The sequence below is a fragment of the Aquila chrysaetos genome, chromosome 1 (genome assembly GCF_900496995.4).
Source record: "Aquila chrysaetos chrysaetos chromosome 1, bAquChr1.4, whole genome shotgun sequence".
Taxonomy (NCBI): domain Eukaryota; kingdom Metazoa; phylum Chordata; class Aves; order Accipitriformes; family Accipitridae; genus Aquila; species Aquila chrysaetos.
In genome coordinates this window covers 10,424,913-10,533,643 of record NC_044004.1, presented here as the reverse complement: position 1 = coordinate 10,533,643, position 108,731 = coordinate 10,424,913, and the positions used below count along the sequence as shown (strand labels likewise).

The window sequence follows — 108,731 nt, the reverse complement described above, 5'->3', positions numbered from 1 at the left end:
TCTGCCTTTTCCTCACTTTCCACATTGCAATGTTTTTTATTTTGTTAAATTTAACAATAATTAATAAAAGCCCAGACTGAGCTCAGGCTCTGAACTACTTAGTAATAATGAAACAATATTAACAACCATCCTAAGTCATTAAATACCAACAGAAAATAAATTAACTGACTCAGCCACCAATATGAAATAATAAAATTGCTTTCTTTTTCATCAATTAGTTCACTAGACATGAGTGGAAAAGACAAGTTTAAACACACACACACACCCGTGTACATTCCTATGTACCAGCTACCAAGCAGACTGGAGGAGGGTTGTCCAATGACTGCAAGTTCATGTGTTCTCCATTTTTACGTTATTTCCTGACCACTGTAAATGTTTCTGAGAAATCTACCACTCAGCTACTGCAAAACTGAAGAAAAACTATAATCTTTTCTAATAGCTAACTGCTTCTCCTACGTATTTTTGTAAACTTCTATGCTTTTTCACGGTAATAAGGTCGTCTTCTTCCAAAGCCAGGTTCTTCTTCCCTTGTGAAGGTAATGTATGGCAGCCGACTAATGGGGCAGTGTTACCTCCTGACACCTGATTTCCAGGCTTTAGTTGACGTGATTGTTAGGAAGCCCAAACCCAGATTCCTGGATAAGGAGACAGCTGGAGGCTACGGCATCATTGGCACAAGGAACTAGTGCTAGATCTAAAGTCTCTGCAAGTGTGCTGTGTCCGAGATGTTTATACAACCTGAGGAGTGCACGTGAATTGGAAGTAATTAATTAGAAGTACTTCCAGCATGAAGAATACAACTTTTGTTTTATCTTTCAGGAAGGGGTAGGATGCAAGCAATCACATGTGGCAATTCTGCTCCTGGTGTACCAGCGAGTGACTCAGTGCTGATGTGAGACTGACGTACAAACCCTCCCGACTCTTTTCTTTTCCTCTGGGGGACCTGCAAACCATGCTGCAAGCATTGTTGTCAATGTCAGATGGGATTCCCTTCATCTCTGTTGCTTGAGGTCATTCCCATCATCTAGTCCCAGGAGCCGTCACCAAAACTCAGCTGTCCCCATTATTTAATGAATATCCTAATCACCAGAACTGAGGCTCATACTCATGGGCTCCAAGTCTAGTGACTTTTTAAGGATTTTAAAATGAGGCAATGCAGCAGCACTGGGCGCGCACAAGGAACCCTTTCCTTTCCTTCTAACACCTACTGCTCAGGGCTGCCCGGACACAGGAGGGCACAGGATTTCGCTTGTTTGCTCATTTCAGCATGAAAAAAGAAAAGCTTTGGCTCAAATCAAACTGAAAAGTTGAGTTATTCAGATGGGCCTTAAACAGTGTAGCATCCAGCTTTCCACATAGCCACACTGCAACCACAAACACCTCTGGGTGTCAACTCCTCCTCTCCCTGGGAGCTTCAGGACTCCCGGGGAAAAAAATCAGCATGGTTTTGGCTTTCAGAGAGGATTGGAGTCCCAGTGCATCCTCTCCTGCACCAGACTTTGCTGTTAATATTTGCAGTCCCCAAGCTGTGCATAACCTCTGCCGCACCATAACAGAGCAAACAAATCCTTTTACAAACCATCCTCCCCTCTCCTAGAGGCAGCGAGGCTGGTAAAAGCACAGCTGCAAAAGGCTGATTGCTGGACAGCTGGGATCCAGCAAACACGGATTTGGTGCTGCTGTGCTTAGCAGATAATCCTGGGACAGAAAGATATGCCTTCACCCAAATGTTTACTCCTCCTCACTCCTCTCACCTCCCACGCTCCTCCAGCACCTCCAGCAGCTCTCCTGGCTTCCCTTACCCGTGAGCTCACAGCTCTGGGGTTTTCTGCACCGATTTCCTTTCTCTTCTCTCCAGGGACTGAAACTGTTCTCAGATCTATCACGTTATTTTTTTCATCTCACTCCCTCATCACCCTCATCCCCCCATGACACATTGGCTGCGGGTGTCCCATCCTGGCCCACGACCTTGCCAGCAGCCTCCACTGCCTCACCAGCACACAGCAGCAGAATAAACGTCTTCCTTCCATGCACGAGACCGTCTCATTGCGTTATCGTGTCTTCCTTCCACCTCTGCCTTCTGCAGGGCTTGGGGCCCTCCTTCAGCAGCCCTGCAGACCTTCACACTAGCATCACAGCTCCCCATGGAGACGGATCTGCCCCTGGACTCCTGGATTTTCTCCCTACGGCTCCTCCACTTGGCCTTGGCATGTTTGCATTAAACATCGCTCTTCACCAAAACCCACATCCTGGTGCTTATCTGCCGCTTCTACCCTCTTATCTCACTGCTGCCCCTCAGACATGGCCTCTTCGGTCTTCCTCTCCACTAGCATTTTCTCTTCCTACACCACTGGGTCCACACTACCTTCAGCTAAAAGTATCAGACCTCGTGAGTCCCTCCCCGGCCAGGGGGTTGTTGTATTCCTCTCCCTCCCCCAGCCCAGAGCTTGGCAGCCTGTCCTCATCGCCTGCGTCCTGCAGGAGCGGGCACAGGACCCTTGGCAGCACAGCACCCCGAAGGCGCAGCCTTTCGAACGGGCTCTGCAGCAGCAGCAAACACCCGCAGCGTCCCCTCCTCTGGTTTCAGCACTCCTAGGAAGGCTGTCCCCATTTTTTTGTACTTTCCCTGCGGCTGTAGCCCCGTTTCATCCATTCCCGCACCGTTCTTCCCTGCTTACATTTACTTTCCCAAAGAGGCATGTAACATACTGATCAGGCTGCAACTCTGCGAGCACGACCTCCCGTATACTTTTTCTCATTGGCATGGGTGGCTTTGCCTTGGCAGGATGCGGTATCGGACAATATCTTGACTGCGATTTTTCTCTTTTCATTTGACCACCTTTGTGTGCGCTGATTTTGCAATAAATAGCTTCATGTTTCTTCTCTGTAAAATCACATTTTTAGCCAGACTCAGCCACTGCAGTTACAGGTATATATTTAAAAAGCCTTTACCTGCAGCTGTGCCTACAAATGTTTCTTTCACGCATGCAGAAATCTTTAGTTCTCATCTGAAAAATCAAATCATAGAAAAGTAGCAATGGAAGAGCTGAGCTTGAGCTGCAGAAACAATACCAAACTGTGATTTTTATACCCCTGATCACACAAATCTGTGAGTGATTTAAAGCTCTGCTACAAGCCACAATATTTACAGAACCTTCATTTATACACCCCAGACATGGATCTAATTGCAAAAACTAACCAAGATTTCCGAAGTCCATTTCAAGATGATGCTTAGTTCTGTTCGTAAACCCAGATGTCATGACATATCTAAAATACTATGCCTGCAACCTGTCTAGGATGTGTTTGTGTGAAGAGACTGTTCCTCCTACTGTATGAATAAGAGTGGAACGTAGGTAACTATTTTTCAAGGACTTCGATATAAACCTTTGCCGATAACCCTGGCTGAAACAGTAGGCCCATATACAGAGGCGTATGATTTTTTTTTAGCCGTGTACTCACTGAAAACTGACAAGAAGAGGTGTAGAAGCACCCACCTTCCACCGATGCCAACCCATTTAGGTAACTTCAGCACAGGCTGATTTGCAATTGTTAAGCACGTACATTTTTAGCTGTGCTCAAATTCCTGCTATTCCACCCACTTTCTTCATTAGCATATTAGACGCCCCCATGGCATACTTTAAAATGGTCTATAAGTCAGGCATGTGTGAGGGAAGGTGGCTCCACTTCTGCAGCTGAAGGCAGCTGAAGTCTTCCCTTTCGAAGTGGGAAGAGCACTAACGGGCAAGAGACAGCCCCACGGGAAGGACGCCAGCCCCACAGCCTGCCTCGACTTCGGGGTTATTTCCTATGGTAGGGTGGAGAGCAGAGTTCACAAATAGTGCTCTAATTATTCTGATTGCAGCCCTAATAATATCCTGTATAGAAACCCGTGTATATATGTATACATATATATTCTCCGCATTTTTTTTCATATATATGCATGGAAACTAAATGTCTTATTAAACATTCACTTTCTGCTTTGCAGGTAACTCCTATGCCAAGGGTTGAAGTGCCAGGTGACACCCACTGACCAGCCTTTTGGCTGTGGTGACCAGGGGAAGCCACACGACGAGGTGCCCTCTGCTAAACCTGCACCCTGCGCAGGGAGCGCTCCCGTCACTCCGTGTCACTGCGGCAGCTGCCCAGGGCCAGCAGGGCTGCTTGGACACAGGATTTTGCAATATCGTCACAAGGATACTCACCTTAGATTTGTCAATCCGTATTGTCAATCCGCTAATCTAGCATAGCGTTTGCCCAGGCCTTCCCTGGGGTTTTTGCACCACAAACCTGGTGGCAAACCGCTAAGGGATTCGCTTCTCCCGTCGGTCTCCCTGCTGCCGAGCTCTTGTTCCTGTGCAGGAGCAGGACCCTTGGAGCTCAGTCCCATGCCTCGGGGTGTGTTTGGGAGAGCTGGTAATCTAACAGGTAGGCAGAGAGAGAAGCTTGCGTCCTGGAGGGAGGGACACAGATGTCCCTTACCAGGGCTCCCCTCCCGCTGCATACAAAAGCCCCACTACTGATGGCCTCCTCTTCTCTATTACCTCCCCCTGCTCCTGCCTATACACGATCTCATCCTGTTGGAGACTGCTGCACAGTTTTTTGTCAGGGATTCTGTCCCTGACAAAGCCTAAAGGCCCTTTTTCCTGCACTCCCAAAAGTAAGGCAGGCAGAGGTGTCCCAGGAAGAACCTGAGGGTCGTCCCGTTGAGCAGCCCTCTCCCCACGGCACAAATCCTGCCTTCTGAAGTGATTTGTGTACCACTCACTACCTCACTGCTGGCCTCAAGAATAGGCTCAGGCTAAAGATTTGACAGTGTGGCCCATATACCCCCCCTATTTCCTTCTGTCTCTTTTTTTCCCCTCATTTCCCTGTACCTCCAGTGCCACTCCTCGTAATTGCTGCAGAAATGTAATTGCTGCTCTGTGTAATTGCTGCAGAAACAATCTGAGCTGTCATTGACTTAGATTGTTCACACTTCAGGAGAAACTGGCAGATCAGAGTCACCTCACCTATCTTCAGAGACCTCCTGCATATGTATTTACATCTGAGGTAGGTATCAAGGCTCACAGTATAAGCAATGGAGACCTAGAAAATACAGAAGAGTGAAATTTAAGGTACGAGTCAGCGGTATGTTTCAGCTCGAGGATGAAACAATTAATTCTTTATATCCACGGACAGTATTAAACAAATAATTCTTCACATCCATAGACAGTATTAACTATATCTCTAGCAAATATACAAAGTAACACCCGTGTTTCAGATACAAAGGTAGCTTTGGATTAGACACCTAAAGTTAGGCAAGAAGATCCCAACTGGGTTCTCCTAAAAGAGAAATCATGACTTTCTGATCAGCTCTGTTAAGTCTATTTTGAATTAAACTGGACTTTCTTTTGCTCATGCAGGGCCCAATCCTGTTAACTACACAGTTGTCTAGCAAGGAAAATTACATCTTATGGCATCACAGAGTGGGTTCTTTCATGGTATAAGCCAATGTCGTTGCAATGAATGGCAGCAAAATCTCATGCCTCTGTATCTGTCCCTTTCCCACAAGCGCAGGCAAGATGCAATGGGAGCACCAGCACTCTCTGGGAGACTGAGGTGGTGCAAGACCAACCGATGGAGCGTGCTTACCCATCCAGCACCTTCCAACAGGAAGATGAACATCTGCCTGTTTGTGCCTTCACCCTCTTGCCAGGGAGAGGAGTTGCGGCATGCGTCGTTCTGGATTTTCTAATACACACATGCACACGTTTTACTCAACGCTCAAATGAGCAAGGACAAGATCAAAGATATGTGCCCACCATCACCGATAATCTCCTGGTTGTAAACAAGTTTCAGCTAACCGCTTTGCATACAGAGGGCTGATCTCAGCCAGGCGTTGCTTCATCCTGGCTGTAGTATTGACTCTGGAAATTTTAAAAGCATGGAAGAGATTGAAGTTATGTAGATATTGCTGGTGTTTGAGTCCATGGTGTTGGTATACTGGCAAATACTGGCCAATAGTTATTGAAAAGGATGCTTGTGCAAGTCTATAAATGAGGGAGAATAGTAATTAAAGGGTAGTTTCCCCTCACCACATGGTTTCATCTTTCCAGGAAAGACTCAAATCATTAAGAAAGACCCCAGTTACCTCTTGCAGGAATGGGGAGATGCATTAGCTTCATTTTTGTGCCCTGATCTAAGATTATGCCACTCCAAGAGGATTAGCTTGAATTAGATGAACTTCTAGCTGGCCTTTCATTTCTTTATCAGCCTGCTCTGGAATTGAGGTTTGAAGCTGTACAATAACTGTAACAATAACTAACAATAACTGGGGGTGCTGGTCGACAGCCGGCTGAATATGAGCCAGCAGTGTGGCCAAGAAGGCCAAGAGCATCCTGGCCTGTATCAGTAATAGTGTGGCCAGCAGGACTAGGGGAGTGATTGTCCCCCTGTACTCGTCACTGGTGAGGCCACACCTCGAGTCCTGTGTTCAGTTTTGGGCCCCTCACTACAGGAAAGACATGGAGGTGCTGGAGCGTGTCCAGAGAAGAGCAACAGAGCTGGTGAAGGATCTAGAGAACAAGTCCTGTGAGGAGCGGCTGAGGGAACTGGGGTTGTTGAGTCTGGAGGAAAGGAGGCTGAGGGGAGAGCTTATCGCTCTCTACAACTACCTGAAAGGAGGTTGGAGTGAGGTGGGTGTTGGTCTCTCTTCCCAAGTAACAAGTGACAGGACAAGAGGAAATGGGCTCAGAGGAGGTTTAGATTGGACAGTAGGAAAAATTTCACTGAAAGGGTTGTCAGGCATTGGAACAGGCTGCCCAGGGAAGTGGTGGAGTCACCATCCCTGGAGGTGTTCAAAAAACGCATAGATGTGGCACTTTAGGACATGGTTTAGTGGGCACAGTGTTGTTGGGTTGATGGTTGGACTCGATGATCTTAAAGGTCTTTTCCAACCTAAACGATTCTATGATTCTATGAACTAAGTTATATACTATTTTGAGATTGTGAGTAGGTCTTTGCAGGCAGAGAATGTAAACAAGGTACAGGTTGGCACATCCTGGCAAAGCAGACAAGGTATTTAAGAATACACTTCCCAAACCTGGACTTCAGGGCCTTCTCCAGTGAGGTAGGTGAGCGGTCTTTACACTACTCACCTTGACACTTGCCGCAGGCTATGGGCACTTGCAAATGCTCTAGTGGCTTTGCAGCTCTGTGTACCTGTAGGGATAGGATTCAGCATCATCACTGGAAACCAGTACGAGATTATCATGGGGAGCAATAAAGTGCTGGCATGGACTTGGAAGGGTTACATTTCATACCACTCCCGTCAGTCGTTATTTTCTACTATTGGTACTCAAACATCTGTATGCCCCCTTGCTCTGGCACAGAGTGATCAAAGCACAAACAAAGAGGATGGTGAATGACAAGGGAACCATTTAAGGACCATTGTGTCACTGATTCAGGTTAGTGTACACAGACACTGAACCACTGAGCCCCCAGTTTTTTCCATTCTTGCTCTCTGGCAGAGAGAGCATTTGTATATTTTAGTAGTCTCTGCTGCAAGGGCAGAGCAGTTCTGATGCATTTGTCCACTCAGAAACCGCAGAACTAGACAACCCACCAAGACTATGCAGAAGGGAAGCCAGAGGAGGATTACATTGTACCTGGAAAACATTTGGCTACTGCCTTACCTCAGGTTTGCAATCCCTTTGTGTTGCTAGAATAGAGCAAAAGGAATTAATTAAAGGCTAAAAACCTAACTGACTATTATTAAATTCCAGAGGATGAGCTATTTTTAAGGTATATAAATATTTGGCAGAAATTCTTAACAATCGTCTTTTAAAGGAATTTCTTTATGTAAGCTAGGTTTAAGAAGATATCTTTGCAAAATCCAATAAAACGCAGGTTAGTTTCACATTGTCTCATACTTCCATTGAAGCTGTGATGTCCAAATGGCAGCAGGTCCTGGAATAACTGAAAAAAAACCTTTTTCACATGTTTTCCCTACATTGAAATCAGATATCAGTGAAACATTATCAGTTCCAGTGGTATAAATTATTTACTAACTACATACACAATTAAGATTTTAAATGAGTTTGACACACTTAAGATTCTATAAACATTATTGTGTGGTACAGGATTTCTCAATACTTTGGGGAGACAAGGCATAAGAAATAAATCCAATGTGCATTTTCATATTAGAAAGTCATTATATAGGTGTTTAAAGACAAAACCACAAATAAAACAAGAATACCAATCAAATTCTGTACAATGACATTTTAGACTGTAGAACAGAATGATCACTTGGGATGAAAAAATATAAACAATTTTCTGTCCTTCTCTTCCACACAAACAATTCAGTAAACATGTTGGTTCACGTGTAACATATTGGATTTGCTAACCTTTTGAGTAATGCAGGCAAGATTTGCAGACACCTGATCATCCAGCACTTCTCAGCAGATAAAGGTCTTCTGAAAAAAATCAAGAGTAGCCCAGCTAAAAGTGACAGTTGGTCTACAGCAAGAAAATATGTCAGTAAGATCAATGAAAGCTTTCCTGAGTTTTAATTGGCGTTGGATTAGGGTTCACAAATCTCCTGGTTGTTCAGTACCCTATGATGCTAAGCTTGGGATGCTGTTCCAAGAGCACAGGCAGAGAGAAGTGCTTGGATGCGCCACTTGTTTTTGCTGCAGGGTAAACACCCACACTACCTGCAGAGCAACGCTGTTGTCACACAGGTTTGCTACAATCCCACAAAGCTTGGAAATCTGCCTGTCGATGCAGAAAATACGGTCATTTCCAAACCCGACACAATGAGCTGCTGTTGAGAGTTAGGAGGAGTGCCTCGGACCTGCAACGGTTTTGCCTTCTCACATCTCTTGATCAGGACCTGCCATTGGGCCATGGCCTTTGTCCAACTAAGCCTTTGGAAACTTTTCAAAATCTTTGAAAAATTGTGAAAAGATGCCTCGGGGTGTTTGCATCGCAGACGCTACAGCACACTACCGCACACTCACCTGGTCTCCCAGCTTCCAAGTACCTTAGGAGAGACCACCTTAAACGACAACATTCACTATTGATACTGTGTTGGAGGGGTCTGGGACGAGCAGTAGCACCACTACTGAGAAACAGCTACTGGCAAGGATTTCAGTATTGTGGCAAAAATCAGGCTACTTCCAAAAAATCAAAATAAGCTCCTAAGTCCTGATTATCTCTGCTACAAGAAGATAAGGAGGCTACCAGCTGAGCCATGTCTTTTAACAGTTTTCTGTTGAGAACAGTAAATTCCAGCATTAGAAGAGAAGGAAGAATAAAGCAAGGCACACTACAGGAAAGGCAAGAAAATAGGCCAAAACTTTCAGGCGGAGAACTGGTGCATGAAGGACCCAGTGTCCTTGAAAGACATTAAATAGCCCCCTGAAGACTTTCAGGGGCATGAGAAAGGACACGGTGCAGCCAGGTATTGGCTCCTTCCCACACAGCAGTAAATCTCTTGCAAAGTCTATTTGCAAAGCCTGTTTATGTGCCTTCAAAAAACATCAGTTATTTGTCATGCAGTCCCCCGAAGCTAAATTGCGCAGTGGTTTATTTTGCTTGTGTGTTATATGACAAATTTGTTGACAAGGCACACTGCTACAGTAATCCTAAGGGGGAAGTCCCTTTGCAATTTTGTCTGTATATATATTTTCTGTTCTTCACAGAGCCTTTAAAACAAAAAAAACCAACAAAACTGTGACTGTTGTGGAGCCTATGAGGCTGAAACCACTACCATTTGAAAATCAGATACCATGACAACAAGTGAAATATAACACAACTGTTATATTATATAAGATTTAGAATGCTGCAGGATTTTCTAAGTGTTGGGGTTGGTTTTATTATATCACTAGTTGTTACATTTTCAGGTTTGAGTACTGATATAGGTCAGTGGATCTCCCTCTTCCATGTAAGAGGATGGGAAGACCAAATTCCCCCCTTATTTATCATCATGGGATTAAGGACACATAAGAGTAACTCTCTGTACAAGTGGAGTTTCAACAGGGGAAAACCGGGAAAAGTAAAAGAGAAATAAAGTCACATAAAATCTGATTAGGAACTGGCTGGCAAGATAAATGATTAAGCTATCAAGCAGCACTTCAGTCGGGCTGCTTTTTTAATTGCAAGTAGATTTCATTAGTAGTGGAAATCACAGTATAATGAGGCAACTTAAAATCATATTATAATGTTGAAGTCATGCAGTAATTAAAACTGGACAACATCCTTAGTAAAATCTTGGAAAACATCAGCCAGAGACAGGCTGTCCGCATTCATTTTTATTAACTCCATGATCTGTGGCAACTGATTCCAGCAGGTTTAGCTTTTATATTCTGCCAGATATTGAATAGAAGAGCTAATATTATTAATTATTTCTAAGTCTAAGGAATGAATTTCCATGAGTCCTAGCTAAGAAGCCATTCTTCTATACAATATGCCAATAACTGGCATAACAGTGCAGCGAGGGGAGGAACGGTTTTTCCCATGTCCCGTTGTTTACAGGATTTCCAGGCATTGTGCCAAGATTTGTCCCTATATTAAAGAAAACTCAATTCTTTCACATCCTTCATTTTCCTGCACACAGCTTGACTCTCCCATGCTGTCAAATTCCCTTTGAATCCTTGATACAGTCAAACCCAGTTTGCTGCACTCAGAATTTAAAAACAGGGGGTTTGTTTGCTTTTATTCTGAGCGCAGCAGCTCGTGGAAGGAAAACAGGAGAAGGTGAAGAACCAGAGCTTTGATTTGAACCTGGCTTCCACTAGCTTCATCTGATGGCCCCTAATTCTTGTATTAGAAAAGAGTGTGATAGTCAATCCCTACCCACCCTTTCCATGGCACTCAAGGTTTTCCAGACTTTATTGCACCTCTCCCCAGCTGTCTCTTTTTCCAGCTGAAGAATTCTGTATTGCTCACTGAAAGTCACTTAAGTGCACTTGCGCAATGTAAGATAAGCAACCTTGCTTCATCTAAAATGCTTATCAGAAATTAATGAAGACTGTAATGATTGTATTTGAATTTCAAGTTTTTACCTGTATGATGTTTGGATTTTATCTTCCAAGACACACAAAAAGTGCAAAGCATATCACAGGTCAAAAAGCCCTCTCTTGAGTTTGACTGGTGTAATGCTGGTCTTGATTAGAACAAACCTATTAATTTTCCTGAAGACAGGAAAAAATTGTGGCCATTTATCTGTGCAAAGAAATATCCTCTCATGGGCAATTATTAGCAAAATACTACCAACAAAAAAAAAAAACATGAGAAAAACACTTTAACAATACATAGATACTTAAATATTTTCACACGTTTGGGCTATGACTGTTTTGTTATGTTGTGTCCCACACAGCTGATACATAGTACAATACAAACCAACATATCCTATGGATCAGTATAGAAGCTTTCCCCCTTTATCCTCAGGACAGGTAAAGTCAGACTGCATGCAGTATGCTATGGTTGTATTTTAACAGCACAGTCTGTTACAGCATGGTACCCAGTTACATCAGCCTCCAAGCCTGTTCACTCGCTCCTAGTTCCACCTGCTGTGTTTCCCCAAGTCTCTAGTATGGTTACACCACTGTGATTTTTGCACGACACTTGAATTAGTTTTAATCTTGAAAGTTTTAAAAAGAACAGCTATTTTCATAGCAGATATCCTCATTCAGTCACACACTGAGTTGAGCCTTATGTTAACAAGGGTTTTCCTCAATATCAAGAACAAAATCGCTTATCAGTAGAAAAGAATTAAAGTATTAAAGCTAATGGGTGTTGTGTCCATTTATATCACTGGAGCATTTGATGTATAACGCTTGAGCTTTAGGAATCTTACTTTACTGTTATAAAATCCTATGTACCTCTTTCTCATCTTAGAGATTTGAGTTTAAGAAACTGACTGACTGACTCCAGCATTCCTGGCTATTCAGAAAATTCATGATTCTTGGTATGCTTTGGGAGCAAAGAAAGAGAAGTTATTCATTAACTATTGTGATGCTTTAGACTTACTGCCTGTGCGGATCTGCAGTCTAAGAGCTATGCAACATGACTTTTTAAGTCTCACAATAATTTCAAAGCAGTGAACCACCAGAAGGTCTCAATATATACACTCAATATTGTTTCACATTGATGAGCAGAGGTCCAACGCTCTCATTTCTTCGTGTACCCTTTTGCATGTCCAGACTCATAACCTCTTCTGAAGAAATTGGAAAGGAGGAAAAGGAGCAGGTGGCAAAAGCAACATGTTCAGTAGTCTTAAGTATCTTTTCCTTCTCAAAACTCCACTTAAGGCTAGAAGATTTACTGAAACTAGAATTAACAAGAAGAATGAGGGGCACTTAACCACCTATCGAAAGAGCAGTAACAAAATCCGCCTTTCCCCAAAGCTAAAAGACACCAAGAGCAGTGATGAGGAGGGACCCAGGCAACCCTCCCATCACTAAGTAGTTACTATATACATTACTGGTATGGAAACATCGCCTGTGTTGGCTATGAGAGCAGCTAGTATTCCCAGCACAGGAAATTCACAGGGGTTTTTTGCTTCTTACTGCCTGTATAACAACAGTCTTATTGCATATATCCATCCAGGCAATGCATTAGACAAGACTGAATTCCATCTGAACCTCTTCCTAAATGTCATGAGACAGATAGGAAGATATTAAGAAAATAATCTTAATCTTTTTACACCAGTAACTGATTCTACTTCCACTTCAAAAGTCTACCGACACACAGGGAATCCTGCAGACAAGGGAAAAAACATTAGAAGATTAAAGTGAAATTATCTTAAATAAAAAGTTTGGATAGGGGAATTTAAAGTGAGTTTGTCTTTAATAAAGACAAGAAGGGTAGGGGTGGAAATCATAATTTTAATTACACTGTGCAATGGAATCATCCCAGGGAAAATGATATAGAAACGGTAAGAGAACAAGAACAAATAGCACAATACTTTTGTTGAAACACTATTTTTTCATTCTATGGGTTCTAACTCATATCAGAAGAGATGGTCTGGCAGGCTCGCCGAAGGCAACTGGGTATGGAAAACAGCTTATAACCGGCAGAAACATGTCTCTAAGGCATATCTCCATTGCTGCTGATGCCAAGCAAAAATACCAGAACTCTTAATTAAAAACAGAGATTTAAACAAAAGTAGCTTTATACTGATTCTCAGTGCCCTTATTCTTCTCACTCTTGACAGTAATCAGAGATGGAAGGTCTGATGTCCTATAAACTCCAGTCCTCATCCTCCCTTGGCAAGATCTCAGTTCAGAGATGTAACCTTCAAAGCTGAGGTTCCCTTCAGAATCGTCACAGGAGCGTGTGCCAGCATCTTCCAGTTTGACTCCGTCCACATCAATTATCCTCTTCACAGGGAGCTCCGTTCCGGGGTTCTCTCTCCCACCAGGAGGATTAAAGTTTCTGCTGGTCTTCGCTTTGTGAGAGGTCTGCTCACAAGAGTTTCCTGAAGTCCCTTGTGAATCCTTTTTCTTTCTGTGGTTTGCACCTAACAGAAGAATTAAAAACAAAAACCACAAAACAGGAGAGTTATGTACCTTCTGGTTTTAGCAGTTTTCAATACTGCAACCTCCTCTGAGGTCCTAACAGTAGATTGCCAGCTGGGTTATTCCTCCACTCCATCAAGGAGACTTACTGATGCACCAAGTAGGTAACTAAACAGTAGATCTCAAAGATAAATGCAAAATGCTAATCTGTCTTAATTTAGCATTTTTGAGAGTTTTTAAAAAGACTCCATTAAAAATAACTACTTAGTATAAATTTGTACACCTCTAGAACAAAAACTCTTACACCAGCAAACCCAAAGCTGAAGGAAGAGAGTATAGAGCTTCCACTGGGGCAGAACAGAAGAAGTTCCTTGACTTGAACTCGCCTCCAGTACTGGATCCCTGCTGAGATATTACTTTTACTTGGCTAGAGATAAATTCTCCAGCAGACTAAGAAAGGATGATTTGAAGTTGCAGTTCACTGTCCTGAACCGCAACCGAGCAATTATGGGCCACGGTTTACAGGACAAGAAGAAAAGACAGAATCTGCTGAAGGGCTTTAAACATTCGAGAAACACCTGAGTTATGTGTGATTTTTTTAATCTTGAAGTTTCTTTTTGGTACAGCACTTCTAAAACCACAATTGTTAGGATTTGGGCCTATTCTCTAGAACTACTCATACAAAGTCATTACTATCCCAAGTTAACCCTCGATTAAAACCTTGACCTCCCCAAAAAGCTAGTTTTGCATTAGGTGTGACACTGCAAACTGCTAGGCGCTCGTTAAAGTAAATGCAGATGAAGCTGGTTTGCCTGTTTCAACAGGCAACAAGAAGGGAAGGAAGAAGGATGAGTTGATTTCATGATTTGCACCATGGTTATCAACATGATTTCTGTAGTTGAGCTGTCCCCACCATAATGATATAAAAAGGGGCAAAATTTTCAGAGAGAGAGAACTCCTTTTATTATACCCACTGATATCCAAGCAAAACCAGAGAAACTTTCAAGGCACAAAGGCAGACCCAAGTAAGGGCTTCCATTTCATAATTAATTTCTTTTTTCCATGTATACCAGCTGGTCTTTTCAAAGATACCATCTTATCCAACATGCCTCACCTAAAACATTTTTAAACATTTGCCACAGTACACACGAAGTGTCTGACTAGCATATTTAGCCACACAAATCCCATGAGACTTGTGTGGTTAAATCCCATAGCTGGCTTGGAAATCTTTTATTTGTGTTTGTTCTACAAAGTGATGTGTACAGTTTTTTGCAAGAAAAATAAATTTCAGTATAATCATCGCAGTCAAGAACTTTTTGATATGGAGAAGGGGAAAAATGCAAATGAAAAAGACAAAAAAGCTATTTCATACTGTTTCAATCAAATCACTCCAGGGTCTTCTCAAGGGTTAAAACTTTCTATTTAATGAAAATAATTTAAAATACTAAGTCATGCAATATCATTCTAGTACTTTAGCTACAGTGCAGCCCCACATTAATAATGTGGATATTCCACATCAGTAATGCTTGCCTTTTTTCACATCAGAGGAATTAGATCAACCTCCAAACAAATCAGCTGAGCAATAGCAGAGAGAAGGCAGAAAGCTTTCTCAGCCCTGCTAGCCCAGCACGACTCCAGCCTACTAAATTACAGCTAACATTTAATGGGGCTATATTACTCTTCATGTTTACATCTTCCTACTGCAGCCGAACACTGACTTAATTTTAACTGCTGTTTGCACGGCTGTAGTGTAAAATGCTATTATTCTGTTCTAAAATGTTTATCTTAACATGGATGTCCTGAATTGTACTCTTGATCCTTTTAATCTACTATTTTATGCCCTTTGAGGAAGATCTCTGATTCTCCTTTCAAGTTGGTTTAAAAGAGATACTAATTTCTAAAAAGCCATACTAATGAATAGTTTGCATTGACCGAGCATGAGTCATCCAGTTGTCCTACTATTGAGAATGCATCCTTCCACTAAACGTAATGTAAAGAAACAACTTTGATGTTGGTGTAAGGTCTCATAGCTCTGTTGACTTGAACTAAGCTGAAAGACTTTCCACAGTCAAAAGATACAGCCTGCATTAACAGGGTACAACAGATGAAAGAGCTGGAAATTCCTACTGAGAAATGCTATGGAAGGTGTAAGTATTGCTGTATTTATTTGGTTGCTAATTCTTTCTGCAGCTAAATATAAGAAATGCCATTAAGTCCTGGAGTTATGGTGTCACTGAGTCACCACGTGAAGCAACTGGGCTTTCAAGTTGTCTAATAGGAACAAAGCAAAAATAAGGTCAATGTTAGCTCTTGGGCTTCACAAGACATAAGCCCATCTGAAGAGGAATAAATCTGTATGATGGGCAGTTTTTTTCCATTAATGCCCTTTTCAGGAGCAAACCCTCTGAAGCATCTAATAGATTACTACTAGAGGCAGGACAGTAACACAAGAAAGTCTTACCTAAAATACTGGTTCTAAAGAATATGGAATTACTGAGGGATGATTACTAAGGAAGATGATTTCTCTTTCCCTGGCAGGGTAGAAAAGATCCTGGCTCATCTACCCCAAACAGGAAGATGATTTCAAGAGTAGCACTACACTGAAAAAATATTTTAATATGGGCTTTTTTTCTCATTTTTAAAACAAAGCATTTATGAAGCAAGGCTATTTAGCACAAAAAAATAGGAGAGATTCCCAAAAGCAGCTTGTGTATAAACATATCCTGCAAGTTTTAAAATAGACTCAAGATTTGCATATACTCAGTGGAGCTTTACAATGAGGCTTAAGTGATGCCTACAACACTTCTGCACTGGTCTCCTTCCCATATTCTCGAGTAACAAATACCTGAGCAAACTTAGCCATGCAGGGCACCATCTAAGGTGCAGAGGGCTTTCACAGATAAAATTTCTCTTCACATATTCTTGCACTGAAGTGATGAAAACTTCCACGGATATCTCTGCAGACTGCTTTGCCTTGCATAAAGCATGTCAGGAATGATATTACATTTTCCTGAATCTAATCTGTCAACTGTCCTACCTAACTTCAGAAGCGAAAGGAAGCCAGTGCTTAGAGCAGTAGTTGCAGAGATTAATTTCCAAACAGACCGGAATAGCATAATCAAGCCTATTGGTAATCTTCCTCTCCCCTGCCAAGCATTCCATGCAGCTCTAAGGGAATTTTCTTGTGCATCTGATCCTGTTAATATGTTCCAGCTGGTTTAAAGATGGGATGATGCATGTTGTCTTCTGTCTTTAAACTGGAGATCTGCTATTTTACAAACTTGCAGCTAAATGACTGCTTAGAAGGCTAAGTGTACCCGGCTGCATTTTTCAAAAGGTCAGGCACTGTTCTGGCTGATCTCCTGACTTCCTTTACCAATATTTCTCTTTCTGATATTTTGATTTTGTGTATTATTCTCAAGCTCTCTGAATTTAACATTATGATTATGGAAAAGTGTCTTCACAGAGGAAGACAAAGGGAATTTTTCTTCTTCTGTATAAAATATTCCTCCAGCTCCAAGTAAGATCTAAGCAAGATATCAGAAGACATTGTCTTTCAAGTAGTTTAGGACCAAGGGAGCATTTGGCCAAATTCCAGGCAAAGACGAGGTCACAAAAAACCTGGAAATTTCGGGAACAGCATTAACTGTCAAATGTAGATGGTAAGATCAAACAACCGTAACTCTCATGCAGATGCTTGGGATTTAAAGGTCCACCCACAACATCTTGCAATGATACTGTTTCTATACCATAATTATTAGATCCATTTCTTTTCAATGTGCCAAATTTTAGTTATGATTCACTTCTTAAAGCATAATACAGATCTGATCTGAAATTCAGCACCTATAGTTTTAAGTTATCAATACTCTATATAGTTCCATTCACACCATGTTTATCTTTTTTTTTTTTATAAAAGCAAGTAGATGTTTATTAACTTTCACTGTAAGAGAAGAGCTCTGTATTTGAAAGTCCATACTTAGTGAATTTCACATATGGCAGAATGTTAAATTCTATTCTAGAATTTTCCCAGCACCGCTTCCATGTAGACAGACACCTCTTCCATGTAGATTCAGCGTTTCACTTAGCATTCTACCTTTGCTAAAATCCTACTGTTCTTGTCAAAACCACTTTCTATTTAGATGGCTCTCAGTTCTACTGAAAGATAACAAGAATACTCTGCTGACTTCTATACTGTTGATTCCAGGCATTCAGCTTCTAACGTCAGAGAGATCAGATATTCAGTTAAAAAGAATGAGCTCCAGTTTAATGATTTTGTGCTGACTTACAGCAGATAAGAATCTGTTTGAAGTGTTTCATAATACTTATGACTCTTGTGAAAATAAATCACCAAAGTTTTCAGGAACAATTCCTGGAATTGGTTATTTACTGGCAAATACCACCCCCCCAATGTAATCAGTCATTTTTAGTCTCCAAATTAATAAGACTCCGGTGTGTTCTTTAATGCAGGAGATTGGGCAGATACTGTTCTCATCTCTGATTCCATACAACAACCTGTCCTAGGGTAATAACATGCTGCTTGAGAGAGCATTTTTTTACATGAGACTTGAAAAAGGAGCTTTGCAATGGTCACTTCTGCAGTGGGTGTTCACTTCGATGTCCTGGGAATACTTTAGTACGAACAACTCTTTTCCTTAAGATTACATGTAATTAGGCAGTGTCACTCTGGGAAAGATACATCTCCCTTCCTGTCCTAAACTGTTGGGAAACGGTACTTCAAAATTTTAGCCCTCCCAGATGTGGATTCTTTTAAGTGGTGGGTAAATGACTTCCACACTGGCTGACGTTAGTACTGCAAGCTTTTTTTTTTTTAAAGTTTATAAAGTGAATTATGCTTCCAGAGGGAAAAGGATACTTTACATTTAAGATTTAGAAATCTGCAGGTTAAATTTCCTTTAACAGTTTCCTTCCTTTTACCTCTTAACTGATACAACACTGAGGAGAAAAAGAATGTAATAAAAGATTCCTACCTCCACTTTATACTAAATCTTTTCAAAGGAAATTTGACTTTATATGCTGTATTTCACTTGCCTGATGAAACACCAACTGCAGCATATGCTCAGTGCCTTGAAATCAGGCTCAGTAACAATGAAGGCATCAAGCTAGGAAATGGATTATTCTACAAAGCAGCAATACTCTGCATTACCAGTCTATTTACTTTTGTCCTGGGAATTTCTGGAATACATTTGCAGTGTTAAGTTTAGAAAGACAGGGCAGATGATAGAAATTCTTTCATTACACTCATCTCAAAAGCATTCGCAAGAAGAACAAAGCACAAAACATTATTCAAAAAGACAACTTCTCAATATTACCTAAAAGAGGGAGCTGGTAAGACTACTACTGCTCACCAGTGGCATAGATAATCAAAAAAGGAAACACTGCAAACTTTGTTTGCTGGGGGCAGTAACCTCTTACATACAAGGCTACAACAGCTGCTGAAGGGAACTGCACACAACGTCATTTAAAAGCCAGGAACAATCCGAGAATAAATAAAATGAAAAGTTCTGAATTTTGATCCAGACTGACATGCATGCCCTCAATAACAATAATAATTTGCTTAAACTTTCTGATTCTCCACTACTAAAATTGGAATAATTTTTTAATACCTTCCAAGCAGTAGACGTGACAAAACATCTCCGCAACAGTCTACAAGTATTCAGCCCTCGGTTTGATCTTCCAGCATTTATTGTTAACATTCTTTTTGCTTTTCCATCAGCAGTCAGTAACAGCAGGTTTAATTATTGCGGAGAGGAATATGTTGGGAAATAGTGGATTGAAGTACTTGAATCACTTTTAATTTAATCTACCATTCATTATGTTATTTTTCAATTCAGAAATTCTAAAAAGTGGTTTAGCAGAGCTACCAGTTACATTTCAAGTAATAATTCAACTAAGTCCATTTCATCATCCAAATGTCAGTCATGTGTTTGCATAGATCTGGTTTTAGCCTGTGTGCGTTTAGTTCAAAAAGCAGTTGTAATTTTTCTAACATTTTATCTATTCACTGATAAAATTTGTAATTCTTTCTGAAATGTGTATCTTGCTGTTTGATTGAAATATAAGCTTACATTTCAAATAGTCATCCCGCAAGGCTGTCCTTGCTTCCCGCTTGTCCACTCTTAACATAACTCTCCTTCTCCTTTGTTTATTATTGATCTCAGTCATGTACTACATGTAATTCTCCCATTTAATCATGCTCTGATTAAAAGAGGATTAACAGATTCTGGCCTTAGTATTACTGCATCCCCACAAGTACTTCTTTATATTGATCCAGAATCCAATTATCTTCTACAAATTTACTCAGAACGAGTAAGGATGCAATTAACTGCAGGACAACAGCTTTTGTTAAAAATAATTATTTACATTATTTTTACATCTTTTAAGTCATAATCCCTTCCTTTTCTTAAAGTTTTATTTCATTTATGTTTTCATTTATGTGGTTATCTTGATTTACATAGGAAACACCGCTGGATTGTCTCTAAAATATGCCACGGGAATTAAGGGATTATATAAAATATTAATTACGTAAAATATTATACAATTTATTACAAAAATAAAGGTGGGGTTTTTTTAATTTTTGAAGATATACACATGATCATTTTTAATCTCCTTAACTATCACAAAGTTTATTGCACTTGGAATTCATTACCCTTATAACAGAAAAGTTTAGTAGCCAAAAAGTGGAAGTCACAGAAATAGCACCGATATTATCTGATCTCTATTCCTCGCTTGTACCGTACTGCATCCTCTCTGTGAATAATTAAAAAAGAGCAGTTGGGAATTTTTTTTTTGTCTTTGGAAACAATAGCCAGCCCCAGGCTCTAAGAGTCCACCCTGCATTTTATTTCTGCATAATTTATCTTTCAAAGCAAAAACATCCTAGCACTAACTATCCCATTTCTGAAAGAATTCTTTCCAATATGAAAGGGAGCAAATTTATTTTGAGGATACGACTGCCCATCTATTTCAGATAAAAAGTGGTGTCTTCAGAAGAAGTTAAGTAACTGTTTATATAGTCTAAATTCACCCTTGATCTTCCATAGCCATATTATTAAAGTATAATTCCAGAGAGTTCACGACGCTTTTATTTTCCCTAGCTGGTTCTCTATCTTAACAAATGACATTATATACCTATTAAAAGGGAACTCTGAATAAACTCTTTATTTGACTGAGTTACTGGATCCAGTCTATATGTCTACTCAAAAAAATACCTTCTTACTTGGTAGGCAATAAATCCATTGACTGTAATTGTAATTTCACTTTAAGAATATTTCTCATCCTAAATGCAAAAAAAAAAAAAAAGAGGGAATTTTTTTAATAACAGAAGGAAGAACACTTTGATGGAATCAAATCTACAGTCTGTGCACCTTCAGTCTGGATTGCTGCAAATTGTCCTATCTAAGGATGAAATGATACTCCCTGAAAAAGCCAATTTCTACTAAGACTAAATGCCCGCCTACATTGTAGTAGAGGCAACAATCACAATGAACAACTTCATGGGCCCCACTGGAATATCGATGAATAAATAATGTAGTGCAAGGCCTCTGGCTTGATATTCACAGCTCTTGAGGGGACTAAAGGTTTGAAAGACTGCCTCTCCCCATGACAGCTATTTTTCACTTGGGTAATGAACGTGCCTAACCCCCTGGGAAAAACTGGACAACATTCAAAGTACCTAGACTATACCATGCAATTAAAAAAAAAAAAAAAAAAAAAAACAAAGAGATTAAATCAGTATTTTAACACTTTCAAAAATGAATGCATCCCTTCAAGCCAATTACACCACACAATAATTATTTCTTCCACAGATGGGTACTACCACCATTATATGCAGAGACACGAAGTAAGTGCATTTCAGAATTAGTCTTCAGATTCCAGAAACCCCTGATTTTTAAAGTGGGAAATTTGCCAGAACTAGCGGGCTTATTCAAAAATAGAGACACTTTCTCTTGATGAGTAATGCAACTAGAATCAGTAATGATTCTTGTGTTGCAAACTGATTTGATATTTACTTCACAGCTAAATATTACTACAGTATAAACGCATTTCACTTATTTAAGGAAGTTAAGATCTGTGTTTGTTCTCAAAAGCTCTGAGTGATGCAAACCTCATTCTGCCATTTTCCATTATTCATATTTTGCTTTTCTAGATCTTCAAATGAAAAAAACCTCAAGAGTTAACCCATTACAGGGATAGATAGTGGCCTGGCTTTGCTGCATCAGTCTGCGGTTAACGAATTGCTCCCTGCAGAACGTGACAAAGGACTTCATCCCCACCCAGCCCTTTTCCCAGCATGTATAAACCCAATGTATAAAAGCCCAATGCATAGTGTAAGCATACATGTCATTTGACTTTATACCAACTTGAAACCAAAATTATAGACCACTTTAAATTGTGTAGTCATTATTTTTCTTTTTATCCCAACATTTTAATTCAATAAACCAATCAGAAATGCATTTTCTATTGATAGGAGATTATGAATGGAGAACCATTAAAGCACTTAAAAAAGCAACCATTATTAATGATTTAGTCCTTTGAAATACCGATTCTTGACTGCAGATAGTTTCCAGCAGTCTTTATTATAATTACTGTACATCACTGAATAGTCTTTCCATGCAAACTCCATGAAATCATGAAAATAGAAAAGTTTTGTTTCAGCCCACACTTTTTTCCATAAAATCACTGTTCTTTTGTAGAATACAGTTCCCATAAAATAGCAGTGCACTGTGAGAGGAGTGTGGAATAGAGTTAGTGTATGCAATAAGGTTGTAGCAAAAAAAGAAGGTATTTTACATCTGTCTTTTAGATTTTTGTTATTCCTCAAAAAAAAAAAAAAAAAACCAAACAATAAAATCTGGTTTGTCACAAAGCTAAGAGAAACTAAGATTTTAGTTTTGCAAAATTATTTTGTTTGATTACTTAAAGGTCTCTCATAGGTGACTATGACAGAAAAATAAACCACAATCACCAGTAAAAGTAGAGTAGACCAGTTGGAATACATGAAAATTAAAATATGTAAAAAAAAAAAAAATCAATATGTAGGATATTAGTTATTTGTTGTGAAAAAGTCTGAAAAATTTTAAAAGGGGAACTGTTACTGGACTTTCAACTGCTTCATTTTCTTTCATGGAGGCCCACAACTACATGGGAACACAGTGACTTTTGGAAAAAACTACATTTTCAGCCCCCAGAACACAATGAGACCTAGGTAACAGTACAACAAGCCTCTCCGCAGTTTGTTTTGTTTTGTTTTGTTTTTTTAATTAGGCTTCACAGTACTGTTATGTAGGACCCATCTCTAAGAATGAAAAGGGTAGTGCGGTCTCCAGCACCCATCCAACCCTTCATTTCTTACCCAAGACTATCAAATAAAGAGGTTGTTATATTGGTTACTCCACATCAAATGAACTGAGATCACCAGCTTATTTCTTAAAGACCAGGGAAGAATTGCTTTAGTTTAAAATAAGAAAGAAAGTAATGAATATAAAGTTTAGCCCAAGAACCCAAAGATAGAAGAGACTCTCCTTTCAGGAGTTCCTGTTATGGCTCATTTAAATGAAATGTCCTGTCTTATCTGCCTTCTGGTACACATGTCAATGCTATGGATTTCACATGTGACCCATCAGCATCTCAAGACAGCATTTGCCCTTTGATATCTAGATTATTAACAAATACAACATTTGTCAACTTTGTCTCATGGTAATTGATAGTTCATCTCTATTAATCTGTTATTAGAAGATAATTTCGATCAGCATTCTTAATCCAGGACTGAAAGAACTGTTTTTAACTAATGAAGAAAATCAAAACTTAAAACCAGTTTGCGTAACTAGGTCTAGAATTTATTACTCCTGAGAGAACAAAGATACAAAATACATGTGAAAACTACACAAAGGTTTCTACAAAGTAAAAAGTAGAAAGTGGGAAAAGGGAAAGCTACAGTTCAGTGGTTACACAGAAATGTATGGCATGCATTAAAATATTGTAAATTCATGAAGTTTTTTTTAAGTGCAAATGGTTTTTTTTAACAGTTCTCACTGAAAAATATGCAAATTGATACCTATGTTGTACACTTGTCATATTATTAGAAAGACACCAACACAAATCTATGCATATACACATCAATATGTCTGAAGTACATTTTGTGGGTTTGTTATTCGTAGGCACTGGTTACAAGTCTGTTCAATACTCAGTTTCAGAAATTAACTGGTAGCGCTTATAGAACATTTCTCAAATACTACTAATAAAGGAATTTGTTTTTAAAATACCAAGAGGATGAAATAATCTGCATTGCCATTTATAAGCATCCAACAACCAAAGAAGTATTTACAGATCATCAACCATACAGATAAAGAACAGTATCAAATACTCTGTGTAAAAAGATAAATAATTAAAATGTATATTCCCACATCACAAAGAAATGTGATCATACAAATTATGGCACCATATGTTTGTGAAACATCAAAAATAAATGTAGCACATAGATACCTCTTCTTATATTTTACATTAAAATGTACAGTACAATGACTGTAAAACGTCAATGTCACAACACCCATCATCTTCAAACTCTTGTTTCTGGTAATAGCAATTATTATTAGAGTCCGTGTTTATAAAGAAATTCCATACTCTCAGCCTTGGGCTAATATTGCTCTGTGATATTGCTAGACCATGAAACTTGCATCCTAAAAAAATTACATATTTTCTTTAAAGTTATCTAATAGAAAGAGCTATTTCACATGTGAATATTCTGGGAGAAAGTGTGGTAGATGCAAACTATTTCCCTGTGTAGCAAAGTATGGGTTAAAAAAAACCTGTAACATTTCTATTTTTAGTCACAAATATCTAATTTATTAGAGAAATATTTTTTAAATTAAGGTTTATCCATTTCAAATTTTAATCATAAACAGTACTGCAATTTTCAACACATAATTAGGGTTCCTGCCAAAGCACTTAAACTTCCAAACCCTAATCATGTATCTCATGATGACAAATGGATCAGAAAATCTGGAACACAACAGTGCTATGGAGCTCAAAATACTGATACCCTGTTTTGTACTCCTAGGGTAAAGAACGAGATAATTATAGCATATGGATGTATTTTAAAGGTTTGTCTGCATGTGTCCATTTTTGGCCACATGCCAAATCCAAACAAAAGTACATTGTTAAAGGCAACCAGAAATATTACAGTTAGCACAGACTAAGGCAATGATTTTTTTTTTTTTTTAATTTTTTTTTTTTTTTGTAAAAAAAATTAAGGTGCAGAGAGAATTTTCTTTCTGTTTTAATGGGTGCCAAATACTGCTTAACAGTGCCAAGGAAAGGTAGTTTTACATAAAAGGAAAGACTATTAAAATCTAGAAATACCTGAATTGGATCTTTGATATCCAGATTTTTCCTGATTACCTGCAAAAGGAGTTGGGGGTGGATAGTTGGCTTCTGTGAGTTTACTGATGTTTGATGGTGGTGTTGGTGGTGGCGGTGGTAGCAAAGTGCTGTTAGGGCTACTAATATCTCCTTCAGCCACAAGAGTCAAGTCTGCCACATTCTCATCATCTACCATCTGTATTCCTTCAGCCTGTAATTCTCTTGACTGCCTTTTCCATATTGTTGCATTGTTTTCCTGTGTATGCGGAATTGGAGACAATGGAGTATTAAAAGGAACACTGAAAGTCTTCTGACTGTGAAGTGCTGTCAAAGCAGATTTATGTTTATTTTCTGAGTAACCCATTTTCTTAACTGAATTTTCATTAAAGTTTTGTATGGACTCCTGTTTTCCACTTGGTGATGTACATCCATCCTTGCCATCATTTTTTGAAACTCGCTTGTTGAGGCCTTTAGGGCCTGCGGGAGTAGATGACGATGGTTCTGGTCCAGCAGGTGGTAAACGAAGAAAGTCAGGAAGAATAAGGTCTTCTTTCCTTAGCAGTCCACGTTGGTCATCTGCTCTGTTACTTTGAGCTTTGGATATGAGTTCAAAAAATTCTATTGGGGAAAAACCCAAAATTGACAAGTTTTTGTCAGAAAGTGCAATGCCATTAAAACGTAAATTTTCAGCACATTTATTTTCCATGAAGATCTTCAATTCTTTCAATGCTGCCTTGAAATAAGATCCCATGTTAATTAGGAACTTTTTCAATTGCAGCAATGTTCACTAGCATCACTATAATTAAGACCATCAGGGTTGCTATTGTAAGAGTTTTGCAGTTTAGAACAGCTGCAATTCACTGAGCCTTGAACACATCTTCTATTTTATGCACTTAATAGATCTGTACACACACACAGGATTTTTTAATTCTTTATACAAAACAAGGCTCTGGTCTCACTCACAATGGGTGCATGTTTTTATACTCTGGATGCTTTTTACCCATCTTAACTCAAAAATAGCCATGCCATTTGAAAGTTCAAAGATTGAAAATGTTGCAAACTTCCTTGTTATATTGAATTTCTCTCAGTTTAATAATATTTGATCACAGTTTAAATTCATGTAATGGTGTAGTTTTAATCCAGGATGTTATCATCACAGGGCATGATCAGATGATGATTTAGGTAACCCCATTTTACTTTGCGCTGCAATGAATCAGTAGCATAGTCAATAACTGTCAAAGGACCCATTACTAAAAAGGATGGGGCAGCTTTTTTACAGAGTTTTTAACACAATTAGAAGTGATTTTCTGATCATGTCCTTAATGATGTCCAATGGTTTAAGATGTTTCTATATATAAATAATACTCATAGTAAATCACCACTGTTCTAGAAAGTCTCAAAACTTGGCAACAAGAAACTTATCAATCATAAGCCAAGAATTATACCACTCCTCAAAAAAGAAGCATCACAACAATAAACAAACTCTTTGGTACAAAAACATATAAATATAAAAATATGTCATTCTTAATATAGGGTCTCTGCATGTCCTAATTTTTCAAGAAGAGAGCACTGAAACTACGGAATATTAAAGATGCTTAAAAAGGCCATCTCCAACAGGTGAATTAAAATCAATAGTTTCAACCCAGCTTATAAATACTGTTTGAAGCAAAAGCCATTACAAAATAAAGCACAGAACAATAGTATCAGTTTTAACTTAGCATAATATGAAGTCATACACTTGCACTTGTATGACTCTACTCCTAATCCTCTATTCATATTTAGCAGGCTTTGAAATGTATTTGTAAAAATGACTTTTTAACATGCTTTGTCAAATGCCATAAAATCTGAACCTAGCCAAGATGGAAGCTTCAAAATGCTTCTTATTGCCAAAGTTTTGCAAAATGGCGGTATGCATATTAAAACATGCAACATTTCTAATATATGTCATACAAAAATGTTCCTTTCTGAAATTTCAAACTTCATAGAACAGTTGTTTTTTTTCATTAAAAAACAGTCTACAACATTTGGTACGTATTTTCCGAACTTGGACAAATGTCACAAAATTCAAAATAAATGTGAAAGCCTCGAATTCTGAAGTTTTCAAATTATGTTAATGTTTTACTCAGCCCTAGGAAGAAAAATGAAAATATTAAAATATGGAAAACAAGTTAACAAAATAGTAAGCAACAGAAAATAATTTAAAATGCACTAATATTTTGTAATAACACTTATATTAACAAACATCTATTTTGCGATAAAAGTTTTAGCCACAGCACTTTTTTCAATTCCAGCCAGTGGACATTTATTCACAGATGAACATTCATTTGCTGCATAACTGTGCATAACCAGGTTTTGGATATGCATATTAGGTAACATTAGCAGTAAATTTTAATCTGTGGGTAAAATATGTCCTCCAATTTTTTTTCTACTTGGGAAAATAGGGAGGAATGTGTAGGGCTGACAAGACAGGTAATTGCTTCAGTTAATGCCCTAGGGCAGAGGGTGGTATGTCAAGATTTCTACTGCTACATCATTTTTATTCCTCTTTCTCCCATGGATGTCTTTCTATAAGAAAGCAAATTCTCTTATGAGTTCGTTTCCAATGATATCACCAGAAATATTAAGAGGTAATTGAAGGTAAAAATAGGACTCTCAATATACAAGATTACCAATACCTCTTTGCTTATTTCTACTTCTAACCACCTTTTCAGAGCAGTTACTGAATGTAAACTAAGCTTTTACTCTTGCCCATCACAGCTCCTCCACAGTCATCAAATTGTACTGCCCTGACTGTTACAGACTTTAGCAGACAATTTTCAAAAATTCTTACCTGAGTAAGTTAAGGTCTACACCATTGTGCAGAATGCTTTACAGTAAGTACAAGACTCTTATGTAAAAGTGAACAGAAAGGCAAGCTTCTATATGGCTTGCAAAGGGTATCAAATGGGATATTCAACTGCAATTGAGTAACTAATTCCTTTTTAATTTAACGGAATTAGGTAGCTTTCACTTTTGAAAATCCCACTAGTCACCTACATCTATCTTTAGGTATTCTTAAAATTTTACCTTCAACTTCAAAAACTTTACAATTCAATCACAGTATCAAACAAAAATATAAGGATCATGACTATGATTTTCACAATGCAGTATTAAACACACAGTACCTTTTCCTATACAGATACAAAATTCTCATTTTTCTAAGACTACTTATGTTAATACGTAAACTATAAAGTTCACATACCCTCTGCTTCATCCAAATTTATTTTCTGACATTTTTTTTTCCCAATCTTTGCAATAGAGTCTTCTCTCTTTGACAGCCGGACTTCCCTAGCATTTTTTCCATTTTCGCCTTTCATTTTGATAGAATTAGACTTTCCTAGAGTTCTTCCCTCTCCCTGCATTAGAAGGAAAGTTAAGTACTACTTACATTTAGGCTATATCATTGCGTACATAATATGGTCTAAGTGAATAAAAAAGTTATTTCGAAAACACATTTCTCTAACACCACCACAGCAAATGTTTTAGTTTAATCTTGATTACTGCAAAGAACATTTGCTATAGTAGTTCCCAAAAATGTATAAACAAATATAATATTGTTTACTGTGAAGAATTCACATTATAGAAAGAGCCTTTGAACTTCAGAGTAGTTCAATCATTTTCAAATACAGATAAGCCAGTGAGACAAGAAACAACAAATACAACACAGTGAAAGAGCTATTTGATTCATCATGAAGACAAAGTTCTCACAAATAAATACTGTTCACAGTGGAAAAATATCAGATGAATTATAGCTATACTCAATCTAGTTACACAATTTGGCTGATTCAAAATCATGGATAAATGCAGCTTTTAGTATAGAATTCCATAAGGAAACAAAAGATTATCTAAGGGACAAAAATCATTGCAGAAGACTTACAGTAGATACTTGATTTCTTGAAGTAGTTACAGTTGCACTCTGTTTTACTGATGCACCTTTTTGTTTATCTGTAAACACTAAACATAAACATACTTTCTATAACTACAAAATTATAAATTCCCGAAGAAGTAATATTTAAGTGACAATGATGCACAAAATAGACTTTTTGTTTCAAAATTTTTCGAAGAAAATTTCTCAGAAAATAAAGTGAGCACAATTGATATCCCTGACACTTTTCAGTCAAAACCTACCAGAATCTCCCTCGCATCTTCAAATTTTTCTAATACTGGCAATACTTTTAAAGATGCTGAATTTACATTTAAGTTCTCCTAAATTTTCAGTCGATTTAGATCAAACAGCTTTTAAAAATCTCAGCTAATAATTCAGTTTGTAATTCTCGAATTTAGAATTTAACCAAGAAAAAAAAAAAATCAGCAGAAAAGACCACTGAAAGGTCATGTTGCATCTTTTCCAACCTGTTTTGTGCATCAATTGTTTTCTAGACATTGCCACATCCTCCTTGTCTACTTCTAAGAAACTAAATGGCTCCTTCAAATTACATCAGCCTACAACAAATATACTAACCGAAGACCGAGCTGCAAACACAGAATCATGGCCCTTTTTTGTTGGCATATTGCCACAGGATCAGACTATTGCTAGAATGATCCTCTATGATTTAGGCTCTTACAGCAGCTGGCAGCACATAGGATTACAGTTTTACTTGTAATCCTTAAACTAATTATCTGTGAGGGTATTTAGATTGATATCTTTTTTCAAACTGACAATTGGTTCTGTTTCCTAGAAAAATAACAAATCTGATTCTCCTCAATAAATACCTCCATCTTTATTTTCGTAGCTGTTTCTCAAAGAGGATCTCTGCTCTAAGTCCATTTAATTTAACCACATCTAATTTCATTTTTAAAACTAAGTGTTCTGTGTCTATAAAAAGGTCTCCTAATGAAACCAAACCTTTACTCTCAAGGCTGCTTACATTAATCTAGTGTGTTAATTGTGCCAAAAGACTGTCAGCTGTTCAGTTGATCAACTTCTATTTTTCAAATTATTTTGTCCAGGGAAATCACAAATTATATTCTTTTTAGTATTATCTCCAGAAATCATCACTTAAAACTGGAGATGTAGGCTCTCCTACTTTCTCATGTTAAAGAAGGGGTCTGTCATAGCAGTATATATAGCTGGTCCACAAACCGCATCTGTTTTACTTATACAGAACATTTCTTATGAATTAATTGCCAAATTCACAGAAGTTATTTGGCTTTTTATTCTCATTATTATTATTAGGCACTATGTCCCTAAATGTGTGTGTGTGTGTGTATCTATGGCTGAGTGCAAGTAAAATGTTTAAGTATTACTAGTGCAAAAATTTCGTACAGCAACAGTAAAGTTGCTATCAACAGATGAATTTAATTTTCAGTCTTTAGAAACTGCACTCCTTTTTAGTTAAAAATAATATATGCTACACATGACATATCTAAATTTAATCACATTTACCTCACCTTCACCTCAACAGAAGAAACTAACTGAAGTCAGTGTTTATGAAACTGACTTGACATCATAAATATAAGCTTTTATGCCAACTTACCTCTACCCTTTGTTGGCTCTTTTTCATCTAGAACAACCCGCTGACCATCCAGATTAGATATAGGGACACCAAGATCAAGTGGTTCCTGCTCACCATTCTAAAGTCGGATCACAGTTTGTATAATAGAGAAAAAGCTGTTTTCAGAACAAATTTATGCAGTCTGACATTTTTTGAAAGAAAATGAGCAAAGCATTTTTACATTTCAGTGTAGCCTCAATATATCCTTCTTCTACCATTCTAAAAATGTTAACTCCATTTGTGTAAAACTACCTTGATTATAATGAGTGTAACCCATTTATGTGAAGAGAATGGTATTTCAGGAAAAGAAGATACAAGGTGAAAAAAAATCACCCAATTTGCAAGTGTGCACAAATACTCTAGGACCATTAGTGTGTATGTTCAGCAAATCATATTTTTCAGAGGAAGTTTGAGATTATTTTATATTCTAAATTGCTTGCATTTTCTTAATTTTGTAATGTTATTAAATTAAGTTACCTTTATATCAACATGTTTTTCACTTATTTTAAAAACATGGACTGGTTCAGCCAAGACAGTATACATTCTAGAAATACCAAAAAGTAACTTTCCATTCCTTGATATTCCATCATAATAGAATAGAGAAAATGCTAGCCAAGTGTTTAGTAATAGAGAAGTTGAATCAGTCTGCTCCCGCAGAAGTTTTCTGCGAGGAGATTTGAGGCAACTTTCCTGATTCCCAGGATAATGGAACAATAGCTTTAACTAATCTCAATTTTCCCTGGCTAATAATGGGAAAAGTTGAGCTCTGGAAGAAGCTAAGATCAGGCTCTATTATTTAGGATGTTGGATTTATTCTGAAGGAGAATATAAAACAGATGCAGACTAAAGCTTTGAGGTAGTTACTATTAAGCATAATGTTATGATTACCATGCATTTTCATCTCAACATGTAGTTATAAATACAGATTTTAATGCCTAATTATAAGGATAGGAATAATTTCAGGGACTATCATATGATCTTCTACAGACAAAAAATATTGCAGCTTGAATTACATCAAAAGATACTTACTAGTCTTGCCACAAGTTCATTAAGATTTAAACCATATTTTGCAACCACAGGCCTTAAGACCTCTGTTACTGGTTTGGTGGGTTTAGCCTTCAAACCAACTGATCGATTGATTGGAACAAGATCCAGCCTGAAACACATCAATTGTAACATTAAGTATGAAATATTCCAATAAAAAAAAAAGGAATTAAATATATAAAAGCCAATCTACAGCAAAGTTATACTAGTTTACAGCTAGTGAACCTGAAACTTCACTAGCACAAATCTATCCTAACCTGAAGGTATAAAGCACTTTTAATAAAAATAAAACTTCCACTGTTTCACTTGCCAGAGCTGAGTGAAGGCATGAGCCAACCTAATTGCATGGTGATCCTCAGACCAATTAGATACATTCCATAGCACTTTCATCTTTACAGTAAGGTTGCTCTGACCATTCTGGTCCAGAAGTGCTTCCAAAGTGGCTCCATGCCTGTACTGTAGCCTTGGATGCAAGAAAAATACTCTTCCCACTTCCACAAGAAAGACTCACAATGCCCTATTCAATCACTTGAAATAGGCTTGGACAGGAATTTTTATTTTTAAGCATAGGAACAAATACAGTGGAATTCCAGATGATGCTCATTTCTGGCTAGATGCCACCATATCACGAAAAATTGCTGTTAAGAGAAACTTACGTGCAAAAGCTGTAAAAGCAATTCAGTTGGAATTTAAAGGATAAAGACAGCCCTCGTCAGAGACTACTACACGATTTTATATCATTTCATAAAAAATAGAAAAAAATAAAAAGGGAATTAAGAAAAGGTTTTAAAAACCCAAACAACTATTCCATTTATGTCTATTTCCCTGCACAGAACTGTGCCTAGCTTTGTTTTGGTTTTTTTTTTTTTAATGCTCTTCATCTGTGCCCTGATGCCTCCACAACAGCCACATTTGACTATAATGGCACTATAGTATGAAAACAAGGGCAGGCTTATTACTAACAAAACTATCAGAAGAAATGTACATCATCAGAAGAAATGAAAATTATTAGTGATTTTGTCAGTCATCATTAGATGTAAACCCCATCTTTTCTCTCACAGAAATTACTTACAAGATGTTTAGTCTTATTGACTTTTTCCTTCCACAAGAAACCTGAATAACTGAAACTTTGTCTTTCATATTTTCTTTGAATACAACAGCTACTAAATAGAAATGATCAATTTTAATCATTAACTAGTAATTGACACAGAAGTGGCAGACATTCAGGTAACCAACCATATCCACATAGTATTTGTCTTATGTCTGAAAACATTGCAAATATTTGAGTATTTTTGCTTACACAGTGTCTACCCAGAGAAGGAAATAATGTAGAACATCTCTACATTTTAATTAACACGCAAGTAACATACGGTACTGCCTACTTAAAGTTACTTTTTAATTTGGAAACTCAACAAACTCACACCCAATAGAAGACTGCTCAATCTCAATTTTGAAATTGAATATGCTATACCATATTCATTAATCTGAAGTACCCTTAAATAGAAACTAGCCCTACTTCCTAAGGAAAAGTAATATAAAGCCAAAATGAAGAATGCCTGACAAAATAAATTTCATTCATTTCAAACGCGCAACTCAATAACGTAACACAAACATTCTACTTCGTTACTTTTTCCTGAAATAATTATTTCAGGAGTTTTCATAGCACTAGTTTGGGTTTTTAGAATTTAGGAACGTTAAAATATTTTCTGGCATTTTGGAAAAAATATAAACAGATTATTTTGAAAAAACTGTATACTATAAAATAATATTACATAGTATTAAATATATAATGTACTGGATTATATTATACCTATATTAATAATACTTTAATATTTACTTGTTTAAGATTCAGGGCTAAAATTTATACTCAGATGAATTTATATTTACGCAATTTGTCTTACTGTAACCTACCAGTTAGGCACATAATTACAGATGTAACTGAATGGGAACATGTAATCAATAAATATATCCATTTCATCTTAAAGGCCTGGGTTTTTTACTGCTGCATTTAGGATTAGTCTAGGAGACTTGCAGTTCAATTTCCATCTCATTCTTGTGCTGCTTCAACCTACTAAACAAGTCTCTTCCTGATGTGGAAGATCCCTCTGGGCCTGCAGATCTGTCCCGTGTGCTTGGTCACAACTGCTTCAGCTTGAGCAGTTAGACATCATAATAATATTTAAATGTCCCTAAACTGGAACATTGGCATCAAAATCCCACGTGTATCCAAGACAGCAATCCAGAAACCTTCCTCTTGCAGCATTTAAAACTCTCCAGGTTCTGCTCTACTCATTTTGAAATGTTCCTGTAGGCCCACATTTCTCCCATTGACCCTTACCCCGGTTGCCCTCGTCTGAATTACCTTTTAGAGGTACCCTAATCTCACCATAACCTGTAGAGGAAGCACTTTGCAGCTGGCTCTAAATCTAAGGGACATCAGTGCCTAAACACAGGCAGGATACCTAACTCAGGCACTTGTGCAACTCAGAGAATCCCCATGCTAAATGCATCTCTCCTGCATAAGTGTTATTGCAATCTAAAGGAAAAATGGACTTTAATAGAAACTCAAACCGCAAGTTAGCTGCAAGACATGGAAGTCAATCATCTTCAGTTACAAACATTAGGTCACCTTCCTTCTTCACATGAGACACTTTGCTTGACACTAAGGCCTATTTCTTCTAACGTGCCTGTACAATGAATGGGAACCTTAGATCCCCTAATGCTGGGTTCTGGATTACAATCTAAGATGTTGCATTGCATTGCATGGGTAACTGGACTTTATACTGGATTCAGACAAATTCTTTTCTGCACTAGCTACTGTTTTGCTGCACAGCTAACTGAAAATATACTCTAGTGCACTTACAAAAAGTAAAATGGAAAATGGGGTGGAAAATGCCAGAGGAAGATAGTATTTTTGACTCTTACCGAAATAAAGTGCGTTTTTCTAAACGTAGGTCCCGAGACTCCAGGATGCTACTGTCTTGGTGCAATACAAGTGGCTACAGAGCACATGTCAGGAACAAAAGAAGAGAGCACAAATTATTTTTAAGATATGTAAAAAAGAACAGCTGAGTGGTTAAAAAACATGTCAGATAACTCAGAAAATTATTAATATAGGTTGTATGCATTCTAGTGGATATTCATTTACAATATGCAACATGACTAAAGTGTATTTTATTTTGGCTAGTTGTGAGACAATGACCAAACTTCAACTCCCACTGGAGTCAGCAGGCATTCAGGAACTCGGTGTTTCAAAACAAGCCTAGGTCCTTCAACTTAAATAAATTATTACATAGAATGATGCATTGGAAAATATGGCAAGTTAACAGTCTTTAATGATTTAAAAGAACAGGCACATAACTATGCACATTCATTGGTTTTTTCCATTGTAATCATCTAGATAGATCATAAGCACACATTTAAGACAATAAATGTTTCACATCCACAGCTCCTCTTTGAATTGGAGACACTTCTGTTGGAATAAGAGCCATCACCTCCACTCAGCATAGACTGCTGTCTTAGAAATTTTCCTCAATATTAAAACATCTACCTTAATTCTAGCATGAATTCATCTCATTCATCTTTGAACAACTGAATGTCATTATGTTTCTTTACTTTAATGAAGTAATCTACTACCACACCTTTGTTTTCTTTGTGGATACTTTCAGTTAAGTACAAGCTAACCATTACCCTGGACAAACTACATGGACTAGATACCTAAATTAACTTAATTATTATAAGGAAATCCTTGTCATAAGCTCTATTCCGCTTTCTGTAATGTAGATACCACAACCCCAGTACTTTACCAGTTCTAGTTTCACTAAAATTCTGCATCAATTAACTAGCATTGCCAATGTAAAGCTATAGGTAGAACCAGGAGATATGTATTACTACTGAGAGAACACAATTCCTTATTAGTAAAATAAATATGAAAACACTTTTAAAAAAGCACAGGAATATGCCATACCTTATCACCTCCAACTAAAAAAAGGTCCACTGCAGCTATGTTAATGCCATGTTTCTCACAGAGCCCAGACAGCACCTCTTTGATAGAGAATCCAGATTTAACAGCCATTTTGCTGGATGAACCATCCGGCAGGTTTATACAGCAGTATTTGGGGGATTTCTCTTTATCTGGTACAAATGCAGGTAATCTTGAGGCTTCCGACTTGACAAGAAAAAGAAAGAAAAGTCAGTGCCCAATGGGAAAGTTAGGAGTGTGCATAAACTTTCAGAGTCTGTACAAATCAAACCAAGCTAAGAAGCATACTTTCTACCAAGTTTACAGTTTAGAAATCCTTCCCAATATCACAAATATCAGATAAATTTAAATCCTGAAAAAAAACCAAATGTTTAAAGATAACAGCACTGCACAAATCTAAATGTATTTCAAGAACAGATGAAGTTTTAGACAGTGAGGGTGTAAAACAGGTTACAAGATTCTCAAACTACAGCACAGAACTCCTAGTCAAAAAGTGTAAGAAGTAAATAAAATCTTATTATCTTCCAAATAGCTAAGTGTCTATACTCAATAATGACACGTTGATGTAAAAATTACCATTGGCACATTTTGAATCAACATTTCAGTGATGAGGAACACCTTAAACATCAGGTTCCTCAAACGAAATTTCCTATTCTTTCAACATAATCTGAATGCTACACATACAAATACACCACAGAGAAATTAGAATTTTAAAATAATTCACTTAATGACATGCTTTTTTTTTTATCAAAGGGGGAAAAAGTACAATGTTATGGGTTAAGGCTAAAGGGCACAGCATTAACCTTTATTCTAGAGTAACAGTAGAATAGTAACACTACTACGAAATATCAAAAGTATCTTTGAAAATTTAACAAAAAGCTCACTTATAACTTAAAAGGACACTACAAAAGTACTGTTTTCAACAGTCTTCTAGGGTGCTCATGTTGCTTTCTCTCTTCTCTTTAACTTGCTGCTTCTCATCCGAATCACAGTAACTTTCTGACAATCAGTTGGAGTGGGAGAGAAAAGAGGGGTTGTTGCTTTAGGGAGGCTTTGCGTTTTCTGTTTTTTAAGATAAGACCTTTCTGCAACAGAAATAAACATGTCTTTGCCATGCTTGCTTCCCTGATCAATATTTGTAGCATAGGCAAAATTACATAGTTGCTAGAATCTAGTCTACTAGAGGGTTACCAAGACTACAAAAAAACTTTTTTAAATTTCCTTTTTTATATTCTTCCTCCATATCAACACAGTTAAAATACAGTATTACATTTATGTTCTATTATTAACACTGTTTTAATTTTGCATATCATTAGTTTTACACTGCAAAAGTAGACCTTGATGGTTAGAAATCACAATGTCTTCACTGATGATGATTTTCCTACATACTATGACATAATCAGTGTTTGCAATGAAATTCCCTACCTCTCTTTCCTCAGATTTTAGGAGCAGAGTTAAGTTATAATGACAAGAAGAAAAACTCACAACTTTAAAAGAAACAGAGAGGAAAGAATCATGACAGACACTGGTACCACAGAAATCAGCCTAACACAACTTGCATACAGGTCAAGCAGTGGGAAAGCTTTAACATGTCGTTGTTCAGAACAGAATCTCAAAGCTCTGGTAGGTGGAAAAAGCTGTTTATAAAGAGGTACAGTAGCTCCCTTTGAAAGGCAAACTTATATTCTGGAAGTTTACTGGTGTCTGAAGTTAAGACAGACAAGATGCAAAGGGTATCATTCTGTTACAAGGACAAAATAAGAAGCAATATATGAACACAACCTCGGTTACATTTCTAGTACTCTAAAATTGCTCAATATTACATCTTGCCCTCTAATTGTATCACTTAAAGACCGTTTCTCAAATTACTACTTTAAACAAATTACTTCACACTACTTAGAAAATTAGTAATTCACTGTTTTCACTGCTTCCCCACTTCTTCGTTATTAAGAGCTGGTCATTACCAAGTCAAGACTAGCAGTTGATGACATGGAGCCTTGTGATTCCCGTCTGTATGATAATCCATTGGACTGAATAGAATCTGTTTGTGGGAAGAATGAGCAATCAGTAAAAAGGCTTATTTTTATTATTTATTATAATACAAAAAGCTATTTCAAATATTAGCTCCTCTGGTCAGCAAAATAATTTTTTTCATTAAAGGAAAAAACACCAAAACTTCATATTGTGCACTGAAGTGTGCAAAACCAAAACAATATTTGGTCAAGTATTTCTTGGTTATGTAACCCTTGAATAACCCTACTTGCTTTTATATTTAAAAAAACCCCAACCTAAACCCCCCTTTTTTTTAATCTTAAAATGTATTTTAAAATTTATAAATTATTCTGCTTCTTCAGATATTTTGAAGGGAGATAAATATTTTTTAAAGTGCAAGTATGGTGTTAGAAAACTAAAGTCTACGACAATCACTAGTCACTTTCAGAAGTTTAAGTCTATAATCTTAGCAAATGCCTCTGATGTCTTTTCACATATTAGTATAATGAGAACACTTAAACTATCCATAAGATCAAAGATACCTTGTGGACCTGGGCCTTTACTAGAAAACAGCGAAGAAGAAACCACAGTAACAATATGGTCCAAATTTGGTGCTTCAGTGGAATTTCTCTATTATTTTTAACACAATGTAATGAGTTAATGTAAAACTTTCATCTCTTCCTGTAAAGGCCATGTACAGGTGCTTTCATAGGGGAACTCTTCGTTAAACTCTCAAAAACAGTTAAGTAACAAAACAGCAGATTACAAGGGTTTTCACAAGTCTAACTCTTCTTTTTTCATTTTAGTCAGAAAAGGTGGAAACAGGTAGTAAGTGTGTTCAAAAGTCAACATACCTGTGTGGTACTAATAAAAGAAAGAAAAGTAGGATAATGCAGATGGAGGAATTTTTAAATAGCTGTAACTATAGCACTATTTGCATGTACAGCTCCTGAACTTCTCTGTAAAGAGTTGAAATTATCTCACTATAAAAATAGTAGCTCTCTGCTTCAAAAAGCAATTGCCAGCACACAGAAATGCAGTGTCTACTGGAAAGCAGAAAAAAAGTCTCTTGGAAGTCAATAAAAACAAATTTAAATATTTTCATACTTCTACTTATTTGGACATCTGCTTCCACAAAACTTCCAGTGATACTAGCCCCGCTATGGCCTTCTGACTTGACAGTTTCTTTTCCCTCTGTCACACCCAAGGACGCACTTAGATGCAAACTAAACATGATGAGATTAGTCACATCTATTGCTGAAACAAGTTTGCAACAAAGTGGAATGTGAATACTCACCATTTGGATAATCACCATTTTCTTTTCTCTTCTGTGATTTTCCCAAACTCTTACTTCTTGACCATGAGAAAAATGTTCCCCTTTTTTTCTTCTCAGTGTCCTCCTCTCCTGACTCTTCATTTAAAGATCTTCCTGACTTTGATTTACCACTTAACTATCACCAAAACACAATTAAATCATTGGTTGGATCACAGTTGTAAGTATATTACCTAACATAAACCTTCCCACACTTCTTCCCAAAACGAGAGTGTGATGGTCAGGTTAGCTGTCATCTTTACTCCACTCACAAGTGTATATACCAGCGTGCCTCTCAGTAGCAATCAAAACAAAAAAAAAAATCCCCCAAAAAACAGTGGAAACAAAAAGAAATACATAGATGGAAATGTGCTATGTGATAGGGAGTACAAAACAGTAGCTGGAAACAAGCCACAGAGAGCTCCTGCAGACATGAAAGCAGTCTCCACAGCTCACCAGTAATGCCTAAGTTAATGTGGAAAGGCCATTTGCCTTGCTTTTAAAACACAGAATTTCATTTCAGTATTTCAGATATTTTTCCTAGGCTAGGCTTGAACTTGAACTGCATTTAAAGACAATGACAAAGTATTGCTTAACATTTACAAGTATAATCAAAGTATTTATTAGTGCTGAAGAATACAAATATCAGGAATGTTTGATATTAAACTAAACTTGCTTTTAACAAGCTAACAATCTATCTTGTTAGATTATTAGAGTATTCCTTAAAATACTACTTTTAAAAAGGTTCCTAGTCATAAAAATACATAATAGCAGATGGGCTAATGTGTAGTGATTGACATGAAAAATGTAAAGTTATAATTTACCCATACAGTTATGTAATACTATGGTGGTATTATCTACATGAAGAAAAAATAAACTCTAAATAATGTTAGGACATCAGTAAGACTACAGGTCTAGTTTTTAAGCAACTGTATCTGTTTTACACAGAATTATCTTAGTTCAATAGGGGTTAAGAAATTAAAAAACTATCCTTGGCAAAGATCAGTTAGATTAGGTTAAGCCTTCTCCAGTAACTTCTGATAAAATGTCTGCTCTCAGCAAAGGTTAAAATATCACATCTTAATTCCAATATTCAATCAAAATAAGCTTCTCAACTGATACAGTAAAATAATACTAGTTTTTTTATTTGTACACATATATTTAAGTAATAACAAAGATTTAAAATTATATTCAGGAAGTCAATAGCTAGAAAGCTGATTCAAAGGTATGGATTAAAAAAAAAAAAAGTATTTTCCTGAGTACATAAAGATTTTGTAATTATATTTGCCAGCACCACTGAACAAACATTCTAATTGTTTTTTATATATTATCTTTGATCTTCTAAAGAACTTGAAAAACATTATTTAAGAGCATAGTTTTCAGATAACAACAATACAAAGGTAACCTTTTTCGGTGTTGAGATACTGGACTTCTCTGAACTGATACTGTGTTTAGAAGTGGGGCTGCTGGGAACACGCTGAGGATCAGGAAGAGGACGACCTTCTACTTCAGCTAAGATGCATTCTTGGTAAAGGGGGGATTTGAGAAAGCGAGTATAGCTATCAAACTTCATCAAGTTAAATATCTGAAATTAAAACACAATGGATAATGGTTACATAAGCTTAAATAACACATGAAGAAAATGAAGCTCTTTCACAACAGCCAACTCCCACAAAATTTAGGACATTAACCTGTAAACAGCAGTAGGCATGACTTTGTTTAGACCTGGTTATATACACTACATCAATTTAAAGTGAAACATAATCTGATCTATTGCCTTAGCACAGGTTTGGAAAAATGCTATGATTTCTGCAAAGTGCATGAGAAGCTGAGATGCTGTAGAGTCTTGACAACACCATCCTCATAGACATCTTCTACTGCATTTATGCCTTTGTACATTCTATGAGAAGCGCGTAGCAAGTTAGCCATTTTAAATATTTTTTAAAGATTATTACATCAGTACTGTATGTGACAGGATTAAATTATACAAGTGTGTTTTAAGGTAGCTGTGAACAAGAAAAAAGTTTATGGTCTAAAACTCAGGAATATGATATAAACACAACATGCAGTAGCACACAGTGATACAAGATATACAAGGTTAATTACTGACGCGGGGAGGAGCAAAGAGTCCTTCACAGTATTATGTAATGATCATGTGCCCAATCATATGAGGAAAAAAAAAAAATCAGTATCTTTGGTGCTGTAAAACCAAGACCTTGAAAAAGAACAGTTTACCTAAAATGGCTGCTCTGGGCAAGACCAACATTTATCTTTAACTAGATAGGAAGGAAGTAGCTCTATACCAGGCCAGAAGCAAATGTCTTAGGCTAATTTAGCCAAAGCTAAATTCATGAAAGTAAAGGAAGAAAAGTTCTTTGTTAAATGCTAAACGATGTTTAAATTTCTTGTTCCATTTTTGCAAACCTATAGTTTTAAGTGAATTCATACTTCTACCTTTATATCTTCTCCAGTGATTCACTTGATCTGAAAAAACAGTACGAATACTGCCTTCTTTGGACATAACAAATTCCCTACAAGCAAAGAATAGTACACACTACCCAACTGGTTATGGCATTCCCAAGAGTCTACAGGGAAGTCCATCACTAAGCCACTGTGGCCCAGCTGCAGATGGAAATCATTTTTCAGATTGTGCAGAGACACCCTTCTCAACAACCATTAGTCCAAAGCTTTTCTGGCAAACTGCAAGATGCTGCAGTGTCACAGAAACTTAATGCAAACTGAATGCTGACTTCCACATTCTTGCCTTCCCCCCTATATTCCCATTCCCTCTTAGGTGCCACCCGTTGTGTTTGTTGGGCCCTCTAACAAACTGTTTTCTACGTGGTAAACTATGGAAAAAATACTTCTGTAGGGTTAGTTTTGCCAGCTTAACATTCTGAAACAGCTCAGCACAACGACTAACGTGCCCTCAATGCAGTATCAAAGAGACAATCCAGTGTCAATGGCTCTTCCCACTTGAGAAAACTGTTCACAAAGGGGAATGTCTCTCTCATGCTACATAAGATACAATCCTCTGACCGCAGGTATACTGGCAAAATTCAAAAAGTCAACTAGTTTCAGAGCACACGTAGTCTTAAGGTCAAGGCTCAACAAATTATTCAGCGTACACAATGCACATAGCTTGGAAACATTGAGTTCTGTTGAACTGAATAACACTGTGGTGTATTGCCAAAATAGCGTAAAATACGGAGGAGCAATTACAAGACATCAAAATGCCTCAATCTCACAGACTCATAGATGAACTGCTGATACAAGGTTAGTTATCAGGGAAAAATGGTAGGTGCAGCCTGCACGTACCAACACAGATGCAAAAACCAAGCTAATTGAAAACCACAAAATACTTCACCTGTCCTTGAGGTTTTCAAGGAAAGGAAATGTATAGAGGATACACTCAACAAATCACAGTATTTTAAGCTAAATGCAATTTGTACCCCCAAAATATAAGACACTATTTTACAATGCAGCTAACCTTAAATACCTTAAATTTAATACAGTTTCAGGATGAAAAACAAAGCTTTTCAGAGTTTCCTGTCACAGAATCTAGCACCAAAAGAAGGTAAAATTGTTATTCCATGCTAGGTAGTTCTCTGCAATATTTTCTTTTATTCTTCCTAAGAGACACAAAGAGAGTTACTGCAGATATGAAGTCAGTAGATTAAATATACTTAATACAGCAAAAACATTCCAACCTTTTAAACTTTGCTGGACAGAGTGATGACAGCTTAACTACTTTATCTTGAGCTGATCATCATCTGCCCTATTATATTGCTAGCCCACGCTACAAACCCAATTTCCTGCATTTAGCATTATTACCATATTAATTTACACATGTAAATTTACACTAAATTCTGCTTTTTGGAAAAATCTAGCAGATGCTATTTCTTGTTCTTACAAATGAGAAAGAGAAATATAGCTTATAAAAGCATAATTTGAACTTTACACGTAAACAAGGGTAGAAAAACCTAAATCCATTTATGCAACTCCACATGAAGTAAATGATACTTTATTCTTATTTTAGTATCTTCAGGTGACCTACACTGTCTTGCATCCAGAAACACTCAAAATACTTGTTCTTATTCTATTACAAGAAACAGTGAAATCCTAACTAGATATTTTGGCTACATCCACACTGTCATATTACCCCGCCTCTAATAACAGGCTCAAGGGCAAATTTGTCAGGCTATGGACAGAAGGCAACTTCCAGCAGCATTCCCAACAGGCAGTGCTTGAGAGCTAATGGTTTCGGCAGTGCTTTCCAAGGCACTTTCCCACACACTCATCTGCAACTCCACTGCAGCCTTACAGCAACGCTCCCTGTTCCCCAGCATCACATAACACTTACCCAATGACCACCACAGATCAGCACCCTTGCACGCTATATAGTTCAGTGCCGACATCTGAAAAATCTTGTGAAAGACCACAAATAGCAGAGCCTTCGCATTATTAATATGGTGTCACCACCGCAAGCTGAACTTTGAAAGTCTGCGGGTGTGTTGTGCTAACTACACACACCTACAGTTTTGTGTTCCCGAGGTCATACCACCCACCAGGCCCACAAAAGCGATCCACTGCAGAACCACCGCTTAGCGAAACCAAGATATTAAGAGCCATCAAGGCAGCCAGTTACCCAGCACTGACCTCAGCCAGGCAACACACCTCCAGGGGCACACCTAAGCTCCAAGGCCGCTTGCTCTGGCAGAAGTAACTCTCATCCTGCTTCCCCTAATTTTTCCGTGGGAGGAACAGGCCCTGACTGAGAGATCTGATGGGACAACCATAGAGGCATTGACAATTTGAGATAAGCAGGCCAGGTCCCGACAGGCCACGTGGCTGGGATTAGACCCACGGCAAGCACTTCACATCAGCATTTTCACCCACCTGATGAGCCCTCCAACCTAAGGACACAGCGTTTTCAAAGACGGAAGAAAACCTGCATCAGCCCAGCCACCAGCCTCATAAGAGCACCATCTGCTCCACCAAACAACTGGGAGAGGATGAAGAGGAATTCAGGCATGGGCTCCACAAAGCCAAGATGAGGAATGCATGAAAAAACGTCTGGGAACATCGTGGCTGGTAATTCCCACAGAAGCCTCAGGCCTTGGTAGGTGCATGGGGGGTAGCTGTAATGTTGTAATGCTAGAAGCTACCAGCCCAGCAGTTAAACCTACCTTTCTACCTCCACTTCGCAGATGAAGGAAGATACTATACCCACCTGCTCGGATTGCCTCAAAAGCATGCGATCTGAGGTTGTACGAAGACTAAGATTGTGACCTGCTTCATTTATTCAGTTCAAGCTATATCCTTGATTTCTGAGTAACATGATCTCAAAATTAGTTCTACTAACAAATTGTTAGGGTGGGAGAGTTACCAAACAGATTACTTGGGAGAAAAAAGAACTTAAATTCTACAGAAAATGTAAAATGTATCCTCTTGTTCCATAACTGTTCTGTTCTGAACATCAATAATTATTTAAAATACATCCACTTCAGAGGTCTTCAGGCAGCAACAGTTTTAACAAGCTCTTTGTCTGACAGTTCTATTAAAGCATAAGGGAAGGACTCCTTTAATACAACAGACATATTGTACAAACCACTTTAACCAAAATTAGACACTATTTGTGTACGCAATTGTCCACTAAAGAGAAGAATAAACAATCATACGCAAACACCATATGCGATCTTGACTTCAATGTCTTTTTATACATAGTAAAATATACAGCATGTGAAACCACTTGTATAGATTTTAAAGTACTTCAAAGGAAAAGATAATAGACATAAATGTACAGCAGTCATGTTTTCTATGGTTACCTGAAGCTGCTGTTCCTTGAACATATCTGGATGCGGAGAATTGAGAATATCATCTGCCAACTGTGCCTGGCTATCAATATTAACTGGGGTTGTAGCTTTGCTACACAAGAACTTACTGAAGATCTCCCGAGCTCTGTAAGAAAGCTACAGAAAAGAAATGCTAAATGTATGTCTGCTTTAAAACCATATTTTTAGACAGGCATTTCCTACACTGATATATTCCACTCCAAAATATACAGCCATTCTAGTTTCCTTAATATATAAGCATTTTTCATTTAACAGCTTTTGTTAGTTTTAGGCATATAAATAGGGTTTTTCCTTTAAAATGACAAATATTCATCAAATATTTCTTAAGCAGTAAAAGTTGCCATCAAATAAAAATTACTATTTTTGCAGTTTGATAATTTTAGAAGCGAAACACAGCAAATGCTGTCTTACAAAGGAGAATACATTTTTTAGATTTTAGACCTTTTACATAAGAGTTACTATTTAAATAAATCCTCTAAGCTTCAATTTCTAGAATTTAGAAAAAGGTAAGTGTATATATATATATATATATATGAATATTTACAGTCAAAACCATTCATGCTCTATTTTTAACTTGTTTACTTTGAAACACCCACATTCTGGAAATAATGAAAAAACCACCAAACTGAGCTCAGAGCTCTTAAGGGTGGTGTTCAGAAAATACATTGTTCGAAGACAGAAGAAAGTGGGGAAAAAACCTCAATGGTCCACAAAAGAGCAAAGAGGGACTTGGAAGATGAAACCGTTTCCACAGTGTAAACCTGACTAGATTTGTCTGTGGTATAGACAGAAGTGTTGCCAATCTGCACAAAATCAAAAATCACCAAAACTGCCTGACCAATGTAGGCCTATCTTAAAAGGATGAGATGAAGATTCTCATAATTTGTGAACAAACATGACTACACTTAGAGCAGCAGATATATCTAAGTTAGTTATAAACACATTATCTTGGCTAGTGAAGGCAGTCCAGCTGAAAGAGCACAACAGAGGCTAATTTTCACCTCTCCTTGACACGTTAAATTAACTTGCTCTGCACTCCCTTGCACTGGGCTGCTGCAGCTAGACGTTTTTCAACATCCAGTATACCTTAGCTCATTTTTACAGAGCTACCTCTGCACTTTACTGCAGTCTAAATATATCCAACATCTTAAACTTGGGACAGTGCTCTCAGGGGACTGAGAAAATTAGACTGAGGCTCCAACCCTATTTTAATGAAGTCACAGTACAAAGACCAAGCACAGCTCCAATAATTTCAATAATCTTGAAGAAGTAACAATTTTTGAAGAAGCAACACGAGGTATTGAAATACAACATTGACTTACCTCTTTTTTATCATGTGCAGGTACATGGTTAAAATATTCACAGGCCTGCCAAAATAAAATATTTTCTTCACTAAATTCTTTCCGTAGAAATTCCTGTGGGAAAAATAAACAAACAAATAAATGTCTCAAAGAAATGAAGTTACTTGCCATTTCAAACAACATATTTATAATGCTTGATAAGTTTGTGTAATGGTAACATTTCAATCAGTCTCACAGTCTAGTTTTCTTCTGAAGTAAAAATCAATGCATGTCCAATATATGCCTAGTGCTTCTCCTCTTTCTCATTTCTTTTTAAACGTATACAATTGAGAAGAATCCATCAAGTTACAATCAAATCATTTGCACATACAAAGTTTGAAACTTCATGTTAAGTAGTGTATAAACTAGTGATTAAACTTTTAATAAAAGTTTAAATAATTTATAACTACATTTTAAAATCACACTGTAAACCAGCTGTCTTTAATTGCAGTTCTACTAGTATAACACAGTAGATGTTTATCGAGCAGGGCCCGTAATCAATTCTGTATTCATTACAGCGTCCTTCTGCATCACATGGCAACTACAAAAAAATCTTTTATCACTGCTTGCTGATGTGGTTACATGGGTTCTCCTTGGAAAATACATTCTTAGAGGAAAAAAAAAAATCTCCCAGTAGAACACACAATAATCAGGACATTTATATTATAGCACCCAAAAGTCCAAATGAAGATTGGGATCCCATTCAGTTGGGAAATTGTACAACCGCAAACTGTCCCTGATTGAAACCTGTATAATTTAATATTCTCTCAGCATATGTTTCTTGAAAGCATTTTAACCACTGGGGAGGTGGGGTGAACTTGGTCCTCTAAAAAAATTATCTAGGCACTCATGTAATTGGAACAATGCTTGTTTATACTGTAGAGCTTTAGGTATCAGTGTTTAATTAGAAATTTTACTTCATGTCAGCCCACAAGCCACAACCTTCACTCAAGTGTCACACTGGTATCACCTAAGCTTCCTTAACATAGGAGGCAGTCTCAGGAAGGAGCGTAAGAGTAATCTTCACAGAAATACTTACAACTTAACTTTATTTGTGCTTTTTAGAGTTACATAGAGTTTAGGGAGTCCAACTGTAAGAAAGCAATTGAGATAAACTACAATACAGGGAGTCTAAAACCACTAGCAAGCTCTCAATTTAAACTAGAAGTTCTTCAGATACTTAACCTGAGACACCAACTGTATAAAAGACAATCCAGAGAGTAGTCAGGGGACATTTCTGCATTTTACATGTAATTACAGATTAAAAGAGAATCCAATTAGTGAGCAGGAACTGGAACCCAACTGCCTACTTCCCCACTCAGTGCCTTCACTACGAACCTACAGTCAATCTCCTGCTTGCTTTCTTTCTGGCCGCATGATTTGGGCACAGCTGGCTGTACAACAATTCAGCTTCATCAGGAAAACTGAGTGGTGCCCCAGTTGGAACATTATGTAGCCTAGCAGTTGTCACACATGGCTGGGAAGCTGGAGATGTTGGTTTGAACCACTTGAGGAGGGAACTTGCAATCAGGTCTCTCACTTCCTGGATGACTGCTCTAATCAGCAGACTATTATGCAAAATGTGAGTATTTGCAAAACATGCAAAATCTCTTCTTCTTAGAGAGTAATTCCTGCTCTGTGACAAAGCTGTCCTCAGGAAAGGCCTATGCATGCTGAATCCCAAATGCACCAAGATGCTTACTATGTAATCACGAATTAAACGCTGATGCTTCAATGTTCTTGAATACTGGCAGAAATCTGTAACTGCACAGTGTTATGATAACCAGGTTGCAAGTAAAGCTAAGCAATGGCTCTGGATCCCTCCTGGGCCTCCAGAAAATGGCGGTGCACACAATTTCAACACTCCCTAATTGTTCTTTGAATTGGGTACTTTTTTAACACATGCACTTTTGCAATGTTTATAAAAATAATTTCTAATTAAAAGAAAATGGGGGAGGGGAAGGGGGGGCAAGTAAAACTTCCTGAATATCTGAGGTTGCCTTTTGCTGAAATGAAATGTAACTTTTACCTTTTAATCTGAAAATTAATAAAATGACATTAGCTACTTTCTAAGTTTTCAATATAAGTTTTGAACTTTCATAGTACTGAAAAATTACTGCAGCAGTTTTTTAAGTGTACATAAGTAAGTTTTCTGATGGCTAACAAGTAATTAGAAAAGACAACTAAACTTTCAGTAGCACCCCCACAAACTACATCCTTTTTCAGGTGGACTCTAACATCACATCAGAATTGTAATTTTTCTTTCAGCCTGACGAGAAGTCTCAGTATCTAAGCAGAAATGCTAATAATCCTTAGGCTACTCTGCTAAGAAAAATGGAAAGACAGGGATATAGTATTTTGCTTTCATCTTCTCGCTTTCCTCAAACAGGTGTTCATTGTTAATGTGGTTTTTGGGTCCCCACACCAGATAAGATGGAAGTCTGCTTATTAATCATTTTGGTATTTTAATACTTTCGTATCAAGTAAAGGAGTCTTTCTGAGTTACTGCAGATTCCAATAATCTACATCTCCTACACCATAGGTTTTGTTATATTCTCTTTGTGAAAATTATCTGGGTAGCGCAAACTGTCCTTGTGTAACATATTCAGAATCAGCAACATACTCTCAGTGCAACAATGCAAAAGTGTATACACCTCAATTTCCTTACATGTAAAATAGAGATGATGCTATTTACAACTTCATAAATGTGCTGTGAAGAAGCTTAATTTATGCTTTACAAATACTCAACACTATTCCTGCAAGCTGCAGCTTTAACCGGTGCTCTTTGCTACCTTAATTAGTTCTAAAAAATATTTCTAAAAACCTTTTGCAGGAAGATAAGCCACTAAATAATTGAAAAAATCTTCTACGTGGCTTCCAACATTTCAGTAGGTAAACATGAATAGATTACCAATTCTTAGGAAACTACTGAAACTACTGCCTTTTTCTTGTACAAAGGCTACAGATACAAATATAACAAAATGTAATTGTTTCACAAAATGGGGAAGCATTCTAAAAGCTCAGATACAAAGCAAAATATAGGCTACATTTTTATTTGAAACTTGCTATCCAGAAATGGATGGCAATACGTGTGAACTCTTACTGAACTGTGAACCAGTTTAAACTTAGAAAGATGCTCACATAACAACCATGTAAGAATGAACTCCTATCTCTTGTCCTATGTAAGGCCAGTGTCAAGAAAGAAAAAAGAATACAGGAGAATTACTGCAGCAGTATCAGGTATTTTGAAAGGCCTCTTATTATCCCTCAGAACTTACTGAAAAATATTTAACACCAACAGGATCCTGAAGAAGACGCTCAAATGAAACAGCCCAGCTTGCAACTCGTCTTTCTCGAAGTCGTCGACAGCTCTGTACACTGGGAAGACTAGCATTGCTACTGAGGCTGTTTTCACTGATGCAGTCCTTCAAATCAGTACTATTCAGCTCTGTTAAAAAAAATGAACAAATCTGTCAATAAAGTATCATTCACTTCTAGTCTTCAGCATTGTTTACTTGATTTATCACACTTCCTGCTCAAGCTCACAGTACTGCAGACTTCAAAATATCCCTCCCCATTTTTATTAGGAGCACCTGCATAGAAAAAAACAACCCCAAACATCTCTCGATTTTCTTCTCTTCCACTGCAAAGAAAATTAAATTAGTGTCTTAAAAGCAATCCCCTGCCAGAGGCAGAAGGGGCATGCACAAAAGGTAATCTTTTTTCTTGCTCCACAAAATAAAATATTTTGGACAAAATTTGCTGCTCACATTCCTCACCCCATGGACTGCACTCCTTCATAAGATTATCCAAGGAAGGTAGACCTTCAAGAACACACCATTCACCAGAAAGTGGGCAAAAACCTATTTGGTGATAGGAGACAGCAAAGTTTCATACACTCTTAAATCAGTAAAGACAGGGACTCTGTGAAGTTTTTCATGGAAATGAAAGAACCCTGTTAAAGACTGAAAATTTAGGAAAGGAATCAACTGAGGAAAAGAATACTAAGGAAAATGAGCTAGTAATGGATGCCTTCCTCACCCACAGCAAGTAGAGGTATCAAACCATAGATCCTCAATTTATCATGGTTTCTGATAAAAGCAGGGACCTGTGACTCCCTTCCAGAGTCGTGCCAACATAGTGCAATAATCTACAGACCCCAAGCTGAGAACTGAACAGATTCTTTAGCTCTTGAAAACACAGAAGTGCTTTTTTAATTCTGAAAAACAAATTAACAAGAAACCATAGAGAATTCAGAAAAACACAACCTTGTGTAGCAGTGTAACTAATAATTTCAAGTATTAACCCCAGATAATCTTTGTCACATATCAGTAAACAGAATACACACAAAAAAATTCTTAAAGCAACTACTTGTTCACAGAAGTGCAAAGGTGAACGAAATGACTGCTCCGTGTAAAAGAGGGAACTGTATACAAGAGTCTTACTCACAAACTTGTTATTTATTTGTTGCACGCCCTTTTACAAATCACCGCTCCTTCCATCTCTCTGTTTACACAAATGTAAAACTGGTATAGTTGTACTCACAGATACACACTTCACAGAGGTGATCTGAGGTTTAACTAATTGTGAAGATACAACCAAATAAAGCCTGAGCTACCTGGTCTGATCTCATAACAGACCCTGCTTTGAGCAGGAGGGGTTGCACTAGAGAGATGCCAAACTGAATGAGATTCTGTGATGAAGGGATAAAAAAAAAGCAGACATTCAATTCTTTGAAAAATTAGCAGTAACAGATGTGAGAAAATAATATCCTCAAATAAAATCAATGGTATCTTCAATAATTCTATGCCAAACAGAAAAGCAAATATACAGCTCACTATAAATGTAAACTGATTGAGAAAACTGAATTCACAACCAGTAAGAAATGGCCTATTCTTCACAGGGACATTTTTATTGTTGTTGTTTATTTTCCTCAGTTAATCACCTGGACTAACTAAAGCAAGAAGTAATTTCACCAAAATTACTACTTTATAAGATCTCCCAAGGTCTCCTTTTCTGTTATATATATTTCAAAGCACTTTGCATTTCCAAATTCTATGTTACAAAACATTACTGTTCCTCCCTGGAAGTATGAACTTTGAAAAAAGGACCATTTAAAGATAGTTATAAGCATAGGAAAAAAGTTGTAAAGATAGTTGTAAAGACAAGAAAAATTTTTTTAAAAGTTCTTGAACTTCATTTTTAAATGTGTTCTGTAGCTCAGAAATATTTACTAAGACATAACAGTCAACTACTGCAAATTTCTGTAAGCAAAGCTACTGTTTAAGACAAAATAAGACAAAGAGACAGAATTTGATTAGGGAAGAATGAAAGTGTAACTTTACATTTTCAACAAGGATAATATTTAAGGACCATAATAACACATCAGGTATATAAATATTTTTCTTTGCCTAATCATCATATTAACCAAAGCTAATTAAAAACACTCAGCAAATAATGCCAAATTTTCTTATAACAAATATTTATTCACTTTTTCCTTTAAGATGTATGAAAGAGTATAACCAAGTCAACTGTTAGCTTCATTAGAGAATACCTGTCACCACAGTGAAACTATTGTGAAAGAATCTAATGTGAATCTGAAGAGAATTATATCTAAATTTATTATCTGAAGTATTTCGCTTTAACTCTGCAGGTGGATATGTTTTATTTTACAGTCCAGGATATAAATAGACACCCACTTCTAGATCAGTCTGGAACAGTTTCAGATACTGCCTCACTCCTAGAGGGTTCAATCCCCAGCGCTCTCCAGTGATGAATGATGAAAATTTCCTAGTTCCTTTCAGGCTAAATCAGAAAGGTAAACTCATCCCACATACCAAACCGTTTAAACCTACTTGGCTGACAGAGGGAAATTAGGGAGTAGCCACACAAAGCGCTCAGCTCTAATTCCACAAGTCACAGTGCCTTAGGACTCAGAAGGGATTGCAAAATGGGAGGCACAGCAGTCATTAGCGGGTCAGCTTCACCTTCCTCCCTCCAAGTGGCAGCTGTTCAATTTCCCCATGGCAGGCAGGAAGACCAAACTGCAATTACAGTCTCTGAGTGTTTACACCAGTGGGTGACTGCTAACTACCTTTAATTGCTAGCAGCTGCTCCCTCTCGCCAGCTTGTCAGAGTTACATTCGCTCTAAACTACACAGAGGTCTTGTTCCTCTGATATGCTGCCGACTCTGGAGGTCCCAGGAAAACAAATGAACCAAAATAAGACTGCATTTTCAACAACTTTGAGAGCTACTGGCACAGGTCCTCCAATGTGTTAAAGCAGCATTAAGGGATTACTCATTCACAGTAAACTGTCTCTGTTCTGGTGGATTTTATTTAGCTAATTCAGATTTTTTCAAAAAGAACCATTTGAATTCATACTTAACCCTGACACTGCTTTGTTTTCCCTTAAAGCAAAAAATGCGGTCAGGTAGCTTTTAAAATCTGTACAGATTTCTGCTGGGGTACCTGTCAACCTGAAAACAATACAGAACAAAGTTGTTTCCAAGAAAAGGTTATTCTAAGTTTCTTTTACCACATAGATCAACAGTTGCAGTTAAAACAGTTACAGTCTAGTGCAGGTATACCATTTAGAATCAGAGAAAAAGAAAGGTCAGATGGGAAGAAAAAAACCTCGTGAACTATAACACTAGTACACAATTTATCCAAATCACACTTAAACGAAAACTGTATAAGCCGTAACTCCTGCTGCACTCCTCTTCCACAGGAATGTTTCCAATATAAGACTTCAGTGTCAGGTTTCCCGACTCTCACGACTCGTGCATTCCTAGGTACACACAGCCCACCTTGGAAAGCAGGAATGGAGAAACTTTCCAACCAAGTCACATATTTCATCTAATGAGCACTCTGTGGTGATCATTAGAGGAAAGATAAAGCCCTGATTCCCACCCTCAAACTGTTCTAACCACAAGGCTGTTGTGCAAAGTGGCCTCCTCCTTCTTGTTAAGTGTTTAAAAAAGGAAAAGTAGCTATTGGGAATCTCAGGGTGTCAGAGGAGTTTACTGTGAAAATCCCAACTCAGGTGCACACACAACTTAGCAGTGTTGTGAAGTTTCCTAATGCCTGCCTTCCTTTCTCCTTCCTGTGTGGAAGCACAGACTCATCTCGCATTACCCGTAAAAGGAAGCTCCTTACTCAAGCATCCTGAATCCCAGGGACCTAAATTTATTTCTGTTCTCTTTGAGAGCCACCGCACGTAGTGAGAAAGTACTACTTTCTGTGCAAACTCATTCAGTTTCATTTATTACCTTCTTCAAATACAGAATTGACACAGAATGCTTTCTAAAAATCCTCAAAATCCAATATTTTACACCTTTTGTGTTTACACATTCTGTGGAGGGTCTTGGTTTTATTTATTTTACAAAAACAGCATTATGTAAGAAAATGCAGCCATTTGATCAACTAAAATCTTGAAAGTATTCAGGATAAGATGGCTTGGAAAGTTTTGATTTAAATCATATAAAGCAGTAAGTCTGAATACAATTAATTAAGGATATTTTTGTATGCATTTGTTTATAAAATCCACATACATTTTTCAACCTACAAATAGTTTTTATTATTGTGAGAAGCTACACATATTCCTTGTAATCATCGGAACGCATACATTCATATAATTAACATACTCCAGTTAATCACTAAATACATTACCTGGATAAAGCTGATAAGAACCACTGTGGTGCCACTTAATCAAATACTTCAAGCCATTCACTGAAAGCCATCCTTCTGAATCCATACCAAGTTCAGCTGTGACGTCCCAGAACCCATTGGGTGCAGATTAGTTGTACTGTGCGGCACATTGTTCCTCCGCAACTTTGGGATAAGGGAAGCTAACGCATTTCCCCCCAGCAATTCCTGGTAGCCTCTAACACCATTCTAAACAAACTGATTCTTTACCCTCATGGCTTCAAGCAGAGAAAAGCAATAGTATACTTAACACAAAGCATTATAAAATGCTACATAAATAATTTAATGAAAAGACCTTTTGCCACTGCTGCTAAAGGAACTTGAATTATTTATGTTACAGTGGAACGCAGCTACAGCAAGCATGCACTGCCAACGTAATGACAAATAAGTCATATACCTGTTGGAGGAAACAATCCATCTGTATTTATAGTAATAAAAGTGTAAACGGTGTTTTGTTTTACTTTGGACTTCATTGCAGATTTTTTGCTCTACCTTCTTTAGTTACTTTTTAAAATGCAGTTTTACATTATTTATTATTGTAAACATCAGTTTCCTTTCAAAACAGTCTTTAAGAACACTTTTCCTTATGAAAATTCTTTCCAGGTGACGAACACTAAAAACAAAAATCAGCAGAAACTACAGCAAAGTAGTATCTTAGGAAAAAGACATGCCTGTAATATCTGTTATGCTTTAAGTATTTGGAAATAATAGACTTCAGCTTTGTGGAACTGATCTCTGTAGGGAATAGCAGGTAAGAACTGACTTAGACGTTCTCAGTAGCCTAGATACCTTACCACCTGTCTGTCTGGAAGATGAATGATGATGTACTTCTATTGTACATCCTTGATCTTAAAGTCTTCCCTTTGTAAAGTGCTGTCTGGGTATCAATAGTCAAAGTCAGACATTAGCTGGGGACTGTTGATCATCCCTGTGATGATTTAGACGGCACAGTGCTCAAAAACATCAGCCGCAGCCTGCACGCTGTGTACGCACTCCCACTATTCCTGCAGTCAGCAGGAATGGACAGTTTCCGAGATGGGAAATAGGAGAAATCTGCTAATTACAGGTTGTTGTAGTAACATTAAATGGTTTCTGCTATTCCTAGAGCATAGGTGCTGCAGATTAATAGCAGTGATCTTGCATCTAAGCATTACTGCAGTTCGCATTCTGATTGTCTGCAATTCATTAAGCAAATCAATTACAGTTAAGAGTTGCTACTGGTCAGCATCTCTGGAAACAACACTAATTCAAGTACCTATACCTTTTACACGTTACCTATCTTGCAAAGCCCAAGTGCACAGTTTTGGCTGATGAGAACATCCCAGCCTTGCACAAGGTGAGCTACCATGTAGAATAAATGCAACAAGGGGTAGATGGTTTCCAATGTAATAAAAGCCGTATGACATGAGGCTTCATTGACCTTGGAAAGAAAATGTACAGAGAGCTGTCATGCCTCCTATTATACTGAAGGGATGTATATAAACACATAATAATTACTTTTTACACATAAATTTTTCTTCCCAGACTAAAGCTTAACAACAGTATTTATAGTACCTAGTTATATGTACAAATGCTAATACTAAGATTTAGTCTAGGAAGGGAAGTATGCACTGCTATACTAACAGTTACACTAGTGAAAACTTCTCTAATCTAGACATGCCCTAAACTGTGTAAATCTGTGGATCTATTAATGAATTAGTGAGATTAGAGAAGATTGGAAAAATTTCAGTGCTGTGACATATTCCATAAAAGTGAAAGCCTGAAAACATAATTCAGACATGAATCAGAGCTTTTTACTCAATGCAGCTCTAAATGAAATTAATTAGGATTTTATTTCATTTCACTTTTTCTGGTTACAGTCTCTCTGGTTCTTATTTTTCCAATCTACTTTCTAGGTGTTTAAGCATTGATTCAATATTATTCAATATAGTTCGACTACCACTGTTTATGTAAATACACCCCCCCTCAAGTAGCATCTAACAATGAAGAGAGAGTCCATGTTAAATCTTCAGCACTAGCTGAAAAAATAGGTCATACAACTCAACAGAAAAATGCATATACTTATTGTCTGTTCTTTCACCTCTGCAAGCTACAAGGCCCTTAGATTTCATGACTTCACAAAACTGTATAGAATTAATTGTGAAAACACAATTACCTACGGAATTGGAATGAAATACAAAAGTCATATTGGAAGAACTGAAAATAAGTCAGATCTTTAAAATAAATTTTCAGCTGGAAGCATTAAAAGCTTGAAATGACCATCATACAAGTACTATCACAGAGATCTCTAAGCTAGGATAGGCAACAGAAGTAAAACAATTTTCATTAACATGGAACAAGAACCCTTGTGAAGACAAGATGCCGGTACATTCCTTTTTTTAAAAAAGGATCAATTTTTTTGCCCCTCAGCACCTGGAACTTTTGTGCTTTGTCTTGATTTTTATATCAAACAGGTAACATCTGGGGGAAAACCATTTTTCCCGCAAAAACATAGGCTACATTTATAAAGAGAAAGTAGAATAGACACAATTATTTTCTGTTTCCTTTTTCTGTCACTTTGCAGACAAGACAGATACAATATAGAGTCTATCTTCTCATCTAGACAGAAGTACTGTTACAGCAGTAGACTGTGTCAGCAGTAGAGAAGGAAAATACCTGACAAAGTCAGCCAGCCATTGGAAAATGGCTCTGTCAAAAGGACCAAAACAGTAATGTTTCTCTCAACTGTAGTTGTAGTTTTGCCAGGAATCAGAAATTAGGACAGGATGGAGTTTTGTGAATGTTATTGCTAATTTTTTGTTTACATTTGCACACAATATAAAAAATTATCCTTACCATTCAAAATATTTCTTCAATTTCACTGCACTAATTAGAGCAACAGAGTTTGTCCCCTTTTTATTTAATAAAATTGTCTTGTACTGTTGTCAAAGAATAGCAAACTTAATAATATGTAAGTGAGCTTCTCTGCAGGATCAAGTGAACCAACTCCTGCCAAGCAAGACAAGTGAGAAAAGCCATCTCTTGTATGCCCTAAACTATACAAATTCCTTTATTCCATTACGGAAGCATACTTAAACTGTTTCAATTAACTTCAAAGGTTCAAAGAAATCATCTTCTAATGTTTAACAAAGAGTGGACGTCCCTTAAAACATTAAAGCCATGTTAAAATCAAAACAAACAAGCTTAGGTGACATAAAGTAGAGTTTACTTAGAAGTACTCCAGAACTGCAAAAGCTCCATGCTGGGATTTTACAAATACCAAATTACTTACCCCCTTGTCAAAATGCATCACACTGTAAAGAAATTTCAACCTCAACAAACGCACCAACACAGCTTACAACTTAGGAGTTAGAACATATCTCTTCAAAAGCAAACAGGGTATGTAAAGCACAATAAAACAGAGAACAAGATTTTATCTACCATCCAATTATGCAAAAGTCTACCAGCTCTGCCTCTTTATTATTATGAATGAAGAAGCCTAGTTATAATAAAAACGTGCATATATAGAGAGATGTGCCACAAAAAAAATTATGCAAATGAATCAGTGAAAGTATGTGAACATAATCCTGCAATATTTTCACTGGCACAGTTCCCAAAGAAGTCAGAGTTCTGCACCACTTTGGACTCACATCTTGTATCTTGTAATATATCACCTTATTTACCACATATTATGTTGCTTAATGTGGAAAATTGATTCTTTTTCATTATAAAAGTAAAAACAAGTTTCAGCTTACCTCCATCAGAAACAGTTGCTGACTGCAATAAGAAAGAGAAAAATAAGCGTTACTTAAGTTTCATGGTAAGTATTAGAAATCTCTGAGCTTCACATAATATTTGAAGTGTTAGCTACCTACATTTATCATCTTATCAACAACAGAAAACATAAGAGAGGAAAATCTAAAGAAACCAGCTGTTACTTTCCCACAGGTGTTTCCTCCCCACCACGAAATTCACCCCAGGCCTTTTAACCACCGTCCTGGAACTTGATCCCACTAATATTTACTGGACGACGTACTCCTGCTGCGAGTAGCTACATTGCTTCAAACAGCCCTTCTTAGATGAATCGAGTCAATTGGTTGGCGTATGTGAGAAAGCAGATACCTTAAAACTGACCTGTAAGGACTTAAAATGAAAAGAACACTTCCTATACTTTATTTTGCTGCAATATCTGGAGATATGTGGAATCAAAATTAAAATTTGGTATTTTGTCGGTCAGATGACCCTGAAAACTTCCCCTGCCAATCACTTCTGACCTCAACAGAACCAAAAGGATGTTAAAAGTGTTTCCAATGAGCTAGGTAAGAACTCCTCACCATCTCTACTAGTATTTTACATCAAATTTTCAAGGACAATTAGTCTTCTAGTGAAATGTTGAAGTTTATGTGTTTATCCACCCTAAAATTCTCACCTTTGATCACAAATTACCTCAAGGCAGCTAACATTTCTGTAAAACCAAGTAGTGACCATTTCCCAAACATGTACTCCAGGGCTTGCACCTTGACACTCAGCTGAGTGAAAGACTGGAAGGACAGCTGATTTTTAGATTTAACTTTGTATTGATTTTTACTGGCTATTAAAAATTATTATTATTATTATTATTTTAGTATGAGGAATCTTTTCTTGGTTATTTAAGGTGTCCTTGAACCTTTAAGTAACTTTCTAAATAGTTAAAAAGAAACTCTTATTTTGTATGGCTCTTTAAAAAGCTAGGAAAGAATGCCCTATAATATCTACAATTTCTTCAAGACGGAAAACACACAGAAGAAAAAACCATACATACATACACAACTCAGAAGAAAAGCTATCTCTCCATAGTTTGTCTGTATTTTCCAGCCTTGGTAACAAACATTCCCTCTCCCCTTCAAAAATCCACAGAAACCTTTAGTAATCCTTAAAAGAATAATATCTTCTCCTTTCTTTCTCTTTTCTTTTCTGTTTCACTGCAGGATCTCATACCGCTGTTAACACTGTCTGAAGAACTTCACTTGTTATAAACTGTTGTGGCCTCACCATTCACATCAGCAGCAGAGGATCTGATCTAGTTTTTAATACAAGTATTCTGGAACTTTCAAAGTCTAAATTAGTCTCTGTTGACATCATTCCTCTGGTACTAGTTCAGATAAACACAAATATATCTTTCAGGGAAAAGATCAAAAAAGTGATGGCAGTTCTTGTTTAACCACACAAAAATAAATGCTTCTGAATCTGTGAAGCATAATAATATAATCAAAAGTGTATCCAGGCCTCTCACTTTTTTGGATAGCACTGTTTCAGGTATCAAAAAAGTACTTCTGTTTTGGGTACAGTTCTTCAGTGAGACATCTTTTCTACTTCTATTTTGCACATAAGTCTAGCAAGCACATTATGCATTCAGAAGCTGTAACTTAATTCATGTTTGTAATTTAGAAAATTTAATTTACATTACTGAAATGTTTTATAAATATGATTGCTTCTGATTTCTCATTCACATACTGTACAGAAGAGCTGATGAATAAACAATTTCAATGTCATTTCTCAAAGAATGAAGAAAAGGATGACTCAAAGTAAAGTAATAGTATCATTTTACACATTAGACAGGAAAAAATAAAAATACCTTCAAAACACATACATTTTAGGATGGTCATTTACTTTGGCAGCTTGCATTAATTTAGATTCAAACACCAAGCACAATTCTCATTCATGTTTTTGAAAGGTATCAAGTAAAATGAATAGGATACTCATGATAGTAAAAAGAATACTTATACTACTTTTTTTTCAAAAACTGGGAAGTTAACAATTGTAAAATATCATTTTAAAGGAAAAATTGAGTGATTTCATAGAAAAGCTCAAACATTACAGTAATAGTACCTCTTAATTAGGTTCTATGGACAATGAGATACACTTTTACCTCAATCCATTTAGCATAAGTTAAAGCAGTGAGCTTTCAACACACCATGGGCTGATTTTGTGTGTTTATTTTAAGTGCTTTGGCTAATGCATGTTACATTACATGTATCAACATCTTAAAATCTCTCCAAGCAAGACCTTAGTAATCATTATGTTTAAACATTTTTAAAAAAAAAAAAAAGTATCCATAGGAAGAACAGATTTTCTTATCTAAATATCAATCACCTATTTCTGTGTTGTTAAGATATTTCAAATTTCCCTTTGGTTTTGATATATTCCAACTATATGGTATTTCTTTAGAATTACAGTGTCACTAAAACTACCCAGCATGTTCCAAGCATTATCAGTTTACTTCTGTAGATCACAGAATAAAATTTATTTTAAGAACATTTCTCTAAATTCATCTGTGTAACTGAAATAAAGCCACTTAATTCAACAAAACCAGCTAGAAACTAAAGCTTGTAATTATTGTGTAAGAATTCACAGTAAAATGTTCAAAACATGTTTGTGAGTACTTAGAAATCTTAATATAAACTTGTCAGAAATTGCATGCAGTCCACATTTAGACAAAGCAGTTTCTCTTCTAAACTGTTAGGCTGAAACTTGTCTAGATTTGTCCAAAGGTATAAGTTGCAAGACCAGATTTTTTTAAATACTATGATGATCTCATTTAAAAATTCACTATATGTTGGGGGCTGTTCTTCATTCTTCAGTATTCATGCCTACCGCCACTGGAGGCTCTTCAGGACAAAATTTGATCTATTATACATATAAAATTTGATTACCTGATGAAATTTAACACTCACCACATACATATTAAGAACTGCCTATTAAAAAATATATGTATTATAAAGCTATAAAATTGAACAGTTCCTGTATGTAGCCATTTCTGAAAGATGAGGAAGGATAGGGTATGACCCCATGCCAGTTACGGCTAATGTGAAGATTAAAAAAAAAGTATTTAAGTATTTCATTCCAAATGACAGGACATATATGTATTCATTTTGTGAATGTACATATGAACTATCACCCAGAGGTAAAATCTGATTGCATTAAACCCTCAAATCTTTCACAACCAGATAAGAACTGAAATTGGTTCTTCAAATTACCCTGACTTCCAAATTGGTTTAGGAAAAAGCCCATGGTATATGCCAGGAGTCTGATGATAACAAATTACTGAAATTTAAAAAATAAATCTCGTTTAGGAAAACTAAAATGTCTTCCAGTATATCTCTTCACGGGAACTCTGCTTGCTCATCTAGCTGGATTAGCAGCTGAGGTATACAGACACACACACACACACACATGCCGCAAATCTGGAGGATGCAACTTGCTTCCCTAAACTTCAGGGCAAGATCTTGATCCCTGTGATCCAAGTGAGGAGCTCAGTGCCAGGGCCAGCAAGCTGAACAGTGGCTTCCCAGTTATCATACACCATAAAAGATGTTCCAGGTCTCTGTAAACTGGCAAATGCTTCAGCATATATTAGATAGCATAAAGTTCTGATTAAGAGAAAACATGTAAAATTTCTCTTTGTATCATCTCTCTTTGCTGGGTGGAAAAACCAGAAGGGCCCACGAGTTTTCTGATGTCGTGTTCAGGATCTGCTTGCAACAAATCTAAAAGAATATTAGCTTACAATAATTAACAGGGAGAAAACTACTTTGTGAGTACATAATTATTTTTTTTCCAGAATAGAAACAGACAACATAGTATCTTGCACCAACAACAGGGTAAAAAGGCAGAGAGGGCATAAAGGAGAATAATTCATAAGGCTGAAACAACCTATATCTTTTAGCTTTCATGGTCTATAACCTGCTAGATGTGTGCACCACTGCATGAAACTAGTCTGATGACATCTTTCAGTTGACAGAAACTCTTACCCAGAAAATCCACTTCTATTTTACATGGATCAGGTCCCAGGAAACTAAGTACTGTCAAAGTCTGCCATAATACCATAATGCAGAAAACCTCAAAATACCCCACCTATATACCAGACATTACATTGAGCAAATAAATCCATGTGAACAGACTACCCAGATAACACAATACAAAAATGTTCTTTTTTTCCACTTCAAGATTTGTCATTCCAGTCAAAGTCATGCTCAAGTACTTGAGTAGAACAAAGGGAAAGATGGGGATACCGGGAGGTGTGACACATACTAGGAAATGCCAGGCCTTAGCAATAAAATGGAGCAACATGAAATCATCTGTGCTAATAGAATGTGGGTGAGTGCCTTCCTGAGTCAAAAAAGACATATCTATTTCCAACTCCTCCTGAGATGCAGAGGGATAAAATCTGTAAGGAGAGTGAAGACATATTCCTCTCTCCTACTCTAACAATGACAAAATCACAGACTAAACAGAAACATCTATTTCTTTCCTGGGCATCCAGGAAGATTCAGAGAAAAGGGGATTAAAAATGACTTCTCTATGTGTCCTTTCTAAAGTACACTGTCTTCCAATACTGGCATCGACTTTTTGCTGCATCCAAAAAATTCTCTGACTTCTGCCTTCAGAATCTGTTAGACTTACTTAGTACAGTATTATACTACACACTATTTTACAAAAGCCCCTCAAATTAAGCCTTTCAGCTTGAAACAGCATACCTAGCTCCACTAACCTTCTAAACTGATTTTCTCATACATACTGTATATATTTCAATATAAAAAATAAGTTTGGGAAACTTGTGTTCTTTAAGAGACGAAGCACTGAAGATTTACAGACTGAATACAAATAGCCAACTTTCAAACATTCTGTCACTTAGCTCAGGGAAATCCTATCACTCAGTCGACTGTCTGCTTGCATATAGCTTTGTTCAAAGTCCTTATTAAATCACCTGAAGCAACTTCTCCCTTTGCCAAGGTATGAATTATGAGCAGGTCCCTAGATCTTCAGTCACATTACTCCAGGACTTACATTACATGCACGTATTTTTATCCTTTTAAATACATTACAGCATTAACATTGTACAAATGCCACGAACTCCAATGATCTCTGGGAGGGAGATCATGTCTCAAAATATAGTATACACTGTTTTAACATTTAAATAAAAAATGAAGCCCTATTACTTATAAATTATTGCTAGATTTTCCTTCTAATAAACAATCTCAAAGGTACTTCTGCCCTAAATATCAGAGTAATATTATAGAATTTTTATTCTTGTTTCAAAATATTATTGCAATTAATTTCATGATTTAGAATTCTGTAAGAAGGATGGCCCTTCAGAATACCACTTAAAGGAAGACTATAACATAATTTGTCTTTTCAATTCTGTACCACTAAAGTGCATTTATAATAGTTAATACAAAAGTATTATAGAATTAAGAATTCCCAAGGAAAAAAAAAAACACAGTACAACTACTGTACAATAATTTTACTGAATACATTCTTCTCTGAAGGTTAAGTATTTTTGTCAAATATTTGAATCTATAAAAACAACATATGAACAGTAAATGATGTGACATTTGGAATCCCTTTAAGAAATATTCAACTTTTTTACCCCAAGCAAAACCAATCTTATCACATATAAACACAGTGCCTTAAATGCCAAATCCATCCCTAAAATTATGTTGATAAAGATATATAGAAAATACATACAGTTTTACCTAAAGATACAATGTTGATATAATGGTACAGAAAGCATATACAGAATACATTGCACAGAATTAAAAAATAGGCACAGATTATAAACATACTGATTTTTTAGCTTTATACAAATTGGGCTCAGTTCATAAACACATCTCAAAATCTGAATGTTAGTTGGTACAATAAGATTCCCTTTACTCTTCTCTGATAATAAAACTCAGTGTTTGCATTTACAAAGGAATTTTAACTCAAATACTTTAAAGTAAAAAAGCTTAAAGGCTAAACAAAAAGCATTCTGAATCTAACATTCTTCTCTAATTTCTTGCCAATAACAATAGCCTCTTCTAATTTCCCACTGCAACGATGCTTGCCTTAGCTAAATATAATTCATATCACTTACCCGCTCTTCGTAAGAAACAGCAGTTATTTTTCCTAACAGTACTCTTCCTAAATTCATCTTCACTTAATATGGAAAAAGCATTTCCTTAACACATCAGCTTCTCAAAGATTAAACTAAAAAATTCAACCCTGTTCCATGCCTGTACATGCCAGTAAAGTTTAAAGGCATTTCGTATGAAGTTCTATTTTACTCCCTTTATGTTACCCATAGCAACAGGCCAATGCAGAAAGCTGTGGTTCGTCAGGGATTCAGATTAGATCTCAATTATCTCTCACCAGAAAATCTAGATCATTTTATATAAATCATGCTGATTGTATTTTAAAACATTTCCTATAACAAATCAGGAAAATAAAATGACGTTCAATTATGTGATAGTCCTGTATTCAGTAAAGCAGATTTCCAAGACAGCTTTCAGAAAAACATTAGTTAATCACCCTAACATTAGTTACAGAAACATTTACATAGTAAACCACTATTTTCAGAGGTTTACATAATACAAGCCAGAATAAAGTAGGACCTCAAACGGTCTATTCTGCTTAACTTTTCAGTGGTTAACACTATAAATTCCATGTAAAAATCCGCAGTACAAGGCAAATTGGCATATTTGGTTAAACCTAGGAGCAGCCCGTTGTCAACAAAGACAAAATTCTCCTTTCAGAAACCAACTGATATTCTGCCCTTCCTTCCTCACTACCCAAGCCTATGCTCAACTGATGTCAAGACAGTTCTGTGCACAGCGCCTTAGGAACAGAGAGCAAAATAGGCTACTTGAAATGTAAGAGGGAAGTACTATTAACTTGCCTGTGACAGCAGTGTCTTCAAGAGACTGAATATGGAAAGCACAGGATTTCATGAAGTTTGCTGCCATTCACAAGTAAATAGCGATAGTACCTAAACCATTCATTGCTGTTATTTTTTAAGCAATCAGAATACAATTTTCTGCTAAACACCAGAACTGCAAACTGGGAATGATTAGTGGGCATTTTTATGCTAGTGGGATGTCCTTAAAGCCAAGGTGGACTTACTAGTAGTAGTTTAGGAAAGAGGAATCTTCTCCCTTGTTCAATGCAGCATGTGGAATCCCCCACATCCATACAGTTCCTAGGTTGAGCCCCTAATATAAAAACAACCCTATGAAGAAGGCAAATATTACTCTGAAGTTATATAGAGAGAAAATGAGGCAAAAAGAAGTTCAGAGCCTTTACTCAAGATCTCATGGTAAGATTGGCTTGCAAAAGACAGTCCAAGTCTGCACATCTTCCCATTTTTGGATTGAGGATGAAGAGACTTGGTTAACAGACAAACTCAATCTTCTCAATTTAATTTAGAGTGATCAGAGAAGAAATTTTAAGATAATTGCACATGAAAATGGAGGAAGCATACTTTAACAAGCATTCCACAGACATAAGCAAATTGCTGCAATGGACAAAGTTCATTTTATGATTGATTACTTGTTTGAATAGGTACACCACTGCACTTTTGACTGCTGTCTCCTACAAGTATTTAATACGATGAAGAAATGCAATGGAAACAAATGGGTGGGTAGACAAGAAGGAATGTGTTTTACAAATTACCCCCCCCCCCATTGTTTTAGGACTTAAGAAGCAAATGCCCTATGATGCTTGCACAGAAGAACAGTTTTACTATGTGTGGATAAGTATTAAAAATTTATAATTTTATAAAGAAAAAATGCCAAACAGAGCTGTTTAAATACTGCTTTTTGCTTGACACTAAACCAAGTGGGATGCAGAATGTATTTTCACTGTCAATACCTTAACCAAACAGCAACACCATTACAAATATGCAGGTGACCAGGTGCATAATAATCCTTACATTGGATAAGTAAAAAACACAAATGGATCAGAAATGCCTAGAGAACTTTCCTGTGAGCACCCCTTTGGGGTTACACAAAAAAGGACTTTTATCAATAGCAATTACTTAACACTCAACCTAAGTCCTCTAGAAGTCACCTAGAAAGACCGAATATACTAGCAGAGTTTTAACAGGTGACGATGTTACCCACAAGAACGCAGGAATGATGAGGAGAAAAATAACCCCACATGCAATGGGATGTAGCTGCAAAACTAGCAGTTCACTGGCGCAACTGCAGTGAACATTGTTAGGAACACTGTGTGTGGGCAATGTTTTATACATTCTAGGCACCAAGTTGGGCAATGTTTTATACATTCTAGGCAGTCATACTTGGTGTTATAAACCTAATAATCCCTTAGTTTAAAAAGAACTTTAGAGTTGTTGATTTTATTTCATTGAACTAAGCATTGCACATCCACATTTTTTCCATACAGTGACTCTACTAGCACCGCAAATAAGCTCTACCAATTCGACAGCACCAGTTAACGATAATGGCTATGAAATGTCACGTGACTCTGAAAGCCCTTTAAAAAATTCATATCCCTCTATATTTTCACAGGTTATTTCAGCAGCTGCCAGATTCAAAATCTTGTGATTTTGTGTACCATATTTGTAAACCAGGCAGGCAACTCAAAGTTCAAAGGTCAAAAGCAGAAGGAATGTTGATTTGCAAAACTATTAATGGAAAGTGTTAAAATATGACACAACAGCTTTGAAAACCTTATTCAGATATACCAAAGACAACATTTGTAAACCCACATCCATCTGCTTAGAAGCTAAACTGTGGGAAGGGGTAGAGACCCCAGATATGGTTGATCTGTTTTTCTCTTCTACCCTCCCTCCACTTCCTGCTCCTATTTTCTTTTGTACATTTGTTTTCAGAGCAGAAAAAGCTGAAGAGAAAGACAGAATGACAGGAAGCCTGGATAAGTTTTAACTTGTCAAAAGATGAATAAGATCTAATATATCCCTGACTCCTAAAAGAAGAAAACACACACAAGAAATGCCAGGCAACTAGAAAGAGGCAATCCATGGACCAGCTCCTAGTCACACAAATTCCCAAAGTAAATTTGACATTGGCAGAATGCAGCATCAAAACTATTAAGTCTCATCACTATCAAGTATTTCTTTTTTTATCTCATCTCAAAGAAAGTAACAACTACTTGCATGAAAGCCAGAGAAAAAATATCTGTTAAGAATATGATTTAGCTCACTGACCCTAGGTACCGAAATAAAAGCCTACACACAAATTAAGAAAACTTTGCTATAATTTTTTTTCCTAATTCTCAGATTTTCTATAATCAGTCCAGATATATTTTTGTCAATGATTTGTCAGCTACTGAACAATAAACAGACCCCATATGTGCTACTGATTAGAAGAGGGAAGATTCTCTTATTTATAACATTGTGGTTTCCCTCTATCAATTTTAAAGATAAAAGTCCTTCCTATTCTAAGGCGACATTAACGAAAAATATTTTCAAGCCAAACTATTTGGAATTTGTTCGTGTTTAAATAACTGAAATGCCAGCTGCGTTGTCAAATACTGACTTCCCATACAATGAATGCAGTGAAGGAAAGGGACTGGATGCAAACTGCTGTTCCGAGTGCCCCCTGCTGTCTGCCTACACTTCGGAGACTGATGTACACATTTTCAAGTGTTAAGTTCAGGCAGATTTGCCATCCAGAAATCTACTCTAAAAACAAATGTTTGGTTTTGAAAGCCGTATTGAAAACTTTGAAAAATACTTCTGTAGAGCCTGACTGCAAACTGATAATAATACACTTTTTCAAAAATGTTTTTTAAATAATTACTATTTTTTTCCTTCTGTTGATCAACATTTTAAGACAACTGAATTCTCTCCACTAATAAAAACATGCAGAAATAGCGTAACTTGCACACCCAGATGGAAGGTGACTTGCAGCCCAACAGTAAATTAAAATTAAATCACATATTAAGGAGGATATGATTAAGTGACAGATCACTGAAACACATTAAGCCGCTTCTGAATTTCCTACTACTGCAGATGGAGCCTCTAAGAATCAATAGATTTTGAGGAAATCAATGTAAAACTGAGCATGAAAACTACTAATTTTTAGGTAAACAATGCATATGTATCTTCCTAAGCCTTGCAATTGTTTCTTTCCCTTTTCATTTTAAAAACTGATAGTTTTGCTGCTATAGTTTTAGCATTAAAGACAATTCTACTCTGAGATATATAGACATAAAGCATAAGACTATAATGTCAAAATTTGATAACACAACTAGGACCTTTACTTACAAAATATGTGTTTTCTGAGCAACAAGAAACTAAAACTGGTCTGAAGTCTCTACACCTCAGAAATTTTGTATTCTATAAATACTCTTCATTTATTTTCAGTTATTTTAATAACTCATACATCTAGATTCTGTTTTATTGGATAAAAATCCAGCTGGAAGAAAAAAAGATCACTTTAGCAGCGCACCTTAAAAAAACACTGTAACAATTAGAAGGTAACCTATAACTATAACATGACATTCTTGCTTTACGGAAACACATGTGCAAGTATAGTGAAAATTAAGTGACACATTTATAAAAAACTTAGAGAAGTCTCTGTATATCTGCTATACTCACTCCACATTTTAAAAACAATACAATGCTAAAGAGAGATTTAAAACATGTCTATAAAAATGGTGTATACTTAATTTCATAACAGAGCTTATATAGAAAATCAACTTAAATACTTATACTTACAAACTTTGTCTCTTTAAAACCTCATTGAATCCTTAGAAGCATTATTTATCATATTTCACTGCAAGATTTCTTAGCTCAGAAGACTAGTCATTAACCATATTCCTGCTCTCTGTTCGCTTTAGACAAACAAAACTTTATACTTACAGACACTTGACTATCAGTAAAAGTTTTCTCCATGTATAAAGTTTAATAGCTCATTGTTAAGAAACAGTCCCTTCAACTTTATTATTACGCTCTTTCTGAACACATATTTACTTCTTCCAGAGTCCAGTAAAAAAATGAGGCTTCTCTGTCTGTTGCCCTATCAACACCTCTCCCATTCTCCTCCCTCCCCAGCACAATCTCCGCCCTCAATACTGGTTCTGTATCTTCTCATCAAAAGGAACAGGCAGCTTTTAAAATGGTGTTTAGGCAGGTCCTGTGTAACAATAAAGCTTCTGTAAAGACAACAGCATGCTGCTGAGGAATCTGCTAATGTAAAATGCATTCCGTAAGGGCCTACAGGACTCTGTCTTAAACATTTGTCCAAACTTGTTTAAGCATTGAGTCAACATTGTTTTCTCCTCCAACGTATTCTCTTTTTTAATACATTCCCCTTTGATGAGTATATTATCTGAATGAACTAGGCCATCAATGCCTATTAAAAATACTTAAAATATAATCTAAAAATACTTTAAAGAAAAAAAATTGTTAAAACTTGTAAGACTCACAGCAAATTTCTTTCAGTTTCTGGCATGTAGGTACGTGTCTCAGTATGATTACAATCACATGTATGCATATTATGCAATCTATCTCATCCTACCAAAACGCTCCGTGTTCTTTTGAGTAAGCAGGGCATTGGCATTTACAAGGATTGCGTTCCAAGTGAAACATGATTCTCATAATTTTCAATACCACACCTACTCTCCAGACAGACCAGCAATATCTATGTATTTTCAGAAAGAAATGCACACACTTTCTGCCCAACAAATAATGCTTAAATACCACCCGCCTGCAGTTCCTCAGAAGTAGATGGGACTTTTACTGTACATTTTTAAGTATCGGGAGAACAGATGAAATGCTATGATGATTTAATATTAAATAAAAAGCAGTAGCTCAACTAATAGAAGCTCCACAGGTGACTCCTCTTTTTTTTATTTTTAAACTTCACTGAACTCACAAATCCATGAGGACAGTGAAAATTAAATGGTACCAACTCCTAGTCAAAATCCCAGCAGTTTAAGCATGGAGACCGGGTCAGAAACAATTCATGGATAGCTACAGGGCTATCATTTGTGCCATACATATTCTGTGATTACACTTTAGAAATACCAATTCAGTTTATTCAATAATGCCTTAATTCATTCCCTAACAGTAACCAGGTCTCACAGAGCAAAACTCCCTCCTTACCCCCGTTAGCACGTGACACGACAAAAAGACATACCGGGTAACAAGAAGAGCAGCCGAGGGAGGGCAGGAACAGAGAGGCATTAAACCAGCCACCCAGTTCCTCATTCCCACCCGGGAACTGCATGGGCAACCTGTTTTGCAGCAGAAGCTCTAACCAGGAAAGCTGCAGGTGCCCTCTCCCTCAGACAGCTGTAGCACAAACAGCGAATCCCAGAGCCCACGGCAGTTACACTGCACTCGGAGATACTATGGTCAGCGAGCCCTTTACTTTACAAACAAACACGTTTACACCAAGTGAAAGGTAACACAGCTTCCTCCGCCGACAGTACAATCCATAATCCCACAGTTAAGGAGAAGCGATGCCCATCCTTGAGTCGAAGAACGCGATCAGTTCAGAACATGGGTTTACCAAACCCAGTACGATGTTTCCAGCAGTGGCCACACATTGATGTCTACCGACGAGTAGCATAGGGCAACATATAGGACATTTCCCTGATTACATTCTCCCAGACTCCAGGTATTTTTAGTCCAGGAGATTTCCTGAACCTGGTGTGGCTTGTCTCCTTAATAATCCCCAGTGGCTCTCTTTTCCAAATACTTGTCCACTTTCCCCCAGGACATGCAGATTTCTTGCATCCACAGCACTCAGTGGTGAGGCGTCCCACAGACTCACCTCCTGCATGAACAATCGTGTTCCTGTGTTTGTTTTGCTCCTGGCTCCAGCTACGTTTAATTAATGGTGCCGACTTCTTGTCCCGAAGGAGACAGTGAGCAGTCAATCCCAACTACTTTTTCTATGTCACCCATGATTTTGTACCCTTTCTTATGCCTTTCTGAACCTTTTCTACTTCTAATATATCATAACATTTTTTAAATAAAGAGACCAGGTGTGGGCAAATCACAGATGTATACAATGGAATCATTATGTGGGGTTTTTTTTCCTCTATTCCTTCCCTAATAATTCATAATACAGGATTTTGTTTCATTGCTACTGTACTGAGCTGATGTTTTCATGCAACTCTCCCTTATAACTCAAAGGCCTCACTTCTCAGAAGAAACAGTCAGCTCAAAGACATATATATCATTTGATATATGAAGCTAGGGCTATTTTGCCTCATTTGCATTGCTTTACATTTATCTGCATACATTTTCATCTGCCATTTTGTTGTCCAGTCATTCAGTCTTATAAAAGCAGCCTGCTCTCATCTTCAGAGACTGCTCCTGTCCTTATTACCTTGAGTACCTTCACCCCACTGCTCACCTTATTGGGAGGAGCCTTGAAAGATGCTCTTGAATCAACAAGGGTAACACAAGAGACTGAAGCAAGGAGCAGCCGTAAGCAGCAAATAATTCTGGGTTTCAACAACAGACCCCAGTGCAGTAAGCTATTATTCTGCTTTAATGTCATGTGCCTCATGAATTAGACCCAGAAGAGCGAACCGTTTCAGCCCAATTTTAAAAGAGTGCTAGGTACCAAAGGTTATGGCAAAAGACACTCCTGAGGGGTTGCCCACCTACCAAGAGTCCCAGTTCTGCGAGCACTGACTGTTTCATCGCTACTGAAGGAAACCAGAACCAAAAGAATAGAGCCAAAACCAAGGTCTGATACCTCATATTGCTGAACTAAGGGATATGACCTCTCTGTAACTTCAGGCGGTTACTTTAACTTGTTCACCCTGGCTGATCCCTGTAGTTCCACAAATGCGACTGCATCAGAGGTGTTGACAGCTTATGCACTCACCTGCATCCATTTAATCACACATCTTAAGAATGGTGGTACTGGCTACTGACAAGAATTAAGGCCTGCTGCCTGAGGATTTATGCAGAATACAAGTTCGTATCTAGCCCCTGAAAGCATACACTGTGCCTCTGGTTCTGTGACAGAAATTGGCTTGTGTTGGAGACCCAAGCCCAGAGGCAATAAGGCTTGGACAGCACTTTACTGGCAGGGTCAGACAATGTACTGATTGCTTCCTCAGGAAGAAGTTTCTCCACACAGTGCCAACTATCTTTGCACATATGGGGACTGAATCCCCTATGGAATCCATCCTAGGCAGCACAGTTGGTTTCTTCTCAGGCACCAAAGTATGGGATGAGCACTGCCATATGCACCTCACAAAGAAAGCAGAGATGAGATCCAGCTCTCAGCACATTCTCTGACTACTCCTCTTTTTACATGCAAATTTACAGGGCAAATTTCTCCAGAATCTGAAATAAAGAAAATAACCCAAAAGCAGGAGAAAACAGTAACCAGTAAAATTACTGAAGTATGGTCATTTTACCAATTGCAATAACAGAAAACAAATCCCATTATTATCAACGTCTGGGGAAAAAAAAAAAATCACACAGTTTAACATTCTGGATTGTATCTAGAAATAAGTATCTCCAATTCACGATAAAGAGGTTACACGCAACTGTACTCCTCTGTTGACCAACCCACCTTTGTCACATACTTCACTAAACAGTGTGAAGAGCATAAGAACTTTCCATGATAAAGTCTATAAATGTAAGGAAAACTTAAGAGCATACACTGGTAATCTTTTAAAAATTACGGAACAGTATAAACTACCAGCAAAGGCTTAATATTAATGCTAGTGCACAATCTGTGGAAAAAATAAATAAATGTATACTGCCAGCATGATGTTCTCCTTCTTTAGGGAGTAACAATGGATATAACTAAAGTACCTGATAAGATCACACATGCCAAAGTAAAAGCCTGAAGAAGATCTTCTAGGGTACTCTGAAAAGAGTTTGAAATTCCCAATAGGGCAGTCTAGAGAGCCAAATGTGAAAAAATTATGCTCTTGGAAGTCTTTAAGACATACTAAGAATGGTGACAGCAACAAAACATGTCTAAGGGATAACATAGGCATCATCCAGAATGAGATGATGGTAACATACAGCCATACTGGCTATATCTGTACCAGTCAAATAGCACCATAAGGTATTGCATCGTTCCAAAGACAGCTGGTGCTTTCTGGCCACTATCATACCACCAAGCTCTCCCAACCTTCTATCAATCAAGTTGCTTGCACCCAAGCTGCCTGCTGGGCACAGCGATGCTAGCTATCAGGGCTAACTTCTAAACCATGTCCAAAGTCATTTGAGAAAACACAGTAGTTGGCCCAGGACGAAGCCACATAAATGACAACTCTAACAATGTGCCAGTACAAACGTTGCAATCCCCTGCCTGACCCCGTGTCCTGGCCCCGTTTCATTTACCAGCACAGGTCTGCAGCCACTACGCAGCACAGTAGGGAAACAACTCCAGCCAGGACTGTAACAGTCGAAGACCTGAACAGAGCGGAAGAATGCCTGGCAGAAACTACTGGATGCTTCCAAAGCCTTACTGATCAGCTTCATGACCTCATACACTACAGTTAATTCAGAGTAAAGAAATCAATGTTTAATGTCATGACTATTACACTATTTAAAGGTATATATTTTAGTTCAGCAAGAGGGTTTGAGCTGTTATAGCAAGTGACTGTAAAACCACTAAGCACGCATCTTACTCTTTGCACTATTTTTAAAGCTGACCCCTGGTCGCACGCTCTGAGAAACAGGAGCACTGCTACTCATTCACTGCTACTCCACTGAGCCGCAGCAGGCAGGTTCAAAGAGAAACGAAGAACCTAGGCTGTGGTCACAGATCCATGAGGGTTCCAAAACAGCAGTGTTAGCGGGCTGGACTGTGTTAGCATTTGGACTTCAGAATATCCATATAGGAGACAGGAGTAGCCCTTTAAGAACTCTATTATTAGCATGATAGAAATACAGAACTACCTTTCACGTACAAAAAATAAGATTTTATTCTTGCATGCAGTTTTATTTCACAGCTGGCCTTTTCTCCACCTTCATGAAAGCAGACAGCAAAACCATCAATTGGTCAGTTACATCTTACATAAAAATTAGGAAAAAATACGTGCAAAAGATGCAATACTTAAAGGTAGTACATGGTGGAACCTGTGTGTACTGGCAGCCCATGGCAAGTTATCATAGCTTAAAAAAATTGGTGAAACCTAAGACAAAAATATACATTCTTTTCAAATTTTAAAGTCACAATTATAAGCTGAGAATGAAGCGGCCTCTCAATTTAAAACACATAATTATTACTAGCCACAGCAGTGGCACTGTGGCCGTGCCAATGATCTAAGAACATCAGTAGAGCAAGCTCTGCAGGGAGAGTTAATACTTTTTATTAGATCAACTGACAGAATGGGAAAAGTTTGGGGCATGTTTAGCTCTTCTTGTCTGATTTTCCTAGTATACTAGTTGGTCTAATATAAGCTATTATCTCCCTCTGTAAGCTTTGTCTGATTATTTAAATCAGTCAAACAAAGACAGGTACCCACTTAAAAACTCATTATTAAGTCAAATGAGCACTTAGGGGGTTTTGCCACCCACAGATGCCAAAGCTAATATCCAGCAGAGACATGTCATTCATTAGTATAAAAACCTTATACCAAGAGATATGTTGTATGCTTTCAATTAGCAGATGAAATGCAAAAAAAGTTGCTTCAGTGGAAGTAACAAAACAGAAAAAAAATCAAGCATTATTATCTATAATAACAGCTAATAATACTACATTATTAATGGTTATAATTAAGATAGAACATTCTAACAAAATTCCTCACACTGATTTTTAAAAGGAATATATGATACATTCCAACTTTGAAAACATTACTAAACTCGAGAAATTTGATCCAACAAATGTTCTTTTAGGTTTCCAAGACAGGATGAAAACAAGAAGAAAAGCAGCAACAGCCATCTTTTTTGTCCTGATATTTAGATAAAAGAATTAAATAGTCTTTAATTTTAAAAAGATCTCTACATTTAAAGATTATTTAGCAAACTCAAAGAGTTTGACAGTTATTTGCCTAAGATATTATGTCTCTCAGTATACTATTCTGCCCTATTTTTAACCACAGAGAAATACCAAAAGTACAAGTGCCACAATGATTTTCAGGAAACAACAGCTTTGAATGTTCTCCTTGGCGAGGAGGAACCTAAATTTGTTGCCTTCAAGGGAATACTGCAAGGGTTCCCCATTTTTACAGACCTCAAGAAAAATTAAAATATGAATGGAATGAGCTACAGTTGAAGGTGTTATGGAATCTGATTCCAAAACTGTTGATGAGTAAAAGGGTTACTCTGTTTAACGTAAATTTTTACAAAGGCAGTGTTCTAGTCTCTGCGGTCTCACAGAGACACCTTTAATGTGTTTATAAATCTATAAACAATGCCTTTGCCAGGATAGAATCATGCAAGAGGATGAAAGTAGTGGCACTTACCTACAGGGAAGAAAAGTAGGAAGAAAGATAGGATCATGCTCTCTCATTAGTCCAAATATTAAATAATCCTAAATCATGGCAAGTTCCATTTAGCCTAAGCTACACCTTGCAAATATGAACCGGCAAACATGCTCTAAAATAAAATTGGTGGAAATCACAGAATTTTAATGTGGTTAATGGACACTATTTTATAATGACAAATGATTCACACAGGAAAATTTATTACTACATACAAAATAGGAATCTGTTCTTAATAAAAACAGATTTCTTGTAATTTAATAAAGAAAAAGTTCTAAATACATTAAAAACAACATAATTAAGGTATATAGTAGACATGCTAATTTTCTTAATTCAGTTCCAACTTACAAGATAATCATATTCAGCCCTGATGTGAACAAGCACAATTTCCACAGTTCAGAAATAAAATTGTGTGGTCTGTGAGACATTTTCTGCACCATAGTCGTAGCATAACTGCATCCATTAATTTTGCACTCTCATCCTATTTTGATCCCAGCAGATTTAAAATAATCTTGTATACAGGTTCTATTAGTAAAAAAAACACCTAGAGGTTAATCCTACAAACTCGTCTGTTTTCTTGTATGTATAATACAGTTTCTGCAGGTAGGAGGAAAACGTTTAAGGAGGGGCAACCGTATCTTTACAGCTAATTCTAACCTTATGAGAATATTGCCTGTGCATGTATCGCCAGCCATAATCTAACAATTTAAAAGAAAAAATGAAATATTCTCTTGCAATCATTGTTTTTATTTATTAAAATAATATATATATAAATATGTTTTATTCTTGGATAGAGTTAAAAAAAAAACAAACTGCAAAGAAATTACGCCACCTTATGGCAGAAGACAGCAAAACTGACGGCTGATATTTCACACACTACAGCTCCAAAGACAAGAGGAGCAAGTTCATACTTTCACAAAAAATCCAAATACAGCCTTCTTCAGACCCATAAGCAAATGAACAGTGTTCAGCATATGCCCATAAAAGAAACGGCATGGAAACTACTTATACTGCTGAATTTAGAAGATTAAGTTGGATGCCAGCAGGAATCAAACCCACAAGCTCAGAGAACCATATTCATTTTCAAACTTCATGTTTGGGTTAGTACCTTATCCATTCTGCTAAGGTAACTGGAGAGAACACAAAAGCAACTGAGTAGCCTATATAATATGTTCATGATCATTATTCCAAAGGTGGAGTCTCTAAGAATTTCCTGGTATTGTTATTTCCTCTTCCAGCAACTCTAAATAGGTGGCCTGAAATAATCTAAACATGTACTAACAACATTGTGTTCTACTACACTTAGTGTAACAGTACTTGGGAAAAGTGCTGCAGTAGCAATGTTAAAGTTAGAACCAAAATCAAAACACCTCAACACTATTTTGCTTTGACTTAAGAAGTTTTTGAAATTCCTCTCTGGGTTGGTATTTCTCCTGGTGGCTAGGATATTGTTCTCTTATGGCATGCAGAGGGGAAAAAAAGAGATTTCAATTTGAAAAGAAGCAATTGACAGAGAGCAGTCCACACCCAAATAGCTATATATAGTAAGGGCATTCATCCAAATACAGATTTTAATACAGATTGTTTCTTTGTTTAATTCATATCATGACCTAGAACGTAAGTTTCCCCATCCAATGTAACAGCTGTAACAATTAGGACACTGGGTAACACAGAGAGCATCAATTCCTCTTGTTGGTGCTACTCAATTTATATACACTAACGAATACCAACTAAGACATAATGAAAGAAAAATGAACTTTTTAGGTCAGTAACTATGACATCTTTCTGAAATTAATGGAGAATACCAAGTCCCTATTTTAATGAATATTTATGCAATGTAAAACAGCTCCAACAACAGAAATTAAATTATATCCTTGGTGTTTAAAACACTCTCAAAATATGAGATGTGCAGATAAATCTATAAGAAATTTCAACCTGGAAGAACATGGTGTGAACCATGCACGTGAATTACCAGCACCAGGCTCTTAGATATTCTGAGAGGATTCTCTCTTACTGTGACCAGAAATTCTGTCAAAACTGATAATATATCTAGTAGCAAGCTTTTTTAATTTAGAAGAATCACCATTTTCTGATGAAGAAAGATGTAGCTAGACGGTTCCGAAACAGCTTTATCCAGAGGATCTTTCTCTGTTTGTTAAAGTTATGCACTTACTTTATTAAAGTTATGAGTGCAAAGAAATGAAAAAGTATTTTCCATGGCTAGAAAAAATAAGCAAGATACTTAAAAGCTTCAGACAAGATAGAAATAGACCACAATGAAAAATGTCCTTTAAAACATCTAAGAAATAAGTAATTACAGTTCCTACCTGCATTCCCTAAGCACGCCAGAAGCTACTTCCATATATTTTGTTCCCTAAAAATCCAGTGCACTGAGCTCCCCTCTCCTTTAGTTCAGAGTCAGTGAAATGCCGTTCTTCCTACATTTTCCCACAGCAGGAAACTCAGAATATCTCCTTCTTTCCTCCTCCCATCTCAAACGCTTTTTAAACACCTCCTTCCCATTTAGAGGAATCAGTGTGCCACATTCCCTCCCATGCTGAAGAGCGATACAGTATGTATTACATGGTTCCCATGCCAAGAGCTCTGCACAGATTTTTGTTTCTCCCCAACCACAAACCTTCTTCCAGATAAGCATGATAAAGGGGTAAGGGAAAAATCTCTCTATACACCTTCACATCACTATGGGTCAGGTTTTCCCAAGGAAGCACACTAGAAAAGAAGGTATAATGAAGCCATATTCCTACAGCTGGTTGAGGGAGGCTCTCAGCAGAGCAGGAGGAGTAGCTTTTTAAATTCATATGGCTTTTCATTCCTTGTTTTCACCAAAATCAATAAAGTCTGGCAACTGAGGCCCAGGCATCAGCTGATGTTATACCCGATGTGAAATAGCATTATTATAAATCACCATAACCAATGACCAACACAAGTTGATTGGGAATTCCCTTTTCTCAACTGCTGACACATAAGGAGGAAAAACCTATTTAAGTATTTTTGAAAACTTTTCCATACTCAGTAAGCTACATTCCTTAGTAAGTTATGTAAAGAGCCTGGTCCAGCAACAAATTTAACTGCCCCAAATTTTCTCAATGCATTGATCATCAGCTGAATGAAAAAAATAATATGATAAGCATTTGATTTTTTATATGATATCATGATACAATGATTTCTAAGATATGATCACCAAAACTGTACTGTTTTGCTTTACATGACCAGCCGTGATCGGTAAAACAAAGCCTAAATTTCCCACAGAAAGAATGGCAACTGCTGGCATCAATGTAAACTATTAAAGAAACACTGCAAAAGTCAGGTGATACCTGAAATCTGTATTCTTCTCGCATAAATGTCATATGATGATTACTAACTTTATTACACTACAGATATTACGTACTTTCTTTCATTAATGATCAGCATTAACTACTGTAAGTTCCTCTCCAGGACTCACTTCTAAGTTTTAAGTGAAAGTTAATTACCTCAAGGTCATCCAGAGAACGAGTAATACTAAATCGCTTAGATCTTCCAAATGATCTTCGAACAGAAGAACGTGGGGGAGGAGCCTGATTTAATCCCATTGGATGTCCAAATTTTGCACCCTAAACAAAACAGACAATATATATTATTATTTTACTTCTTTACTTCTTTAATTTTAGTACATTGCTGATCATAGTGACAGTATCTGAATTTTAAGCATTGGTAGGTACAGAATTCCAAGGAGATGGATTTGCCAACCTGTAACAGGACCACAATTTCAACACAAGTTGATCACTTGCCATGCCCCTGTAAAATCATGTATTAAAATCATTAAAGTTATGACTTTTCCAGTCTCAAGTCAAATATCATAAATATTCAGCATTAAGTTACTGTATAAACATGAGTCATCAGTTTGGTTGCTAAAGTGTACACATGCTACATGTCAGTATTAGTAGACAGAGTTTAATGAAAAGCAAGACAATCCTAGCTCTTTACCGTCTTAACTGGAAAATATTTACAATGACAAAATATTTGTTCTTTCTATAGGAAATTACCATCCTAGAAATCACCTCACCCAGCTTCTGTTGGAATCTTTCTCCACACTTTTAAAAATCTTACTTTCCCTACTCTTTTTTTTTTTTTTTAAAAGGCTTGCTACTGTAAAGTCCAACTTTTTAAATCACACAGTACAAAATGCAGGAACTTTTGTTCTGAGGAAAGAAACTACCTCACTTGGATGTTCCATGACCAGAATTGGTGCTGCAATAATCAAATCTAATGGCTTTCTCTTTTCCTCATAATCATACTCTTTCTCCCTAAAAAGTCACCAGATGTCAGTTAAGCTACAACAGCTCAGCATGTACATATCTAGTTTATGCCAAATGGCAAAGTGTAAGCTTAAACCTAAGAGTAGGCACACAGTCAGTGACTGGTGCTAAGCAGATGTACATAAACTCACTACATTATGAAAACTTGTGATTATGTGCCTGAAATTTTGGATGCCTTTCACTGTAAAATTCAATGTGGGGAAAATTCCTCCCTGTCTTCTGATGCTTTTTCCTTTAGAAAATAAGAGTTTAATTCAGAGTAAATTTTCTTCTATTTCATTTCAGCATCTTTCTTCATCACAGTAAGCTTAAAAATATATTTATTAGTACTTTTATAATTGTTTATTGGCAGCTTTGTAATATTTATTAAATTTTATATTTGTTTCTTCCTTTGGGCAAGTTGCTGTGCTCTCAATTCTGAAATATTTTGGTATCCCTTTGATCACCTGTTTGAAAGTCTATATACATCACATAAACCAAAAGAACAATCATAAATTTCACATCCTTATAATCTCATGCTAACAACACTCATACAAAGTAGAGAAGAGCATCGAGAATATTATACAGCCTCCTTACTGCAATAAAAGATAAGGTATCCAACAGAAGATGTCTGCCTGTTTGCTTATTCCTATGGAGTCAACACTATTCTTTACCAACAGGGCTCTGACTGTCACCAGTATTCACAACAGACTCTGTTTACAAGCTTATAGAAATGTCAAGACATAACACAGCATACAGGAATCTGAATCCAAAGTACGTAGCAGGGTTCATCACTGCAACAGGCTGAGACTCCAACTTCTTCATTCAGTATTAAAAGTGATCCATTTTTATATGAAATTTCCTTCCCTCACAATTTTCAATTTACTAAGGTGGGGTTTTTTTATTGGCTGAGACGAAAATTAGGCAGGTTCTGCCAAGGAAAACTGGAAATCCAGCAACTGCAGATTAGCTTCTAACATTTTTAAGAGAACATTTAAAAGCACAGTATAAACAAGCTAAGATGGCTTTTGCTAAAATGATCGACTAAATGTGAATACAGGAAAGTTGCTCTCCATAAATGTTCACAGATAGGAGCCACCGGAATGAGGACAGTTCCTGTCTTCCTGAGCAATTTTAAAATCATCTGTTTATCCAGGCAGGTACCACTGAGGTGGTTCATGCTTGGTTGATACCTTACAGTCACAGCAGTCTTTCTCGTCTAAACTGAAAGCTTATACCTAATGCTGTAATCTGTGTCAAACAGTGAACTCCGCATTAACCCCTGAATAAATTCAGCAGTATCCGTTACTATTACTGCATAACATACCAAAACACTAACACGGCTCCTCCTGTATGAGTATGTTCCTGTTAAAACAGCGTGAATATATGTGTACAACTACTAGGTTTCACCAGCAGTCAAGTATAATCACACTAGTTTTGCAATTTTTAAATTCTTAATCTGTGAATTAGTGAAAAGACTATCAGACTAAACAGCTCAGCAAATTCTAAGGCTAGTGAAATTAATGATGTCATTAGTGCAAGTATAACTGGTATTTTGAAATTAATGAAATAGTTACACAGTATGGATTCTGCTTAATGGTCTTTCATGTATTTCTCAAAACAAGATGCATCCCTCAGAGAACTTCATCTTTCATAAAAGGAAACTGGTGAAAGGAAACAAAAGGAAAAAAACTATCAATAGCAGTCATACCTATTTTGAATAACAAATACATTTTCACTTTTCTTTCCAATTCAGCCCAAAAAGAATATGAACTGTCCAATATATGTTTAAATAGTGGAGATTGCCAAACACGATTCTGGGAGATTAAGACATACAACTAGAGAACATACACTCAAAAAAAATTTTGAAACAGTAACATTACAAGTTGAAGGAAGAGGAACAAACTGCCTGAAAACAAATCTAATTAGATTCCACTGAGAAGCACATTCTAGATAAGATTAATTATTACCAGATGCCCCATTTTAGAAGTAAATGCTGCTTACCTATTTGTTGTCAGAAACATAACAAAGATAAAGAGGGAGAGTGGACAAAAAACACTTGCAAATTGTGTGGTATTAGAAAACAGAACAGTAAATTAGTATCCAATCAAAATTTTTATTTACCGTTTTTGACATTCTTATACAAAACTCACTATTGAGCCCTGGATGGAATGATAAAGATAAGAGCAGGAAAAAAAAAAAGACCCTGAGAATAAAACAGTGCTTAAGAAACAATTACAAAATATAAAAATTCACTGAGCTAACCATTTCCCCAACCCATTTGGATAACAATTGCAATTAGGAAAACGTTTTCAACTGACAAAAATCTCTTCCTTGCTCTGAAGAATCAAATTAATAATCTAGGAAATTAAGGAAGACATTGCTAAAAAAAAGACTTCAGTTCACAAAGTATTTAATTTCCTGGTAATGCTGCTGAGAAATCTCCCTTTTCATCTTTTCTTGACTCTCTTCCAGACATTCAGACTATGAAGGCAGACCTCCTTCTGCAGATCAATTAAAAAAATTGCCTTGCATACACACACACACACACAAATAAAGAAAGAATCACGTTGCTTAAGCAAATAGTAACAACATTTTGGCAAATGTTTTTCATGGAACTCTGAAGAGCTGGAAATAAAAGCATCCATGACTTGAAGAGAGAACAGCCATTGCAACTAGAATGTACTAATCAGCATGGCTAAAGAAATCCACAGTATCTGAGCAAAGAGAGATTGCTAGTGCAACGACTGATATTAATGTAAATTTTGCAGTCTGTTAGCCATAAAGAAATTATCATACTTCTAAAAGCCTTTATTACACTGTTAAACAGATATTAAAAAACATTAAATGAACCTAAATAAATTTCAGAACAGTACACTATATGACCAACAAAACGCTGCTTCATTCACTCTAAACTAAAACACTGACATTTACTACATGAACATTGGGCTGTGGGTTTTTTAAAATACAGATTGCCTATAAGGCCTAGAAATATTTACTATCATATCTTAAAGATTCTCTTCCAGAAACACTGTGTTGCTGAATTTATGAAAGAAAACTCTAAAAATATCTAGATACAAGAATATCTAAGAGATCCTATCACAGAACAGCATTAGAAATTAAAGTCATCTGATACTTCACTAAGTGCCTTCATTTCAGGAACCCAGAAACAAACAGAAAAGCACAGAAATTTGTGAAAACAAGTTGATTAGTGAAAAGCATGTGCTACAGCAATACATCCTCTGCATTTTGCAATACAGATACTTACAACCTGCTACTACTATCTATCATGGTGAAAGTACAAAAGAACATATCTCTAAAAGTCTTTATCCTGTTACGATTTGGCAGATGGAGAGGAAAAACAACAAAGAATTAAAGGAATAAACACACTGATGCTCTAAAAAATCCATTCCTTTTTCTATTCTTATAACAAAGTAAAAATTATGAACTAGCATGGACTGAAATAAACCAGCTAAATGTATAATTATAAGAGGAAAAGCATGACAATGAATGGGTTTGCATAATTTTTTTTTTAATATGTAACTGGATCACTCTTTTTCCTTAGGCTAACAGGAAATGTCAAGTGCAAATACATTCCCCTGAAATAACCATCAATCACTGACCAAACTATTGTCTGTCTTTCCCTTCAAATACATTTTTTTTTTAAATTTAATTTTTAACCTGCTTATTTGGCCTTGTGGATGAGCTACCTCCTAATCTACTTGACAAGAAAAGCATTAAAAGCAAAAATCACCAGAGGAGGATTGATATAGCAGCAGTTTGTGAAAATGTCCAAGTGAGAACAGTTTCTGTCTGATAATAAGAAAGGTGTACAAGAAAAGTAAAAATGAGAAAATGGAAAATGTTGTACTTCATGTGTTAGCAAGACAGAGTGAAGAAGCATATGACTCATGTTAGACTGCAAATAGAGGGACAGAAAGAACAAAAATGATCAAATACAAGGTGACTTGCACAAATCTAGTTCTTTAAAGACAGAAAGAAAAAGGATGGGCTCTTAGAAGTAATTCTAACTGATAAACAACTTAGGCAGTAGCTCTATATAACATTATTTTCAGCAGCTGTGCTAGCTTAAGGACTTTGCAAGTACTTCTGACCACTCATGTCAGCTCCCAAGTTGCAGTATGGCTGCCCCCTTATCTCCACTAACAATAAACTGTAGTTTACAAAATAAAATAATCCTGTTTCTAACACAGATCCACAGACAGTCATGCCAACACAACTGATGATGCTCACTGCCAACTCCGGCCCGAATGTGACAGGAACTGTTTTAAGTTGGTACTACCAAAGAAATGCAATGTGAAACTATGATAGTCAATACGATACTCTAACCTGGAGCTTGAGTGCACAGAAGCAAGTTGATAAAACCTTATCAATTATTCAGAACCCAAAGAAACCAAACACCTTTAGAAAACATCTTCAATTAGCTTAAAGAAATTACCAGCTATAGCTTGAGCTGTATCATGCTCTTTCATATTCTAGCACATGCACTTATCAAGTATTACAACCTTTTAACAAATTGTCATACATAACAACCTGATATTTCCATTTTGTACTACATAGTCTTTGTGTCTCTCTACAGTTAAACACATATTGTCCTTTTATCCAAATATCTGGATATAAGTAATAAAACAATGAGATTCCTGTCCTCTGGTACAACAGTTTTAAAGCTGGAGGAGCCGGAAGGAGGTAGCAAGGAGAGGACACTGGTGGCTCTTGTACTCCAAGAGCTGCGAGGAAGTGGGAGGTTTTTGCTAGGTGTTCAAGCATCCTTGACAACGACAAAATACAGGGAGCTGGCACCAGGAATCCAGAAAGGGGAAAAGAGGAGGAAGAAAAACTGTGAGGCTTAGGCCATCTTTACAACATCTAGCAAATTTAATCTTTTCATGGAAAACTCGTTACACTTTGTGACCTTAAGGGAAAACTAAAGGGGTTGAATCTTACGGGACAGAGATTTTGGCTGCTGTGTGGAAGAGCAGGAAGAGGGAAAGGTAAAATATATGAAGGGGAGCTATTCTAAAAAGTTTAAAAAAACACTAACAAGCCTGATCATCTACATTTACAGAAGGATGCTTTCAAATGCTTTCAAAACTGTTTCACAATGAAAGCTAATCTCAGAAGATTCACAGGCACGTGAGTGAAATAATTTTTTTAAATGTTTGAGGAAAAAAGCATAAGGAAGTAATTGAATGTCATGAACAAAGTTATAAGAGCTCTAAAACAAAAATATAGTTACTGGTATGTAGTAATTTTGATAGAAATTGTTTCCTCCTCCTGTTGAGGTGGAACAAGTATACTATCCTCTGTCCTGATGGTTTAAGATAATACAAAAGGAGCACACACATGCTAGAATGGTCACATAGGACTGCTTGCCAGCTGGATTAAAAAGAAGTCATCAGAGCCACAGTTTGGGGAGTCTTATCCAACCCAGCTAAACCACACTTGCAACAGAAACAACCGTCACTACCCAGACAGCAACTGGCCATCCTACTCCAGAGAGTCAATTCCCCAGGTAAGCACCTCCCTGTACTAAAAAGTCCAATAAATTAGATTCTTTTAACAAAAACTCTGTCTATGAGTGTCTGTGTACAAGTGTCAATTTGAGTACCGATTTCTGATTAATTGCCTCTAAAAAGCGTGTAACAAAAGGAGGCTGCTTGTATTCACAGATTTTATCACAGGAAAAAAAAAAGGAACAGCACCATTTTAAAAGCCTCAATTTAAGGAGCTCAACCAATACAGAATTTGCTATGTTCTATATGTCACAGAGCTTAATCATACTAACTATAAAATCATGAAATTTTAATTTGTCCTACTCCTATTTCCAGCTATTGAAGCTTTTAAAAACTCTCACTGTTTTTAGGTTTGACTCTATGACTTTGTACGGTAAAGTGCATAATAGTTTGGAACCCACATCACAGAAACCTAGAATGGTTTGGGTTGCAAGGGACCTTAAAGATCATCTAGTTCCAACCCCCCCGCCATGGGCAGGGACACCTTCCACTAGACCAGGTTGCTCAAAGCCCCATCCAACCTGGCCTTGAACACTTCCAGGGAGGGGGCATCCACAACTTCTCTGGGCAACCTGTGCCAGTGTCTTACCACCCTCATAGTGAAGAACTTCTTCCTTACATCTAATCTAAATCTACCCTCTTTCAGTTTAAAACCGTTACCCCTTGTCCTATCACTACACTCCGTGATCAAGAGTCCCTCCCCATCTTTCCTGTAGGCCCCCTTTAGGTACTGGAAGGCTGCTATAAGGTCTGCCCAGAGCCTTCTCTTCTCCAGGTGGAACAACCCCAACTCTCTCAGCCTTTCCTCATAGGGGAGGTGTTCCATCCCTCTGACCATTTTTGTGGCCCTCCTCTGGACTCACTCCAACAGGTCCATGTCTCTCCTGTGCTGAGGACTCCAGAGCTGGACGCAGGACTGCAGGTGGGGTCTCACCAGAGCGGAGTAGAGGGGCAGAATCACCTCCCTTGACCTACTGGTCATGCTTCTTTTGATGCAGCCCAGGATACGGTTGGCTTTCTGGGCTGCAAGCGCACATTGCTGGGTCATGTTGAGCTTCTCGTCAACTAACAGCCCCAAGTTCTTCTCCGCAGGGCTGCTCTCAATCCACTCATTGCCCAGCCTGTATTTGTGCTTGGGATTGCCCCGACCCATGTGCAGGACCTTGCACTTGGTCTTCTTGAACTTCCTGAGCTTCACACAGGATACACAAATCATATCATTTGAAACTTGTGTGGATATTCAAAACATGCCAAATTTACTCTTGGATGTTAAACAGAAGAAGGGTCAGTCTGGAGCAGCAGTTCATCTTTACAAAAAATGCAGGTTTAAGACTTCAGAAAGAAAGTTTCTAATTTAGACCCTTCTGAAACGGGATGGGAAACAGGGATGCCACAGTAATGCCAATATATTCAGTGCACAAAATCTCAAAAAATACTGAAAGTCTTGGACGTTCATAGAACAAAGTAGTTGATACAAATATTATTCTCTCATCAGTGTTAGTCTCAAATCCTACTCTGGACCATTTGGCTTAATCTTCCTCTGTTGTCCACCACCATCCCTAAGTGCCCATTCTCCTGACTCAATGCAGAGCAGGCAAGACTGTAGGCCATGACCTGCCTTTACCCCTCATCCTAGCAGCCAGCATCACGTGCTCCTCCACCCAAAAACCGACAGTGCAGACTTGCAGGACTTGTATAGTGAGGCTCTATGGGGCCTGAGAACAAGACGGATTGAAATATGGGGTATATTGGGTTAGGGCCTCTCATACCCCAAAAGAGAAAAAAGAATCTGGGAGGGAAATGGGAAAAGAGCTTGCTGGGGTCCAGTCCCCTGGACCGTAACAGGACCAGAAGCAGTAAGTCCTGGGGTAGAGGTAGGCATGCTGATAGAGAGGGCTCCATATCCTATGGAACAAAAAAGAATGAAGTAACACCCTCCGGGCTGCCCTGTGCTGCTGCCATCATCATGGACTGACATCACCTCACAAAACTGGATTAAGTGGGAGAGGGTTAATTAAAAAAGGTCTAGCATCATTCAAACTTTACTGACAGCTTTTTCACAGGCTTTAATTACACTGCAATTCCTGTAATGACTTTTTTTTTTTTTTTTGGCACCAGTATGACAAAGGATTCACATGGTTATTATTCACCATTCCTGGTCAATGGATTTGATCACTTTTAAGAACACCTCTTTACTAATCAGATGATAATGACACATTTCACTGCCTTCTAACCATTACAGTGCCATTTTTAATGGCAGTTAGGCCCATAATATAATCAAGAATGACATAAAATTTCATGTAAGATCTCTATGCGCTCTGGGAAGACATAGAAAAGAGGATGTCCTGTCACATTGGACATCCAAATAAATGAAATGTATTGTTTGTCTCCTGTACTAAGGATACTAGGCACCTACATTTCAGTACTCTCCTAATCCCTTTTCAAATGAAAAAACACACACGTTGATGGTATTAATGAAGATGGAATAGTAAGATCATTTTCTCGGTTCAACTAGATAATAGTATCTTGCATGAGTAGGAAGCCTATTAGTTGAAAATTGCAGAGGAACAGAAAGACCAGAGTACACTAGGGGAAAATGTGGAGAAAATTACAAGTACACACAAAACGATTGGTTCCAAATCATCTTGAACATTAGGTAGGCATTAGCTGGAAACATTAAGTCAGTATGGCCCAATAATCAGTAACAATCAAAAAAGCAAATGAAGAATCATCAGAAAAGCAAAAGAAATCAAGAAATAAGCTTTATGAATACATTGCCTGCCCACACATTTTAAAAACTGCTTATAGTTCTGGTCAACCCATCTCAAAAGTAATGTAGTACAACCAAGGGAGGAAGATTACAATTATGAAAAAACTTTTGTATGGGAGGATACTAAGCTGACTTCTGCTTGGAAAGTAAGTGATTGGTGCTGAGTTTTAAAACAAAATGACTAAGAGAAAATAAATAGAGAGTAAGATTATTCAGTATTTCTCATTACAAATATTAGCAGGGATGAAATGAAACTATATGTAAAGTACAATTATGTACTGTTTTCTTTCCACCCTATTAAACTGCAGAATAAGTCAAGTGATACCAGGAATGCAAAAGTACAACTGAGTTTAAGAAACAACAATTTCAAGAACAAATGTTCACAAAGGTTATCATGCATAATGATGTGGATGGTGTCTCTACCAGAGGAAACCACGTGCTGCTGAAAATTACAAGGATATATTTTTCACTGCTCTTCCAAGGTCTTTCTAAGCAGCTGCTCCTGGCCGGTGTCAAAAATAGAATATTGACCTGGATATCTCATCTGATATATATGGATGTTTTTACTGATGGATTACAAAATAAGTATTAACCATCAATGCTATATGCTATGAAGAAAAGTAAACAATATATGAAGAGGTATTGTATGAACTGTTAACACTAGAGACAGGAAAATGTACACTACAATTACACAAAAGCTTGACCAGGAAACCAGCATAAAATTTTGGTCACTCAGCTCCAAGAAAGAAGAATTTAAACTAAAATAGTTTCAGAAAAGGGCTACTGAAGTTATCCAGAGAATGAAAACTTTACTTCCCAGAAGAGTAAAAGACTAAGCGCTTTACATCAAACAAAATGAAAGCCAAAAGAGAACACGATTTCTATGCATAAACAAAAAGGTAAACACTGAAGAACCACTTTCACTAAAGGAGACACTAGCAGCAGAAGAAATGGGTATAAGGTAGCCATGACTAGATTTCAGACTGGGATAGAGTTAATTGTCTTCCTAGTAGCTGGTACAGTGCTATGTTTTTGAGTTAGGTATGAGAAGAATGTTTAGACACTTCAGGTAAGTTTTAGCAATTCCATATTTATTTTTGTTAATTAAAGACCTTTGTTCCATATTGATTTATTTCTTCTCCAGTGAAGAACTGGTATTTTATAGCTCCTTTTCTTCTCTAAATCTTCTCAACTGCAAGGAATTGGGGTCTATCTTCATACAACTGAAAGCTCAGACAATAATTTTATAATCTCTTATCTCAAAGCTTCTATGTTTAAAATTTAAAATAAAGCCATTTTTCATCATTGCAATTCATTCTGTGCTAATTATTTTTCTCCACGCTATTTTCTTCATTGTTTCTTTTTGTTTCTCAAGATGCTACCTTCCCCTGTGACTTTGCAACTCAAAACTAGCTCAGAAATATTTAGATGTCTGCATCTCCCCTTAATTGTCATGATGTTAATTGGAGTCCAAACCTACACTTGATCTAGAAAACACATGAATTCAGATGTAATGAAAAATTCTAAATCTCTAGCACATAAATTTGAAATAAGAAAATTTCACAAAGTCAACATTGCTCTACAGACATTTCCTGTCTAGATTTTATCTGATTTCTTTTTCAGAGAAAAGCACCCAGCGTTATTTTGGCTTTATATACATTGTTAAAGATGCTAGAACTGACCATTTTTTTGAATCATTATTTTAGAAGATTACAATACATAAGAAAAGGCTGCATGAAATTACTAAACATTTCATTGCTTTTCATTTTCTCATAGCAAAATGTATCGGAGGACCCATTTCATATAAATGCCTTTTTGCAGATTAATTCACATTAGCTCATTCTCAGATCTAGCTTGGTGTTTGGGATTTCAGTTGAGTTCTCTTTAAGGTATATACGTGCATCTCAAATCAGATCAAAGCCTATAATTCCAAAGGTTAACATTAAATTGTACTGCGTAAGAATAGCAATCCAGCTGCCATTAATTCTGCTTTATAAACAGCTGGGGTGGAACAATTTAAGCTAGTGAGCAGACAGAATTGTAAAGGAAAGGGAAAAAAACATGTAATTATACAACAAAAAAAACAAATATGGGAACCACATAGCTTTGCCAACATTGTCTTTGCATCTAAAATATCTGCCTTTCAGTTAGTTTACCATCCAGTTACCAACATGAAAAACTGCAATTCTTCGATTTGAAGCAAATTACAAAGTTTCGCCAAAAAAAAACTATTCCATTTTTAACTTGAACAGCATATCTTTTTCAGTAATACTTGCTTTGGAAACAAAGACAACTGTGAAGTAGTTACAGTTAACTTCTGATCAAAACACAGTAACAATAGTAGTAACCCAGAAAATATATTGGCAAGGAAAGATGCATTAGTGAACCCCACAGTATTGCTTACCTGTCTTGTCTCTTCTACATTTTTACAATATTTTCAGTAGCTTAAGTCATGAAGGTTACAAAGCAGTTGATAGTTTTTTTTGGTTTAAAAAACAAAAAACGTATTTGCAATACTATTGTCCAGTGAGTCTCAGAGTCACTGAGTTTCTAGTGAAATAGAAATAATAATCTACTAGAATAATTATCCTTTTTTTTCTTCCTCTAAGATCTACAAATCTACAAATCCACACTTTTCATGAGCACAAACAATAATGTGGTCAAGATAGAAGTCTTACAACAAATACGAAGCAGAAAAGGGTTTCTAAAAATCAATACCCAAATTTTTAAAAGGCTTTTTAATTCTTTTTTAATAAATTTGTCACATTCACTTGGAATAAACCTAGTACCCAAATACTAGTTACTAAGCTCAGGTTGTAAAACCTCTTGTGATCTTAGATGTTATACTTGCCCCCACAATATTAAAACAGACTTTCTTTCAAAAAAAAAATAAAAAATAGTGAGAGGTCAATGCCTAGGATTCTGTCCTCATGGAGAGAAAACTCAAAGACTAAACTGACTGTTATGAAGCTTTTGAGTGGAAAAAGGAGTATTTTCCCAGTAAAACTTAATTTAAAACAGTAATGGGTAGACGCATTTTTGGCCATATTAATTTAGTCCAGAGGGAAAGGAATGCTTCCCTGTTCAGCAATTTTTCAAGTCCCTTGCCAATCCTAACATCCCCTGATGTTTTCATACTGCTTATGGTGCTTTTCTTTTGCTTAACCCAAAATCATGCAAAAAGGGTGAGTAGGTAAGTGACTGGAACTTAGTGGGATGCTGAAGAAGGTGAAAATAACAATGCAACAGCAAAGGTAGTACAGTGCAAAAGGAATAACAAACAAAAAAGCAGGAATTATTCCATTCCCACTGAAACCATAACCAGACTCTTCATCTGCTAGTCTCATAGGCCTCAGGATACTACACACCCCTGCCCAGTATCAGTCTTACAGCAATTCAGAAGCTTCTCACCACCACAAATCTTCCTTAGTCGTTCTGAGATTGAAAGTCACCTTACCTTCCACGATCTGCCTTTTCAGTGAATTTCAGCAATATCATCAGGCCTCCCCCTACTTGTTTTAGTCTAAGGCCTACAGAAATCAAGGAGACTCCCCAAAAAGTCTCATAAGATGCTTCAATAGAAATCTGTTCACATGAAACTTTTAAGAAACATGGGAAATGTGAAGTTCAGTACAGGAAATAATTTTAGAGATGCATAGGGCCAGAGATACCCTCCATTAAATCTCAGTCAGAAGAGATGGAATAGAACAAAGATTTCCCTGATTCAGTTTTCTTACTAACAACAATCATTTTAAAAGCCAAAGATTAAAAACCAAAAAATACAGCAATTGTGAAAGTATGAGTTCAGTAATTTAGGGATAAATTCCTTACAACATCTTAAAGCAAAACAAAAAACCTTATGCTATGCAGTAACATTTAATCAAATTAGGCATTTTAATTTTTTAAACTATTCACATTTATATTGAACTTCAAAATGCTTTGTAGCAGTGTAAAGAATATTAATATTTAAAGTGTTTTTGCCAATTACAAAATTAACCACAATCCTAATTTGTGAGCTGAAAACATCATCATTAAAGGGACTACAACACTAAAGGGAAAACAATGCTCAGAAAACGTGTTTACTTCCTTGTAACCTGAAGTCTGAAATGCCATACCTATTCCTACCCACAAGAAACACCTCTCAGGTCCAGTTCTTAAAGTGCAGTTTTAAACAGGTATGTTCACTTGCGCCTTCTCACATCTGCTCATGTTCTGTACAATTCACAAATGTTTCATTAGTGCAGCTATAAAATCAGGAAAGAGTATATGCTCCTCCAACTAGCACTGTATATACAGTACATCATATTTTCCTGAATTACATGCTGTGATCATCACTGTTCAGCTGCACAGCAGTTCTGCTAGATCAGAATTGCATCCAGGAACTCATGTCCTTTCCCCAGTGTCTAATGAAAGCTCCAAGGAAGAGGGTACATAAAATGGAAGTGCAGAGTCCATCACAAAAAAACTATAGCTTTGGTAACCTTTTCTCCCTCTAGTGGCTTCCACACATTCCCACTCATAAGATATATTACCCTTCAGTATTAATGTAAAAGACAAAAAAAAACCCACCTTAATTAAAAAGCAATTTAAGGTCTGCTCTGCCAAATGAAGCATTAGACTCAGCCACTAGATTGTAAAAATATGAATGTAATCCCATGTGGCCACTTTATAGACTTTATTCCATGACTGGAATGTGTCTGAGCATGCTGTGTAAAATCAGTCCTCACCACTTAAAAAGGTCACAGGAAGCTGAGGATGTATAGTTTTCTAGAATGCAGCATCCAACCCATCTGAATACTGTTTTGGAATAGACAGTCTTACCTCTTCTATTCACACAAAGCAAAAAGAGAGTCTGAACTTCTGAATATCATTCTCTTATGAAAGCAAATTAGTGCCCTAATATGCAAAAACATAGATTTTCCCTATTTCTGCAGTACCTAAAGAAGCACAGAGGTACATTCATCAGTAATGACATCCCCTGACTATTTTCATTAAAGAGTTAAGATGAGAACATAGTACTACTTCATCTTTATGAATTACTCTGAATAATGCTAAGTGCTTGCAACTTATGCTTGGAAATGATTTCAAGACTTTCATAAGCTTTTCTCATCAGTTTCAATAGCCTTCAATAATACTGAAAAACAAAATTAAAATGCAAAAGAGGTTCTGTAGCCTTAATGAGGAGACTAAATGCTATAGCCATGTAGAACATTTTAAATGTGTCTTGCAAACAAATTTGTTATTAATCAAAGAACAGAATGCCTATGTTATTAGTAAATAGACTTAAAAGGGAAGATTAATTGAGATACTTAGTGTTGGAACATATATTCTGGTATATGCTGATCTGAGTGACACAGTAGGTGAAATATTATTACTGTTTACCCACATGTAGAACATCTTTCATCTTAAAGAGTAAAATTTTCTATGAGATTTTCATTAGTATATTCTTGACTTCCATGAAATAAATGTTTCAAACATTTCAGAAATGGTTTTTTAGTTTTAAATCTCTGGGGAAAAAATCTAATCCATATTGCTATCATGGACAACATTGCAGACAAACTTGTTGCAGAGACCCTGAAGGAATTTCAACAGCATCCCATGCAGCTGGTCCAGTTCCTAAAGAGCACTTAGGACCAATGTCCATAATGCATCTGCACCAGGTGCTGCATATAAAGAGGCCTTTTCCTTGGTCCATCAGCAAAGAGATCATGAAGCATGTAGTCTTCAGGGTAGCAGACCGAATTGAATGTTAGGTGGTTTCAGTGGGCAATGTTTTCAAATTAAGTGTTTCTGTTTGGATAATTTCTGTTTGCTTTTTGAAAAGTGGGAATCACCTTGTATTTGAGATCACTTGAAATTTAATACATTATTGTGTGTCTGGAAAACACTGCTGACTGTAGCAGTCACTTCACCTTAAAAATACACTAGTGCATAACTATTATATATATACTAGTTTATTTTTTTTTATTTTCAGCACAAAAAGCATACAAAAGAACATATGTGAAAGTTTTGGCTTTACAGTGCAAGAAAAGCAATAAAAAATAATTTCTTTTTCCACACCAAAACCAAAATGTTCTGAAGTTCTGCATTCTAATCCCCAAAAAGTCTATGCCTGAGTGTCACACCAATGCAAAGATTTTGTTTATAACAATATGAAACAACTAATGAATCTCCACTGCCATCCACCTGAGCAGCAGTTGGATATTTTTAATCAGGCGAAAAAAACCCACTTTTTCAAAAACAGATTTGGATAGCATGATGGACACTTGAATTTGAAGTATAAGGTTCTGTCTTTCCCTGGAGTCAGCAAATATTTTAGATACAACTCTGCTACTAACTGTCTTAGTCTAGGACCAATGACCTCCACTTTACTAGAATCCCAGTTATCAACAACAGACTCCCATGAGATTAGTTCCCTCAACAGCAAAACATGTATGTGACAAAGGGAACAGTATGTAATTATGTTGGATACCCCTCTCATGCTTCTTTTTTTAAATCTTCTCACTTTGGTTTATAGAAGCCTAATAGACAAAACAAGTAGACGAAGCAGTAATTTGGAATAAAATTTGAATTACAGCTTACTGGCAGAATGTTAGATTTGTGACCTAATAATGGACACTATAATCACATTGACTATCCTTTGATGTAGGTTTAACGCTATTTCCTGGAGGGAATTTTTATAGTAAAATTGTCTTATTCAGTTAAAGAGTACAACACAAGTTTTTGACTAATGATTAGACTACATCTCTATAAAAATAGATATCACTAAAATAATAACATTTGCAAGCCAGCCTTCTATAAAAAAAGGAACCAGACTGAAGATCCAGACTGTTTCCATTCTTTTGCTGCTGGAGGTCAGAAGGAACTGAAGTTGCTAGAATGTCATGTCTCCTTTTATTGCAATGCCACTGCAACATTTGGAAACAATGAAGAGACAAGAAGAAATGTGAGAAAGCTCTAACAGACAACACTTCTAGCAGAAGTACAATTCCAGAGCTGCACTCAATTAAACAGGAATATGCAAAGCCTCTGCAAAGGAGAAAGAACCATATTATTTTCTTCATCTGAAATTCCGTAAAAGATATAATACATGTTTAAATATTAGTATGCAAATATCATGGTGTAAAAATACCATACGCTGTTGGGCTTGGGTTTTTTTGTTGTTTTTTAGGAACCAGTATCAACATATTCTTACCTTTTTATCTTCTTTAGACTTCCTAATACTGTGCTGAGGCCCAAATTTGTTCTGCATGCAAAACATCTTCTTAGACCATTCATTTTTATGAGATTTTAACTGTGGCTGACCAAAGCTGCCATCAACTCTGTATCTGTCAGCTGGAATCTTATTCATTGGCGGGGGAAGAGTTCCACAGTTAACACTTGACCAGCCGTCCGTAGAATCAGTGTACGACTCCTGGTCGCTAGCATTTCCATGCTGCCATTCTTGTAAAACATGCACAGGCAACCACCTTTGATTGCCTATGCCTGCAGTGTTTTTCTTTGATGGGGGTACTGAATTTCGGGAGGAAACCAGTGGAACTTCAATACGAGCAGAAGGACTTAAGTGTTTGCTCACATTTTGGGACTTATCATTCTGAATTACTTCTAAAGGAATGTTCCCTTCTTGTTCATGACAGAAGCCATTCCAATGGGAAGCAGGCTGATTTTGTCCCCTTCCTACTGGATTTTCCCATATGCTGTTAGGAATGTGTTTACTCGGATTGCTCCCTAAATCAACCACCAGAACTCTATTATTTTTTTCTTCTTGGTTAAAATTTCCAATTCCACTATCACTGTTACTGCTTGTACTATTATTCTGATGAGCATCTGCATCACCATCAAGAAAAGCCCTCGCACGCATTCCCTCAATCAATTCCCCCATATCCCTATACAGGACAGAAATAAACTGAAGAACAGGTAGAGATGATGTTGGAAACTCTAGACAGCCATTTGTGTCTGGATCTGCTGTACATTCCAGTCCAAAACGTCTTGCTATGCCCTGGTGAATTTTGTGATGAAATAATTCAGGATCCACCATAAAAACATGGCAAGATGTCCTCAGAACCCCTTCATCTTCCTGAGCCAAGCTTGCATCATCATTTGTCTGCATTGTAACTAGTCCAAAGAATCTTCTATCATCTGGGCAAACAGCACTGAATGCCAGTTTCTCTGCAGGATATTCTGCCACTACACCTGACTTGTCACTGCAGAGCTGAATACAGTCGTGCATTATCTTCATCATCACTAGTGAATGGATTTTTTGTTCTGCCCGCAGACGTCTCATGCATCCACGAATAGCCTGCAAACTCTCATTTTCCAAATTCGAGGTTGTTGAAGGAAGTTCAATTGAGCCTAGGTAACCTACAATCATGGCAACATTTAAAATGCTTGCATCTAATCCAAAGTCTTCAGCACTCTCCAGTCCAATTCTAAAAACTGAATCATCATTCAGGACTTTGGGTATTTCTTCCTTTGACAGTAGGTTTGGATTGCTTACACTTTCACTGCCAGTTTCAAATTTAATAGCAGCAGAAATTGAAAACGATCTTTGTTTTGGTGCAGAATTATCCAAGTTACCAGCACAAAGAGTAGGATTCTCAAAAATCATGTTGAAAATGCCACCAGACTGCACTTCTTCAACAACTTTCTCTGCTCTGTTTATACCCAGAGCTTTAGAGTCAGGTTTGGGTTTCAGCCACCCCTTCCCATCATAAAAACCAACTTCTTCATCACTTGAACATGAATCTATATGACTAATCCCTTCAGCAATGACCATGTGCAGGACTCCAGAACATTTTCCTATAAGTTTCACTACATCTTCATGAGAGGCTTTTTTCACATTGATTTCATTAACTGCAAATATCTGATCTCCTGCTTTAAGTCCAACATAATCTGCAGGGCTTCCTTTCATAACACAACTAAGAACACAAGGAGCTTGTCCAGAAAGGGTAAACCCATAACCTGCTCTTCCTCTAGCAACTTCCACACTTCTTATCCGAGGAGGAGCATGCATGTTGAGTCGACGTTTGACCGTTTCCCCTGGTCTATACATCTTGGGTTTTTTCCCTGAAGTAGGAAAACTTCTAATTAGTCCAGTTTTTTGTCATGTTTCAAGAGTATCACTCCTTCACCTGACGAAGCTCTAAAGAAAGAAAAAAAAAAAAACCAAAACACATTTTAATTCTCTATCATATTTCAGGTTTTTTAGTACCCAGTATTCCCTTTACTGTTCACTGCTAGTGAACTCTGCTAGAGAATTAACACAACACTCGAAACAATTTGAAAAGAACAGGTACCACAGTCTTCATTTTACTGATGAGAAAGCAGTAGCAAATGCAAATAAAGTGGCTGTCCAAAATGACAAAATGGCAAAGCAAAGAACAGAATCTAACTCTTCTGATGTACAGCTGATGTTTTTATACCACAGTATGTTACATCTTCCCCAACTCCACCACGTTACCTACTATTCAGTTAACTTCTAGCTTACTGAACCATTGCAATACCACCACATTCTACAGCACAGTTAAAATCCTGGATGAAGCTCATCTATCCTTTCCCAGCAACATAAAAATTAGAGCTCAGTGTATCTACTCAGCTATAGCCCACCCCCGCTTTATATTCAATGTACAGAAACAGGTACCAAAGGTATCCACGTAAAACAGGTTAAAGAAATTACCCCTACAGTTGCCTGTATCTCTCCACTGACTGGCTGTAAAGGCAGCTTAAAATAAGTATCTCAAACTTCAACTTTTGCCCATACATTTCACTTACGTACGCAACAGCAAATGGGCGTTCAATCATGTATTAGATCAAAGGGACCCAAAATCAGATTTACTGTTACATCAATCAATTTAATCTACTCAAAAATAATCTGTCAGAAAGCAAACACATAAAAAAATGCATTTCAGTCAGTCATTCCAACAGCCATGTGTTTTAGTTTAGCTTAAAAACTCAAAAAAAAGAGGAAAAAAGAAGGAACTCCACATGCTGCCAGTATTAATCTAGTCATGACTTTACAATTAAGATAAAGCAGCTTTATATGAACAGCAAGAAATAGCAGATTTCATTACATTCTGGTGTTGACATTGGAGTCTGGATGTCTTGTTCTAATTATACTCAGGTAAATTCCATTGTTTTAGAGAGGTTTCCTCCACTAAGCAGGTTAAAATACAGAAAAAGTGTTTTAACACAAGGAATAGAAATGACAACTTGTTCAACTTTTGAAACTGTCCCCTTGTTGCATGATATGAACTCTTACTTCCACAGGTCTGGAGCATGACTGAAATAACTGGAGGACTACAGCTACATAAAATTGCAATAAACTTGGTCTGAGCAAGTGAGAACTAATCTGAAAATAATTACTGCCCTGAGCTGGTCCACAGGCTTATTCATAACTCAGTCACAATGTAACATGCTTAAAAATGTATAAGGTACTCAAAATCAAGTATCTTGTATATGTGGGCAACATTTTAGATAAATAGATACACATAAAAAAATATACATACACAGACACATTTATTTATTGTATCTAAAGTGTTAAATTAAGTGGTGTTCAACCCACTACTTGCATGGAAGAAAAATGACCAAGAAATACTTCTGACATTGCTCTCAGCTACAGAAATAACAAAAAACCCCACTCAAAACATGATGCAATCCACAGCACACTACTTTCACAGTATTTCTGCCTGGGACAGAACAAACAGAAAGGCCAAGTTCCACAAAAAAAAGAAAACCAAAACCACTAAAACACAATTTAGGATCAAAGTCTTAACTACTTAACTACATCTGAGTTGTTTGATTACCAAATTTAAAAAAAAAACACTTATGTTTCTTGAATATTCTGCTAAATACTCAACTACAGGATGTGATTTCCTTAGGACCCTTCCAAATTCTAAATAGGACAGCCTTCAAGATACTAGAAGACATTCACTTGACTTTACTTTTGGGTTTTAGTTTGTATTTTTTTGAACAAAGGGACATCAGATTTTTATGTCTCCATGGTGCAGCTGTGACTGTTCAATGTAGTATGGTTTTTGCAAATTGTTTTAATATAGCAATTATCTAGCTTCAGTAAAACAGTTCCCCTATAATTTAAGAAAATAACTTCACTTTAAGAAGTAATGAAACTTCACACTTAACCTTTGAATGGAAATCATAACATAAAGAAATGCTTTGCAAACATTTAACCAATCTCACACGTTGCTGTAAAAGACCCCTGTCAACTTGCATCATCTCGTGCCTTAAACATAGATTGACTTCTTCCTGATGAGGCTAAACTTGTGAACCAAGAGATCACTGTGCATTCAGCTATCTCTAATTAGGTCTGGTACTTTCTGAGAATAATCATTAAACATTTCAAGATATAGTTCTCCAACCAAAGAAACCAAACAAATGCCAAACAGTAAATAAAAACCTACTATCTAGGAGCATGAGTATATACATGTTTTAATTTGCCTTACAGTGAATATTTCAGTTCCCAATTGTCTGGAGAATAGCCTAATGTGTCCCTTGGGTACCCTCCAAAACTGTGCTGCTTACCTGGTCAACATAAAGCACTATAGTATCTGGCACCTAAAAGTGTGCTACTAGCTTGCAAGAGGAAAGGAAACAATTAAAAGAGTATTAGATTATAAATAACTTGACTAAAAAAAAATATAATAAAAAGCTGTAGTTACAAAAAAATTAAGATTCAATATTGTAATGTTGAAGTGGCTGATAAGAAAAACAGATTTTTCCAGCTATCTTTCTACACCTATAAAAAAATACCCTAAATGCAACTATAAAAAAAACACACAATGAAAATGTAGTTAGGCTGCTCTTGGGAAGAAGCAAACCCCAGTGCTGTCTTACCTCATGATTCCACATTTGCTATGAGAGGATTCCTTTTAACTCTATTCACAAGTCAATTTATCTATTTGCCTTCCTAACCTATGCCCCTTACACATCAAGCGTTTATTCCAGATTATAACCACTGGTAAGGGAAGGTCATTCCAAAACCTGACCATTGTAAAAACAAAACAGCAGGCTGCTAATATATTACTTTTCTCTAATGACAAAGTTCCACAGGTGTGAAGACTTCCAGCTATTAAAATATTTGTGTAATTTTGTGAGTGTAAAGTTCGGAAGTAATTCAACATTAAAGGTTTTTTTGCTATTAATGTATATATACACTATAAAAACCAAATAAAAAACTGTGTTACATTACTGGAAAAGCCACCTCTTCCCTCCCTCAGTAGCTGAATATTATTCTGCATTTTTTGTGCCCATTACACCCATGACAAATAACAACTCACTAAATTTATCTAGGAAACTTCAAGACAAAAGCCAAATGTAGCTCTTCTGCAAGAACCCTCAGCATTCAAATATGTATTACTGCAACAATGGCATGACAGGCGAATGGAAAAATTATGAAAATAGTGTTTCTCATAACCAGAGAGATTCCAACAGAGAGTATTTGAGTTATAAACTGTTAACAAATTAGTTCAAAACTAAATTATCAAATTATCTAATTGCCTAAGTTTTAATTTTCTTTGCAGATTTGAAACCTGGAGCTAAAGAGGTATGGCACAAAAATGGCACAAACTTCTACAGTTTCAAAGCAATCATATGTCTGAACATCCTTTTCCTGCAATAAATTACAAAATGTGCACTGTATGCAGTGAAACAAAGACATTGTTTTAGTTGCACTGATATAAAGCTTTGTAGGTGTCTGCATGTTTACTAAAACATGAAATTGTTAGTGAACTATAGTGAACCTGTGATAACTGTGACATGTAACCAAAGAAAATTGAGCTGTTGATTTTCAGTTCAAATTAAATACTGAAGCTTACTGAGCCTACCAATAATATGCTACTGTAACTACTTCTAATAATTATAGCACTGAATTTTATTAATTTGATAGCATAATTACATTCAGTCATATACAGTATGTCAGAAAAAGTTACACCACAATACTACACATGGCCAAGCTTACTTTGACTTTCTGCTATCACTAAGTATGATAAAGTAAGTCTTAAAGAAAAAAGTCTGTACAAAAGATATCAGCGAGTATTAGTCAGGAGGATATGTGCATTTTATAGGTGAAAACAGGCCTATAAAAGCAGAATAATTTGTAATACATAGTAACTAAATCCTAAGCAAGTAATATAGTTTTGTGACATTTCAATATACTTATTAAAAACACTGAAAATATAAAATTCCTACTATCATTTGAAGAACACTGCAAATATAAAAATACTATTATTTCAGAAAGTTCATCAAAATTTGTACCAACACAACTTAGTAATATGACACAGAATAAATATAGTTTAATAACTACAAAATATTTCACAGGACATTTCAGACAGAAACACTAATATATACAAATTAAGAATTGTTCAAGTATGTGAAATAACATAATTTGCCCATATACATCAGCTTTGTGACAGAACCGCAAAACAAAAAGAAACATTTGAGTTTTCTCCCAGCATACATTCTGGTCTACCATTTCAATCAATTATTTTGGGGGTATAAAACACCAAAAATACCAGTTGCAGTTGAATTGTACTTTATCCCACAAACACTGCATTTCTTTATGTAACATTTTTACATATCCATGCTACCTTTTCATGTCATTTTCAAACCCTCTACTCCAAAGAAAATAATACTTATTTGCTTACTTTCAAGGGAGAGAGGTGGTTTGTTTCCTGCTTCTGCTCTTGTTAACTCATAGCAACAAAAAGAGCAAACAGAAACAGGCAGCACATTCCTGTTATAGTCTATGTTAGACTATAACCTTAACAGTTAGAGGGCAGTGAGGGAGCATGTGAAGTTTAAGACTGCAAAACTGACCACCAGTTCATTTTGAAAAGCCTTTGGAAATGAGCTGATACTCAGCACTACAGGATCCATGTTAATGTGGTGGCCTTTTTTTTTTTTTTTTTTGAAAAGCAGAGAACTGGTTGGCTTCATCTTGTTTTTCAATAGTGAGACAGTAAGAGGATAAAGCATCCAAAGTGGAAGCGCATAGAGGAGAGAGACTGTTCTGTCATCCCTCACACAGGTCTTGAAGTACTGAAAAAGATTCTTCAGCATGGGTGTCACTCATTAAGGCAGAACTGACTTTCACAAATGATGCCACTACAAAGCTCAAATGAAGTTATAAAATTTGAATTCCACTCACTATTCAAATGCGGTACATATTTATAGACAAGTTACACGAGAAATGTAACAGCACAACCTGCAAAGACAGCTACTAGTTGTTTCAGAACTTGGGCGGGACAGTCTTTTAATAAAAAAGTCTTATCAGCATTTCACAATTGGCAAAACATACCATTATGTTTCCTGTATAAGCAGCAACTGCTTTGCCAGAAAACAATTAGGTGTACCTAGTGCGATCATTCAAAAAGTACTGACTTTAATTAGTAACAGCAGGCTAAAAAACAGTTGTTAGTAAGAACTCTTCTCAACACTGAAGCCAGCGTACAAAGCGTAAAGAACACAAACAGGACATTTGCTGTTTTGTCCGACAAGACTCCTGCGACGAAGGACAAAGTTTTCTAAAGCTATTGTATAAACAGTCGTGTGTTTACAATTCAGATTAATTTATTTGTTGTATTTAAGAAGGTGAAAAGGTTTTGTTGGTAGTTGGGCGTTTTCCGCCCCCCCCCCCTTCTTTTCTTGCAAATACGTTCCAAAACTGTTGGGACGCCACGAAAAAGGGCAGCACTTCAGACCGAAGCAGCGACACGCGAGATCTGCTCAGGAATAAAAGCGGTCGGGAAAAAGGCTTGGGATGGTTTGCACTCACGGCGCTTCCACGCACAGGCGAGAGCCGGGGCGGGGGGGGGAGGAGCACGTCTGACTCCCGGCGCAACGCTGCGCAAGCCGCTCGAAAAGTTACGCCGCCGGCTTCTCCGGCGGCACCGGCGACCCGGCTGCAGCCCACCTCCCGGGGAGGGCTCCTGCCCCGCCGGGCGCAGCGGGGCGCGGGAGCATCCCGCCGGCGCCGGGCGAGCCGGCAGGCCGCGGAGCGGAGCGGAGGTGGCGGGCGGCGGGGTCCGCGCCGCCGCCGGCCGCCTGGAGCAACGGTCCGCGGGGTTACACATTAACCGCCCCGCGGGGCCGCCGCTTCCCAGGAGGGTGGAGCTGCGGGGAGGCACCTGAGCCCGCAGGGAGGGTTTGAAAAATCAAGCGGTAAAAAGACCGGAGGGCAAGGGGTACCCGCGGCGCGCACACTCACACGCAGACACACGCCCCGGCCCGGCGCTGCCCGCCGGGGGTCGCGGGCAGCGCCGCAGCCCGAGGGGCGCGCAGAGGGGGCGGCGCGGGCGCTGCCCTCCCCCTCCGCTCCCTCCGCCGCGCTCCCCTCCCCTCCCCCGCCGGGCTCCCCTCACGGCGCCCGTGGGCTGCCCCCATTCTCCCACCACACCCCGAGCGGGGTCCCGGGCCAGGCGCTCGGCGGCGAGGGGGATGGGAGAGCCGGGCGGGCAGGGGTGGGCGCTCCCCCGCTCGGACCCACTCACCTCCGTCCCCCAGGACTCCGGCTACTCTACTGAGGCACCAGCTCCCCCCGGTCACCGAGGAGACGGGCGCCGGGCTCCGCCACACAGCGCTTCGGCCACTGGCTGCGAGGAGCTGTCAGTCACCGCACTCACCCGGCAGGGGTGGCGGTCGGGTTCCCGGACAGAGAAAGGGGAGAGACAATACCCAGCGCCGAAAAACTACAGCTCCCGGCGTGCCCTGCGAGGGGCCCGCTCCCTCCGGCCGTGGGGAGCGGGCCGCGCGGGGCATGCCGGGCCACGTAGTTCCTTCATCTCCCCGAGCCGCCGAGCCGGGGCGCGGTGGGCAGTGGGCGCCCCGCCCCCTCGCCTCCAGCGGGGAGCGGAGTGCGCAGGCGCGGGCTGCCGGCGCCCTTTCGAACGGGGCTTCGCCGGCGCCCGCTGAGGGGGCGCGAGGCTGAGGCGGGAGGGAGGGGCGGCCCCGCGGCCGAAACCGGGGCGAGGGGAGAAATTAAACGATCAACACCGCACAGCGGGGACAACTTGTTCGGTCCTCTCGGCGCCGGGAGGACAAAGTAGAGCCAGTCCCCATATAAGCAGCACAACGACGTTAGCTGGCGGGGCGGGGCGAGACTGGTTAGAATAACCTGCAGCTCTGAAGTGGCGCTGAGGAGAAGGGGCAGGTTGGTCAGGGAGGACAGGGCGGGAGGCGTTCAGAGGTGCATCAAACAGGTGTGCCGTGCCTCGAAGCCCAGGAAGAAAGTGAGACGGACCTTACAAGGTAAAGGGAAAAGTGGGAGGGAGCAGGGTGGCACTAGGTGCAACCACTAAGCCACCCCATGAGGGTGAGGAGGTAGGTGAGGCATTTCATAGTAATTAAGCACCCAAAGGGCAAGAGTATGTGCAAAGGGGCAGTTTTGCCACCCAGATGGAGCAGGGCACAGGCAACAAGTTCTCAAAGTACGTGGGGGACAGCTGTTTATTTCAAAAGGGCAATACTAGAAAACCTTACTTTAAGTAGGAGGAATAGGAAGAGGGGAAGATGGTACGCTTAAAAGTGAACATCAGTTAAGAGATTCTTGAGGAATATAAGGTCCAGAAAAAAGGGAAGAATTAACCAAAGGTGTTTGACTTTCCTACAGAACCTGAAAAGATTTTGTGATCTTTGCAGAAGATTGTGATCTTTAGCTCTTAACAAGGACTTGTAGAAATCCTTTGTATGTGGGGGATTTCTTCATTTTGGTGTCTGTCTCTATGCACTGGAAACCTGAACTGGAACTGAACCTACCAGCCACAAGGTGAAGGAGAATGCTTGCCTTGTCTTTCTGGGTTGGGTTTGGTTTTTTTTTTCCCCCCAGTCTCCAGAGCAGGATATCTGTCCCACAACTCACTGTTACTCTTATGTGTCTAAGATAACTTTTAAATTTTAAAACTGTGTCTTGATGGTTTAACTCCAGTATTTGTCTAATTTTTATGCAGTCTAGGAAATTGTTTCTTAATATCTCCTTCCCTTTCTGAAATGCTTACAGTATACTGGAGTCTTCAGGAAAAACAAAAACACAGCCCAAAAGAAAAAGCTCTTTGGAAAAATAGAGGATCCTGCTTCTCTACTGTGACCTCTGCCTTCTCATTCTGCTGGGTTTTTTCTTTGTCAGTCCATCCCAAGGAGATTTCTCCCAACATGAAACATTTCAGATCAACTTAGATCCCAGTTTTGTTATCTCTCTCACCAGGTTTTATGGGAAAAGCTGGAGGGGAAAATAACTGAATAAAATAAGCATTATTTCTTTTCCTCATCCTCACAGAGACACCTTGGCAGATCAGTGTAAAATTACAAGATGATAGACCTCCTAACTTCTCCAGACATACTGTGTCCTATAAAAGTAATTATTGATCCTTTAGGAAGGCTAAAGATTCAAATTGTAAAGAAGAAAATTGATGGATTGTTTTTAAACCTCAACATGGTTGATTCTTTCAGGTGTGGTACAATAATTTAAAAAAATACTCTAGAGATCTAAATTTGGCCAAACAAGCGATAGCTCTTTATCCCTTTGGCTAGGGAGATATCACAGGGGCAAGAACTGCATTCCACAAAAAAAAAAAAAGTGGTGTTTTGGGTTGCCATCCCTTAACAGCCCGATTATTTCTAGCTTTCATATGAGGTTTGTCAAGACTACATGTCTTTTGCCACTATTTCTGTTGCCCGTGCTACCCCAACAGATCTAGCACTGAGTTGCGCTACCTCCTTCCCTACAGAAGGGAAGATTGGTCAACCACGTATTTCAAACAGTCTGACCTTGTAAACAGCTGTAACAGAAGAAAAATCTCTTTGAAAGTGACAAGTAGTAAAGTGGAATTGTAACTCTTCCACAGAGGTATCTGCAGGTCTCCTATTGAGTTTATGGGGTTAATAAAAAGAAATTATGCTTTATTTTGTTTCAAAGAGGAGGGATGCAAAGAAGTGGCATCAGCATCTACTAACTATAAAATAATTACTCCATGGCAGTCTCAGATATTACCTCTTCCACAGACACTGAACCTGTTCTATTTGCGATAGCCAACAGAACTGATTGGACTTTAAGACAGGAGTATGTAATCTGTCTGACTTCACAGAAGGGTTTTCTGTAGTAGAGCAAAATTTCCTACATGAGTATTGCTCAGCAAGGAAGAAGTGAACACCGAAGACTGACATGGAAACAGGTGTAGTCACACAGCCTATTTGCAGTCAGAAATATCCAACTCATCGTGAATTAATTTAGTGCTTTTCTTTGGTGTTTTTGGAAATGGTGATTAAGACTTCATGTTAGAATCTGGAACACAGTGATTAATGGCCCCTCAGAAAATCCATGCAAGGTCTCAGCTGTAACTTTTCTTACTGTTTTCACCACTGTTGGAGACAATAAAGGAAGAAAGGCTGTGAAACAAAGTGATAAGGATTTGTGGCTTTGGGGCTGTAAAAGCTTTGGCTTATAAGCCTAAGTAGCTTAATGTTGGGTGTACAGACATCTCAATCACACTGAGGGTGGCTGTGACAAAACAGCTTGTCAGATTTCATCTGGCGAGGTTTACAATGCATCCTGTAATGAAGTGTGATTACTGCTGTCACAAACACCAGATAAGAAGTCACAAAATAAACTTAGTCCAGCATCTGATGCAAAGTCTATGGTTTTAATTACCATTGTTTAATTACCTTGGTTAAAGGAATGAAAGCGTTGGTTGCTCCAAAAAGGTTTTATTTTAGAAATACAGAAATATCCTCACATAAATGTCAATTTTCTCATTTAATGTTTTCAACATGTTCAAAATAATAAAATTGTATATAATTGTCAGCATTAAATGCTTCTTCGCTATACAAACTTCATTCCAATTTTCCTAGCTTAATTTTGTTCTGAACATCAAGGAAGATTATATATCGTATACATTATAGTTAGCTTGTGTTGGCCAGTTAATACGCAGTTGGGAGCAAAATCCTCATTAGAGAACTTAGTTCTTAAATTCCAAAAACCTCATCCAGTTAACCATCAGAGTCCAAGCCAAAGGATCAGTGAAGATCATGTGTTCCGCACTGAGGAATGCAAGATGGACACATAGCCATCAATATCTACCTTGGTTTACTAGCTAATCTAATCTTTAGAAATACCCTTTCCTCTATTTTAAACATAGTCTTCTCCCTAGTGGGAGACACTCTTGGCAGTGGGAAAAGGAAGAAAATATTTTCATATAAATGCATTTTGGTTTGGATGATGGTGTTTCCCACTCTAGCATGTTGATGTAAAAAAAATCTTTACAAGGAGCTGTGAAGTGGTAGAACTAAACAGGAATATTGATCTTATTAAATCTGGACTGGCCAATAGAGGATGTATCCTCTCAAATCCTGTTTAGATGTACAAGGGTTGATCTGGATACCTTGTGCATCTACTTGGCTTGTAATTGTGTCCTTACCTACTATGCTATTCAATTAAACATTAAAATATAGTTAAATAGTTTTTGTGTTGAAAGATTCTTGTGTGCACTTACTCCTAAATATGTGAATGGTACCATTTGCAAAATTGAAGGTTTACGAGGTAAACAGTCTGGAACATCTTCCTCTCTGTGAAAACAGGCACAGCCAGGCTGTGGTCTTGACTGCTTCTTTGGATAGCACTGCAATATACATAGAATTATTTAGTATCTTAAGAAAATTTATTTTCCTACAATAGAATGCGCTATATTCATTTTCCCAAATTCACTAACATAAATCAAATTAAGCATTTTATTGTATACAAAAATTGAAAACACAAATTATTGCTCATTGATCTCCATTTTTCTTCCGTTACATATGGCTACATGTGATAAAAGTTGGTGTCATGTTAAACCTCCACTGCTGATGAGCAACCCTAATATATATAACCAAAACATCTATTTCAAGTACACAAGCATGTCTGATATACTTCTGTCCAGAACTGGAGACCCAAGAATTGGGTTTGGCCTTACTGGTGTCAGTGGAAGCAAAGAAACCTCTACCCCACCATTTCTTGTCGGCGAATAGTGTATACCCTAAATTCCTCAGTTCCTGAGGAATACCTAGCTGAGCCAGAATGATTTTAAACTTTTAATTTCCTATTGTGTCATGGACACCTTCTAATATTGTTAAAACACATACATTAAAAAATGAAAAAAAAAAAAAATTCTAGTGTATTTAATTCTTTTTTTTTTTTTTTTCTCTCTGACTGGATATCTCTGAGACATTACTGAAGGGTTGGTTGGTTTTGGTTGGGTTTTTTTTCTTTAACCCTTGGAGCTTTAATCTTATAATTCAAAATTGCCTGACTAATTAACCTGCCATGGTCTTGCTGCTCCATTTAAGCTGTCTTCAGTCCCATTGGGCTTAAAAATGTGCATCATCTAGCAGCTGAATTTACATGTTCTGAAGAAGCACTGTATATTTTTGGTGCTGTGAGGAAAAGGGATATCTCAGGGAGGTATTCCTTGCAGCTCTAAGTACCATGCCAAAAAAGTCATTATCATATTCAGCAATAGCTTCTCCCAGAGCAAGCAAGCGTCTAAACAGCAAGCTGAATTAGGATCATGAGTGACGTCTGCCAGGACTCTACTCCTGTCTCCCATTTTTTCCTCTTTGAGGCCATTTGTGGTGTGGCTCTCAGGTTCACGTACCGTACAAGGGAGACATACCAGGACTCTGCTGGCTAAGTTTACTGCTAAGTACATTTCCTAAGTGATGAGGCACAAATGTCAGTATAGAAGTGCCACTCACATCCCTAAACCACAGGAAAAACATGCTAACAGTTCTCGAAGTTCACACATGATTCCATAAAAAGAAACTGAGTGAAAATGAGAGCCTGGGGCACTGAAGAGGTGACATGAGTAATAGACAGAGAAGGTGATCTTGCATTTTCCGATTTCACATAATCCCCCTGATAAAAGACCCTGGCTCCAGGACAAACTATGCAGCATTAAAGTAAGGAGGAGGGATCCTCTACTCCCAGTAGTTAACCTGGAATCAGAGAACGCATTTTACCACCTCTCCAGTTGGGCTGTGACCAAGTCAGGTCCAAGCAGTTTCCCATATCCTCATCCAAGCTTTTTATCTCCAAACTTTGGAGAAAACAAAAGGTCCTTTGGGACCGAGTTCAGTCTGTCTTGAGGATCCCTGCCAGAGACACTGCTCTGCTTGTGGTAATCTCTTCTCCTGAAGTTCAGCTGAAAAGCCATGACATGACCACAGTGATGCTTAGGTCCACCTTGGCAGAGGCAGTTTTGGTGCTAACAGGTTCCACGCTTAATAATGCAGAATGACAGGATCCTGCCCTGGCTCTCAAATCTGATTTA

The 108,731-nt window shown here is 37.4% G+C and overlaps 1 protein-coding gene across 5 annotated transcripts; it reads right to left on the bottom strand.

Moving 5' to 3' along the window:
- Positions 1 to 12,834: 12,834 nt before the first annotated feature.
- Positions 12,835 to 103,119, bottom strand: RGS12 (regulator of G protein signaling 12). 5 transcript variants are annotated; one of them, XM_030020994.2, is made up of 18 exons: positions 102,927 to 103,119; positions 94,619 to 96,565; positions 78,316 to 78,435; positions 57,382 to 57,403; positions 49,219 to 49,388; positions 45,923 to 46,015; positions 44,574 to 44,717; positions 40,151 to 40,330; positions 38,731 to 38,884; positions 37,406 to 37,482; positions 35,427 to 35,627; positions 34,385 to 34,458; positions 31,445 to 31,571; positions 30,398 to 30,494; positions 28,798 to 28,874; positions 28,123 to 28,276; positions 24,882 to 25,499; positions 12,835 to 13,504 (listed from the first exon to the last, which is right to left on the bottom strand). In XM_030020994.2, exons 2-18 carry the CDS (start codon positions 96,473 to 96,475, stop codon positions 13,140 to 13,142), a joined length of 4,530 nt encoding a protein of 1,509 aa, XP_029876854.1. In that variant the 5' UTR covers positions 96,476 to 96,565; positions 102,927 to 103,119; the 3' UTR covers positions 12,835 to 13,139. The 5 variants fall into 5 exon arrangements, with proteins under 5 accessions (XP_029876854.1, XP_029876888.1, XP_029876878.1 ...); XM_030021001.2 differs by lacking the exon at positions 12,835 to 13,504 and having other exon boundaries at positions 23,343 to 27,009; XM_030021028.2 differs by lacking the exons at positions 78,316 to 78,435; positions 94,619 to 96,565; positions 102,927 to 103,119 and adding an exon at positions 77,152 to 77,247 and having other exon boundaries at positions 12,837 to 13,504.
- Positions 103,120 to 108,731: the final 5,612 nt, after the last annotated feature.

Bases quoted from the DNA above. Each gene is read 5' to 3' on its own strand.
- RGS12 (XM_030020994.2), bottom strand. From the start codon at position 96,475: ATGTATAGACCAGGGGAAACGGTCAAACGTCGACTCAACATGCATGCT. The intron at 25,500-28,122 runs GTATGTGAACTT...TTTCCCCAATAG, and splicing joins AAATTTGGATGAAGCAGAGG to AATTTTTTGAACTCATATCC. The intron at 13,505-24,881 runs GTATTTCTAGAT...TTCTTCTGTTAG, and splicing joins ATATCAAAGATCCAATTCAG to GTGCAAACCACAGAAAGAAA.